The following is a 127,791-nucleotide window of genomic DNA, read 5'->3' as shown; positions in this document are numbered from 1 at the left end:
ATATCAAAGAATTGTGAGCAAGTCATCAAAAAGGGACACCAATCCCTTGCCATTTTGTTCAGGGTGATTTTTCTGGGATGAGTATTATCTATAAATTCTTTATGCTCTATTCTTTAAGCATAAGAAAGCTTATGATTTCTTGCGATCTTATCTATACTTACACCCTAGTAAAGAACATTGATACTTCATGATTCTCCTGTGAACAACATCTAATATTAACTCTTGTTTTCTTATACTATTTTAATACCTTGCATATAATATACACCATATGAGTATTTATGTACTCAGACAAACCCTCACAAGTGGAATCATTCATAGTCAATTGAATGTTTCAGTGCCATCCTGTCCCAAGAAGAAGGGAAACAAACAAAATCCCCTTGAAGGCCCTCCTATGGATGCATTTGAGAGTGCTTTTATAGCAAATGATTGCAACATATGTTGAAGCAAAGGGAATGAAATAGTCTGGTCTGGTGGACTTAGGTTGCAGAGATCTCAAAAGGGTCTGACTGCCTGAGCTCCAGGTATCCACTTCCTCCTCCTCCTCCTCCTCCTCCTCCTCCTCCTCCTCCTCCTCCTCTTCCTTCTTTTTGCGTCCACAGAACAGCCTTACCCACTTGTGCAATTATAGCCTAGAAATGTGTTGTGCCTCATATCAAGGGTATTTATCAGCATGGAAGAAACAAGCGCTTGTAAAACTTGGTGCTATAGACTGAATGTGTGTGTCCCCTCTCAAATTTACATGCTAAACCCTCAACCCCAATGTGATGGCATCTGGAGGTGGAGGCTTTTGGGAGCTGATTAGGTCCAGAGCACAGAACCTTCACGAATGGACTTAGTGCCTTTCTAAAAGAGATCCCAGAGAGTCCCCTTCTGCCTCAATCATATGAAGACACAGCAAGAGGAACATATTTATGAGGAAGGAGGCCCTTTCTGACATTGAATATGCGGGAGTCTTGATCTTGGACTTCTTGGCTTCCAGAACATTGGAATATAAATCTCTATTGTTTATAAGGCACCCAGTATGTGGCATCTTGTTTTACCAGCCTGAATGGACTAAGACACTTGGGGACACAGCATTCTGAAGGTTGACAAATGAGTAATCTAGAAATAGGGTCTGGATGGCTTTGGGATAGAACCGTACAGACAGCTTCAGCTACCAAGATGAGTTCAGTGAGGTCACTAAAATAGTCAGCAAAATATTGTTTAGAACCTAAGACTCAATATTAAGTATTTTATTATAGAACTTTCAACACTCCCTGGAGGTACTCATACGGTTCTGATAAATATGCAGTCATGTATAGACATTGGAGAAAGTTAAGATTATAGACAGAAATTTTTCTTCTTTTGGGGGTATACTACTATTTACTTGGAGCTCTGCTGCATGGTGGACTGAAAGGAGATTCCTAATCTATGTAGGTCTGTGCTGTATTTAACAATGAGCGATGTTAAGATGCTAAAATCTTTGCTAAGAGGTTATTTCCTTGGGAATCTAGAAAATTTTCCCTGCATAACTGAATATACCACTTGTGTTTTGTAGGAATGTTCTGTGTGTGTGTGTGTGTGTGTGTGTGTTGTGTGTGTGCGCGTGCACATATAGGAGAGAAGAGGTATGGTTTCTCTGTGGAGGTACAAACTGAACTGCTCAACAGATCCCCTGTTATATCTTATTTTTATGTGTAAATTTTAAATTAAGGATGGGTTGGGAGGAGGGGCAATTTTAGCCATTGTCACCCTTTGGAACAAAATCGATTTTCTGTATATGTCATCCACTGAGAACAGGGGAGAAGAAGAGGAGTGGGTGGAAATGGATGATCTTAAAATAAAGATTGACTGTATTATCAACTTGGGCTGCTATAACAAAGGACCACAGACTGGGTGGCTTAAATGATGAAAATTTATGTGCTCATAATTCTGGATGCTAAAAGTCAGAGGCCAGGTGAGAGGGATTGATTTTTTCTTGGCATGTAGGTGGCTGTATTCTCTCAGTGTCTTCATATGGTCTTCTTTTTGTACATGTCTGTGTTTTGATTTATTTTTATAAGGACAATAGTCATATTGGATTATGACCCATCCATAAACTCTTGTTTTGCTTTAATTACATTTTTAATGGTTCTATCTCCAAATACAGTCACATTCTGAGGTATTCCATTAAGGCTTCAACATATGAATTTTATGGAAGGGAAAATTCAGCCAAAACAAGGACTGAGCTTCTGCATTTGTACTTAAATGCACAGCTACTATTACTATGTAGCTTTATGTAGAGATGAGAAGATTCCTACCCTAATTCACTAGGAACATAAGTGTGACCTTCCTGTTATAGATGGTATGAGTGATTGGAGGGTAACAATTGGATATCCCAAGTTAAGTCTGACTAGGTGGCATGGTCAAAGTTCTCAGTCAGAGGCCGGCTGGTCTTGTCATCAGTTCCTTATAAGAAGAGATTGGAGTCTTCTGGAAGGAAATGGAGTCTTTCTTCCCTTCCAGCAGAGCTTCCTAATAACTGAACTCATCTTACTCCACACTCATATCTCTTGAATCACGGTATCATCCCTGGGGTCACCCTAGGAAAGAACAGCCCCTCTGCTCTGGGCTGGCATGAGCATGAATCATAGATGCTTCCACAGTTTCTATTTTTGCCCAGAGTCATTCTCCAGAGATGAACATTTAACTGTAAGTTTCATGTAGTTTTACCTCATCATGTATCTTCTCCTTACTAGATGTATTCAGACCTTATTTCCAGAATTTGGTAAGAGGGACTATTTTCATCTGCTAATCACAGGACAGGAGATGGACATTAGGGTTAGGGTTCTTGGCTCTTTTATTTGGAATTAAAAATGTTCCTAATATGATTTTCAATATAATTATCCTAAATTGAGTTATTCCAGAGCAGAGCCTCTGACCCTTAACACTATGGACTTTTGGGCTGGATAATTCTTAGTTGTGAAAGTTGTTCTGCATATTGTGAAGTCAGCAGCATCCCTGACCTTTACCAACTAGTTGCCAAGAGCACCCCCAGTTGTGATAACCACAGATGTGTCCGTAACTTTTCAAATGTTCTGTAGGGAAGAGACAAAATCTTATCAACATTTTATATCTGACTTTTCTAGGATATATCTTTCAAAATAAATCATTATCTGTCCTGTTAATATTGATTCAAAACGTGTGCACTTTGCTGAATCCAGGATGTTTGGATGTCAGGTCCAATTGGAGTTCACACATTTCTCAATTTAGTTCTCCCTCTTCTTTTAGCTACACCTTTGCTCAAAAGATGCCTAGAACATTCTGTGAGATGATGACTAATATTTTCTTTTCTCCCTTCATCTCTCTTTCTCTTTTTCTACAAATACCTCAGATTACATTGTATTTGCTAGCTTGTGGTAATTCCAAAATTCTTACCTTGTGGTTTTTAATTAATTCCAATTTCATGAATCCTGGGGTTTAACTTTGACTTTTTCTCATTTTTTTTTATATAGACTTTGTGATGTCAAGTTGTCTTATTCACTTTGTTTCAAAGTTCTGCTCAAGAGTAGGTGCAGGTTATAAAATGGTAAAGTCAGGATGATCCCAGTTTTGTCTACACACTCCATATACACATGCATGTGCACACACGCGCGTGCACACACACATACATACACACACACGTACAGAAAAATATCTTGGAGGGATATGTTATAAAGTGTAATCCTTACCTAAATGGGACTCTTAGTGGTTTTTTCCCTCTTTTTGCCATTTATATTTTCTAATTTTTCTAACAATAAGCATCTTGCTTGTGCCATTAAAAAAAAGGAAAAAAAGATTTAAAAGTCATTGTCAAGCTTCTTGAAATATCAGTGCAAGCTATGGCACCCATTCACTGATGCTGTTAATAGTAACAAGAGTTTTATTTGAAATGGCACTTATTTTTGGAAGACACAGGACAACTGAGTCACCCATCATATTTTAGGGGAAAGGATGAAACAAGAAACCCCAAAGGAACAGGTGGAGATTTGCTAGGCAGATTTCTTGTCTTGTACTGAAAGCTTTTTGGGTCAAGATAAATGTATGTGTATGAGCTCAGATGGAACTTTCCTGAGCTCCTGATGGGCTGAATTTAGCAGTGAGCTAAGGCTCTGGGTCACTTAGCGAGTCACCTGGCAGAGAATGGCTAGTGTATCTTGGGGCTTTGTATATTTAAAAGCTGTCCAGCAAGCACATCGTGTTCCTAGAGCACCCTCAGCTTGCCTGTCTCCAAGTGGCTCAACAATACCAAATACTTCCCCAAAGCACTATCCGTGGCCCAGCTGGTTCCATGAAGTTCACAGAGTCTAGTTCCTTAAGGAATCACAGCTCATAGGCAGTCATGCTCTGTTAAAACACGCCAGGAACTGAATTGTATCGTCTGGTTACTGTGTACTTTTAGAAATCAAAGTTCCCCTGAGGGAAGCCCTTTGTGCTTGATTGAGCACATATTTATTTCTTGTCATCTTGTACATCGTAAGATGCTGTTATGAGGAGAGGACTATTTGTGACAGCAGAATTTGGTAGAGGAGAATAATGGTTGAATGTAGCTGTTTAACTCTGTGTGCACAGTTTGATCAACAGTGTGTTTAGCACCAAGCATGGGTTGTTTAAGAAGAAAGAGCAGGGGCTTGGGAGACAGATACATCAGATTCTGAATCCAATTTCCATCATGTACTGTAATATCTTACATATATGATGAATTATTTAACCTTCTGCAGCCTCAGTTTATACCTCTCTAAAATAGGCACAAAGTGTATTTCCTCTTAGATTTATTGTGACGATAAAGACACAGAATGCATGTAAGTAACAGCTTGGTAGATAGCAACTGTTCAATATTCCTTTACCTCTGGTCAGTTTCTAGGTTTGTTGCCTACAATTAGCATAGGCCAAGAACTCATAAACTTAGTTTGTAAAAGGACAGATAGTAAACATTTTAGATTTTTGTGTACTAGAAGGTAAAATTGAGGTTATTATGTACATTATTATATAACAAGGAGAAAATACATCTCTGCCAATTATTATTGATGAAATTAAGAGTCTAATCATAAAAACAAAGTAAAATATTTTCTTTTTCTGTGGCTTCTTTTAAAAATATTTTCTAATATAGACCTACTAATAAAAATAAAGAAATTCTTTCTTAGGAGATAATATTTTACTTAATTAGGGTTCAAAGTTAGTGTTCCCTAACATCAAGTTAATGGCCAGTATTCATCTGTACAAACCACTCCTAACTTTCAGGGAATATAAAAAAACAGACAGAGGTCTGAATTTTCTCCTCAAGCTATAGTATGCCAATTCCTCCTACAGATGATTTATTAATAATTCCAATCTCTGCTTGTGTTCTGACCCTAATTATCAGTGATGAGTAAATAACTTGAAATCACAACTGATATATAAACAACTGTTAGAAGGGTACAATCTGGAGAGGAGGCTGAAATAATTATAAATTTAAATAAACACGTTCTTGGAAGCCGACAGAAGGCTTAGTCTGATTTAATCAAATAAATTTTTAAAGAATATCTCCCTTTGTGGCTGAAATCTGGGAAGCAGTGGGAAGAAATTATCAGGCCACACAAACTGACCACCTACAAAGCGAGCAAGCAGTGAATGGTTATGAAAACAGACGGTTACTCAACTTGATTCTGCTTTTGATCAAGTAAGACATGGACATGCCTATTTTCAATGATGGGGTCGTTAAGGCAGGGATTAATATTTGGCACATAAATATCAGAGGGTCTCTTCCTGTTGCCCGTTTGCTGACCTGGATGGGTAGATGCAGTTTTATCTAGTTAAATTCCCACAAATGCACAGGTGAAAACAGGATCATAAGAATATTATGTGACATATTCTTCACACAAAGAGAGCGTTTATTAGTAGAAAGTTAATAAGTGGTGAAAATTATCCAATGGAACAGAGAAGATCAGTGTGGGAATTAAGATAAAGCAAGGCAGCACCGTGTTTTGATAATTGAGTTGTAAAGAGAGCAATGTCCAAGTTTCTGACAAAGACCAAGAAGGGACTGAGGTATACAGAAAGGATCCAGGTAGGAAAGCTCTTACTGTTTGTATGGCAGAAAAGGTTGATTCCACTGTAGCACATAGTTTGAAATTTGAGGAAAGCCTTTGGGTATTAACGGTGGCTGTCATGCTGTGGCTACAGATGTTTAGGGCAAGAATTCAAAAATTTGAAGATAGTTGACTTGGGAAAGTCACACTTCCTGTGATTAACTTGTCCTTGGACAAACAGTGAGTTTTGAGGCAGAAATATTTTAAAATGTATAATTTAAACTAAAGAGTAATTTCTAGCCAAAGGGTATTTAGCAAATGAGCTTTAATGGTAGGTTTAAAAATTCTTCTTCTCTGAGCTGATGCTAACACATATTTTCTCCATTTGTGTGTCAAGAGAACACAGAGTAAATGAATTTTCTTATATTTTAACTAGCAATAGGAAATAAAATACGCAATTTAGGTAGGTATAAATGTCAAAAAGAAAAACTGAAGTATACTTCCAAGCAAAATTTATTAGATGTCTACTCAAGAAAAACACAATGACCTCTGCTTGTAAGAATTCAAAGTCAATTACCTGAAATCCAGGTATGAATATTTTTCCTTTTAAAATCAGATACAGAGTAGAAACAGCACTTTTTTTTAAATATGACAGGCAACAGATATTGAAGTCTTCTCTCATAAATGGCATCAAAGAGAATTATTCATTTATCAGCAAATCTGCATGCAGTTGACTTAATTTCAAACCCCAAACCTTTAAAGTTATAAAGCTGATTGTGAACTTGATGGTAATCAAGGTGGTCTACTCAAAAATGCTTCTTTACTTTCTTCCTAAAGAAATTCCTCTGTAATCATTATTTATGTACATTTCAAATTGGCTGCTAAGATCTTTTAAACTCATAAAGTTTTGCATAAGTGCTACCTTACAGAATCACACTATCAAGGGGTGTGATCTGTGAGATAGGTAAAGGGTATTCTGCTGAAAGTGTTTTAGCAAAGTTTAAGTGCAGGATAAAGATCAGATTAGGAAATCCCCCTGCTTTCTCAATGACTAAATAGTCTGTACAAAAAAAGAACAAACATATGTACAAAATTCAAGAGTCTATGTATTGTGAAAAGATCAATCATTGTCCACGGAAGAAATGCCATAAAAAGTTTTGTTTATAAGGTGCTCAAGATTCAAAGATGAATAGTTCTTATGCAAAGTCATAAGAAATACAAAGCTAGTTCTCAGGGTATGTGTAATTCAGGCACTGTTAACCCTATTAAATCTTTCAGGTCCAATGTAATTTTGCAAATTTAGGGCAAAAATATTACCTGAATGATTTAACATTGTCTCTAAAAAGTGCCTAATTTATTCCTAGGAAGTATTTTACACATACCAGGAAAATCAGGCTCAACATATTCCTGTTCTCAAATATAGCCAGGATTCTGGGTTCCACTGAAGAAAAATAATTACTATAGTAAAAATAATTGTATTGATCATAATCCTTGCTAAAACCAGCCTTAATACTTGTGATGCTTCTGAAGTACTCTATTTCTATAAAATAATATGTGGGATTCTTTTACATTTCCATAAAATGTACAACATATCATATGGATTATATGTTCTCATACAATCTCAAATGCGCCTGTGTACACACAGTGAAATCTTACCTACTAATATTGCTTACAGATACTTTCAAGTGTCTATATTAGAATAGTTCTTTGTACCTCTAACACTGCTTTCATTTAAATTTTATCAGATAAATAAAACACTAAGAGCTCATTGTTCATGATGCTGATGATTACATTTTAATATAAAATAGCAATGCAACTTTACAACACAATGTTTTTTTTTTCTTTTAGCCTAGCTAATCCTCTTGTATTCTCATGATAATTACCAAAGGCTCTTATTCACTCACTGTTTGCACTTCTAAAAAGTACAAAAAAAAAAAAAATTGCAGGAAAAGACTCCTATTTGAAAACTTACATTCAATCAACAAAATCACACCCATCCAAATTAACTTTCCTACTCTTGCTTTAGATTTTATAGTCACTGTGCATATAACAACATATAAGTGCAGGCAAACGATAGCTGAAGTACAGTTGTCATATAGTGTAAACCAGGACACTAGGCAAACTTGTGAAAGGAAAATAGAATGCCAAGCTAAGAATGTGAAAATACAAACCACAGCATTTAGGAATAAGCAATCTTCTGGTTGCCCCAGGGGAGACCATCTTTCAGAAATTTCCAAGTACAACCATGAGACCAGAGAGCATCCTGGATACACTTTCTTTTTGGCTTCAATATTTTACCTTTTCTAAGAAAAACGATTTTCTTTCTGATCCCACACATTGACATTTCAAAGTTTAGGGCAGAAAGCAGGAATATACACTTTCACATGAATGTAAATCTGCCACGTCCCCCCAAGGCTCACAGTGGCAGTTACTCTGCTGGTGGTTTGGTGGTGGCAGGTGGGGATGGTGATGGCGTATTGGAAACTGTAAGGCATGACAACGAGAGGCCTTCAGGGATGTCTCAGGCAAGTTTTATGCAGATGTGTTGCTGAAATGCGGCATAAATAAGGAGGGAGAGTGATTCACAGCCTCTTGACATAGTTTCCGGGGAAAGTACCAAAGAATTTGGTTCTTCTTGAGGTTCCTGAAAATAGAAGCAATAAATGAAAAAGGTGTGACAACAAGGAAATATCAGTTCATATCTGTAGACTTGAGCACTTTCAACCCACAAGGCTTCACTAAGAGATAAAGCCCTGAAGGGTTTTGGAAAGGATGACAGAAAACTCACTTTAAGACAAAAAGAAGAAAAAACAAGCAATTTTAGTTGTGCTGCCTGATGTTTTCATTGCCTCATAAGCCTCAGTGATTGCTTCTGGCACACCAGGCTTGCTTGAAAGAAAAGCTCAGCCTCTTCAGCTAAGGGGAAAGACCACCCTGTGGGGGAGGTGGGTGGTGGAACTCGTCACCATGCTGCTAAACAAGAGCAAGGAATGAGAAATAAATGTGACAGGATAACTGGAAAAGTGCAAGATCGAGGGTTGGTTCAGGGCAAGAGGCTTCCTCAGCACAGGTGCCAAATTAAGGCATTATCTGGACTCCGACAATACCAGTAGAGCTTTATTATCTCATTCTCAAAGCATTGCCAGAGTCCTTAATAAAATATGGAAAATGTGAACAATTTACAGAGTCACTAAAGAAAGAAAAGATTAGCCACTACTTGTGTGTTTATGTGGGGGTGGGGGAACAGTTTCAGTCATTGGGCATCATTATAATTACCTTTGGTTTCAAATACCATGATTCCTTGGAGATTTTTTTGTGAAAGTTGATGCACCAAAAGCTCACTTAGGATTTCTAGCACAATTAGTGTCAATATGGTCTATCAAATTCCATTTCTTATTAAACTTTAGAATTTACCATCTTCATTTGGTTACCATTATTCCACACTCCTAAACCCCTGCCCCATGAAGGCCAGCCATTTTACTTTTTTTCTGGATGGGAATTATTATAAATAGAATCAGAATCTTGGGGCTGTAAATGCGGCCTTAGTCCTTTCATTTTCTCAGAGATAAAAACTGGCAGAAAATCACACATACTGGAAGCAGTAAAGACTAAAGAGTAAAAAGGCAATGGTTTGTACATATGTATATGCATATGGGGATTATAGAATGCATATGAATGTAGGAAAGATTCAAAGACATTATGAATTCAATGAAGGTTTGACTATCACAGTGAACCATGCAGGAGAGCAAATGCAAGCAAATTGCAGCCAGATGTGTCTGAAAAGAAATGTACACGTACCTACAAACCATCCATCGTCACATTTTTCCATCACATCAATGACATCACTTTCTCTGAGTTCCAGCTCATCTTCATTCCTAGGAGTATAGTTATACAGAGCCTGAAACCTTAAACAGGACAAGCGTGTTTTAATTTTTTTTTTTACATCTTTGTGAAATTGAACATAGTGCAATATTCATTTTATTTTTAACATTTCTATTCTTGTTAGCATTTTAAGTAGTGTAAATCTTTGGCAAGCATGTAAAGTAAATAGAAAAATTTAGGTCTTTTTATGGGAATGATGCTACCCAAATAACATTTCAAAATTCACAATGAAGAACATTCATGGAAGATTATAATATTCATGAACTGGATGAAAATATGTTAACATTTATAGGTCAGACCTACATTTTAATGTTCAAGTTATCTAAAGTTGATTATTTAAATACTACATAACAAGCCGAATACAAAAATAAATGATATTTGTATTATTCAGCTATAATAAAAACAAGAAGGAATCATAGTTTTTTTTTTTTTGTTGTTGTTGTTTTTTTTGGTATCAGGGATTGACCCCAGGGGCACTTAACTACTCAGCTACATCTCCAGCCCTTTTTTGTATTTTATTGAGAGACAGGGTCTCACTGAGTTGTCTAGAGCCTTAAGTTACTGAGATTGACTTTGAACTAGTGATCCTCCCGCCTCAGCCTCCTGAACCGCTGGGATTACAGGTGTGTGCCACTGAGCCTGGCTGGAATCATTGTTTTAATCATTTCATAATCATTAATAACTGATGGTTGCAAATTGAATTTTTAAGTTATTCTATTTGAGATTCACAAAATGTTTCAGATGCACATCTTCTAAATCACTGTGTGGGAATTACTTTAAAAGGGAAGGTTTGTTTTTTTTTTTTTTTTCATCAGGAGATCTCCTTAAAGCAGATTAATTTATAATTTACAATCAGTGCATTCTGAGGATTTAGAATTTGCAAATCACCTATGAAGTTGAGTGGATGTAGTCTATGCTCAGTTATCACGGAGTCAATCTTAAATATTAGATTATGGACATAAATTTCTTTTTAAAATGGCTCTGGGGCTGGGGATATAGCTCAGTTGGTAGAGTGCTTGCTTGCCTTGCATGCACAAGGCCTTGGGTTCAATCCCCAGCACAATCACGGAAAAAAAAAAAAAATGGTTCTGGAGAAATTGTGTTGAATTTAAAATTTTCTTTGGAAGAATTACTAATAGAATGCTATCATTTTTTTCTCCACCTGAATTCTTTGAAGAGATACATTATGGTGACATTGATTAGTAACAAATTCAGACACTCAATTTGTGGTAACAAAATAGAATATATTTTAATGACTATTAGAATGGACTGGCATTTTGAAAAGTAAAGACAAAAATTATAATAGCTGAGAAGGTCAGGAATAATTTGTTTTGCAGTAAACATAAAAACTTATTCTTAATATTACTAAATATTACCAGCACTATGAGGGGAATTTTTTTAAAAATTGGTGAATTTGATTCTGTTGCTCTTTGTAACCATTATATAATTCTACTATTTTTTGTAAGAAAATAAAAACAACATTCTAGGGTATTTTGGAGTTCTTTAAACCACTTTGAAAAAGTTGGTAAGAATGAGTTCTGATCAGGAACATTAATGATTTATTTCTAATTGCTTTATTCAGTCAGAAAATCGTATCTTGGTAGAATAAACAATTCTATTGCTTGAACTCAAATATCGAGTCATAAGTAAGGAACACTGATCCACTGGTTTCTCTCTCTGTTCATGAGCTTTTCCAGTTGGATGGATATGGATAAAGTTGGCTTCAGGAAACTCTAGGAAAGAGCCACTAAGATACAGTGTCTAACAGTCTCTCTTAAAAAACCCTGTCCTATACCAAAGCCTGAAATTCCAATAACAGAGATTTCTTTCCTTATTGATACCTTGTCCTTCTAGCAAACTTATTTCACCCACTTATGTTCTTTTGAGAATAGTCTTCTGGGTCTTTTGTTGTGGGAGGATTCTGATGGTGGGCCAAGTAAAGAAAGGTAGGCAGGTTCCCAGAGCAGGGGTGATAAAAACTGCCAGGTGTTAACGGAAACAAATCATTTGGATGTTTGTGTGAGGCTAGCCTTGAAAGGAGTAGTCAAATTATTTTGTTGTATGTATTGACTTGGTTTTCAGGCTGGCAAGGTGAAGGAATGCTACCTTTTGTATATTCATGGGGGATATTGATTTCAACATGGCGTCTTTTCCAGTTTCACATTGGAGGGAAACAGACATTTCTAGGCTGCTATTTTAATAGGTATATACTACATCCCTCACTTTGGTAAACTGATTCTGTGATTGAGCTTCTCAGGCCTCTTTAGCCTTTACCCAGGCACATCTCCAACCACTTATGGAGACAGGCCTATTTAAGGCCACAAACCCCAGCTGCTTGAAGAATCTCAAGGTCCCCAAAGCTAACAGACCAAAATTGGCAAGAAGTCCTACTTCATTTTTTGTATGATAAAAGCCAGCATGCTTGTCAAAATTTACTTACCATTCTGGTTTAATTAGACCACACAAAAAAATAAATTTTATGGAAACATAAACAAACCTTCCGGAAATCCTCCTACCTTTGCTGGCTTTCAAAAATCAGTATTGCACGACAGGAAATGCAGTAATTATGATTAAAAATGCTGTTTTGAAAGATGTGTTGGTGAAATGAATGATGGTGGTGGGGTCAGGATGCCTCAGAAATAAATTTGTCTTTATATAGGAAATTCTGAGCCAAACTAGAAACTCTCTGCACAATTTTCTATAACATATTGCACCAAAACTGAATTGTAGTGATATAACATTATATTCCCACTTTTGTTCCAAAACCTAATTTTTAAATGAAGGACATGAAGCAATACCCCAATGAATCTGCAATCAAAATAGAAATTTAATAAAGAATGTTTTATACATGTCCAAAGCAGGACTTGGAAAATGTGTCTTTTCCCACACGTGGGGTCTCTGGTTTCTTAATAGCCAAATGACCACAGTTGTCTATGACATAAAACAGTGTAACAGAAGACACTTAGTCATTCATCAACTCCTTAAAAGCTGTTTAAAAGAACATGTTGGTAGTGCTATAAACCTAGACATCCCTGGAGTCTATATTTTTAAATTTTATTTATTTATTTATTTTTGTGATGGGATCTTATCATTGTTTGCATCAATAAGAGAAGGAACAGAAACTTCAGAATCACAAATTATATTTGAAGTTTCCCAGTTAAATTCAAATGATTATTTGTGGTGTGGAATTTCCTTCAACTAAAACACCTTTCTGTCTGTACTCTGTGAGAGCCAGTCTCTGTGGGAGCTGGGCTCTAAAGAGGATGCTTTTAGTAAGTTTCAGGTCTAGGATCGATAAGGAGCAAGGGCTTGGTGGTGCTCAAGACTCAGGCCGCACAGCAGGTCCTGCCCACGAGGAGAGTCTTGTCAGCCTGCTCTGTGCAAGGTGAGCAGAGCTGGGGAAGAAGGCTCAACTCTGTAGGCCCAGAACTGCTCCTTCCAAGGGTCTTGCTCCTGACTCAGAATAGGCAGGAGCCAGTAAGAGTGGACGACCTCTCTCATGGGTGAAATGGGGAAGAAAAAGCTACACAAGAGAGATTCTTAAAGGCAATGTGTAATACCTTTAGGATGAATTAGCTTCTGTATCAAAGAGAGGGAATTTGAAAGGCATATTCCTGGTGCTGGGGAAGTAATACCTTCTAGCTGAATGACAGTGAGTGTGTTGTTTTAATAACTGCCGTTTTCAAAAGACACTTCTAAGCATGTAACTTCGGAATGATGGTATTAAGGTACACTTTAAGTCTACTTTCAATCAAGCAGGTGGAAAAACAATATTAGGACATTTTGCATGTGTCTTTAAAACTGTAGTGACTAGTTACATAACCAGCAGGCAGAGGAAGAGACAAATTTATAAATCTTGGGAATCACCACAACATTGGAAGGTTTTCTTAGTGCATAAATGAAAACCTTCTCTGTTTTCTTTTAAGCATTGCTTTTGATCTCTGTCATAAAAGATGGAGACCACTGCAATTACCCCTAAGTTAAAAGATCTCATGGAAGTTACTTTGATCTCTTTCACTTGCAAAGTTGTGCTATCCTCTGTTTTGGTACATCAATAATCTATATTGTGGGTCAAGGTTAGTCTTGAATTTAGAAGATAAGAAGAATACTTACGGTTCCCCCCCACCTTGAATGTTTTCATGAGTAAACACAGGACGCTGTGGCTGAAATGAAATGATTTTCAATGTAATCAATGTTTAAACTGGTAATAATTAAAAGATAATTTGGGTAATGGCATGGTACTTTTCTTGACATTTAATATTTCCTGTTGTAAAAAACCAAGAGGAAGAAAAACAACCACCAAATAAAGGGTTTCTGCAGGATTTATAATTAAAATATTTTGAAGAGTGCTTTAAATTAAATGAAAATAACCATGGTTCAAATGTTTTGAACACATCCACAATCTTGTCTGCTCAAGCTTTAAGAATTCAGGGTTTAGTCCCATTGATTTTTCAAAGGTCAGGAATATGGCAAGAACGTGGACACCAAATCACTAGAATAGGCAGTATGGACACCTTCACTCAACCTTATTCTCCAGCGTTTTCTCAAACAAGCAGAAAGTAAGCCACAGTTAGCTTAACAGCAGAATATCCACATTCACCCTGTAAACTTTTCCTTCACAGACAACATTTTCACATACAGTACAGGTGACATCCCATGCTACATTTGAAGTAACATTCTCTGCTCTCAATGTGGAGAAGACACATGCATTTTTAAAATGAGAAACAGAGAACTTTTAATAGAATGCAACAAACAATATCCAGGTAACATGTAACATTTTTACCTTGGAAGAGAAATATTGGTAGAAATTCCCAGTGCACTGAACTCTCAAAAGAGTTTCCTTGCTTTTTAAACTAAGCATCAAGACCAGTATCTGTAATAGATACTTATAATATTGGAAATGACAAGCCTTAGCATCCTATATAGCCACATAAATACTTCAATGAACGAAAGTTAATACATTTGTTGAATATGTCAAATTTGTGTAATTGACTACCTAACTGTTACCTTTTAGGGAGAGAAATGCATGCAACTCATTCATAATACGTTTCAAAAGTACTTTCTTCTAAAGGACAGTTACATGGTGAAATAACAAAATCAGAGTTTGCATGGCAGTGACTCTTTATTGATTACGGAATTAATTGTTAGATCATGTCCTTAGACATCAGGACCAGTTCTCAGGTTCCCATAATTATGAATAGATCATTGAGAGGCTGAAATGTTTTTCCTGCAGATTGTCTATGGAAATACCACTGGCCCAGGCTTGGATGGGGAAATCTGGGATTCCCTGTACTCTATGATCAGTCCCCTTCCTAAATTCTTCATCCAACTGCTTCCCATCCATGCTATCTGGGATAGACTACTAAAATGTCAATTTCTGAATCCATTCACTTGAAGCTATTACCAATAGTATTTCACTCAACAGTCCATGCACATAATAACTTAAAATTAAAGTTTGGGTAAGATTACATACATGTGGATGGCTTAAGGCCTTAAAAGAGTTTATTCACATCAACCAATATAAAATTGTTAACAGTGTATCTATTATTAAAATGATAAAACATTATTTTAAGAATGATTAAGATTAAACCATTTCCAGCCATTTTTGATGATTTAAAATATTAAATCAATTTAAATGTATAAAGAGGCAACTGTAAGTCATCCGTAAACCTATATGTTACATTTCTTCAAGTTCTTTTTTAATTCAACAAAACTTTATATATGTAAAATATCTTGCATGCTGAAGTAAAAGCTGTATATATTGTCACTAATACTATGTAATAACTTCCAAGTCTTCTTTTCTGTTTTCTTTTTCTTTTTAAATGACTGCAGAATAATGTTCCCTCACATATGTATCTATATACTATATTTTTAAACCATTTATTTTTGAAGTTTATTGGCCTAATCTTTTTTTATTTTTGCTATTATAAATAACAATGTTATTAACATTATATTCAAAAGCTTTTTTCTTCTTTTAAACTAATTCACAGGAGTAAAATTTCCAGTCAAATTACTATTTATTACTATGTATTAAGGCTACATGATTTTGAAAATGTCACATTAATCACTCAAAAGTATTGTGTATATAAAAGAGTCTTTAATGGAGTCTAATTTGCTGTCTTTCAAATAACAACCATGATAGCTACTATTCTTTCAAAAAATTTTCATAGCACCATACGTAGTGTAAGACAAAGAAAAGTTATAGATAAAAATATTATTTGTTCTTAAGAGAAAACGTTTTGTAAAATATGTTTCATTATGCTCTAATGATGGCCTGCCTATTTCCACATAGTTAAATCATCCTAATATGTTTAAATTGAGTAAAGGTTATAATTTATAAAAGGCATTCAGTGTTTGGTGAAAGTGGTTGATTTAATATCATTAAAATGGGAATAACACTTTAAAAATGAAGTTATATATTAAAATAAAAACTCTACTTTCAAAGTCGGTATATCTCCATCACTATAATTCTACCAGTTCAATTTCTTTAATTCAACCTGCTTCTTAAATCATTTACGTGAACTATTCTTTTGACGATTGGATTGGAAGAATTGGGCTGTTGCTGTGTGTGGGTCCCTTAGTTCTGCAGGCCTCAGCATGTCAAGAGCTTGTGTTTCTGGCTGTGTCTGTCAGTAATGTCCTTGCTCTTGACCCTGTTTCCCAATAGGTCTTTTCCTTTCCTTCACATCCTTCAAAACTTGTCTCTGCCTGCCACCCTTTCTATACTGTTTGTACACACAGGCTAGAATTTCTCACAGCCTTAATTAACAGAGAAATTGTGAATCTCTCATAAAACTTTGCAAAACTTCCTTTAATAAGACTCACTCCATGTTAATGGATAACTAGGACCCAATTTGGAGGAAAGGTAACTAATTACCGTTTTTTGAATTAATTAATTTGTGGGTGTGTATTGCTGGGGATCAAATTCAGGGCCTTGGGCATGCCAGACAAGTGGTCTGTCATTGAATTGCATCCCCAGCCTGTGAATTAATTTATTTCAAAGGTATTTGACCAATAAGTAGTGGCATAAAAAGTGTTAGTGGTTGTTTATCAGCAGTTATTTATGAGGGCACATTTGTGTCTGTTTGGGGCATTGACTACTTATTCTATGACCTTGGGGATTCATTTCAGCTTTCTTATCTCTAAAGTCAAGGAGTTGGATGAGATGAAGATTAATCTTTCTCCGCTTGGGGAACTCATAAAGACAACCACATTTCCTCGGCTGTGTAAAGGGGCCTCTCATCAATCTTAGGCATTTAATTGTCAGAGAGCCCTGACAAGTGACATTTACTGGTTAATTCTAACTTGTCTTAGTCACATAAAAACAATAATGGTAATAATTCAGCTTTGTTTTCAGACAAATAAACCAAAACCCAAAGCTACTGGATAATTTCCTAATGTGACAAATAGATTAGAAAACAAAGTGGGATGATAAATTTTACTAACCCTCTTTATTGTATGAAATATTACTAAGATAGGATAGGTGGCTCAACTTGGTTAATCAACATCTTAATTTTGTCTCTAAGATAGGTGTTTATGCTTTGTAAAGATATTCAAGCAAATTATCTCAGGAGACCATCTTTTGCTCAGTGTGCATGTACCCTAGAATTGGTGCCATATCTGCCCTTGATTGCCACCTAATGGTGAGTAGGGACAGCAACACACTAAAAGTTGCTTTTGCCTTTGGTCAGCTCTCACCAAATTCCTTCAGCCTGGATTAATTTTGAAAGGATACTTTAAAGACCACAGAATGATGTGGAATGAACAATCACCTGTTTTCCTAACCATGTTTTTCCCTTCCCACATTTTACATTCTTGAGAAGGAATCACTTGTCAGCCACCGATGTTTTTGGTCTGTGTTCATTTCTATTTTAACTATCTGCCCAGGCATTTCTATTACTCATAACTGCTTAACAGGGCTGAGATAAATATAGAAGAATATATATTTGTGACATTCTGAGAGGCTTACACGAACTGTGAGCTCAAGAAGATGGTTTTCAAGTTAACACATTACAATCACTGCTCTGGAAAATTTGAGCAAGAATTGAATTGTATCATGCCTATATTTCCTTGATGAATCTTAAAAGTAGAATAAAATTTATAAAATTCAGTGCAGCACCGTGCTATTTTTATGGTACCATAAGTATTTAATTTCCCCCTTAGCAATGTAACAATCTTTTTTTCTCTTTTAGTGTAGTTATTTATTTATTTTGGTTGATGAGTAGTTATTTATTTATTTCTTAATGCTGTCAAAGATGAAAGACAGGTTTTTAACACATGCTAACTTTCAAAGCCAGGATCAACCACAAACCACTGCTCATAAAGAAACTGGTTTGACCTATCCTAGATACTCTGGCATCAGAAGAAGATATACTTTCCCTTCTCATGTGAGGTATAGTCTGTCTGAAAACCAATCTATTTATGCTTCTGCAAAGGTATTCCTGGAGGATTCATATATATTTGTGACATTCTGAGAGGCTTACATGAACTGTGAGCTCATATATCTTTTATGACATCATTGTGAAAATAGTATGAATTGTTACTTTAAATATTGACATTGAAAAATCTTTGAAAGCATGATAAATTGTTCTAAAGTTAAGTCAAGTTTTTCCCAGAAAATGTTAATAGCAGTATTTATCAACACAAATAGCTCACAATCTCCTAATAACAGTACCAAGTTTATGTTTATAGGCTTATTTTTCTTCTTTCTTAAATTATGAAAGTAAACACAACTTTGCACAAGTGGAAAGAAAATAGAATATTTATGGTCCACACAAATGTGTAACCTAACTTGCAGTGATCCAAAGCATACCAGTTCATTGACCAATGGGGATTTATGGATGAGCTCTATCAATTTTGGAAAAAGATTACCTGTGTGCGTGTGTTGGCTCTGGAAGGCCATTTAAAGGCGTTTAAGAATCTCTACAAACTGACTTCCTCTCTCTCTATGGCAACAGAAGATTGCTTCAGCAACAAAACAAGGTCTTACTATGCAAAGCAAAAAAAAAAAAAAAAAAAAGCACAAAATGCCATAAACACAGAACAGTATCTATATTTTTAAAAATGGAAAAGGAAAACTTGAAATGAAGCCTTTGGGAACTTGAAATGCAGAGCCACAACTTTGTAATTGGCTAGTGAAACTCAACCAGGGCCTGTTGAACTAACAATGGTAAAAGGAGTCCTGACGTATGCACAGATGAGAATTCCCAAACTTCTTGGCTGCGTTCCCCAGAAGTGACAGTTCCATTTAGAATCCATTCATTCTAAAGTGCTGCAGATGGTATAGAACTAAGCAGCTAAAGGGACAGTAATTGGACCTTTAAGTTTGATCAAAGCTGTCAAAAAATTGGGAGTACATGGACTCCAGAGAGCAATATTGGAGATAAAAGGAGCATTGAGTGAATGTAGCACTTGTCACCGGAGCAACAAAACATTTGGGAAGGCAGCTATGTTCACCCCTACACCACCAACACAAACAACACATTCTGACACAAGGATCATGAATTAAAATAAATCTGAACAAATTGACATAGAAGCCGACATCACTGAAAGCATGTGAGTTCAATATATGATTGGCAGCAGTTTTGGGTTTTGCACCATACACAGTGACTAGAAAGCAGCAATTTAGTCCAGAAACATGAGACAGATGTAGAAAACTGCACACACTCCTGCCCTTATTTGTATTGTGGGAAACTGATCATGTCTTTTTTGGATTTGGGAAACCTGACACACACACCAGGGAAGGCCATGACCCCAAGTCTTAGATCAGGATTTTCCTGTTGATCTGATTTCACTGGTCATCATCAGTTGGTAACTTCCTCTCAAGGGTCTCTCTTCAGCCCTACTTCACAGTCAGATCATAGCAAGGACAACTGTGGAAGAGCCAGCCCACTGAAAGGGACAGTGGCCAGGATGGCTGTCACAAGGTGGGTGCGATCTGACCCTACCCTGTGGGAACTGCTGCCAGGTGAGCTGCAGGATCTCTTAGACATCACTGGGCTACGAGGAGGTTTACCCAGGACAAATATCTCGCTTTTTAAATCAGCCTGGAAAAGCCATAAGAAGTTAGTTAGTTCTCATCTTCATGATGCAGTCTCAGGAGGAGTTTTCCTATCTTGGTCTTCCCATGCACACCCAGCATGCCAAACTCCTAAATAACAGCAGAGCAGGAAGGGTTAAGAGTCTGCAGACAGCTGTTCTGAGGGCTCCACACAGTGTCTACACTCAGGATCAGATGCTGCATTGATATGGGGCTCATAGGCACAGCAGAAAAAGAAGCTGGCATGGGGAAGGAATTTGAAAGCAAAGTACATGGCTATGAATACAAAATAAAAATTATCTTTTTTTTTTTTTTTTGTCCTGGGGATTGAACTCAGGGGCACTCAACCACTGAGGCACATCCCCGCCCTTTTTGTATTTTATTTAGAGACGGGGTCTCACTGAGTTGCTCAGAGCCTCACTATTGCTGAGGATGACTTTGAACTCATGAGCTTCCTGCCTTGGCCTAACTTTTTAACAGAGTACTTAACTACTGGGTTAAAAATACCCTCAAATCTGACCTGCTTTCTTTGTGCTTATTGAATAGATACAAAGTGAGATGGAAACTCATCAAATTTCTTGGAAACTGTCAAGAGGAAAAATTTTCTAATAGCATGTATAAGAAGAGATGTTTTTTAATGGTGAAATATAATTAAATCTAAATATTGCCCTAACTAAAGCTTGATTGTTTTAGCATTTTTTTTTTCAAAGTAAGATCTTCACTGTGACAGCAAATAAGCCAACCATGTGTGGGAGTAGATTTTACGAGGGGGCAGGATCTAGTAATATAGGGTCTGGCATTTGATTTAGCTTAAAAGACCTTTAGTAGAACTAAAATACTTTTAAATAAAACATGTGGTTTTCTCATTTAGGGGAAATTTAACAATAACTATTTATAATTGTCCTCAAATCAATAGTTTCTTGGGATGAAATGAGCTTGGCAGGTTTGCTTAAGGGTGGCAGCGGAAGTGTCTGATGCTCTCTGATATCCGTTTTCTTCTTCGCCTTCAGTAGTGGGACCCAGGATGTTGGACAAGTTCATGGCCATTCTGAGTAAAGATTACATTTCCTAACCTTCTTTGTACTCAGATGTATTTGTATGGTAAGTTCTGAAAGATGCAATACAGGTAATTTCTGGGTATTTCCTGGATTTATTGGTGACTATGAAGCCACCATTCCAATCTGGAACATTCTATGTTTATGTCAGAAATGTATTTTTGCCAGGTTTAAGCTAAAACTATTTTGAGTTTTCTGGGACTGCAGGAATTCTGATTTTGATGAATACAGTGGTTCTATAATATCAATGCTGACAGAGGGGGAAAAAAACGATGTGGACAGTAACAGCTAAAAAAATCAGTTGAACATAGAATTGGAGCCAAATTTTGTGTTGGAAACTGCTCAAGGGGCTCAGATTGGATGGGGTTGCTTTAGGATGATGACGTCCCTGTGGGACCATAAGAAATGAGTTTCTTGGAAGAAATCCAAGAAAAAGCTGTTCTCTATCTTCATTAAGTGCTTTCATTGCAATTTGAATCCACATTCTATAAGTCTCTTCTACAAAATGTTCTCTAGGATGTAATGAAAAGTACATCTCAGAGAGGATTGATTTTACAGTAATTTTTATTATAAAAACTAATTAATTTGAAAACATACTGAAAAAAATAGGGAAAAAATCTTGGATTTGGATTATTTATACATCAAATTTACAATTTGTTTATCTTTCAGCATTCTATAATCCATAAAGTGGTAGTCAATTTTACTTTTATGGATTGCACATGACAGATTTTTCATGGTCTGAGAATATAATTTTAAAGAATAAAATGACATTGAATTAGCATAGGCTGAATAATGGCTGATAAGGGTTGATAAAATTGTTATTGCAATTATTTCATGCATTCTCTGCTGTACTTATTAAGATTATTAAAATGGTATTTTCTCTTTGATTTCAGTGCTAGGTTTCTTTCTTTGCAATAAGTGTAAAAATTCAGAGTTGATTCAATTTGTATTTATATTTACTCAGCATGAATAACTCCAGCCAACTTATATTCTTTCTAAGAGTAGGAAAATAGATTTATAAGGTTTTAAAAAAACTCAATGGGAGATTAAATATCAAGATTTGCTCCCCAATGTAAGATAAAATCTTATAGAAAAAACATTTACATTTTCTCTGGAGTTAGTTATTTTATGTAGTTATTAAAGTATTCTTTTGATGTCTCTGTTCTCTCATATCATTCTATAAGCATCTGGGACCTGAAGAATTTATGAGATGAACTAGGTTCTTGCATGAGAATAAAACTTTCTAAATTTTAGTTTTGTCCTTGATGCTATAAGGTCGAGTCCTCTGTCTGGTCTCTAAGTTGGAGAACTCAGATTCTAAGGTTCCTTTTTCACTCACTGATAAAGCTTAAAGGCCTGATGAATTAGTACTAAAAGGCAAGTAATAAATACACTAGCTTTAAAAATAAAACCACAGAAAGCAAGGGAGACAATTCTTAGCCTTAGACATTATATAAAGTGGCATTATAGTGCTTAAATTTTTTTCTAATTATTTTCTGCCAGTAACGGTAAAATCTCTAAGAACAAAGAGCAAATAGTCTTTTAAGTATTTCAGTTTTCAAAAGTTCCTTCCACACCTAAGTGAATTCACATAGATGGACTGTTCTGGTGGAGGGATGTGATAACACAGATGTTGAAGATTGTATAAATGGCACTGTTCAGGTGTTGGAGTTCCCTAACATAAAAACTTGGCTCTACCAAAGTTTTAACTTTCATCTGCAGAGACCCCCATTTCATATTCAAAAGACTAAATATGAGGATGAGTTCTCATTTGAAATCTGTCACCTTTGCCAAAAGGGAACTATTTCAGGATCTTTCTGAGCCTAGAAGCAAATCTTTTCTGTGACGGACTGATTTCGTGTTGTGATGATCATTATCTCTTTCCAAGGCCAGTCATTAATTTTGTTAAAAAAATTTTAAAAATATGATCTTAAGGAAGAGTTCAATACCAACAGAGTTGCCAGCCTGCAAGTGTCAGAGATGGATGCTTTGTCAACTGCAACAGTAGAATCATCCTACCTACATCCCCATTTATTCCACCTTTGTGAAAGGTCTCGGCTCAAGACAGTCGATGACAAAGACCATTCTGCTCTTAGGCTCTGCTGTTCCTGCTGATGGGTGGGAGGGAAATGATGGGAGGTAATGAATTTACTAGGAAGTGGGAGAGAATAACAGGCACAAAGCTTACACCTTTGAATGGGATGGTTCTCAAGCTGACTCCCAATAAAAAATCTAATGATCGTTGTTTTTTATGATAATATTAATTTTTAGTTTGTTCTTCTCTTCAACCTGGGTCTAGTTACTATGAAGATATAACTTTTAAATTTTTGAACAGAGGCCATGCTATCATGTTAAAAGTTAGCAATCAGTACTTGTATAACTTTTTAGAGCTTGTAAGATGCCACAGATTCTAAATGCATACATCTACTTGAGTTCATTTAAAAACATGCAGTAAGCCACACTCAAGACTCAAGATGCAGTTACCTTTAATTTTGGTGAACTTATTTCCTGTTGATAAGAATATTTAGGGAGGAGAGGAGAGTAGGGCTGGGTAGGCTGAGAAAGTGTAGAGACCAGGTCAGAAACAGAGGCCAAGGGAGAATGGAATGGAGGGGAGGAAGGCAGATGGCTGGGAAAAGGTGTAGACGCTCCATCTCCCGAAGAAAATGAAGGTGGCTTAAAGATTGAGGAAAAACAAGACGTGATTATTCACATATCCAGAATGAGGCTGCAAAGTCTTTATAGAGAATATTCTCCAAACTGAAATGAATTTTGAAGTTATCCTGGGAAGTGATATTTATGATAAATTCTTGCTTTGTTCTTTTTCTTTTGAATTTGATTCAAAAGTCCCAATGGGTATAATTGGTTTAAATTGGGGGTGAGGAGATAACGTATGTATTCTACCATTTCATGTCTATTTGAAAGCTTCTACTACATGTGAAGACAAAAACTATCTACGACCCTGTAATGACCCTTTGTAACTTGCTTGGAGAGTAGGTCACAAACTCTAAGTATCACTTTAGAAACAAGAGAAGTGATGATCTCTCTGTGTGATGTGAACTGGCTACTGGGCTCCCCCCATAAGGCATATGCCAAGCCTGGTGTACTGTTTGCAGCAGGCAGATAGCCTGTGAATTGAGCCACTTCCTGTACCTAAAAACATCTTAATACTGATTATATTGAAGGGAAAATTAGTTATTAAGTAACTCCTTTAGAAACATGTTTAACTTAGTGAATTCTCTCTGTGATTGATGAAGTAGTGTGTCTGTTTTATGCAAAGGAAGCATGGCAGGGTTTTTATTTTGGAAATAGAGGAATCATGGGAAAAAACGACTGGCATAGAAGCATATTATGAACCTTTCTTTTTATTTTATAGTTTCAGTACTTGCAAGTAATTATATTTTATTTTTTGCTTGCAGAATACACATTTGAGAAATCAATTTATTTTTTTTTAAAAAGAGAGAAAAGTGTACGCATGAACGTTTTAGGGAATTTTCTCTCTTTGTGATTAACGCTGTTGTTTGATGTCCTTTGTTTGTATGAAGAAGTTGTGGAACATAATTCTTAAGTAGTTACCAACTTGAAAACAATGACCTCTCCAGAAAAATCAAAAAATGATGGGAGGACTATTTGTCTTTTTATTTATTTTATATTATTATAAAATATAAAGTTATATTTTATGTTATTTTACTTTTTTTGCAAAGTGCCATCACATGAGAGGTGTGGTCTACTGTTCTTTTGTCTTGGAATTGGACTGATCTGTCTTTGCATCAGCTTCCTCATCTATATAGTGCAGATAATAATATTTCCCATCTCATTGGGTTTCAAAAATTAAAGATGCAGAGTGTTTAGAAAACTGCCCAACAGTAAGAGCTTCAACATTAGCTATTGTTATTAAAACTGGAATTTTATAAAAGGCTACATATTACAAAGACTTTTAAAATGTGAATTTATACTCATAAAGAAATAATCTGGTGCTGGAATTATATGTTTGCACCATTTTATTAAAATATGGAGTGTTTTCATTCATTCTTCCACCCTGACTCACACAGTGCTTGTTCTTTTTGTAATGAAACCTGTTAAGGCAGTATCAGTAGATATTTACTAATGTGATCAACTATCCTAGCTTAGTACAGTAAGCCTGGTTAGTTGTTGGGTTGTTAGGCAAAGTTAAATACCTCATGACTGGATTTTGCTGCTTTGCTGTCTTCCTTAGAGATCCTAGGATCTGTGGGGATGCCTACTGGATATTTTAGGCAGCCATGTTTCTCCTTTTCTTCCTCCTCTTCAATGTGCAGCTCTGGCGTCACCTCTGTGCCATCATGGCCACACCACAAGACACCTTGTTCTTGAGATTCTGCTGGCCACCTCTGGATGCCTGACACAACCCCCTCACAGATTTCCTCATCTTCCTCTCCAATGACAGGGAGGGTTTCAGGCAAGGAACACACATTGGTACATGCAGAGGACACAAATTTATCACCCAGTACTTCAAGAACCCTTTCAGGGTCTGAAAAGCCTCTCTTCATTTTCTTCCCATCTGCAAACTTGTCTCGAGTGGTCTTTATGGGATCCTGATGTGGCTTTGTATTGTAAGGCTGGGCTGCAAATGGGGTCACGCTCAAGTGGGGGGAAGGTGACAGAGAGTGACATGAGTCAGCAGCTAGGGATGCTGAAGGCAATGGAAGGAGAACAGGAGGCTCCTCCTTAATTTCAAGGATGATCTCCTCCAGGCCATTTGGTTTGGCTTGGTCACCTGGTAAGGTTAGAGCACTAAACTTTTCTAATTCATCCAAGAAGTTGTCCAGAAAAGAAGATGGTGTTGGGGACAAAGAGTTTGCTGGTGGATACCCCTCTGTCGGGGACAACCACTTCTGGCCATTTCTCTGGAAGGCTCCTTTGTCTGAGCCAGGTGAAGCTTTGTGCATGGGAGGAAGGGCTGGTTCGCTGGAAGCCAACTTAGAAATGAGCAGGGATTATGAAGTTAAAAAAATAGGCAAATAAAATAATAATAATAATAATAATAATGAGTAAGAACATAGAGACAGAGAAATGCAGGAAAGGTATGGTAATGAATATAAAAATTAGTCTATGTTTAACATGGACATGGATTTTAAGATATTTGGAATATACCTAGATTGGAAGAAATTGTGTTGAAATTTAAATACATACAATCCATTTAATGCTAATTTAAGAAAGCAACTTGAACAATAAAACACTACTAGTTTTGGAAAAGATTGTGTTACATGAGAAGATAAAGTGGTCATAGAGAGTATGAGGACAGACATCAAAACCTTTAAGAGATTTAATTTAATAGTGTACTTCATTTAGATGATATTCAGTCTTTTAAACTGTGATTCAAAGTTATTGTGGAAAATGTTAATGTAAAATGAGAACCAACAGCTAAGGGGTTTTTTTGTGTGTGTTTTATTCCTTAAGTTTATCTACTGTTCTTGCTTCCTTAGGCATTGCCCAATCTTTTGAACTCTCAAGACTTCCTTACTCATGTTTTCAAGGTCATTATGATACATCACATGAAGTATTATGGACCATTATACATGAACATATTTCTAAATGAATAAGTTCCAAAAATACGTTTCAAGAACAGAAACCCATAACCAGAATAAATTGAATTCATATAACTACTGCTTCAAATTAAAAAAAAAATATCCAAAGTAACTATTTACACAGAAAAGAAGAAGATGCTAATGGAATAAACTTCTGCTTGTCTCCTGTTCTGCCTCCGAGGCTTGACATTTTATATAAGCCCAAGGGAGTATAATTTATGAAGCTTAATCTTAATGTATATATATTTTAATATTACTGATGTATTTTGGATATTTAAACAAAATGGTAAATTTGAATTTTTGTGCAAGTTCATGAAAAGTAGTTCTAGAAGTTCTTGCTTAGCAATGTCTCATACATTGATCTATCTGTGATGGACAAGAAAACGTGCTATATGCTATACATATATTCTGATGCTTTAGTGCTTTCCAAGTAGATGACTTGTTTGGAAACAAAAAATTTTCAAGAAAGATTCTGGAGATGCACTTTCTAGTCGATTGTTTAGGACAATACTTCACACATGCAGCAAGGACTCTAGGACCGTAGGCCTTAGTATGTGTAAGTACACATCAAATTCCCACCTAACTTTTGATTTCTGTGGCTTATAATAGGAATGGGACATTAGATGAATTTATTTAGTTTTTCTTAAAAAAAAAGAAATATGATGTTGTTTCAGCAAGGAGTACCAAAAATGGCACAAAGTCTCATAAAACTCATCTGAGCATGTTACTACAGGGTACTCTAAGCTGCTTAGCACTTGATACAAAGTGAGCCTGTACATGTGAACTGTGTTAAGTCCTGTTAAGTCCTGTAAGTGTTGAATTTTAAGTGCTCTACTACTGAGCTGTACCCCTAACCCACAGATGCTGAATTTTCAACAACATATAAATTACCTAAGTCTTATTTGAGAGTCTATAGAAGTTCATTTATTGTTTAGAGTTCTATTTTATGGTCTTTAGTATACATAACAAAAGTTTTTAATAATTAGATTTTGAAAGTCTTTGAAACTCACAATAATTCAAGATAACTACTTCTGACTCTCTTTTAAGGATAGGATTATTATTTGGGTGAGAAAGAAGGGTCTTTAAATTCCTTATCATCATTATTATCATTATACTACATTACACCACTATTACTATTGCTATCTGCTACTACTATTATAAGTGCCATTATGACCATAGTCATCTATATATAAGTTAACAGTTAAAAGTGCTTAGTTGTACCATGGACTTGGTTATATCAAAAGTTGTTAGGTATTTCAGGATACCTATATCACAAAAATGTACCCATAATACAAAAGTCATACAAGTATTCTACTTTCTTTCTAATGGGATTCTATTGTACTAAAAGCAAAAATATCAGAAATAATATCAACTTACATTTGAGTCTCCCCTAAGATGGAAATACTATGTCAAGAAACATCATTTAAAATTGTCAAAGGGTGATTTGAAAATCATTAATGAGCTCCTATTTGCAAATATCAGTTAGAAAATAAAAGATGTGACATTACTTTGAGTCTCATCATTTGAAAATATCTAACATTTCTCTTCCTGAAAATAACTCAGTGCAACGCTATTGGGAATTTCCCTCCATTAAGCCAGTAACATCATCACATGGATCCCCAGTTGAAATGAAACCAGTAAGTTTTTCTTTCAAATTATGGACATAAACTTTCAATGTATTTGTTCCCAGCAATGAGAATAAACTAATTTGTTATTAATGAAATTTGTGTACTCCTCTATTTAAAACCTGGTATTATAGAAAAAAATGGAAAATACCAATTTAAATTATATTCACAAAGATTAAAACATTATAATCTAAAATATTATATTGTTATCATTAATTAGGGGACATGGAAGTTCTTTAATTTTAAATTGACCTGTATAGGGACATGATTTTCTTCCTTATACAATTTTATTTAAAAGTACAATTGCTTGAGATTTATCTGGCAGTTTTGTTAAATTCACTGATGGTGGATAAGGCAAATATTTGAATAGAGATTCTTATCTTTTCTCTTTATCAGTAAGAACTACTGAAGTAAGAATGTTGATCTTTAAATGCTAAGTCCTAAGTGGTAAAATAAATATACTCAGGAAGATTCTGGAAAACCTCACAATCAAACAAAACTGGATAGTACCAAGCTATACCATTGTCCAAGAACATAGAATTGAGAGTAATTTCCCACAACTGAAACCCAATCTTTAAAGGGGATTACGATGAGTAAAATGCCTACCTTTAGACCTTTAAAAGAAGGTGTTTCTTAAGAACACATTCTATCACTTACTTATTTAAAATTCTCCTAAGTCTCTTTTTTCAGGAGTAGTTTAATTTTCTGGGGACATGACTTTGAAATGATCTTGCATTGCATATACTTCACGATTTCATAATGGCTGATATGCTGTTTTATTTTGCTAACTCTGGATGGTTTACTTTTCTACATCCTAGCCTTGATCTCAAGCAAAACAATAAATTATGTAACAATAATTTTTGAAAATGTTGGCAAGTATTTAACAGTATTTTGGAAACAATTCTTTGGCAATTGAAAAGTTTATACTTTGAAGTCAATTAAAAGGAGAAAGAAACCCCAAATTACCATCCATAAAGAAGAATGCATTATAATTCAACAGAAAAATAAGAAAAAAATTCACATTTGGAGTAAAGACAGTAGGAGGACAGCTTTTACTTGTTAACAAATTCAGGAAGTAGAGTCTCTTTTAAATTGCATATTGATATTCCACACTCATATAATTGTTTCAAAATGAACCCTAAAAGTATGTACAACTAAAAGAGAAACTAATAAAAAATAAATTGCATATGGAGATAGATAATAATCTTCAGCTACTAGCTCAAAGGAAATAGTAGAATTGGCATATACTTGCCCCCAAACTAATGAATAAATTTGAAGACTTCTAATAATCTACAACATTTTTATTCAAACTAATAAGCCAAATTAGTCTCTAATGTTTAAAAGAATTACTTCGTTCTTTTTCTATAAAGATTTGAATGAGATTTTTATCAATCTAATAACCATATGTTCTTGAGATACACCATCTTGGGATATACATGGAATTTTATGAATTTTATATATATATAAATATTTATATAATAAATATTTATATAATAAATATATATATATATAAATTGTAATTGTATCTGCATATAAAATAATGTATCATGATACAAAATTTATATTTATATAAAATCAAACTTCAGAAAAAATAAAGTTGAAGAATATATATAAGAAATATAGATAAATACCATATAAAGTTTTGTGATACTAATGTTTTCTCTTCCAACATTTTAACTTGAAAACAAAATTAGCAAAAGCAAGCATTAACCCTATGCCAGCACCTATTTGAGAAAGATTAAATGGCACTCACATGTGTGGAACCAGAGTATGTAAAATCCCATCTTTGCAATGCATGTGATAGTCTGATCTAATGTCTAAAATCACATACTAGTTATCTTACTACCAGCTCCCAAATTTAAAATGACAGAATATTCATATGACAGAATATTTTCTTACCTTATTGGAACTTAAGCTGTGGATTCTATCACTAGAATAGCTGTGGGGTATTGGAGGGTCAGGGTATTCCTCAGCACCTTTTGTATTCTTCTTGATGACTTCTACATAGGAAACAGGGAAGATGCCGTGTCTGTTGGTTCCTGGAATTTTACCTTCATACCAGTTTTGATCAACTCTTTTAAGAAGAATAATTCTATCTCCCTGTAATGAACATTAAGAAAATGCATTATAAATAGGCACGCAAAAATATTAAATGCATAACTGCTATTGTTTCTTAATTAACAAGTTTTACACTTGGGAAAGTTTTACACTTCTAGGTTTTGCTTAATTAGGGGAATGCAAGAAAGGTCTCACTAGAAAAAAACCAGATTATTGACATTCATGCAACTAAACCATCCATTTATAACATTAGAATCTTCCCTAAGGATGCTTGGTGGTTGTGGATACACTTATATATGTTTCATACTGGTACTGTGTGCAATGAGTTATTTCAAAAAGCAGACTAATTTAAAGGTAATGTTTTAATGACAGTAGCAGCATGCTATCTTTGTCAAATTCAAAGGAATGAGCTTTTTCAGGAAAAGTTTCAGAAAGTATGTCTAAAATGGTTGCAGAAATTGTCCTCAGGAAGGGATAAAGTAGAATAGCACACCATTTTTCTTCTTTAATCTATGTGAACTAAGTAGGGACAAAGAGTGAATGCAAAAGACGGGGCAAAGAGAGAACCCTAGAATATCCACAGCGGTGGCCAGGACTGAAATCGCCCGGCTGTGTCAGGACTGTGTCATGCCAGCATCCTTTCTGACTGGTGGCCATGCCATACTGGGCATTAAATATTTGAACAGAGTCTTTGGCTACTGTCTACATTCATGATTGCTCTTCCTAAAGTGACCAAGCCAATGCCACAGATCCTAATTTAAATTTTGTCTCAAAACCACACATGGCCCAGAACTAAGTAGGCAGGCTACTGTTAAGCCACAAACCTGCAACTGCACATACAGAAGTTTAGACAACTGCATCTGAAAGAGTGGTGGAAGTGACATTGGTTAAATAGCTTCAGGACAGTAGGAAGCCATACTTCAAGTGCTACGCAATTGAAGGTTCTCTTTTTTGTCAAAGTGCTGGATGGTTTATTTAACATGTCCTACCATCACTGAGTAGAACTTAATGATGAAAAATGAATCTCCCCAAGTCTTAATATTGCCCTGATTTTCTAACACACCAAGAACACGCAGTCACCAGGCTATTGTGTGAGCTATGAGATGTACTTAGAAAGCCTTTCTCTAAAATAAGAAACTGAAGATAATACAGTACATGTAATGCTGGGAGGCTAGCAGAGAATCAGCTGATGATGCAGAATTAGGACTGAAATGAGAGAATGAAATGAGGTTCTGCCAGGTCCAGAACTTTATTGCATATGGAGCAAGATTCCACCCAGCAGGCCTGGGAGGTTCCAGACCATTCTAATTAATATTACTACTTCTCTGTATTGTATACAGAAGTGGTCGCCTCAAACACATGTATGTCATTGTCCAGCAAACAATAAAAATAGTTCATTTAACATTCTCAACTATGTGGAGTGGCAAGTGAAAAGAGATAATGTTAAGAGACTTCAGTATTGGTAGGATGCTAGAGAAATTTGGATCAGGCCCAGAGAAGATGTCAAGGAAGCATGTCAAAGAAGCATAGATGGCTCTTCATTTTTTTAATGTGGTGCTGAGGACTGAACCAGTGCCTCACGTGTGCTAGGCAAGCATTCTACCCCTGAGCCACAACCCCAACCCCAGAGATGACTCTTGAAAAAGAGTTTCTCCCAGGAAGGAAGGATCTTGAGGGACATCCTTGATTCGAAGATGGAGAAAAATAAGTATTGGACACATTTTAAAAAATTGAATAATAAGGTAACAGAATATTTTGAAGTGTATTAGAGTGCTTTCTCCTTTTGAAGTCCTGCATGTATAACTTCTTGATATTCAGAGATGCACCCCTTGAAGAAGATTTGGGTTCCTGCTTCCCAGACTAAGTCACAGAGGGAATCTGAGAGTTCTGTATCCTACAGGGTGGTGCCTCTGGAAGGACACTAACTCTAGGCAGCCTCAAGAATTTCGTCACAGAAAATGGAGACAACACAAAAATATCTAAGGAAGAAAATAACCTATTTTAGTTTTAAGAATATACAATCTTTTCCAAGGCTCCTATAAAGAAAATATCTGGATTACCTTTCTCAGCGAGAGCTCCACGTTGGTGTCTGCATTGAAATTGTATTTGGCTATAGCTTCTCCAATCTCTCCTGGCTGGGCTGGGGGTGGTGGTCTTGCAGGCTGTGCTTTTTCAGGAGGTATGAGTTTCTATAAAGAAAAAGAGTAATTTATTCCTGAATTTATGGTGACCAGTGAAACCTCTACCCTCAAGGAGGGAAGGGAGAAGGACCCACCTCCACATATGAGATTGGAAAAATGCCCACTCTTCCATGGTGCTCTCCCTCATACCAATTTTGATCAATTTTCCTGAGGATGTAGACAGTATCTCCTTTCTTAAATGACAACTCCCTGGAAGAGAGATGTTTAAATGGTCTTTTTCTTGGGATGCACAGCAATTATTCTTAAGACCCATACCCTCATTAGATCTGTATTTTGTAAATAAAATTCCCATGTGTAAAAAAATCTATCAAGCTCTGTTAGGTGAGGATTTTCTTTGCAAATTCATGGACTTCACTTATAACTTAAGAAATGCTTTTGAAATGATATAAATCATAGGAAAATTAAAATGCAATTAATAATTCTGAAGGAACCAGTTAATTAGTGGATTTTGGAATTGGGAATCAGGTCTTGCTTGTTTCACATCCCATTTCAACATTTATCTCTTACTAGCATAATTAAAGACAACTTAAATCATATGAAGAACACTTATCTGACTTACTTAGATGTCTGAGCCTTAAAATCATAAACAGCTTTAGCAGGCAATTTCTGAAAAGAATGGTAAACAGTTAGCACCAACTTAAAATTCGGATTTCCTGTAAGAGAATAGTTTTACATGCAATATAAACCCTCAAGGAATGATTAAACATATATGATGTACATCCTATATGCAATTTACAAATAAATCCATTAGTTCTGCATTTAAAGTTATAAGAGCAATATAATAGCTGGCCTCTTCACTGTCATATTTCAAATTAGGTACTATCGTAAATTAATGTCATAATAGGATAATAAAATGCCCACAGAAGATCCTGACCTAGATGTAACTTTAGCTATTGCAAAGGTTTTTCCTGGGATCACTGTGGCAGGTCACTATGGACTGAAGAAACTCTGAATCATAATAAAAGGACCAAAAGACATGAAGGAAATCATCACCCCTTTTACTGCTAACTAACATGTTAGCCAAGAAATATTAGCCCAGTTATCATGGAGAGGTTAGTTAATGGTTGAAAGTAGAGTCACAATCATCCTGTGTCTCCAGAAGGGTTCAGGAATCCTTCAGCACACTCAACCAGCTGTTCATCTTTTAGTCATGATGTGCTCTGACCTGTGCCCAGCCTGAAACTTTGGGCCCCTGGAATCTACCTGAGTCACCCTGTTAGCAACACTGGCTTCTTCCCCAGGAACCAATAATCCTTTCCTTCTATTCTCTTTCCCTGTGATTCTAACAAACTTCAGGAAACTTGGACAATTCCTGACTTCACAAGGGTTCACAGGCTGGACTATATCAGATACTTGTAACATCTGCAGTGGCTGCCAGACCAAGTCTAGCTTTCAGTTTCCATCAAGTCCACCTGTCTCCAGGGCAGTTTAGGAGCAAGAGCGCTAGCCCTGGCTGAGCCATGGACAAAGAATCAGTTGGTACATTGCTCCCAAGAGCAGTGTCATTAGAACTAGTTGGTTAAGTTTTTTTTTTTTTTTTTTTTTTCATTTGTCCCCCGTCCCCAACAGGGATCCTCTCTAACAAAGTAAGCCAGCAAAAAATGATTTATACGGTCAGTATTGATTTGCAACACAGCTGACCTAGGGTTGCCTCCTAGATCTAGTGGGCCAGGAAATGGTGCATAGGAAACCCCCTCATTCCACAAGGCAGCTCAGTTCAGGGCTCTTTCAGACATCAACTGTTACTTCATGAGTGTCAGGTCAAGACCCAGGGAGGCCTCACTGCCAAAGCTGGTCATAACCAGGGAAGAACTGCAGCTAGGGTCAGAGTGCAAACTGCTCGTAGTCTTATTTCAGGCTCCCAGGAAAACTTTCTAGTTTGTTATTTTCATGATTCAGTCTGAGTTCTTTATTGGTTTTGGATGTAAGTGTGGCTGGCAAGTGCTTTATCAAGTAGGTCATGGGAGAAAAGACTACAGCACTAATCCACCAACTACCTCTTTTTCTGGAGTTGCTCTTCTTTCTCTTGGCGTACCTCTCCCCAAGTCAGTCAAAGTGGATGAGTAACTTCTGGGAGACTCGCGGTCTATTGGAAAGGACAGGGCCCGTCAGAGTGAGTATCCACTTCATTAAAAGTTGACTTTTCACCCATTTTCCCACATGCCAACTATAATTGCCCCCAAATTTTGTAAATAGAAAGTTGTAATGTAAGACACCCCCAAACAAGAACGTTTCAAAAGGAATAATATTTGAGGTAGCAGGGTTATTATAATCATAAATATGTAAACAAAATCGTGACATTGCTGATTAATTATACTGTAGCACCTGGTGTAGGTGATTCATAATTATAGAAATTTTCCGTATCAAAAAATTTTTAATACTTACTATTTCTATTCTCTTTGCTGCCAATCTATAATTAACATCATAAGGTCTACAGTGGCTGGAGTATTTGAAAGTAACAACAATTTGTGGAAACAGAAACATTTTGGGGAACAACATTTTAAGAAGGCAGAAATGAAAAAGAGATAAAATCAAAGAAAGTATGTTGATGACAAGATAAAGTAATGTCCCTTCTCTTCTCTCTTCCTCTGTTTTTAAATACTTGAGTCTTAAGTCATTTTCTTTATTTACACCTTTCTTTGGGCTCAGCTGATAAATTACAAAAGGGATAAGTGAACTCATATTAGTTGTCAAATTTCTTATGAAATATTGAGGGGTTTTGTTCACTTTAGCAAAGTATAAATAATTGCATTACAAAATTATGACTGCAAATGTTCCTTAATATTTTCTTATTCCTTACACATTTATGTGACTTACATATGGAAATGTAACTAAAGGTTGAAAGTGTTCCAGTAGTCTGTTCATAGAATTTTACCAGTGTTAACTGGGTCAAAAGTTGTCAATTCTTTTTCTTGTTCCTTTACTAAATTTAGTTATATTAATTCACAAGAAGCATTAAAAATAAAATTTATTTTATCCTTTTGTGAAATAATTTAAAATGCAGACCCATAAGAAGAAAACACTGTTTGGAGGATTCAGCTACTTAGACAATATAGAAGAATTAAATTCCTAAAAATGGTGTCAGTTGCATGATGGATGAGGATAAATTCTGAGTTGTAAGTTCCAAAGTTTTTAGGTTTAGAAAGGTGATGCAGCCACAAATATTTCAGGTATAACTTAACTAGTTATTTTCATTTATACTACAAGATCATGTGGAGTATATTTTACATTGTAAGCTAACATACTTTTATTAACATGACACTTTCATGATTATAAATTCAAAATTTAACTTTACAACCCATGGAATATAAACTATTTCTTGCTTGACCTAAACGTAATTGTAAAGTGACTATTTCATTAAAGAACAAATAAGTAACAATATGTAGCTCAAAGCTCTGTCAAATTGTGTTTCAATAATGTATCTGCACAAAAATATTGAAAGATAATTACATCAGAATATTAGAAAACTAAAGATTAACTAATTTATAAAAAATAGATTAGAACAATTCTCAGGGAAAATTTCAAATTGTAGAAACTGATTTTAAAAATTCTTATCTATTGTTTTAGAAGCATGCTGTATAATATGAATGAGAAAAAGATAAATAGTAAAGTAAATAAATTTGTGGTATAATAACTAACAAGCTACATCAGTTACATCAATGTGAAACTTAAATTATGTGCTTTTTGACTATGGAAATTATATTTTCTATTATGAACTCTGAAATATTAGGAGTTTGAGTCCCCTTTCTGTTACGTCCACATCTGTGTAACCTTGGGCAAGCTGCTTGCATTCTCTGGGCTTCAATTTCCTCAACTTTAAATAATGGTTTTGACAACACCTATCCCATTGGTTTGTGCCAGTTTTAACTAGGTTATGGATGTGCAGCACTTGGTAGTACCTAGTGTATATAAAGTTCTCTATTGACATCCAAAGTTTCAGCCTGAAATGTTCACTCTAGTCTCTTTAAAATTTACATAGTAAGCAGATGTACTTTAAAATTAAAGAAAAGAATTTGATACAAATATTAAAAACACCCTATGCTTTTAAGTTATGTAAACTTCAAAAAGTCTGCATTTGAATTGCTATTTGTTCTTGTGTTGCCACTTTAAAGTTATCTATGTAAAGGGAATTGGAGTCACTTTTAACCTAGTCTAATTCAAGTTTTGTTATAGCAAAAGTAAATAAATTAATGGAAAATAAATAAAGTAATGGAAAAGAAAATGAATACACTGATCGATGGAAATGGGACATTTATATATACAGCTTAAAGATACATTCACAAAAATTTCATCCTAATTGTGCCCTTTCAAGGGAGAAAATTATTAAATAATCCTAATCTCTTTAGATGTCTACCAATTACTATTCATACCTTCAGTTTTGCTTTCTGAATGCTTTCACATAATACCTTCCATACAGAAAGTGAGCAAATTATTTGAGTGAATGCTCTAAAAATTTTAAAAATAATATAAAAAATGATAAAAGGCTATTTATTAAACTATTGGTTTTGATTCATTTTACAGAGAAAAGAGATCTCTGAAGGATACTGATATTCAAAGATAGTTTCTGCCCTAAAGTATTCCTTTTAATTAAGTAAATCGCTTAATTTGTCATCCCAATGTAACAGTTGTTGGAAGCCTGGTGCTAAGCTGCAACGTGGATTTGCTTTGGCTCCCGAGTAAATTTTTGTGAACTGATGATTACTTTAAGCCACACATGAAGTTCAATGTAACTATGGGCACATGAGAGAGATTCAGTGAGACAGGTCTGCACAACACACATTTGCTTCACAACATACAACGATGCAAGCAGTCCCTCTCACAGCTCAGGAACGATGGGATGGACGAATGGATGGAAGAGCTGGAGGTGAGTATCTGGACCACAGGGAAAACCCAAGAAAAGTTCCTCCACCTTGGAGACTCAGTGCACTCTCCGGGTCCTGGTGGTAGCTGTTGGTGATGTCCACGTCTGGGAAAGAGGCACTGTGAGGCATTCTCCTACAATCGTTCTGGTACAGGGGACAATGAATAGCACCATCTTGAGGCAGTGGGTGGAAAGGCTGGTGCGTGGGGCTCCTTTTCAGAGCTCGGAGGGATGAATTCCTTTCAGGAATATCTGGCAACAGCTCACTGATAAGACGGTGCAATATACTGTTGTCTGGCAAACTTCCTCTCCTCTTCTCAGCTTTGATTTGGTCACAGATGTCTTGAAGGGCGGAGTCCAGAGCCTCGAATACAGAAGCCTTACATTTTGTTTTTTCAGTCTGTTTTTTGGGAGTCACATTCTTTTTCCTCCTGAAAGGCACAGGGCTGACTAGAAATGCAAGTTTAGACAGGCCAGGGTCCATTTCTTGTCTCCTGGGCTGCTCGATGTTTTCATGTTTGGCTCTTTCGTGTTTTAACATTGTGGTAAATCGCGTGTAGGACGCGGGGCATCGGCCTTTGCAGGAACTGATGAGGTGCCTGTGATGGTGGTGGTGGTGATGGTGGTGGCGATGGTGGCTGGAGCCGTAGAAACTTTCAGAGGACGTGAACGAAAAGTGATCAAAATCACTTTCGCTGCAAAAGGATGACCCTTCTACATGAATATAGTCACTGTGGTCAGACACCACTCCATCTTGGTCACTGTCGGAAAATTCCACATGAGCTCTCGGTTGCTCCTCGCTGGTGACTTCGATGTGGATTGGCACCAGGGTTTTAGACTGGTAGCTCCGTTGCACCTGAGAAGGGTGTCTGCTTTGATTTTCTTCCTCCAGCAAAGACTCGATGGAAAATCGCCTCTTGGGACACAAACCATTTTGCTGTGGTTCTAGGGTGACAGGAGATAGCATTTCATCTCCTAAATTTGGCATGGATTTTGATTTTTGAATCAACTTTTCAAATTCCGAAATGCGGGTGGGTACCATGTCCCTGGGCACCTCCTCGGTGGAGGACTGGCTCCATCCGTGGAGTAAGCCCTTGTGTTGCTGTTCCTTTTCGTACTGCATTATTCTCGACTTCACAGAGCAAATGACCTCTGAATTCATCAAATCCTTGCGGTTAATGCGGTGCATCTTCTTGTACATTTTTAGGAACCCTGGGGCGTTGTGGGCTGCCCTGTGTCTGATTCTTGATCTGCCATTACCTCGAACCTCCTGGATGTAAGGGGAAGCCCAGGTCATGGGGCAGCTCTCTTTGGAGTCCTCTTCACATAACAGGGAGCCCATACTTTCCGACTTGGTTTGGGGGTCTGGGAAGCTATCGCAGTCATCATTGAGGAGATCGTCACAGCTACGGGATTTGATTTTTGGGGAAACTGTTTCTTCAGTGCTGCTCCAGATCTCTGCATTTTGCCGGGCCATCTGCCAGCCATTCTTGAAAGTGATGGCCCTTTGTGAGTCCCTCGGGACGTCCAAATGCTGTCTATAAGTGCTACAGTACTCTAACTCAGGGGAAGGGGTGCCGTTGATCCCTGAGTAACTGCAAAGGGACGGACACATTTTGCTATCATCCCCACCTTTTAATCCAGAGCAGCGTGGCAGGAGAGAGACATTTGGAGAAGTTAAAAAGTTCACAAAGAGAGGAGGTCAGTATCAGAGAGCACAGCAAAGAGAAAGCAGTTAGTGTGGTTTATCTTAGACAGTGATTGTTAACACATGTAGCTTCAACTTTAGAGAAAAAAGCCTAAGGCAAAATAATACCTTTTCAATGAATTCAGCTTTGCAAATTTTAGAGCCATTTAAACCATGTATAACAAGTAACTGATGTAGTAAATACACCTATTTCTATTTCTTAATGAATACATCTTTCTGCCAAAGGGTGTGCCAAAAATACAATTCTATCTCTTAAGCTAATAGCATGACCTGGTAGTAGTAACTTCGAGGATTAACAATTGATGGCCAAGTTGTTGTGAACTTAATCAATTTAAGAGGGATAGGATTTGAGGTTCATAATTTACAATAGGGTAAGAAGTGATTTATAACTTATATTAATTGATATTCTCTTAACTCTGATAAACAATTTTTCATGAGCATTTTAGATAGAAAACATTATTTTCCAAAGTAAAAAAAATAAAAATGCTGTGAACTATTGTTAGCAATTTTTTCCAAGAAAAAAAATAGTGAGAGACTCTTTAGATAAGTAATTTATCTCTTTAACTGCTAACCTTCAATCTCCTATTAGACACATTGTTCTCATAAAGATAACTGGATATAATGTAAAACTTTCATTAATTATATCATGCTTCTTTTCTGGGGGAGGTTTTTTTATTGTTTGAAATTTGATAAGAGAAAGCTAAACCTAATCTCAGTTTGGAACAACTACGGAAATATTCTTTTCTTTTTATTTGCCAAATTAGCTAATAAACAAGAGGCAAAATTACATCTAAGGATGTTTTGTTTTTAGAAATAAAACCTAGTACAGGAAAATATTAACAAATCATGACTTATGATCTTCCCCAAGTTCTTTAAAAGTAGATAAGCACATTAAGTAGATATGTAGTATTTGGGAAAGGAAGTTAATTTAACACTCCCTACTATTAAACAAATATTTAAATTCATCAGAAACCTTTTAACATTCTGGGTAGTATCCAAGAATAACGAATCAGTGGCATTTCATAACCAACTTGCTACCTTAAGATATTTGTTTGCACAAGTGAGTAGAATCTGGTAAAGGCACATCTACTTATCTGAGTAAAGGTACAAGGAATGGGGCTCATTCCCCTGAACAGCTGGGTCCTACTCACAACTTCACTAGGCCTTGGAAGGCTTGGGTCCCCGCTGTGCACAGGGCAGCCATCTCCACAGCTACTGATCAGCTCTAAATGTGGCACTGGCTGTAGTGCCTACAATTGGTGACGTGGCTGAATCTATTTTATAGAACTTTCTGTTAGAGCTCATTTTCTTCATACATCTTAAAGTCCTTCTCTCTTGTCAGCTCCAAGATATTGGAGGAGAGTCCAATGGCTCCAGATTTGGTTATAGCTGAAGGTCCAGAGGGACATAGGGGGGCTCATTCAATCCTCACTCTCCATCTTAGAAATATTCCTGTCCCAGAGGCAATGATGCACTAAACGACCTTCCAGGGACCTGAAGCATGACTTCTTCCCTTCTAATACTTAGCTCACTACCTTTCCAAAGAGGATAGAGGCCATCTGGAAAAATGGCTTATTGATTTCTCAGGTTTAAGATAATGGCTCAAAACCAGTCAGTTCTCATTGCATGGTGAATTGAACACCATGTTGCACAGTGGAATGTGGATGCTCTACTATATATATGAAGATTGGCCAAAATAAAGAGATAATGGTTAAAAAAAACAACTTTAATAGAGTAGGCATTTTTTATCTAAAGATTTTTTAAAATGTAAGTTTTTAGGGAATAATTTTCTCTGTTGCTGTAACTGTTAGTTTATAAATGTGATTGATTTGCTAGGTAGAGTAACATTAGAAATTTTTACTATATATTAATGCTTATAAATATCATCTTTCATCTTTATAAGCCCCCAAACAAATTATTTGATACTTTGTATGTGTTTCATAAAAATATATCTATATTGGGGGAAAAGCATGAAAAGAAGCTAGTCTGAGTCCTTTAAGTGAACCCAAGTGGCTGGCCAGCTTGAGTCAGTCTGGGAAGGAAGAAAGCCATTGTTCTGAAACTGTACTTCACTTATGACACTGTAGGTAAAAGGTAGCACATATCACTCTCACTGCCTGGCTCTCACTTTCAGTCTAGGCTAAAACTTTAACTAGTTCATTTTTGTGCGTTCCTTTATCATTGCTCACCTTTTGCTCTTGAGGGGGAGGAAGGAGAAGAGCTAATGAAAGACTTCGTAAGGGTGGCATTGGATCCGGGGAGGTCTGCCCGACCAGGGCTGGTCCTGCTTGCACTTTGCTCCCCCAAGCCCCTGGGTGGACCCACTGCAGGCTCACTCTTCCTCCGTTTCCTGAAGTCGCTGGCCATGCTTGCAGAGCTGAAAGAAGTAATCACATTAGTTTGACTGGTCCCGATGGAAGTTAGCACATGCACCACAAAGGCCCATGTGATGTGTTAGAGAAGATGGTATATGCAACCCCTAAATATGCACCCCCAAAACAGCATGGTGAGGATCTCATTCCTTGACATTTAAAATGATTTCTTTAGAATCATCTTTTTAAGACATTTATTCCAACAGTGATATTCTGGAAAGGGTAAAATGTGGGGACAATAAAAAGATCAGTGGTGTTAGGAGGTGGGCGGAGGAAGGGATGGAAGAAAGGGTGGTGCCTTTTTGTGGCAATAAAAACTATAGGCATTCATACATAGGTTTCTTTATGTGGGCATATATTTATAATCACCTTTTAAAATAAAAATTCTCCTATGGTGAACATTTTGTTGATACTGGCAATTCAGTATTATATGTATAATGTATCTTTTCTCTATGGAGTTCCAACAGCATGAACAGATCCAAATGGGACAGGGGTGTGGTTTGGGCGGGCAAAAACAAAGGAAAGGACTGAAATAAAGGAAGATGTCTAGCAAAATTAGTTTCTTTTACCTCAAGGTTGCCTGCAGGCTTTCCTAATAATCTTATCTCTTGAAGACCTAATACAGGAATTCCAACATTCCGTATTCAAATAATGAAAGACCAACAATTTTCCCAGAAAATTAACTATTAAGAATTCCTTCCACCGAGTTGTAGAGAATGCTCTATAACAGCAAGGAGTTTTTATTGTGGTTGTGAGTCTGAGAAGAATATTAGTGATTGACAGCCTCCATTGTACAGCATGCTGTCTGTCAAATCACTGGAGAGACTTATGTAAACAGTGACAGCACTGGATATAGCTCCCATGGAGCTCAGTAAGATGCTATGTGTTGTATTTACATTTTTATCTTATTTAGCCCACCCAGTAACCTATGAGGGATTGATATGTACACCCCACATATATAAATGAGCAAATCAAACACACACCTGGGAAGTACAGAAATAGACTTCAGAATTTGCATTCTTTCTAATGAGAAAGCTCCATCTCCTACACATATTTTTGCTGTGACTATCCTGCCATGTGAGGGTCTGTATCTTTAGAGAAATCCTTAGGACAGATTAAAACTTTAAAATTCAAACATTTAAAACATTTTGGGTGAATATGTAGATACAAAAGATAAAAGGAGAAGTTGGATGCTCCTTTCTTTGTGCTATTAATGTAGCTGGATGAGCTTTCTACTTAAGTTCATAAAAATTGCAGAAGGGCAAAAGAAAGTTATTTGTTGATGACACAGTATAGCTGGGAGTTGGTAATATTCAATGTTGCTATTGAACTATGACTGAATTTCATTAAGATTTTAAAGTAAGTGTGATATTTGTAGCCTACTTAATAGAACTTCTTTTGGGCTGACTCTGAAGGCTTTTAATTTTGTTTCTCTCCTTTCCAGCCATGTAAACTTGGCAAGTTACTAAGCCAAAGTATTAGTTTCTTCAGAGATATAGTGGAGACAACAGAATTTAACTCGAAGTGTTGTCTTTTGATTGAATATGTTTAGGTACTTAGAATGCCAAGTATACAGTAAGCCTTCATGTATTGTTAGTAAAAGAATTTCTGTTTTGTGTGGTCAATATAATTAACAAATATATGAATAAGAGTTTCTAATTTTAAATTTTTAAATAATTATCATAAATATGGCTTAACAACATTGAAAATGAGTTATGTATAATACTTATTAAAACGAAAGAAAAGCAGGCTGAGATAGGGAAGGGAAGAATATATCAATCTGTGAAGGAATCCAGAATTATTTCACTTAAATTTTATAAATTCTTGAATATGATCATATAAACTAATGCGAAAATTAAATTCATGAGATGGTGCTTAAAATAAGAGCAAATAATTCATAATTACCATTGAAAAAGAAACCACTGTCATAGAACACTCTGGTTGTCAATGTCATGGGATTCTTACCTAGCAGGCCTTTCCAGGCTTCTGTCTATAGACTGGTATATGGAGGCCTGTTAAAATAGAACAATAGCTTCATGACAATCATCACCATGGCAAATTTCATTTGTCTGTCAACATTAAATTAGGTAACTTACAAAGAGTATTACAAATATTGAGATTAAAAGTACCATTTATAAGGAGAATAAAAATGTCTTCCTAAATAGAAGCCATGCAACCTGAGCTTCACTTTTCCTATACACTTTCTCTTCTGAGAAACTGTATTGCATTTCTTGTTGGAATTCAAGTTATCTACAGCCCAAGCGTTCATTACATGGGGAAAAAGAAGAATCAATAATATTTCCTCAGGATTGCTGAACTGAATAAAGAGCTAAAGTTATTCTGTAATATTAAGTTCAGAATCCTGCCTACTGATTGACTATAAGTACAAATTGCCTACTATGTTTAAAAGTATATTTGCAGTCATTATTCGATTTTTACACAATATGAGCGTTCTTTATAATTTTGTTGTTGTCATCAAGCAGAACTTGAGATATCTTTCCTCTGTCAACAAAGATCTGACATCTCAATGAAATCCACAGTATTTGATTTGAAATTAAACTAAACTACCTGGAATTTCAGTCAGGTAAGTTCAGGGTTAGTTTAAAATAAATGATCTAATGAATCAAAATATAACTTTTTAAAAAGTTTATTCTGTAGAGTACAGTAAAATTGATACTAAGCAAAAATGATAGACATTAAGTTCGCATTTTCCATGGCCACCCATTGTGATAATTGTTGAACTATCTGCAAGGCAAGAGAGGATCAGTATTAAGCTCCCAAACCTTGGAAGTGACAGTACAAGATGGGACGGAGGGTGACAATGTCTAGCATGCATAGGAAAATGTATACCACATTTATATGACTTTGATCATAGTAGATGCTATTTATGATCAGACAAATTTTAGTTTGATGAAAAAACTGAAATTCTAATTTGAAATTTTTGTCTATATGGAAATTTTAAAATGTTAGCCAGAAAGGTAAGATTTGAAAATTTTAATTTTAAATTCCTATTACATGAAAATATTTTACCAGAATATTGAAGACCTACACATGTTAACCCCACTTAACAAATAATTTCTATAACTCTTTTTTCTGTTAATTGGGAAATTAACATCAATTAGTCAATTGAAATATTAATATCTAACTGTACAATTGTTTATGTAGGTCAATCTGACAAGTCCCCTTATAAGTAACTATAAAGTTGCTTTTGTAACTAATATATTAATTTAATTCTATTTCATTGAAAGAGAATGGAATTTTACCTAGAGACAAATAAAAATGTTTCTTGACCAGAGAATCTCTCTTTCTCTTTTTGGGCCAAAAAATTATATTCTAATATGTTTAGTTCCTAGAAAATGCTTTGATTCCTAGTTTTTAAATAAATATGAAATTAGGAAAAATATGGTACACTAGCCTGATAAGTTTTCATGATTGTTTTAATTTACTGAACTCTGAATCAGATACTGGGAAGATAGAAAAACAGAAAGTAAATAAGAAAGCAAGCAAACAAGTAAAAAAAAAAAATAAAACCACATAGTTATATTAAAACTGCAATTATTTTTCCTGTGATGATTTTCACTTTCAAATAAGCTAAAACCAGTTTTTCATTCTGTGTATAGTCAGAGAAGGTTCAGTATCATATTATAAGGTAAAGCATCTGTGACTAAGAGAAAAACTTGTACCATAATTGTAAGAATGATATCTGTCCCAAAATAAAAATTCTATACAGAAAAAAAGCAACCCATTTGACTTATTATGATCTATTGTTTACATATAGTCATGATTTTATCACACCTAGACGGTTGTTTTAATGAAGAGTAAATATTGAAACTTTCTTTCTGTTAAGAATGATGTGATTAAACTTTGTTTAAAATCTGGTAACAATTCTTCATCAATGTTAGTTTCTCAGTTATATTTAAGGATTAAAAAGTATGTTGCTAGCTGGGTACAATGGTACATGCCTGTAATCCCAGCTACTTGGGAAGCTGAGGCAGAGGGATGGCAAGTTTGAGGCCAGTCTGAGCAATTTAGCAGACCCTGTCTCAAAACAAAACAAAACAAAAAACGCTGGGGATGTAGCTTGGTTGTTGACTTGCCTAGCATACTTCAGCCACGGGTTCAATCCCCAGTACTGGGAGAATAAAAAACGATTTATTCATGACATATACCAGACTCTTGATAAATGGTAGCTAAGGTAATGAATATCAAATCAATTTATATAAATTGCTAGAAATGTTATACAAAATGGCATTAAAAATAAACTCTAGATACATTATTGGAGTGTTTTATTACATTCTGACAAACCATGATCTTATATTGATAACATAGTTAATATGCTACTAAAATCAACCAACATTCCTCTCAATCCCAAAGAGAGAATGACAAATAGTTTAAGAATAGAAACTGATTTTTAAGTGATTTTGTCCATTACCATAACATTTTAGAATGCATAAAATGAAATTTTTTAATATTTTTATGTCCAGGAACTACTGTGAAATGTTAATTATTTGAACTCATTTCACAAAAATTCAACAGTTAATGAAAATTGTACTAAGTAAATTTATTTCTAAAAGGATTGAGCTCTTATATATATCCCTTGGAAATGGTAAAAAGTGTGGTATAAAGGAAAGAGCACTAACATGAAGTCTGAGTGATCAGCGGTAGTTTCCCCCCCCCCCACCATATTATCAGGTGATTTTTGGACATATTTCTCAAAATGGTTGCACTCTACTTTTATTTACTAAAAAATGGGTGAGCTGGACATGATACTTAGCCTAGAAATTTCTGACCAAATAGAATTTCAAAATCAATTCTTGAGTTGTTTAAAAGTTGAAATGATACTCTTTATTCATACATAAAGGTAACATAGCATATAGAATAGAATTGCTTGTTTTATTATATGTTTTAGAGTATATGTCTGCTACAAAACATAAATCTTGAAAAATAACTGAATTCAATAATCCAGAAGGTTCCTGATTATTCCATTTTACTTTTGGTTTGATATATAAATATTGTGGTCACTCCCCTGCTTTGACACACACTCTGACGCCTTCTACAGGGAAAATAATTTTGGATTGCAAATTAAAGCTTTAGAAAATTGGGAATTTTCTCCTGAGACTCTATGCCTGCAATTTTGGTGATCACCACTATGTATCAGTAGTCCCTCCTACAACATTAGTTTTGTTTTTATTTGCACATATTTAATTTTAAAATTTCAATAGAAATAAGATATTTATTAAATGTTGTATTCACTTAAGACCATAAAGTAAATACTGTGTGAAAATCAGTTTATTCTGTTTGCTTTCATCCTAGCTACTCCTAAGAGTTTTCACAGAGATTTTTATATGGCGGTTGGCTACCAAGAAGTGCCATTTTTGCTTCTGTCTTCTAGTAAGGCCTTTATTTGATTTCCAAAATAATTTTCTGTTTTCTTTGCCGAGAGTAGGGAAAAATGCTTTTGTCTAGAGATATTTTCTATTTTTTTCAATAATCTCTTTGCCTATTTCAAATAAAAATTTACATTACATGGCCTAAATTTTTCATCTAGTTGACTGTCGTAAGTATTCTTAATAGATATTTCAAGTCAATTTCATCTATGTGCCTGGGATGATCTGTTATAGTGTCTGCCTGGATTATAGTGTTGATAGAATTAGTGGTGTCTGTCAAGGGTATAAAACTGGTAAGTTATAACACACATAACCATATTTGTCATCCCTATTCTTGACTGATACTAAAATCCATAAGTTTTGAGTATTTAGGAAAATGAAGGAATCAAAAAGTAAATATTAGGCAAATGTGGTACATAGGCTTCTGATAACTTAAGAATCTAAATTCTGTAAGCATGATGATGAAGTGGCTCTGAGAAGTTTGCTAATTATATTTTCCACAGGCTAAGAAAAACAGTGGTTAATATATGCACTAATATGACAATGATTTTGATTTTTTATTTTCATGCTGCTGAATACCAAGGCTGCGCTGAATAGCTTAACTGATAGTTATGACTGGAATGATTCTTCATGTAAAAATTAGAAATAGCCAATGTCTGTAGTATAATTAATGTCTAGGCAATGATCCTAGATACAGCACAATGATACAAAGATAGGTTTTACAAAACTAGCTTAGGCACTACAGTGAATTGTAAAACATGGGTGTTCCGAATCACAGTAACAGCCTCTAAGGGAGAAATCTGAAAAAGAGAGAATAATTTCCTTTTACCTCATTGGAAACACCAGAAGAATGATCTTGAACATAATCCAGAGCCTTTTTAGGAGGCTGGGGTGTAGATGAACCACATAAGCAGAAGTGTAGAGATGGAATGGAGGAGAATCAATGGCAGCAAGGAATGAACATGTGGAAAAGGTGACAACAGTTAGAAATTGAGTGCTGATAGCATCAGATACAAATAAAGAGTGACATGAATGGAGCAAAATGGGGGTAGCCTAGCAGGAAGAGTGCAATGTTTACAGATATTCTCAAGCATTGGGCAAAATTGCTAGTGTTCAATTAGTAAATTTATAAACTCATTTTATCAAATCAAAATTAGCATTCCTAGTTTGGCCACAGAGGAATGCAAGGTTCATTAAAGAAACATTAAAAGAGCGAGTGGCTAGCATGCTGGTAAGTTTCAATTGTGTGGCAGAAAATGACTGTAGAAAATGCTGATAATTTAGGCTCAGTACAAAGGTTGGTATAATCCTTCTAAACTCTCTAAGCAATAATAACAAGACATATAAAACAAAGATCGAGAACTTTTTTCTTCTTAAATAGAATACATTAATATTAATGTTAGGATACAAATGAAAAAAATGGAGAAAACATTTCTCCTATTAGGTAATAAAAATTTCAGGATAAGTTCTTTGGTTTATATTCATTTACAGTCACATTTGATTCAGTTCAATACAATATAATAAATCTAATCAGATTTCCTTTGCATTTTAATGGTCAAAGGGTCTACCATAACCCATTTATGATGCATATACAAGCATATAAATCAGCATATGATATGGTAAAAGATCATAGACTCTGATTTTTCTTTTCTCTCTTTCTCCCTCCTTCCTTCCTTTCTCTCTCTCTCTTCTTTCTCTCTCTTCCTCTCTCCCTCCCTTTCTTTCTTTCTTTTATTTCTCTCTTCCTCTCTTTCTCTTTCTCTCTCTTTCTTCTTTCTTCCTTTCCTTTCCTTTTTCTTTTTCTTTTTCTTTTTCTTTTTCTTTTTCTTTCCCAGGGATTAAACCCAGGGACACTTGAACACTGAGTTACATCCCCAACCATGTGTGTGTGTATGTGTGTATATATATATATATATATATATATATATATATATATATATATATATATATAGTGTCTTGCTAAGTTGCTTTAGGATGTCACTAAGTTGCTGAGGCTACCTTTGAACTTGCAATCCTCCTTCTTCAGCCTCCCAAGCTGCTGGGATTATAGGCATGCACCACCATGCCCAGCATACCTCTGATTTTTAATAAAAGTTGTTGGGCAGTGTAATTGGCATGTTCTTTAAGAATTTAAAATTCATGAAACGTGACTGACACATCAAATGCATTGCTGTTGGAAAATACTTTTCCCAAATAAAACTTGATTTACTACAGGGAGTTATTTAAAGCTTAAACTAATTCTATTCCTATAAATCCCAAGGGTGGGGGGAGGCATCCTTGGGTGGGAGTTTAGGGAATAGCAACATAGCAGCAGGTTTCACTAGCAACACTGGACATCAAGTTTAACAGGGTTTCTTTTTTTTTTTTTTTTTTCTTTTCTCACATTCCTTCCAGTAGGTATTTTATAGTGGGCATATTCTGGTCATATATAAGAGTGGGCACTACCCAGAGACTTTTAGTTGCTGTTGTTTGACAGGCCTGGTTTTAGCTTCTGGTTCTGCAATTTAGTATTTTGTGCAAAATTTTAACCTTTCTGTTCCTGTTTTCTTCTTATTATGGGGCATCAGAAAGATTCATGGATTAATGAGTACAGCCAGCTCTCCAGGGACTTGGTGACTCCTCAGCAAATGGGATCTACACAATAGTTGTTGTTATTATTATTATAATTACCAACATGGTCTTGTTTGAACTAGGTCAAAGTGAACTGTAAATGAGTACAAATCCATACAGCTGTAATCATTGCCTAAATATTCCAGAACAGAAAAATCTTCAGCATATTAAATTTGCAATTAATTAGATACAAGATAATCCTGATGCATGATTTGGAAAAACCATACAGCAAGTGTCTGAGGGCCTTAGCCATTTTGGTACAGAAGTAATGTGGACTAAGTTCCACCGCATTTGTATATATATTGTGCATCCAGTTTTTTTTGTTCTCTAAACGAAACCTCTCTCTTCCAATAATGGTACGTTTTAAAATAAATCAAACAAAAACATTCTCCTATTTATCTTATAGTAAAGGCTAACCTCACTTACCGGGCGTCCAAACTCCAGTTCTGAAAAGAATTTATACCAGGGCTCATTTTCTAAATCTATGTCATCTGGATTTATGCGATCAGTCTAGAGCAGACGTGAAGGAAAAGGGAAGGAAAAGGCACACTGAGCGAAGTGAGGGAAATGCTGTGTGGTATGAAAAACACGCGCGCATTCACACGCCAACATGCACCAACTCTCATCCAACAAACCTCAGCAGGAGAGAACGGAGGAAGTAAAGTAAAATGAGTAAAACCAGGATATGAAGATGAGCGTCAAGGTCCCTGGCTATTGCCCCTGGCCAAGGTTTCTAATTCTCTCCTTAGCTCCTTGCACAAACCATGGAAAACTCGCTGTGGAAGCATGGCGAGCACACCCCAGTCTTAAAATAGGCTCAAGAGAGGCACCAGATGGCTCTTCTGAGGCTGGTCACATCACTGCCCCTGGCCTCTTGGTGACTGGCAGCCCCAGGGTCTGAAGTCTGCAGACAATTCCCCCAGGTGCAGGCATCTGGAGAGGCTGGGACAGGGGGAGGGAAGGGGAGAAGAGATAACGACGTGCGGGGAGGAGTGGAGGTGCTGGGAAGCGGTTAGGGGTTTTTTTGGCAGGAAGAATCCAGGGCTAGGTGACAGGGAAGAGGGGCAGCCGGGGGAGGTGTGAGTAGCCAGCTTCTGACTTGGCCTTCTTAGCCTCTGGAGAACAGGGCTCCTCCTGAGCTTCCCCAAGAGCATTAGAAAACTTAAAAGAAGGAAGGAGCTCACCCGGATGGGAGAGAGAGCTGGGGCGCAGGAGTTGGGCGCGGGGATGGCGCTCCTGGGCGGAGGGGAGGGGCTACGCGTGACTTCTCCATAGAGTGAGGTGGAAAGAGGCTTCCGGCCAGGTTCCCTTGGAACAGGTGTTGGAGATGTTGGGAGAGGGGGCTGTAAGAAAGAGGGGTGAAGGAGACACTGATTCATTACATAGGGCTTCTCTATGAACCCACAGGACGCGGGTCAGTGCGTGTTGTGTGCTGTGTTAGGCCGGGGAGGAAACCTTTCAGAAGTTGCAAAGGATCCAGTGGGGGTCGAGGACCAGAGACCCTTGGAATATTCTGGCTTACTGCAAAAATGTAAAGATCGGGAGTGGGCAGTGAAGACAGATGGTGTGTTTTCAGCCACCCCAAGATTCCCTTTCCTCCTGCATACTTTGAGCTACTGGAAAGGCTCTGGGTGGAGCCAGATTTCCCCAAGTAGGTGCTGTGGATGGACAGGGGAGGGAGTGTGGGATGAAATCTCACCTTGGTTTCCTTGCCATTCTAATTTAGAGAAAAGCCAATTTTTATAATTGACTTGCTTCCCTCTGTTGCTTTCAGAACGTTGTATTTAAAATGGAAAAACTAAGGAGTGTTAACATAAACAGTGGGGGAAAATCCATACAATTACTTAAGTAATAGAAAGCAGACACCCAGCAGTTACTTAGCCCTCTCATACTCAGTGTGTTCAAATAATACTTGCCTGACCAGATTGATTCAGGCTGTTCCTTTTTGAAAATTAAAATTGGGTATTAAAGTACTACAGGGGCCTTACTACTTCTTTGATAATTATCACACGACACCAGTTAAATATGGTATAGTTGAACAGTGCAGTATATTAAGTGAGAAAAAATTCCTAAGAAAAATTATTTGGTAACCCTGACCAGGAGAAGAGCTGAGACTCCCAAGACATATTCCAGAAGGCCCTTAAGCACTCACTGGTCCAAAGCCAATTCCATATAATTTTCTTACAATTCTTAAAGGAGCTCAAGGATTTCCACTGAATAGTTACAACTCAGTCTTGAAAGAAATATTCTGTAACTTTTATAATTTTGAGGGTTTTGAAATAGTCCATATTCCAACAAAAACCTCTATTTTATATGAACTCATTTTAGTGTTTGACTTGTTGCATTTGTAACAGTTTTTTAAATCCTATGTAATGAATAGCCCTATGTAATGAATCAGTCTATATTGAATAATATACACTCAAAGTGTTTTTGTGTTGTGGTTTTGTTTCAATATTTATAGTAAAAGGTTGTAATAATAACTACACATGATGATGAAAAAGTTTGAGACATCATAACAAAAATACTGCAAGGACCTAAGTTATCCAATACATGCAGAGATCATAATTACAAAGACTGTTTAATAACCCTAGGAAATGTATGTGATAAGTGATGAAATAAATGTAACATGTACTCGTGCAGTAGTTATTATGACACCCCAAAGCTGGCATTGGATGATTACAGTAAAAAAAAATGCACATATACAGAAGACCACACTGGTGTTCTGGTATTGAAGCTGTTTGTTTTTTCTTTCTTTCAAATGTCATTTTGCTTTGTTGTTATGACATTATTTTTGCAATATATAAAAGTATGAGAGAATATCCTACGGTGTATGGGAAAATGCTGCAGAACTCTTAAGACATTTTTCCTAATTTATGCCACTATTATATTGGGTTTACACTTCAGAAGTAACAGTGAAACTGGAAGAAAGAAAACATTCTTGTAACTACTTTGCCCTTTTCTGTTTAATAAAGAAATTTGATTCAATAGTTCCAAAAATATTAAGATTTTGCTATTACTAAAATATTATTTCTCCAAGTTATTATCTAGAACATTATAGATGCAAAATATAATTAATCATAGAAAGGTTTTTCTGGAATTGAGTTTCTGATAAATTAACATTAAAGAGAATTTTTCAGTAATTTTTCTTCTGTTTAGAGAGGCATACTAGTTCTCCCATAGGAAACTAATCTCTGATTATTTCAAACTTTATAGTTACTATAGTTAGATAGTAGTTATTAATTCTTGATTTTATTACCTTTTCTTTCAAGTACAGTATTTTGTTTGCTAAGAGGAAATAGAAATAACTTCCATTAGAGGAAATAAATTTGCCTAAAAAGCATGAACAGCAGAGGGCAGCAAATTTACTAGCTACATGAGTATAATTTCACTTTGACTTCAACTTCAAGAAAATATGTAACGAATAGATAAACTAAGTTCTCATTTTATGCTGGGAGCAATGGTACATGCCTAAAACCCCAGCTACTGGAGAGGCTGAGGTAGGAGGAGCACAAATTCCAGGCTACTCTAGACACTTAGTGAGACCCTGACCCCCAAAATAAATAGATAAGTAAATAAATAAAATAAAGAAAAAAGGAAATATGTTTTTATGGTAGAATATAGAAAAGGAACAGAATATCTATCATTTGGTACCATATCTTATAATGGCAATGTCCCATTAATTATGATTTTTTCCCTATTAAAAATACAATTTATAATTTCAATGGGCAATGATCTAGACTTTATGCCAGTAGACATTAGCAGAAAAAACACACAAAACAATAACACTGGTAGTCTTCAGTAACTTTGGCATATAAAGAAAGGCACACACCTGAGTAGAGCCTTTGTGTGAGATAAAATGTAAGTGGCAGAACTAGAATTTTCTCTTTGCTGTGGTTGACCTATTGAATCGCCTTAGTTACGCAACAATTAAACGCATTGTGTAGCGATTGCTAAGATTGCTAAGGTACACACAAACCTCACAATAATCAGCGACGTGTATACAGATGGTCAGCCAACAGAAATATATGAAAGATAATCATCTCCCTCATTCAACTTTCCTCCTATAACAGAGTTATTTTAGGAAGTATGGTCATGCTTCATTCTAATTGCTCATAAAAGGCAGAAGAGCAGAGATAACTGATGTGATCTTTCTAACCCTCTTTTTAAGATCCCAGCAAACCTCTGCTTAATACAAGCTTTATGTCACCAGTGTAAGAGGAAATACTTAAGAAAAGCTATAACTATAAATCACACATCATCTTTATTTAAAAGCTAACAAGGGTGAACAATTTTTACAGCTTAAAAGCATTTAGCTGCTTTTGTGGCTACAGAAATTTCACAGTTCTCAGTCTTCTGAGGCATATACTTGCTTTATGTTGCTCCAAACAGAAAGAAGTGTATTTTTTTTTCTTGAGAATTTATGCTCATTAACTTGTAAGCTTCAAAGCACTGGCTGTTAAGTATTATATTTATTGTAGATCCATAATAAATAATGAATGCTATACACATTGCTAGTTGGAATAATTCTTTATGGTTCAAACCATTAGATAAAACTTCCAAAATTTTTATACATTTATCTCTGAGTGGCAACTTTTGTTGATAAAGAAGCTCATGTTCATTCATGGTTTAAATCAAATTTCCACTCTGTATAGTGATTTCAATGCTTATTTCCTTTGGTTTTTCTTATTATGTGTAGGTTTAGTGATTGTAGGGAAAAGAGCATCTTCATATTGTTTTTTATTTTATTAAGTGTACAGAGGTCCTGATCAAATGCCTTTTAAAATTAAAAAAATTAACATGGCTCATCTACAAGCATATTCAATTTAGATGAGACATAAAGTTTCATTAATATAATCCTGATAGCGAGTTCCTATGATTGCCTCTTGGAATAAATAATTGTGGAAATATGGTTCTGACTTACAGATCAAGTCAATTAAAGATGACTTCAACTGGTGATTGCAGTCATTTTCTAGATATCAAACATTAGGCCCATTTAGTCAACATTTCTAAATTTATAGACAAATGAATATTTATGAGCTTCAGAAAAGTGCATTTACTTTTGCTTTCCGGTTGAACAGCATAAATGCATATGCCACTGATTCCTAAGGAAGAAGAAGGTCTTTTTGCCAGGGTTTGGGAAGGACTTTTGTTCAAACAGTATTGCCCCCTCTGCCTCCTTCGTATCCCTGAGAACCATGGAATTAGTGAGCCATAGTTACTAATAGATGGATAGAATCCCTCCTGCATGTCTTGATGGTGACTCACTGGGCCTTTTGTCACTAGAAATGTGTGGCATTCAAAGATAAGCAACAGAACAAAGATTCAGTCTCTCCCTAATTTTACACTAACTGCAAGGGCAAAATCTTCATTCAATTCACTTAGTAATTTGGTGAGTTATTCACCCACACCCACCATATGCCAAGCATTGTTAGGTATGGGAGATAGGATGCTGCACCAGACATGGTTCCTGCCTTCAAGGTGCTTGAAGTTGAGAGAGGGACACAGACAAGTAAACAGGCCATGACAGTTCTGTGTGATAAGGGCCATGGGGGTGGGGGTCTGCAGGTACCAGCAGAGAGAATTTTAAACCTAGAATTGAGAAGGGACAATTACCTGGAGGAAGTGTGACTATGCTAAGACACAGGATGAAAATTTCCATGTGAAGGAAGAGGTAGTGAGGAGAGGTTTCTGGGCAGAGGAAATAGCCTGTGCAAATGAGGAGGTTGAAAGTTCCCCGCGTAGCTGGAACCCAGTAGCAGGGAGGGTGGGAAGAGATGAGGCTGCAGAGGATGCTGGGACTACGTCACACAACATGTGTGTGTGTGTGTGTGTGTGTGTGTGTGTGTGTTGTGTAAATTATGTTAAAGGATTTGGATTTTGAACGAAGGACAATGGAGAGCCAGGAAAAAAATTTTGAGCAGGATATTTTATAAAGATTTTCTAAATATTGCTCTAGTTGTGGTGTAGAGATTAGGTTGGAGAATTCGGGAAATGGATCTTTAGGTGGCTGTTACCTGATCCAGGCAATGACAGGATCAAGTGTAATTCAGGCAATGAACAAGTATGGACCAGAAGAGAAAAGTGACAGTGGTATCTCTCCTTGTGAGCAGGATCTTGAGTTCACTAGGAGAGAGGGGATTTGAGTTGACACTTGAGAAAACTGAGCAGATGGAGAGGTCCTCTAAGAATTCAAAAGAGCAACAGAGAAATGCCTGACTATTGTGTATGGTTTTTAAAAATTAAAAACGAGAAGAGCAAAGAAATGCTTTCAAACCCTCTTGGGGTAAAAAGACAGGAAGGTACATCCCTAATAGCTTCAAACCCCTTTGTGCTGTCCATTTGTCTTACATCACTCTTATTTAGCAAGCCTGCACTGTGTCCTCTACATCTGTGTGTTCAAGACACTTAGAATGTTCTGCAAACAAGATTGATACGTAGTACCACTACCCTTAGGCCTTTGTTTCCCCACCTCCCCAGGTTATAGAGGACTGGAATGGATTCAGGATTGATGTTGTGGTGGTTGGGAGGGAGAATAGACTAGTCCTATAACACAGTGCCTGACTAAAATGATACATATGACTTGCTCAAGTCATTTGGCATAACGCTAGCTCCCAATAAATTTGTTTAGGAAGGATTAAAATTTTGGTTCTTTCCATTGCTCCATAGATCCATTCTCATTTCCTTCAATGTTTCTAGGTTCCTTTCACTTATCTTTTCCTGTGACTTACAGAACCTATACATACCCAAATCTCTGACAACGCTCATGGCTCTAGAACTTTCTATCTTTTTAGGACCAATTAAGTATTGGGTCATAATTACTCAGGGCCCAGGTTTCTGGCAAAGTAAATAAAATATACTAACTTATTATAAATCAGTCAATAAACTTAATTTATACTGCAAAATAATCAAATAGACTTAGGTGGCAGTTGAGTCCCAGCTAAATGTTTCCCACTCAGTAGTGATCAAGTGCACCGGGCATGAGTGCACCCACCAGCTAAGTTAGTTAGGTACTGCCAGTCTCTTTGTCCATAAAATGTGAATACCACACATCTGCTTCTTAGGGTTGTTGGGGACATTACATGAGATAAGGCATAAATAACTAATTATACAAGCGTGGCACATAGTAAGTGCTCAGTAAAGATTTGCAATGACTGTTTTGGTTGTTGCTATTATTACTGCTACTTTAAAACAAGGAGTCTTTAAAGCTTTAACCTAAAGACTTGAGTAATGTAGGAATTTGAGTCACAACAATAGGGCCCATGAATGAGCTTTAGGTGGGCACAGGGAGGATTCTTTAGGTGTGCCATTGAAGAGGTTGCTTATTGGCACAAATACAGATCTAGTCGTGTATGTACACTCAATGAGAGACTTGAAGCTCCTTAAGGCAGAGACACTGTCTTGTTCCCCATTATGTCCCTATCACCCAATATAAAGTCAGGCACATAATTGGTGCTGAGCCAGTTTTCTTGAATGAGTAAACCATAGCAAAATCCTGATGGGAAAACTTTTGAAGTTGACTCTGTTTTCTGACACTCTAGCTACGAAAGCATTTCAGTACAATCACAACATCCACCATCCTAGGAGTCTTATAATTATTAGAATGATTATTAACGTTTTGCTATTTATATCTAAATATGATATTTTCAATTTCATGGAGTGGTAACATTCTGTTTCACTTAATTCTCATTCTGGGAAATTTTAAAGTACCTCGATATTCAATCGTATAACGTAGAAAATGGGTTATAAGTTTGTAAAATGGAGTCTGCGAATCAGTGATGTTCCTTTTTTCTTTTAGTTTTTTGTTACTCAAAAACATATGAGTTGTTTGAAGAGAGCCACAGGAGACTTAGATAAATGTCTGTTTGAATTATATGATTATAAGGTTTCGAGCATGCTTCTTAAAAACACCACCACAAATACAGGGTTTCCAAAACTAAATCAAGGACACTTAGATTGGGTGTGGTGAGGCAAGGGTTTCCAATTAAATTTCAGGGCTGGCTTTGCATTCTAGTCTTGTTTTCTTAGTTACTCTTGGGGGAGCTAACAAAACTTTCTTTTTCCTGTTCACTGATCCCAAAATTCTTTTAAGGCAAGGACGAAAGTAAATTGATATTGACATAAAAGGTTTTTCTAGAAACAGGCTTGGAGATGCAGAAGAATTGCAGAGTTTTAAAGAGATCTTAAGGGTCTGATCTCTGAGTGGAAGCAAAGGACAAAAAAAAAAAAAAGAAAGAAAAGGAGACTGGGGAGAGCAAAAATCCAGGGGACCAGGGAAGAACCTATTTGTTAACTTTAACTCGCACTTAGAAGAAGCAAAGCATTTTTCTCAGGTTTACATATCTTTTTGTTTGCATATCCTTAAAATAAATAATTAGAAAAAATACTGCAAAATGAAATAGTCTTGATCCTAGAATGACAATCAATCGGGATGCTTGAGGCTTGGTAACCTGAGAGGGATTTAACAAAAATCAATTAAGTAACTTGTTATAAAAAGGGCATTTAGAAAATTTCCCCTTAAATTAAAGAAATATTAAAAAACCATTATGGAAGGCAAAGGATGAACCTTCCTGTGTCTGCATATATTAGGGAGATTAATTAATAATTTTTCTCATTGGCAACCTAGAATAGAAATTGCATGTTGTGTTTATGAGTGTTTTGTTTTTTAATTAAATCCAAGTTCATGACTAAGCACAGAGTAGCTATGCTAATGAATCTAGCATATGTGTGTACATGAACACATTAATTATATAAATAATTAGATACATATTAAAATATATATATAATAAATAGCTATGATTATTAAAGTGTACCATTTCTAAGACAAGATGCACAGATCATGAAACAAAATAAACATGATTTCTAAATAATGCCAATAAATAAACTACCTTTGTGACAAAAATCACTAAACGATGTGCAATTCAGGTTTATTTGGGAACCCTGGCAGCTTACTGAGTGGGCACTCTGATTTATGAGAAGTGCTTACTGGTCTCTCATGCTGCAAAATTGATGACTTCCCAGGTTCATATTCAAAAATACTCCTTGGCTCAGACCGAAATTTTCTGGTGTCCACTTTTCTGTCTGGAGGATCCCAGTCATGCCTAGAAATAAACAACAAATCACACACTAAAATAATCCTGTATGCTTAAAGCAGCTGTACACAAACTATTTGCTCTCTGTTTTCAAAGTTAATTTTAGCAGAGATTAAAAAAAAGTCTCAGGACAAAAAGTTAATTTATGAAAATAGCACATATTGTATATTTTGCTTGACATAAATAATTTAAGGAAAGTCATTCTTTTTATATTATATTTCCTGTATTTTTTTTTCCATATGGGACTATCCCACTGCTGGTTCAAAAACTCACATGAGGGGCTTATGGACACACAGACGATGACATGTTAGTAAACTCATGGGTCAGTAATGGCAGCTGTGTATGTTTGAGTTTAAAGAATGTGGCAATATAGGCTCTGTGAAGCTATGAGAGTTTAACCCACCACTCGGTGACTAGGTGTCCTCCATCCAAAGTGATAAGGAGTAGCACACACACCATATTTGATTCTATTTCTTACAAGTGGTAGAAGAGTTTGTGAGGAGTTCAACAGAAGCACTTGGGTTGACATACACAGAAACATGCAGAGTGGCGTGGGAGACCCTTTTTGGTGTCAGCCTTGAAAAACCAATATTGGTCTCATGGGAATCTGCTTTTTTTTTTTTTTTTCTGAGCTCATATATCATTCAGAGACTGTCACAAAAGGATTTAGCAAGTAAAGCTCCAAGGAAGGACTTGGAAAGTCAAACTTTTTCAGGCTGGGACTAAAGAGGAAGGCATCTTTTAGAGAAGGAAGAAAAATTTGTTGATTATAGATTTCTCAGGAAAAAAGGATTTTCTGACTTTAGATTAGGGAAATTATGACTCCATAGATGGGAATAAAATTCTGACTCCAAAGCATATTGGAAATAGAAGTGCCCCAAGAGGGAAACTTAGGGGCAAGTCCTGACAGTCTAGTAAATTGCTGAGCAATAAAAGACCCCTTAAACATGTTCAGTCTTTGTTTCTTCTATAAGACAGAGTAAAAATGTGTCTTTTTCTCTTGCAGAGGTGTTTGAGCACTATGAGAAAATACATATAGGAGCCATCTGGAATTTTTAAACGATCATCTTATGTCTTTACTGGGAAATAGTATATTTAAATCTGAGTTAGTTTTGGTCATTTCTGATAGCAAAGACACTATTTTGTGTCTAAATGATTATTTTTCAGTTTTAAGACATCACACTTTCTAAACACATAATTTTAAGAGATCGATATTAAAATGAGAATTTCTTCACATGTGATTCGTGTCCATTTTTGTGACATCATGTACCCTATAAGGATCAGTAATTATTGTCAACGTGGTGTTGTATATAAACTTTCTTAAAGGGTTTCGATAGATGATTCTTAATAACCAGTATTAATAAAGACTAATTCTTGTATCCTTACTTGTTCATTGCCAGCATAGGCTTTGGATTTAAGCAGAGCCGAGTTTGAATCCTGGCTTGGATATACTAGCTGCATGAGCTGTGCAAGTTTCTGCAATTTTTCAAATTAGTTGTCTTTCTCTCTAAAGTAGAATAGGGATGTTCTCAGAATTAAATGACATAATATGGGAAAAGTGCCTATCTAATGAGTTCCAGATAAAGATTACCTATAATAGGAATATAGTGTCATAATCCTACTAAAAATGACCTAATGAAAATGTGTTTGCAAATTTTTGTTTGAGTGTGAATACTCTGAATAAAAATATTTCAGTGGAATGAAAATTTAGGATCAGCTCAAAAAAACTGGGGAAAATGAATCATAGACATTTATTAGCTAATTCCTTATTTATGATTAATGAATAATTTCCTCTGGTTTCAAAACAATAGTTTCTTAAGCTAATATTTCAGATCTGAGGAAACTGAAAATTAACTGTATAGACCCTCACCTGCTGTAGCAAAGGAAGTCTATGTAAATTATTTCTATTTATTTATCTCATATATGCACTTATTGGATCAAAAAGTAGAGGCTGTGTCCACTTTACTTGAAGTTTAACTTCGTGCATTTGAAAGATATTCCAAATACAACAGCATGACCCAACAAAATGTTTGCTACAGACTCCATAGTGGTGGGCCATATGGTTTATGTAAGGACTAATAAGATGGTACATATGTTCTCCCTACAAGACAAGCATGGATTCTTCTACTGAATGCCATGGAGCTTTATTTTGCATTCTAAATTAGGTATAGGCCCCTTTGTGGGATGGGGAATGCCTTACTTTTCTGTTGAAGACCGATCTCTTGGTCGGAGCGGTGGGACCGGAGGTGGAACATGTGGGGGAGGCACCGGAGAGGATGCATCCTTAAAGGCATCGGTGCCGTTGTCAGAGTGGCTTTTGGAAAGAGGTCTGTAGGTCTGGGTCTTTGCAGCAGGATGTGACTGAGTGCTGTAGGATGGGTGGTACAGACCTACCATGAATAAAACAAAAACAAAAATAAAAAGTAACATTTAAAAAAGCATGAAGTTGTTCATGCCTTTCAATATACCCAATGATTTTGAAAACTATTATCCACAAACATATTCATAATGCACACATTAGATGGTATATCATGTACCAATTTGTAATATTATCAACTTAGTAATCATTATTTATTATTTAATAACTTATCACATAAACAAGCACTGATGACAGTAAATCTTCATCAGTTATTTTGGAATTAATAACAATTCAGACTGTTAATAAGAACAAACTTACAGGCACTCAGCAAATTTTCTCATCCATCATAGGCTAATAACATTGGTAAGGTTTCAGAAGAAGATTAAAAATTTTTTAGACCTATTTCCAAATATCTGCTGATACTTTAAAAACTCTGCTTTATATATGACAATTAATATGTTAATTGCAATCAAACAAAACCCTGAACAAGCTGTATCCATACGATGCTATGTGAGGCACAAGGGAACATAAACACTCAATAAGCTTCTAGTAAATTTGAGGAAATGAGGTAAATGCTCAGTAAGCTTCTAGTACATTTGAGGAAATGAGGCACAAATAGAATTATTACTGAAAATAATTGGTAACATTTAATAAAGACCAAATGAGGAAAATATACTAAGAATTAAAGGAAATTATAAAATGGAAGATGGGTCAGAGATGCTATCATAAAACCCAAGGGACTAGTCATCCCTGAAGGATTACTTTGGGTGGACAGAAGAGGGTATCAGGGGTAAGTACAGGACAAAGAGAAGAGGGATGTGGGGTTAGTAGAAAGGGAGAAGACTAGTTGCAGTTGCTGTTTCTAATGATTAAATGATAAAACTTATAGGAATTCTGGCTTTCCCTGCACTAATTACTCATGGAACATCATCTTCAATATTTAAAAAATCACAAGAATTCTGAATTTCCACAACTGCAATATTTGGGGGTAAGTTTATTTGCATTCCTCTGTTCCTCCCGAAGATCCACGCAAATTTCCGTGACAAATGTAAAGAGACAACATCCACACTTACAGTTTTTGCCTCAGTTCTACAGTCAGACTTCAACTTTTGAGCTAAATAAAGGAGGTAAGTTTGGTAACTGGAAATAAAGATGGAGGGGAATATCTTAATGGACTTCCCGTTATAATTTGAGGGAGCCAGGACCTAAAACCAGAGATTCGTAGCTAGCTAAGCTTGCTTTCCTCATTTTCCCTTTATTTGTCTTTGGAAACTAGTAGCAAAATATCTAATGCTTTTAGGGCCTGCATGCTGGTTCTTCAGGGGTCAAGGAGGAGGGAGCCTCACACAGTTTTGCTGCCAGGCCGGCTAAAGGACCCCTAAATGAGAACAAGCTGATGAACAGTCCTGAGCCTGTGGCTGGGCAGGCAGAGAAGGCCCTTGGTGGAATACCTGATGCAACATTTAGGAAAAAGTGATAAAAGGAACCATGTTTTTAAGGATCTCTCACTCCAGCTGAAGACCACTTCACAAGATGCCAGAGTACTCAAATACAAGTGGCAGTGCCCCGATGGAAGTTTTTCTATCAGGTTCAGTGGCAATTCTGAGTTAGAAAAGTGGCCCAGCCAAGTGGGATTTTTCACATCCCTCAATGAATGACTGCAATTGGGAGCAGAAACCTGGACAAGGTCACAAAACACTTTGCTTGATTTGTTTTTTGGGGAAGTGTATTTGAAAGATCTTTAGCAATTATAATCACTCTCTCTGCTGGTAAAAGAAGATCTTTATCTTATTTTGTACCCTAGTCAAAATAAGATGTTCTTTCACCCTGTTCTTCACACTTTGGTTAAACATTCCTGAAACCCAGAATAAACTAACAGTGGGGATGAATGAGACAAAACAGTATTAATTCTCATTTCCATGAGAAAAGATCAATCTTTTTGTTATGCATGCTCTGAAAAAAAGAAATCAAGCAACCTCCTAATTATAGGAACCACAGTGTGGTCAAACAGAGGGACAAAACAAAGTGATGGTGTAGTTCTTCCAACATTGTTGAGCATCAAATCGTCATGACAAGCAAGGAAACCCATCGGCCCATCCTACCTGCATTATATGTGTAAGGAGTATTGTACATGTCTGAGTCATCATCTAGAAAATGAAACATAAATATTATGGTAGTACAGATTCTGTCACCATGCCATAACAACACAGCAGAATTTCAGAGAAACACCAGAAATTTGCTAAAAGAGCAATGCATTTTTCCTAGTTCATAATATCCATTTATGTTTCCAAGTACTGCTTTTTGCTGAGCCTCTCTGGACTGACCTTTCTTATCTTTAATGTATTTGCCTTATGGCCCTCTTCACAGCATGCAAAGCCCATGCCTTGTTCTCACTTCCCTAGGAGGCTTGTTAACTGCAGGCAGCAGGCTCAGCCAGCCCTGCCTACATCACTCTCCTGATAAGGAGCCAGCGCTCCGGGCAGGAGGGAGGAGGGAGGAAAGAGAAGTCCATTGAAATAGACAGCATGCCCAGTGCAGGATGTGAACAGGGAAGGATGGAGGGACAAGACCAGAACACTTGGCAGTGTCCAAGGTGCTCCTTCTAAGAGGCTTCCTGGCAGCTTGGGGGTGAAGTAGAGGCACACATCTGTGAGTTGAGGAGTGATAAAAGAACAGGAAGAATGTTGAAAAGAAAGGGGGCATGAGATTCCTAGGGTCTTGACATTTTTGTGTGAATGAAATCATGCGAAGGAGGAGTAGACTTCCTTCAAACCACAAGGCCCCCAACAGAAAACAGAACATGCATACCAGGCTTGTGCACCATGTGGATTTGCTTAAACATAGTCTTGTACCAGTCCTTGGGTCGGTCAACTGTCTGTAATAGAGAATATCCAATAGTTAATAAAACTGACCTGAGGTAAATATTGCTTTTCAATGTCTTCATTGCTTGTAGTTTATCTTTTTAGTAGCAATTTCTATTTAGTTATAAAAATTTTCTGACTCTTCACTATTACTTGGTGGTGATTTTAGCAATTTATCCTGTTATATATGCAAATTATAATTCTATTATCCCACCTCTGAGTTCATACTGAATTGGAGCGTTAGATGCTATGGTTTTATTTGTTCAAATCACAGCTGTGCACTGACTGCATCTAGCTCTTTATATGTGACATTACCTTATTGTACACCGGTAGAAAAGTAAACATATATCTTTATAATCATAAGTAAATGTTTTGCTTGACAAGATCTTTATCCCAACTCTTTCAAAGTTACATGGGCAAGAAATTTGACTATTTTGTTGGACACAGTTAGCTAAATAAACCAGATTTTCTAAGACTGTTCTCTTGATTTGGAAAGTTTGGTTAGTACTGCTACAAAAGTATTCTTGTACTTGTTAGCTCGAGCATTGGTTTATATTTTATATCCTAATTTTTCTTTTAGAAATAGAGTTACCACATTTTTCATCTGGAAATTGAGGGTCCTGTGCCAGATGGCTTTGGCAATGCTGCACAAGTAGATTAACATTAAGGACTACTTGACTTTATTTGCCAATCACCTCTGCATTCTCAACTCTTCCTACAATGGAAAACTGAAGGCAGCTGATTGACTATACAGTCAAATGGCTGCAGCTGGTAGGAAGGACCATAGTGATAAAACAGGAGACTGGCTTTTATTTGCTGGTTCAAATGGAATAGTTAAACATGTATCTTTTTTTTTAAAGTTATATTTTTTAAAGATGAACACAATATCTTTATTTTATTTATTTTTATGTGGTGCTGAGGATTGAACCCAGTGCCTCATGTGTGTAAGGCAAGCGCTCTACCTATCGCTGAGCTATAACCCCAACCCCAAACATGTATCTTTTAAAAACTTTATTGCAGTGCTGAGGATGGAACCCAGGGCCTTGATGTAGGTAGGCAAACGTACCACCTCTGAGCCCAACCCCTAACAAAGCCCAACATTTAAGGGACTTTTATTTCCATAAAAGATCAACTTCCCTTCCATTAATCTTCATTTCTTTTACAGTATAAGAGCAACAAAAAATAATACATAACTTTGTGCAAAAATATTTTCTAGCCATACTTGGATGCAACCAATGGGAACAACAAAGCCTAATAAGTCAACTAACGTCACTGAAAATGGCAATGTATTTTGACGGACAGGAATATTTTGCTCAATTGTTGGAGGGCCTATATCAGGCAGGATTTCACAGTTATGCCATCTGCTAGCTTTATATGGTGAGCAAAGAGATGCCAGGCAATGCCCCATCAGTTGGCAAAGGAGAACATGAAACTAGTAAAACGGGATTTTAAAATTCAAGGTCCCTTTCTAGAAGAAGTCCTATAATCCTTTAAAGCTCTCTCTCTCTCTCTCTCTCTTTTTTTTTTTTTACAAATGCCATCATGGAGATTGTCATGCTTCATATTGTAATTATGAAAGTAGATGTCTACTCAAATCTGAGGAAATTTACTTTTAGATGTGTCCTTCAAAAACATTTTGCACAAACAGTAATTACCAAGACTTCATTGTGCTGTCGTCATCTATAACCTTGACTGAATAGATTTCAATTTTTCTACTCCTACAGTTTATGAAACATCAGAGTTTCACAATGAATTAACATGCAGAGATTCCCAAAACGAAAACAGACATATTTTCTACATACCAGTTTACAGTAATTCTGTTCTAATTTTTGCAACTTTCCAGTTCCAAGAAATGGTCAAACAAGTGTTATATTTGAATTAAAAGGAAGAAAACTTTGCATGTCTCTTAACTAGCTGGGCTTAATTACACGATCTCATGGGGTCTGAGCCCTAGTGATTTTTGTTGTTTTTGAGAATGGCAGTAAAAGGCTGACAGAGACATCCCAGGGCGCAGGAGAGTGGTCAATCTAGAAAGCTCCTTCCCTTCATTAAAGTAACTCAAAAGTAGTAGGTATTGATTCTAGGCTTTCTGGAGCGTCTGGCCCATTTAATAAAATCCTGTTGCCTTGGTATATGTTGGTCATCTGAGCCGATACTACGACATGGTGCATTCAGTCAGTACTGCCTTTGGTGTATACACTGGGCAGAAATTTAATATGAAGTAATTTGAGTCTTATAATCATTCCTTTCTACACAGCTGAGAAAGGAAAATACCCTTGGAGATTCTTGGCCTGCTGTGGCTCAGAGATGGCCTGACTCAACATTTATAAACACAGCTATACTTGGGGATGTGCTCTGTAGGCTGCAAAATAGTAAACATGAGTAAGAGAAGTCTTCATAGACCTGGTCCTTCTCAGTAAAGTTTTAAAGGTCTAAGGAGAGAATGATTGTACATAAAATTACGGTTCCTTATAAGGAATTTCTGGGTTGCTTATGTTTTATTCTCTATTTTTAGAAGGCAAATGAGCATCACATGTCTAGTGTATGTACTTGCTTATAACTAAGCATGCTTTTGATTTATTGTTGAAAAATAAAACATAAATTTTAAGATTACTTGGTTTTCATTAACCATCAGTTTTTACCTTTAAAATACAAACAAAGCAAGACCTTGCCAGTTAAAAATTATGTCTTATGGATTAAATAATGGATCAAGTTTGCATGTCCATTATTACATATCATGTACTGACTTAAAAAATCTACCCAGAGGTTTCAGATAAAAGCTTTTGAGTCCAACTTTATAATTACATTAGAAAGCAAAGATCTCTTAGTATGTTTATATACTGTTCCTCAAGGATCAATTAGACAAAACTAGCGACACCATCCCTGTGTGACTTGGTATCCTTACATTATTAGTGGAAAAAAAATCAAATTTAACAATTTTGAGTCAGAAATCCTAAAAAAGGACACAAATGACCAAACACCACCATCGGAAACATGTAATCATTGTAAGACTGAAAATATTAGTCACAATCCCTGAACTTTTTCTGTTACTTCACTATGACAATCATCAGTTTCAACACAGAATTTTAGGACTTCACAATTCACCCCATTCAGCATTCTAGCAATCTAATGAGTCAAAAGCCCCAGTTCCTGCTGTACTGATTTTTTTTAACTTCAATTAAAACACGGATGCTTATATTAATCAATTTTAACTCTTTTCTCTGTATATGGACTCCTCATATAATAAATGCAGGTTCAAAAAGAGAAGAAAAGCCCCACACTTTAGCTTTTTTGGAATGCTTCAGTCTTACCACTGATTCTTCCTGATCTCTTCCCCATTCTTTCCCTCTACCCATTATTGTCTTTGGCTCCCCAGGTTTGCATTCCAGGGAAGCAGCTCTTGGCAACACCCAGCCCTTTATGTGGGCTTGGCCGGCAAACTGTGTGCCTCTGGGGGAGCTCCTTTCTCACACCTCCCCCCAATTTCACCTGCAAAGATGCTGTGGCTCTCATCCTGGTGTCCCCTGTCCTCCTTCTCCCCGGCAAGCACAAGCCTCCTCTTCAAGTGGACCTGGTCAGCACGCAGCTGCCTGCCCTGGCTCTCAATAGCTGCCTCTGCTGCTACTGAGCTTTGCCAGAAGGGGCTGCCCCCGACACACTGAGCAATGCTTTGGCAGAGTTTAAAGACTTAAAAAAAAAAAAAAATTCCGAACACTTTCACTTATCATCCCCAGAGAGCTCCCAGCAGGCTCAGTTGACAGGGGACACTCAGATGTGTATTTTTCTTTAGACACTTTTCCCTTTCCATGACATTAGCTCCCTTCACTCCAATCATCTTACCTCCCAGCTCCCAATTCACAGCTCTGCATCTCCTGGTGTTAACACACATCCATTTCAAGAAACAAAATCACTGGTTTATTTGCAATGCATGTGGGAATTCAAGGCAGCCAAAGAATTTGTTTTTTTTTTTTTTCTTGTTCCTTCTCTTTTTTCTCTATGGCTCTATCTATTCTTATTTTCTTTAAAAAAGTTTTATCATTTAATTAAAAAAATCACAATTTTCATGACTCTTAATTCAAATGGAAAAACAGGTTGCGTAATTTTCTTCAATGGACAGTTCTCTTTCTCTGCCACACAGCATAATATTCATGAGAACTCAATGGCACAGAGGGCAATCCTCATTATATAAGACCCTAGGAATGCACAAAGCCACGCACAATCCATCCTTTGTAGAGGCTGTGCATAGACCCAGGCAGACGCACACGCTGGCATTTCCTACCGTTCTAATTGCTGTGGGGATTCCGGATTCATCCACTGGCCCAATCCCCGGGTAATGTGGAGCTTTGATGACTGTCACTCTCTTCTCTTCCTCTGAGGATCTGTACAGTGGGATTGAGCTGCTGGTGGTACCGTCCAGAGACTGTGCATGCTGGGAATAGGTCTCTGCAGAATCTATGCAGAAAATTTGGTGAAATATAATATATTGGATGCAAAAAGACTCAAAATTAATAGTGCCTCTTGTACTTCTGTGCCAATTGTAACATAGAGGTCATATTTCCATGGCTCTGTCTTTTAATTCATTGACTTTGTTTTTGAGCAGCTTGTGGTATAGAGGATATAGTGTAGATGTGCTGTGAACAGGCTATAACATAGAAGACCTCAACATTTATGATATTTGTTGAATGGCTGTTTGACAGCCACTGTTAAGTGAACCCGACATGTTCGACCTCGTCTTCCCTTCCAGTAATCATGAGGGACTATCTTGGGAGGGAGACAACAATCAGTTCTGATGAGAAGCTGAGATGAATTCAGTAATTTCCCTCAAGCCACAATTCATACTAATGTTATTCTTGTGATACCACTGACCACCAATGACAGTGACTTCATAAAAAAACCAAGTGAACAAAAAATCACTTTAAAAATTTTTACATCCAAACAGGCATGAATGTTAAAGGTTATGGGTAAAAACAAAAACTCTTTAAAATGATTAGTATATATTGAGTTGGGTTTAAATAGCCAATGGCCATAAAAGGCCCAAACCATAACGTTTTACCATTTGAAGATAGCAATGGTATTGAGGATATAAATTAGAGGAAGCTTGTCAAGATCCTATCTTCCTGTTATCTTTATCAACTTCTAGAGTACTTTCAGAAGCAACCAAGGGGACACCCAAGTATTATATTTTCCACTTACGCTGAGTTGAAAATACGTACTGCCATTCATCTGGCAAAATTAGCAATAAGACATCCTGTCTTTTATCAATTAGTCTCAAAATTTTGGTGACTAAGAATGTTACTTTCTTTATACTGTTTATGCCATAGCTTGGTAGTTCTGTCACTCAGAAAGTTCTTTTATGTGGAAACAGAAGAGCCCTATGTTTCTGGATAGAATTCATTGATATCATTCAGATGTACATGTGTGGGGGTAGATGTACATATATATGTACACACACATATACATATACAAATATTATAAATAAATGTGTTTTTCATGAAAAATTGTATGAACATCATAAGTGAACATTTTAAAAAATTCAACTCATCTTTAGAAGGGAAATTGGAGTTAAGGTCTAACATTTATAGCTATTATTATTATTATGAATATTTTCAATTTAGTTTGCAACAGAAAAGCATTTTTAGTATATGTTTTAAAAGAATGGATAAAGCTAGGAATAAAACTGCTTTATGTACCAACGAATATGAAATAAATATTTTTTCAAATTCCAAAAAGGACTTGAGAGCATAATCCTAGTATTTTAATCATCAATGAATGTTTTTCGAAAAGTTAGTATGTGCAAAGTCCTAACCTAAGCACATGGAATCAACTCTGTCTTTACCTATGTTTCTTCAGGCTATACAGAATGTAGCTTATGCAATGGAAGTTAGTTCTTTATTTTATTATTCTTTTATATGGTCCACTTAACTCTTATCTTTGCAATCCCTTGTCCCCAACTAACTATAAAGAGTAAACGTATAAATTCTTGTAAAATTCTTCTACTATCACAGCATTGGCCAATTAGAATTTGTTTGATGTTTATAAGAGAAAATTCTTCCCATGTAGTATAGTTAATATGTAAAATCTGCTCATTGATAAGGTCTAAAATCAAAGCCTCTCTCTATTTGAATATTTATAATTTTTTTGTTTGATGTAATGGTGCTGGTAGGGGGGATAAAACTGTGTTCATTAGGACAAGCAATTGGATAAAGAGTCACACTTTGATAATAAGTATTTGGGAAAGTGTTGTGGCTATCCAGAATAACTTGTAAAGCTTTACTTTATATGTGTGATTCTATATAGTTCCATTACAAAAATCTGAATATAATGGATTTCTGTTATACTACTAAATATGGGCTGGTTGTTAAAGGAAAAATTTTTGGCACAGGGAAGTTCTACTTTCTTGTACTCTAAAAGGACATCATTATAAGATGCATAGATGATCCCCAGGGGTAGCATTAAAGAAGGCACAAGTATGAGTCTTTAATGAGTCCCACAGCTGCATTTGAAGTCTTACAAAGAATTTGTTGACCATGGAAGCTGAGTTCCACCATGTACAGCCTGGATATCGCCATAAAATATTCTTTAGTAAACTAGGGATATCATGATCTTTCAATATGGAGTCAGTATTAGGAAGGTGCGGTGCTGCCTGTTGTCAGCCAGGGAATAGCAAAGTCCTGTATTCTGGTCACTTTTTCTCTGTTGCTGATTTGCAGTGGTCAGAGGATGTGTCCTCTCCTTTTCTCCTTTCCTGAGAGGCACATGTGGGCATGCTCTCCTCAGCTCCTTCTCTGCTTCTTGCTCTCCTGGAAGCTTTCTCATTTCTCAACATCACAGAAGCTTTTTCAGCCTGAATTCATATAGTGGTTCAATCTGGTATGTCTTTAATGTTTGGGGGTTTTTAGAAGTATTTATTACATTCTTTTCTAAGCCATGCTAATATATTTTATATAAGATTTTTTCTTTTTATGGCATAGCATCTTTTTTTCGGGAGGTTTAAAGAATTTACGAGACCCACCAAATTATATGCTTAAATATTTTTATGTTTATGTTTTTTTTTTCCTGGAGGAGAGCTATATTTTTCATCTGATCCTTAATCCTCAAAGGGTTAAGAACTGTCTCTCTATAAAATTATGGAATCATCATTTAAGAGACCTCTGAAGTTTCCCTTGTTTAGCTTCCTACTACCCCATCCCAAACTGATGGCCTTCCGGTCTTGGTCTGCATGGTAGTTTATTACCGTGTGAACCAGTACTTTATTGTTTTATTACTTTGTGAGACAGTCTGTTCCTTTGTCACACTGTTTTGACTGTTAAACCATTCTTCCTTAAATGTATAAACCAAAAAGAACATTCTACAGCAAAAGTTCTTCCACAAAGGTAAAATCTGCCTCATGGAAAAGTACTACATTAATGTTCCCTGAGGAGTGTAGACTCTCCTCTCTCTAACTGTATCTTTTCCTTTCTACCCGCCACCTCAAATATCAAATAGCCTTTTTCCAGGCTCAGAGGTAGATGGGATCATGGTCTTGGAAGAGCTGGGTATCTGTTTTGTCTGATGTTGGAACCTCTGCCCTGGTTCCTCCTAGGACAGGTCATTAAAGAGTGGAGTGTTGAAACATCCTGCCTCACTTTGATGCCTTCTGTTTTTCTCGTGTGCTTTGTACTTATATTGAAATAGCTGCGGGACTCATGGTGCTCACATCACTTACCAAGGGATCTGCCATGCTGCATGATCATGCTTGAGTTGAGCGAGGCTGGGAGAGAATACGCCGAGGGGGAGAATGGCCGTTGATAGTAACTCATTGGACTCACGGCTCCTCCAGAGTTGCCATTCACTGTTATCTGGCTCTGAGGAAAGGGCAGAGGCATCCTGTTATAGCAAACGGTTCCTGTAAACATCTCTCCTTTACATGACAAGGAAAGGCTTCCAACTACATGACAGTAATCAACTGCCAAGTTCTGATTTATTTCAAAAACTGATGTCATAGGGGCAGGGCACATTTTTTTCAGTCTCTCTCTCTCTCTCCATTTTATTTCTGAAAGTCACTCTCCTCTATATCAGAGGGCACAGAAGGTGGCTAGAAAGGATGGAAGCAGTTAGACACTCTGTTCACAGAAGTGCCTAGTGGTATCAACGGGAGTCACCGCTACATAAACATAGAGGGTGCAGTTGCTCCTAAAAATCATGACTTAAGTAGTAGTTGTGACTTAAATTGCACATGCAGGATTTGAAATGAATGCTCTGACATAAGGGAAGGGATTGGTTCTCAGATTTAGGAATATCCTCTAGTGATTAAAGGTTTCCAAAGCAAAGTGAATAATCTAAGGAACAACCTTTTCTAGTAGAGTCACATACCTAGTAAGGCATCAGAAAGACATGTTAAAATACTCACTTTTCCCTACTTCAAACTTCATCTGTTTGATTTATTAACAATTTATTTCAATTAATTTATATATGAATGTTTTGTATTCCCAAAGGTATCTCAAGATTCTTGTTGAAGATGATCATAGATAGGCTTCTTTTTGAAGTTTTTATAACATACAACCTGGTGCTAACCATATAGTAGACATTCAATAGATACATATTCTAATTGAACTGAATCAGCTTAGTTTTCACAAGTTAAGCTCAGGAATAACAATTCACAGCACAGCGATGAGTATTATGGAGATTATGTACTGCATGCAAATAAGACAAAACATTAGTAAGAACTTTCAGTTAAAATTGTCTTATAGCTGAATACACACAAACACACATATGTACATAAAGACCCATAATTTGTGAGCTTTTTCTACTTATTTTAAAACAAAATAAACTTCTATTATACAGGCTTGAAGCATGGACAAATAATTACACAGTTCCATGATTTCACTTTAAAATAGGTTGTTTTCAAATGACCTAGAATAAATCTGATTTTATTACTTCATAGCCATAACACATAGATACTAAAATCAATAAACATTTCATTATAGGGATTGCACTTTTAAAACACTTTTTTAAGATGTTAGGAAAATTGCTTTCATATCATAACCAATCATTTTTGAGTACCTTCTACCTGGAGAGACCTGGACATTCAATGTGAGGCACAGATCTGATCAAATGTTTCAGAGCCTTTAAGTATCCCTGGGGAGTGATCTGAGGATGTTTTTGAAATCAAATCAAGTCTGGTGGATCTTTATAAATATAATCTTAATGCTATTGCTCTAATGTGCTATAATTAATGTTAAAAGTAGGAGATTAATTTTTATTAAAAATCAGTAGGTTGCAGTGGGTTGAGTATCCATTATCCAAATGCTTGGGACCAGATGGATTTTGGAATACTTATATATACATAATTACATACCTCAGGGATGGAACCCAAGGCTCAACATGCAATTCATTTTTATTTCATTCATGCCTTATACACATATGCTGAAAGTAATTTTAAATAATAATTTTAGTGCACCTGCATTTTGACTGTCCTTTCACATGGAGTCAGGTGTAGAATTTTTCCACTTTACTGTGCCATGTCAGTGCTCAAATTTTTTCAGATTTTGAAGCATTTTGGATTTTGGACTTTTGGGTTAGGAATACTCAACATGTATGTTACGAAACTTAAGAAACTGAATCCTATTTTGATGGTTTCAATAATATTCAGGGATTATAAATGAACACTGAATGTAGATTTACTCTTTTTATTGTGTTAAACCAATCAAGATTTTAGTAATTAAATAACACTATTAGAATTTTCAAAAATACTATAGTGACTATAATTCATGATGAGGAAAAACATCTCATGAAGAACCTATGAGCAATAAACTGGTAACTGGAATCCATTTCAGTTGCCGTCCCCCCTGACTGTGTACACAAGACCATCTGCATAACTGAAGATACCAGAGAGTCTTAATAACAGACAACTGAAGAGATCAGTGCATGAATTGATATGCTCTGGTAGGACATAGGCAGCCATACCTGCCAAGCACCTGATAACACAGGCTGGTCCCCTGCTGTGGCAAGGGAGGAACGTTTAGTGGAGTAAGACCTATAATATGTTTTAAACACCTTCATTGGATGACTACCAAAACCCATCCAAAAAAAGATGGATGGGATTGATTTTCTGTAATTGCAGAAAAATATATGGCTTCCTAAAACATTTCTCTATGCATGAATGTTGCAGATTTAATGTCCTGGATAGAATATAGAAACTATGTAACATGAATAAAATTTTGTTTATGACAGTGCTCATTTGGAACTTCAGTGTAACATTTATTTTAGGAAAATAAATTCCCATTTATTTATTTATTTATTTTCTGCCTAAAGTTATGTGCCTTTGAAATGGAAACCATTATTTCTACATTATATGCAATTGAAAATTTGTGCCATAATATTTTGAAGCATTTTAGGCATTCGTTAATAATTTATTAGGAACTGCTTGGCATATGGACACTTTTCAATGACATAGCATGTAGAAAAAATATTTATAGATGGAAGGCAAATATAAATAATGTATTCATAAATTTCTGTACTGGAGTGGCTCAGGAAAAATAATTCCAAAACAATCACAGGGCTAAATTTCTGTAATGTTAATTAAGATTATTTACATCATCCTCTCCTGTGGGGCAAAAGGGTTCAAAAGATGTAGTTTTTTAGTAAAAGGCAAGTAAGAAGAATTAGCACCACTCAGTCAGTAAGCACTTCTGTGAGAAACAAGGATATTAAACTATTAACATAGGACCATTAATATGAATCAGTGAGGAAAAATGTTATCTACTAGGTATTAACATTGGATTAAAATTTTTGAAACATTTTAGACTTTTTCTACATTCTAATTATAACAGTATACTTATTTAACTTTCTGAGATAACTCATATTAAGGAAAACCACTGTACAACTCACCAGCCATAAGCATATACTAAGCCATAAGTAAACCATTTTGAAGCAATCATAAATAACTCTAAATTAAGTAAAGAAAATATAAGTAAATTTTATAGCTCGAAGTAATCTTAATGAGGATGACTGTAGTGCATCTCCCTGGCAGATGGTGTAGAATGGTTTACTCATCAACACCTATGTGAAAAAAAATGTTCAGCTGCATAACAAGATGGCAGACAAGAAATCAGTCTTTGTAAAAAACGGTGGAGGCGAAGGAAGGAAGAATAATTACATGAGTGGTGGCAGGGGTGGTTAAGGTGGTGCCATCTGTCACAGCAGACCTCTGACCCCAGGTTGGGGAAGGTGTCTCAGAACAGTCAGTGGTGTCAGGGTTACCCATCTGCAGCTCAGCTAGAATGGATGCGGAGGACTCGCTCTCAGAGCGGGAGGAGTGCTCGCCCAGGGAGGAGTCTGTCCTGAGAGAGCCTGGGTTGTGGCTGTGGACAAGGCTTTCGGGAGCTAGGAGAGGGTGTTTATAGGAACAATGTGAAAGGCTCTGGGGCTTAGGCAGGCACGGAGGCCCCAGATCATCAGGTGGCCGTGCTGGGCTGGAGCCTCTATCTGCTGCAAAAGTGACTCCTTTTGGGTTAAAAGGAATCTCAGGAAAAGGGCACGAAGAAGCAGCTTCTGATGTGGTTTGTCTGTGTGTCTGTGAAGCATTTACCTCCAACACACTGGCAGCTAAGTGCTGATTTCCACGCTGAGTTTGAGGAAAAATAATAAGAACAGATATGAATTATCCAATGAACAAAAACATCTCTGTTTGGCAATGGAGCAGGGAAGGCAAAGCATTGGTTTTATTTGCAAGCACTTTAAGAAAATACACTCAGATGGATTAGGTGTCAACCACACAGTACAGAGAAAACATGGAAACATGAAGAAAACGAAGCCAGGCAGTGTTTTTTGGAAACAAGACTAGTTTTCACACGGCACTGCAAACTAAGTTTGGGTAGTAGGGGCTGTGAGTGTTGACATAAGAGATTTCTCCCTCAAAAGTTTGAGCTTTTTGTCCTGGTGACAGCAAAATGATATCAGATTGTCCATGGCTAGGCAGTATCAGTTTGACCTTCACAAGAGAAGCCTTGTAGCATAGCTCTTCCTGTGGCCTCTCCATGGCCATAATGTCCCCAAACTATAAATCAGTTTGCCTCATTTTTTTTTCTGTCTTATGGATTTAAATACTGATCAAACTAAAAACAACTAAGTGGAAAGGGGATTTGTCTCCTTTCCACTCGTTGAGTCTGTTGATTTCACTGAAACATGAAAAAAAACAACTGAACTTTAAAATAGCAGTGCAAATAGAAGTTCTTATGTGTGAAAGTGAAGTGAAAAGAAAAACCAGCCAGTGGGAATGGTTAGAAGGCACCGTCCTTGGTTAGAGCTAATGTTAAATCTCAGGAAAAGGAGAAAGAAACGGAAGGAGAAATAAAAGGTTTAAGATCATCAAAGCTATTTATAAAATGCATATATGTTGGAGGGATTGTCTGCAGCAGGAAGGGAGAAGATGGTCCATTAAACATTTTTGCATTCATCTCATAATTTTGATGGTGTCTGACCACACGTATTAAATATAATGATAATCTTAAAACTCCGTGAATGAATGAAACTTCAAAGCAACTTTTCCCTTTTAGTCTCCCCTCCTTGCAGAATACAGGATCTTGGGGTATTTGAGACACTGCCAGGTGTAAGATGGCTAAAAGCATTATGGGATATTATCATCAAGGAGGAACGTGGATTAAAAAGAATTGTATAAACTTAGCAATATTGCCCAGTAAAGATTTAAGTGGTACCATTTGGTGTCCTTGGCCAGCCATAATTTTCATAGCAGCTGATGTCATGTAGGTTGAGGGCCTCATAAAAGTCATAATTAATTTTTTTGCCTCAGGCTTTTAATTGAATACTTAAAATGCACCATATAAAAATTTCTCTCTGGGTCATAGATCCCTTAGAAAGCTCTTGATTCTTCTCTTAGGAAAATTGTAAAAGTTCATGCATACATAAGGTTCTGTATAAACAGAAATACTTGCTTCTTGACGAATCATATTACATTTGTTTCTATAGCTAGAACTGTAAAATTCAATAGTTGGTCACCCAACTATTTCTTTTTGGGGAGGTACTGGGGATTGAACTCAGGGACACTCAACCATTGAGCCACATCCTCAGCCCTATCTTCAGGGGCTCAGACACTCTTTAAAGCACATCCTTAATCCAAGGAAGTTAAGAAATTCCAACCCTGCATAAAAAGACAGATTTCCATATTCTATTTTTATTTAATAAGCTTTGTTATTGTTGTTGTTTAAACATAGTCATTTTAAATGATTTTTTTTCTTACTGTTTATGATTTTTAAAATCTCTAGAACTAACTGATTGATTTTAAGTCTGAGTTACCTAGACTCAAAAGGTTTTAATGGGAGTGTATCCATTGTATTAGAAAACATTTATAATAATGGTAGATTTTATTGGGACAGAGCTACAATTTTATGAAACTATAATAATTATAATTTAATACATCAAATTTTGATTCAAGTCTGAATGAAATTCAATATGAAGCACTCTTTGGATAGAGTCAGTGGAATTTCTTACTGTAAAGTGCTTTCACTAAACTAGTTTCCATATAATCATGAAAATATTCCATGGATCTTTAAATTTGTGTATACTAAGTGAAAATTCTGTTAAATATTTTAAACAATAAAAAAGAAGTTGAGTCATCTGCTTAAATGAGTTTTTGGTCCCCTTAAAAATTAGAAAAATTTAATCACTTCAACTCTCATGAGATTGACTCTCCATGTCCTTTGATGTGAAACATGTCAAAAACTAAGGCATATTCTTCCCATGATTACCTGGGTCATCAGATTGTTTGTATGGCATTGCATCTGGGAATGGTCTTTATCCATTCATTCATTTTTCCAAAGAGAATACACACAGAAAAGAGAACTGTTTCATCTTTTGTATTTTTCTTGCTGCCTCCTGACATAGTCATAATTTTGAGTCTCTTAAGGTGTGTATGTGGGGCATGTATGTATGTGTAGGGTGTATGTGTGTGTACATGTGTGTCTTAAGGTAACGTGAAATACTTGCTTCTTGACGAATCATATTACATTTGTTTCTATAGCTAGAACTATAAAATTCAATAGTTGGTCACCCAACTATTTCTTTCTGGGGTGGACTGGGGATTGAACTCAGGGACACTCAACCATTGAGCCACATCCTCAGCCCTATTTTATATTTTTTTATTTAGAGACAGGGTCTCACTGAATTGCTTAGCACCTCATTTTTGCTGAGGCTGGCTTTGAACTTGCCATCCTTCTGCCTCAGCCTCCCAAGCTGCTGGGATTATGGGCCACTGTGCCAGGCTAACTATTCATTTATTAAGTAAAGTTTTGAAATACCTTGGAATCCTTTTACATGACCTTAATCTCCACACTAACAAAATGCCCCTGGACAGAAGAGCAGAGGGAACCATCTCATATACATTTCCCCAGAAAATGTGAGAAAAGAAGAAAATGAATGTGAAAAAAAAGGAGGGAGGAAGAAGTATTATCTTACTCTGGGCTACACTACTGTAGCAACTTTATTTGCATGTAGTGGCAGAGATGACTGCAGAAAATCACCCTGTTTTATGTCTCCTTTGCAATACTATGTAAAGCTAAGCTGTCTGAATATGGGTCAAGGGTCACTAACTTTTTATGAATTTGAGATGCTTTTTGTTTTCGCTAAAATTATTGAGGGAGGAGCTAGAAACGCCAGCTAGCCGCTGCCTGGTCTTTAGAAAGAAAGGGAAACTTCCCAAAGCATGGCATCCCTATTTCACCTGATTATTAAAAATAGCATTGAGCCTGTTGGTCCAACTGAATTCAATCCAGAATGCTAAGGAGAATCTGTGGATGAGAAAGATGACTAAATCAAGTCTGGAGCTCCCTGAGTAATGAAGAGCAAGGGAACTCAGAGGAAGGTGGATGTCAGAAGTGGAAAAAGCACAGTGAGTTGGAGGTAAGCACAGCAAACTCAAGTGCCTGCCATGGAGCAGGAAGCCATCTGGACTATGCAAATCAAGCCAGATACTAGGTAACTCAGAGAATGCTGGGAACCAGGACAGAATGGAGAAAGCATATTCCCCAAAGGCAGGATTGATCTGCTCAATGTCCTTTGACTTGAAAGATGTCACAAGCTAAAGCACTTTCTCTCTAAAATGATCATGTCATGTGTGATATCATTAAAAATAAAAAGTAAATTAAAATTTAAAATTTCATTAAAAAAGAAATTAACTCAGTGACAACCACAGCATATCAGTAGTCATAAGCCCTCAAACCACCAGTTTGACTCTGTAGATGTAGAAGATGGAGGTGGAAAGAGGGAAGGTGGATGTGGACGTGGTGTGAAGCTGGGATAGGAAGAAAGTGCATGGCGTGGCAGGATGTGGTGAGTGAAGTACTTATTTGGAGGCAAATATTTAACTGAGAGATAAGAGCTCAGTAACTGAAATAAACATTATTTGAATGCAATATTAGGGGAAAAAATCAATGCAAACAAAAGTCCATACTGAATAAAATTTCCAAAGTTTAAATAAAGACCAGTGCCATACCAAGCCATGTTGGAGACTGAGGAAAAAAGAACAGTTTGTGTACATGATGTTTTTGCAGGAGGTACTGGGGATTGAACTTACAGGTGCTCAACCACTAAGCCACATCCCCAGCCTTATTTTTGTATTTTGTTTAGAGACAGGGTCTCACTGAGTTGCTTAGCACCTCAACACTGCTGAGACTGGCTTTGAACTCACGATCCTCCTGCCTCAGCTTCCCAAGCCACTGGGATTACAGGCATGTGCCACCACGCCCAACTGTGTCCATGATTTTTTATGAAAGCATATGCCAGCAATAGTGTTTCCAAACTCTACATCTTTGCTGATCTCATGTTTAATTGAGAGAATAGTCATGTTTGACAATTTCCTCTTGACCAATGAAGAGCTTAAATATTTTTTTATTTGACTTAAGATGAAATAAATTTATGATAAATATTTTGGTAAATAAAATCATCTGAACTTTGAATAATTCATTTTAGTAAAGCTACCTTTCAAATTCTCAGTATTTTCAAAAGATCTAAGTACTCTAGAAATAAAACCATTAAAAACATACACAAATGTATATGTAGAGGGACATATTTTCTCTTCAGCTTTATGTTCCATATTTTCTCTTTAGCTTGACAGGGCCTTGGGGACTAAGATATTAACATCTTCCCTTTAACATCTTTAGCCACTGAGCTTCTAGGCCTCATTTCTCAAGGAACATGTGGGGCATGTATTCAACAGCAAGCAAAGGGATTTAGCAGGTTTTTGTTTGTTGTTTGTCTGTGAGGTTAACAAATTGCAAAAGATGTAAGTCATATTGTTTGACTTTGACAACAGGTGGGAGAGCCTCCTGGTGGCCTTGGATCTGCAGTCAGGTAGACTTGGTCAAGTTGTATCATCATCCTTGGCCTCAGTTTCCTCATATGTAAAATATGAGCATAAGTAAAACCCATCTCATAAAGTTTGTGAAAAATGAAATGAGATAATGTAATAAAGGTGCTTGGCACAGTGCCTAATGTGTTGTAACAACTGTTATTTTTTTTAAAAAAGGAACATGCTTAGAAGGCATTGGGATGCTTTGCACAAAAAAAAAAAAAAACAGGATAGAGAGAAGACAGCAATATGAAAACTGTCAATAGTAGGAAGAAAACTTCAACTTTTCTTGCTCCACAGAATGAATATGTATGATTTAAGGAAGGTAAGTTCAAGAAGAAGCTGATTGCCCACCATTTGGGAGATGTAGAGGACTTCAAGATTCTTATGATTTTTAAATGGGGATAACAATCCCAAATATTCTCTAACATTCAGTCTTTCTCTTACACACACACACACACACACACACACACACACACACACACACACACATCAGATGACGACATTGTCAAAGATCTTGTAAACTCATAGAAAAGTGGTTACAGAACATTGGTTGACCAGACTAATGGAATACATCAAAGATCAGATCTGGTACTTATGGGGATGGTCCAGAAAGTATACTCTGTAGTTTGTACTTTTTCTATCATTTCCACACAGCTGACACTTATTCCTTACTCTGCATATTGATTTCTACATATTGATCCCATGAAGCAAAAAAAATGAGTTTTCTCTCTGATCTACCTGACAGTCAGATAAATTCCCCTTTGTGTCCCCAACATATGTGCAGTAGTTGCTGTGGAAGTCTTTGGCAAATGATTGATTATGATGTTTCATAACAGAAGGGCCAAGTTTATCCCTTAGACGCAAAGAGCACAGCACGTACAAACGCCAACAAAGACCAGGTGTAGGTTTTTGCTGTCTTTTCAAAGCTTCTGGCTTAGGCTTTCACACATCTGACACTGAGAACAGTGTGACAATTTTAGCAACGGTATATTTGTTCACACAGCAACAGAAGGATAACATGCCTCAGTTTTTCGTCTTTCTATACATAAATTTGTGGGAGGTAAATTTTAAAATGTGCAGTTGACAAACCATATGTCAAATTGTCAGATACGGAGAGAATTCCTCTAACAGTAGCCTATAGTCATCTATTTACACTAACGGTCAGACTTTCATAATAACAATCATATGTAAATGAAACTTCTTCAATACTAAAATTTGTTTTCCAGTCCTTAGTGTAGATTGCTTTTGTTCCTTAGTCTTCTAATTTCTTGGGAAACTAATTTCTTATAATAGCACATATTCGACTGATTTATAGAGTATGGCTTATAGTGCTTGATGTTTACTAAGATTTCTTGCAAGAATGTGAAATGTAAGTATTTAAAATGGAAAGGTCACCTGTGTAAAAAAAAAACCCATTAAATGGAAAATGAGGGTTAAAGATGATGTATATTACAATAGTAATGATGTGAAAACAAATTAAATGTCCATCAATAGATGAATTGATAAAGAAAATGTAGCATATACATACAATGGAATATCCTTTTGCATTAAAAAAAAAGGCAATCTTGCAATATGTTACAACCTGGGTGAATCTGGAGGACACTATGTAAGTGAAGTAAACTAGTCACAAAAGGATGAATACTGCCTCATTCCCCTTATGCGAGGCATCTAACACAGTCAAACCCATGAAAGCAGAAAGGAGAGTGGTATTCGCCAGGGGGAGGTAGAATTGAATTGCTTTCAATGTGTGCAGAGTTTCATTTATGCATGATGAGTGAACTGTAGAGATCTGCTGTATGACATTATGCCTGTAGCTGAATACACTGTAGAGGACACTTCAAATTTGTTAAGAAGGTAGATCTCATGGTACCTGTTCTTACCAGAATAAAAAATAAGACAATTAAAACTGCAACAGCTTTATGCTTCCTTTTTTGACTGTTAGGACACACTCTATCTTGAAACAAACTATAAGTCTGATGAAGAAAAGTCTTATTTACCAGTATAAAAATGAAGTAGCCTTAAAAATAATATATTTCTTTTCCCCAATCAGGCCCATAATTTGTAAAAATGACATCATTTCAAAATAATAACGGTTACTTTATGTTGAAGAATTACTGTGTAGCAGGCACTATGCCAACCTTCCTATATGTATTATTTTACTTAAACCTCATGGCAACTGTAGGAGATGAATGCTATTATTAGCTCCATTTTATAGATGAAAAAACTGAGGCTCAAGAAGGGAGAATAACTAATCAGAAGGTCCTACGTTAATATCACCTTGGAAGATCTGACAGTCCAGTTGCTCTCCTCCTAGGCTTTCTTAATTGCACTCCAAAAGTCAAGATTAGGTTTTCAAATTCCGTCTTATACTTGCCCCATCTGCAGCACTTGAGCAGTGAACCATTCCTTCTCTGTGTGATTTCCCCTCTTGTCTATTCACCTGCCCCAGATCTCTGGAGTTCCTCCTTCTGAGGATATGGCTTTCGGTCTCCTGGGCTGGTTTTTCCTATTAATGTTGGGATTTGCTTAGGCTCAATTCTTGGGTATCTTCTTTTCTCCATACTTGTTCCCTGTTGACCTCACTCAGTCTCACTGGCTATGAGAAAGATCTGTAAGCTGATGGCTTTAACTGTGAACTTATTTCCTGAATTCCAGACTCTTGTATCCAACTGGACACTTCACCTCTCCCTGTGGGTGTCTTAGAGACACCTCAAAGTTATCATGTCCCATTTGGACGTGGTGGTGCACACCTGGAATCCCATGACACTGGAGGGTGAGGCAGGAGGATTGCAAGTTTGGGGACAGCCTCAGCAACTTAGCGAGACCCTAAGCAATTTAGTGACACCCTGTCTCAATAGCAACAACAATAACAATAACAACAACAACAACAACAACACAAAAGGGTTGGGGATGTGACTCAGGGACCCTGGGTTCAATCTCTAGTACCAAAAAAAAAAAAAAAAAAAAGAAAGAAAGAAAGAAAGAAAGAAAAAATCATGTCCCAAATAGTATCTGTTTCCCCTGACTGCTCTGCCCATGGTTGTTTGGTCTCTGTTGATGGCAACACCACCCTCTCAGCTGATGTCAACCTTGACTCTTCCTCTCACGCCCCATGAGCAATCTGCCAGGAAGTCCCTTGTACTGTACTTCTGAGTTATAGCCACATAGTTGAATTTCTCACCACCCCTACTGCTTCCTCCTGGCTTTCAGTCACCATTGTTTCTCACTGAATTTATATTTTCCTAATGGGTTTGCCTGCTCAGTTTCTGGCCCTAGGATAGATAGGTTTGTTCTCAGTTGTTCTAAATGTCCCTGCTAGAATGAGTTGGTTAGGATGTAAGCCAAATAATTATAGTAGCAGCCTCAAAATCCTTCAGCGATTCCCATTTTTACTGAGGATAAGAGTCAAAATCTTTGCAATGGCTTCCAAGGACTTTGGTCAGTTGGTCTTTTGTTTTCTGTGACTCCACCTCCTATTACTCTAGGTCTCACTTCCTCTCTGGCTTCCTTGCTGGTCCGACCTTGAATGGCAGCAGCACGCTTCAGCCTTAGAGTCTTTGCACTGGATGTTCCCTCTGCCTAGAATATTTGTCCCCACTTCAATGCTGTTCTGTCCTTTCAATGATATCTATTTGACTAACCTGTGTGCCCCATCTCTCTGCTTAGCATTGCTTAATCACATTTCCACAGAGTAATGTCTTTCTAATGTAGATAAATTACTTAAGTTTTTATTAACATTTGCCTCCCCCCCACACACGCGGCTTCAACTCCAGCTCTGTCACTAGAACCTTGATACATAACAAGTATCAATAAATATTTGTTGAATGAATAAAAGTAGCAGAATCTTGCATCTGAACTTTGGGATCATGCTAATCCTCTGGGGATTGTGTAATTATCAATTACACAATGATGCTATGACAGAATTTTACATATATGGAAATCTTTACTTCCTAAAAATCTGGCTAATAAAAGTTAATTAATATTTATTAGATAGTGGAGACCCACTATCCTCAGTCAGCCTGGTAGTGACAAAACCATGGAAATGATCAAACTTAGGTTTTCAAACATAATAAAACCGTTTTGAGGAACCAAATTATATTAGATGAGTCCAATTGTTCTAAATGTCCCTGTGACTTCGCCGACCCCTGCTTCCTGTAGGGACACTCCTGAGACCCATGTCAGCTCCCTGATGCTAGCATAGCTCTGGCTGTACAGGCTCAGATTGATTTTGCTTCCTCAGACCATCCTGAGCTCTTGGGCCCCAAAGACATCTGCCTTATTTCTCCTTATGTCATAGCCCCATGTCTCTTTTCACTAGTGAGAAACTATTTCACAATGAGAGGTATCATAGTTCTTCTGAGGACAAGCTCTGCGGCCATTGGGTTTATATTCTGACTGGGGAAGCAACTCACTTTGGTGCCTCAGTTGCCTTATCTATAAAATAATTGTAATAATACATACATAATCAATACATATTGATTATGGAAATAAATCACTAGGGCAATGCCTGCATATGGGAAAACCTTATTATTTATTAGCTGCTTTTATTATTGATATTATCTTATTACCTGTGGGCTCTCCAAAGATTATTAATGTTAATCCAAAAAGTTTGCTCTCCTGAATGAGTTTTGTATATTATGATTAGCTAATGAAGGGGATATTTTAATACATCTTATATTTTAATCATCTTTGTTTAAGTTTTCTACATTATGGATGGATAGGAGGATCTTGTTGTCAGATATCTATTGAAGACTCTCTTCAAAGTTGTGTTGTGGATGATATTTAACAACTCAGTGGCAGTAAATAGTATTATACAAGCCATTTACTTAGGTCCTATTGTTTTCAATACTTTCATGACTGCTATTGCTGCTAGTATTATGTTTTTCATTAGTGGTTATCATTTATTGAGTGTTCGATCTGTCCTGAGTAGATTACCTCTAATAGCTTCCCAGTCTTCCCACGACCTATGAGTTAATATTCTGACTTCTTTGTTCAGACTCCAGAAAATTTAGTAGTGGATTCTTCATGATAGTCAGTGGTAGAGCCTGGATTAAATTCTGTAGTTTGTTCTTCAAGTTCCTGCTCTGAACACTACATTATTTCATGGAAAATCCAAAAATAATGGAGCGCATTTCTCTTCTAAACAAATAATAAATGTCAGCACAATGATGCTACGACAGAATTTTACGTATATGAAAATCTTTGCTTCCTAAAAATCTGGGTAGTAAAAGTTGATGTGTTCACTATCCTTTCTGACATGATAAACTAATCTAGTTTCAGTGAACATGAACATTGAGCTACAAAGGAGTAAACACTGCTTGATATTGTGATGAACATTTCCTGCTAGAGTGAATTATTGACAATTATCTTAAGAAAGTGTGTACACTCAAATAAAATTAGCTAACGAAACATCTGGTAGGATAAAAATCTCTTTGAAATCTGAAAGTACTTTAAGTATTGAAGTGGTTTGCAGTGTCTTAAAGAACTGACCCTTCAGTGATTTCTAAAAAATATCTAGGAAGAAGAAATTTCTAGAACTGATTTCTGGATAAAAGTGTGTGTGTGTGTGTGTGTGTGTGTGTGTGTGTGTGTGTGTGTGTGTTTAATTAAAATATACCTGGAAATTTACTGGTAGATTTAGTCAACTTTTAAATTCTAACTGTAAGATGGTTTCTTTCTCCTTTTCCTTCCTACTTGGAAACAAACAAAGCATTAGTTTTTGTAAGAAGCCCAAACCAAAGGAGTTAGAGTCTCTATTATGCACATGAAGAAGAGATTGGAAAGTGTAATGTACCACCCGGCAGTCTGAGGACTGAGAGGCCGCAGCAACTGCAGACATTTGTTGCTCTTGCTGAGGAGGTATCTTTGTAGTCTCTGGAGGAAGCTCAGGATGCTGTTTGTGGCTTTCAGGATCTTTTCCTGAAAGGGGAGCTATTTGAATGGAAAGAGATGCTGTGTGTATCCCGGGCTCTGGGTTAGGGGGTGGTGAGGAAGGCCTTTTGAGAAATAATGGTACTTCAATAGGTTTGGAGAACTGTGGAGAACTCATGGGGCTGCTACTTCCTAGATCCTGGTTCTGAGTTAGTTTCATGGTAGAAATTCTCCGAGTATGAGAATCTTGTGTATAGTCCTCTTGTAGCAATGGGGTACTGTCGGCGAAGGGAGCAGAACCTATTCTGGGAGCTGTTGGGAGAGGATTAGTGATTTTTTGTGTATATGACATAGTTGTGTTGGATTCTTCAGAATATACGATTGTCTGGCTAGAATTGTCACTAGAATGCATAGTTGTGTGAAGAGGCTCTTTGTTAGTAAAGTATTCTGTACAGGAAGGGGTTTGTGGGTTAGTTATCAATGAGTCTAAAATGTCAGGCTTTCTGTGATTGGTTATCAAGAAGCTACAAGAGCTCTCTTTTCTGGCTGGTGGAAGGGGTGCCTAGATGGCCAAAAGCATCCGGAAAAAGAAATAACATTGAAGGAAAAACAGAGAAAGTCAAAGTTAGTCATGAAAGAAACCTGCCCTTAAAGGTAGAACAATCTCTCTTTTCTCACTATGCTTTACGTTCTCTTGGCTAGATTAAATTATCATTTTCATTCCTATAAAAATTCCTATTTTAGCCAGGAGCAAGGGTGCACATCTATAATCTAGTGGTTTGGGAGGCTGAGGCAGGAGGATCACAAATTCAAAGGCAGCCTCAGCAACTTAGCGAGGCTCTAAGCAACTTAGCAAGATCCTATTTCAAAAGAAAAATATAAAACAGGCTGGAGAATGTATCTCATTGGTTAAGTGCCCCTGGTTTTAATCCCTGATTTAAAAAAATAATATTATAAAGTTGCCTCCATCCACATTCTGGGAAATTATGTTAAAAATGAACATATGTTCTCTTGGCATATTTTCAGACCTCAAGGTCTATGGTTAATTAGTCACATAGTTTTATAATATTTTTCATGCTTGTGGCACAATTTTACTCAAATCTTCAACACAGAGTCCCTTTAGTTTTCAGAGTGAATAGTTGCATAACTCGTATTTATTGAACATATAATGTATTGTTAACCTTATGACTTTGAAATCCAAAACATCAGCTGCCAGCTTCTTAAGAATTAGAATGTATCCTAAACATTATGTTAGAAGATGGCTTACTTTTATGAGCTTAATCAGAAAACAAAACAAAACAAAACAAAAAACCCATAAAAAATATGAAACACTTGTTTTGAACATAAAATTTGTTCTCCTTGTAAATAGAAGTCTGGCAAGCAAAGCAAATTCAAAAGCAAATGTGTATTAAAAATAAAAGACTAAGAAAGAGGTTGCTAAGAAAGAGATTCTAAAGCTTTAACAACCATGCTTTAAAGTAACACAGTAAAGAAGAGTGTGCAGGATTACCTGAGTTGGTGATTTCTTTTCTTGTAGGTTTGGTCGAACACTTCTAAAACCTTTTGCTGCAAGAGAGGAATATGTAGCATCTCCGTTCAGTGTCTCTTGATTTCGATCATTGTAAGATCTCCACGCTTTTATTAAGGGAAAACAAATTGGATACAAAAATATCTGGGTTCACATAAACATTTTTTTTTCAGAAAATTTATTTTTATTTCTAAAATGGAAATATTCTTACTAGAATTTTCATTTAAAATGCATAGCAATATATGAAATTTAAGTTTAACATGAGATCAACAATGTGGCTATGGATATGTATAAAAAATCCTCATAATAAATGTAATAGTTTTCAGAATATCTTTTCTGTACCTGAGTCTGGTGAATGAGAATCACGCCCTGAAAGAAAAAAAAATATTGAAATTAATGCAAGGGTACAATAATTAAACAATCCAGTGAAAATAGTTGGTGAAGAACTATGTGCATAATTTTTGCAGACATTATCTCAGTTCTAAAACTCTGGGTACTTTAAATATAATGAGAGGTTTGTGCATTAATTTTAACTTCAATGGAAATGTCATTTACTAAATAACCATATATATAATTAACACATATATCAAACACTAATTTTTCTCCTCAATAATGCTGCAGCCATATAATTTTAAGATTATTGTTACCCATGAATTTCTTACATGAATTTCTGAATATTGAATTAAAGGATCTAAAAGGATCTGGTTCGTAAATAATGGATGTTTTTCATAGCATTAAATCAAATGAGCAGACCCATAACTGGTAAAAGCCCTGTTGTTACTGACTTTATTTAACTTCTGTGCTAGAGATGAATTTTTTTAATAGTTTGCATTGTTTCTATCAGATCATGAGATACTTTCAAATATTCTGTTACTTTTGAATTTTCTTCCTATTGTTATTTAAAAATCATTTAAATTTAAAATATGAAAGAGCTGTTAAAATGCATTCTATTGTCCTTTAACTCATGAATCTTGGAAAATAAATTTCAGTAGCTTAAATCACTCTTAGTAATGCAGTTGGAAATTGACTCAATCCCATATTTATTATTGATTTTATTGGAATTATGCATTCAAGAATCTTCTGTATGTACATTTGGGGTAATCAAATGTGCCCAATGTGCACATTTAAAGTTATCAATTTGTCTGTGTGGTTCTATTATACAACATGGTTAATTGCACTTAGATATATAAAACCTTGAACTTGGAAAGACTCCTATGGGCATTTAACTATCCAATTCCTTCTACTTGTTACCTGGGACCATTATTAAATTACTATTATTTCAGTGACTTTTTTTTTCTTTTCATGTATAGGGTATAATTATTTTGAACTCTGAACACTAAATTTGGGATGGTAGAAGCATAAATAGTTAGGAAAACCTATTTAATTTTATATATTCTCGTTCTCTCCTTTAGGCAAGGCCTTTCAGACAGATTTTTTTTTTTTTTCCAAATCAAAGGAAGAAAAATAAATATGAATCAGCACAGAGTAACTTAGAATGACTCCAGCCCGGGTGAGTTAGAGAAGACTAACAAATTCCCATTCTTTATAAAACTGAAAAATAGTATGGGATTTTAGCTCTAATGAATGAAAAACTGGAGTCATAAAATGAATACCAAACAGTAAAAATAACTTTAAAGATTCATGCATGAAATGTACTGGATTCTATTTCCAGAATTCGATGGAAGGTGAAGATTGAAATTCGTCATTTAATTCAGTTAAATGATGTTGAGGACTCTATAAAGAAAACAAACATAGTTTAGTGATACAGAGCAATCTCTGGAATTTTGTTTGGGACATTTAGGAAGAGAGATTTAGTAATGACTAGGGTGTCACACACTGTGGACAAAGAACAAATTTGGGGACTTAAGGAAAAAACAATGAATTAATAATGATCGTTATTTATATTATAATTATTTGCTTGAGAATAGGGAGTTTATTTTTCTCTTGGTTTGATAAGATGAAAAAAGAGGGTATGTAGTATGTGCTGAGGAGTGAGGTCATAGGAGCCAGATATGTGGAGGTGCCCAAGGTTAGATGGGAGGGCATACTAAGCTGGTCTGAAGGGTGTGATGTTTTTATGTGAGGTAATCTCCTATCATTGACAGTTTGTAGGGGGCAAACCCTGTTTCTTCACATTGCAGATCACATTGGAGATTACAGGACCCTAAGAAACCATACATGGGAAAATCAGAGGTCAGTCTTTCTAGGCCCAACTATGGACCAGGGTGTGCTAAAGAAACATGAGATATTAATAATGGTGCTCTCTGCTGAAAGGCCTTGCCTAAGAGGGGACAAAACTGTGTAGAATTAAGAGAAAGGAGAAAAGAGAAAAATATCCATGGATTAAAATTTCAGGATGAAGCAATATTTTTATCTAAGTTTATGTTGACGATTTAAGTCTACTTTTAAGTGGGTGATTTTTAAGGATACTGACATGTACAACATTTCAGTTTCTTTAAAGTAAGCCCAATTATAGATATTAAAAATCCCCAGCTCTGATTTGTGACTTTATTGTAGACTACAGAAGTCCTAAAAGAGAAGTTCCTTCCCACATGGACACCATTCACTATAGCTCAACTTTTATATTATCACTGCCAGAGAAACTTGGGAAAGGGAGGACATGCGTATTTTGGAGCAGGTAACAGAAAGTTTCCCAGGTCTGTGTCAAGAGTAAAGAGAATATGGATTCTAAAAATTAAGAAAGTTGAGCAGGTAAATGGCATGGCAGATACACAGGGTGAATAGTTTTGCCCCAGATCTTGAACAGCACTGATGATCATTCACTTGTGAAGAATCAGAATTAAGATTCTAACAGTCAGAACCCTTGGTTTCTAGCGTTCTTTAGTAGACAGCATTGTTTGCCTGAAATGTTAAGAATGACAAAATGAGACTTTGCATCTGAAAATAAACAGGGTCTTTGAGGGTTGAGACTTGTCAAAGCTCCTCACTGGCACAATGGGCTTGTTCTGTGTCCAGGCCTTAGTGGCCGAATACCTGTCAGAGATATTCTTTAATATATTCCTGGTCTGTTATCAGGGATTGGCCCTCAAAGGACCTTCTCAACTTTATGATTCTAACATCAGAGTTTTCATGTGACTGTGTTGGTTGTGCCTATCTGTCACATCACAATCTTTATGTTCAGGTTTTATTAAAATTCCTTTTAACTGATGTACTATATTGACTCTATCACCTATATTTTTCTTGAAAGTTATGAGGACTTTAATCCTTATAATGCATTTCTTTAGAGGGCTCTAGTGCTTTGTACAAATTAAAGTCGACCTTAAATTCATGTCAATTAGTTGCGTGACTCTAAGTACTATAATAAGTCTTTTCATTTATTTTCTTTAGTTATCCTCATTTAATTCTGACAAGGCCTTGTGGATTTGGGAAATGATGTTCTCAGAGAGGCAGGAAAGTGACAATTATATTCTATTTTTTTTTTAAGGAAGAAAACTTGAGGTACAGACAAATTTTTTTTAAGGGCATAAAACACACCGGTGATACTGGCAAGACTATCTCTTGGCAGAGTGGTCCTGTCACGCGTGGCATCCTTTACCAATGTCACCTCAGACTGCCAAAGGTTTTTGATTAAGTGAAAGGTACTTTGGATGTTTCTCTTTAATCATCATTTTGCATCTAGCCTAGGTTTGAAACATTGGTGTGAGAGATGGTGCATTATCCTCTGGGTCTTCACTTCTGATGAGAGGAGGAGGAGACACACTGATGTAGGGGATGAACAGTTGATGACACCTTCGGAGCTTCTGATCTGGAAGGGGCTTGGGGGAGGGGTGGAATCTCGTGTTTGTTTATGGAAAGGTTGTTGAGTTTCAAGAATATTAAATGCAATGAATACTTATTAATTCCCTTTTGATTCACATAAAGACGGTCAAATATATTCTTATGAAAGCTCCCTCAAAATGTGATTGGACACAACAGATGCTGATTTCTTTCTTTAAAATGTATTTAAAACTTCCTTAAACCAGTTAAGATTACTATATGCGTCTGTTTTAAAAATTGCATCCAAAATTCAGGGGACTTTATTCTCTAGAAATCTTACTTATAGTGAGATAAAATATAAAATAGCTCAGAGTCAGTACATAGTCTTATCATCGAAGATTATTTCATATTCCTGAAGTGTTAAAATTTTTCTCCTAATTGGATTGTGAAGCATTGAATCTTTTTCTAACAAGTTGACTAATAGGAAATTGTTCATGTTTAACTTTTGACACTCCAAAATAGCAATCTCTATTCAATCTAATACTGTCTTTTGATGGTCACTTTTATAAATAACAGTAAATTGGCATTGATGGAACAGTGTATCATGCCTCAGGAGTACATCAGTGGCCCACACCTGAGATTATAAAACTTGATAAATGATAGCCATGGTACAGGCATTCCAATTACATAATGGCTCTGGCTTGTATTTTATTTATTTCCCTACCTCCTTTCATTCTTATTTCCTTGATCTATCTAATGTAAATGCCTATCAGTTTTGTAACACCTTTTCATGTTTATAAACACATGAATAAAATATGTACGAATGTATCTAGAGAGATTTTTGAAACCAAAAATGAGGTCATACAACATACATTGCAATACAACCTGAAGTCTTTTAATCTTAACATATTATGAAACTTCCTGGCCTGATATTTGAATTTGGACATTGAAATCCATTTGTGAATTGGAGGTGGTAAATGGACGTGGAATTCTCGATATGAAAGTTTGTTTTTTCTTCAACAAAACTGGGTAGTTTAGGACCTGGTGGCTTTAGAGCTAAGGGCACCTGTAGTATTTAATCAACTTCTAAATGTCTGTGAGTAAAAGATTGTGATATGCATAGTAAGAATTAAATTTATTTAAGAACTTTTTACCCCTTTCCCAATTTTGCTCCAAAACCAGAAACTGCAACTAACAAGCCAACAATGAAACCAACCAACCAGCCATCAGAAGGCTTGGCTATGTTTTGGAGTCTAGGAATAGGGTTTTTTCCTGGGCTCACTGATCTTTTATAACTGCAGCCCCCTCCTGAGGGAGACTGTGCCTGAGGGCTTAGGAAAGTCATTGTTATAAAGAGACTACCTGAGTGAATGCCAAAGTGTCACATCCTCAATAACTTTCTAGGGTATATTTTTATCTGTAGATACACATTAATCTTAACGGGTCAAGATTTTCATATATTTAAAAATATGTATTAGATGGGTCTTTGCTGATTAATGAAAGGGTAAGGCCTTTCTCTCAAAACTAATATTCTATCATTCTGCTTGTAATCTTTGGCGAAGAAGCAAATTAATGAAGATTGGCTTTCCAGAATTTCTTCCTGACCCCTGTATCACCAAAGGAACATATGAGTTATCATAATGAGATATGATGTTACTTTATTTTATGAGATAACAAAAACTTGAACAGTTATTAACGTTTACACTTATTCAACATGTTTTTGGCAAGTGTCTGTTGTTTTTAATTAAATTTTTAAATGTGTTCTACAAGATATCAGTTTCTTTTGACCTTTTATTTTTAGAACATAAACAGCTAGAAGGGATAAAATCTATTCTTGGAATAAGAAAAATAAGAACTCGGGGGCATTTGAAAGGAATTTACAGCCACTGTACTCATCCAAATAAGATCATTCTGGAAAGAAAGAGAGGTCAGGTACAGCCATTCAAGTGTGACATTCTTTCTGTGAGTTAGTGGTATTATACCTGCGGCCAATAGGTTTGGAGAACTTTGAACTCTCTTCACAGATGTTAACGTAACAGACATGGCAGCACGTTTGCGAGCACACCCACCGCTATCTGGAAGCAAAAAAATGATATAGCAGAAGCCAAGGCAACAGAGGAAGCACATGCAAAATCATGCGTTTTAAGTGAAATGTGCCAGACACTCGTGAGGGAGATGAACAGTCAGAATTAGTAACCATGGAGCACATCTGCAAATTTCACACCCATCCCCTAAAATGGACAAAACAAACAAACAAAACCCCCGAGGGGTCTGTCTCAAAAATAGATGCCAATGTTTTAGGAAAAAAACAAAAGGTTTTTTATTTAACATTCAATGTTTTTCTGTTAATGAAAATATAGGCATAGAGCTCAACTGTGTTTATACTATTTAAATTCAATGCATAACTCTATAAACCGTGTAGCTAGCTTTTAGAGTTATGGATTATCTGCTGTCCACAGTTAAGCTCTATAATTATAATATACTTTTGTATTAATCATTTAGGTTTTACTGTCTTGTAGCTTTTATGATTCCTGAAGATAGCTTGAAATAAAACTAATTCGGTGACATTGGCCTGATATACTTGATAATATAGGATTTATAAAGAAACAGCATTATGGGAAACTCCATGTCTTCCCAGAGTTATGGAAATGATTAGCCCAACTAAAATCAGGAAAAACATTGCTCCATACAGTATTAAAATGAGCATATTTTTAAAACTAATTTGTTGCTTTTACACTTTTGAACAATAATCTATATTTATACTTAAGCACATTGTGATGTGAAATAAAATAAGTGCAAATGCATCAGATGTTTTATGTGCTATGAGAAGTTTAGGTTTCTAAATCTGGAAGACAAGTCTCCTACAATTGAAAGGTTAATGTTCTATTTATGACCAAATATGAATTCCATTCCCACATTCCTTTGTATTATAATGTGTGCAGTAATAGCATCCCTTACTCTCCTCATTTTGATCATTAAGTCAGAACAACATTTTGTCTTTTTGAAAACTAAGACGAAAAGAACAAATAATGCAACCATCAACAAGATAATACAATCATCATATTTGTGATATGCTATCCCTATCTATTTTTTTTCTTTATTTCATAGAGAAACATATCCATTTGGTGCATTAGACACGAGAGAACTGAGCTTAGTAATGACACTTGGAAGTAAGATTTGAATTAGTTATTGATAATACTCGCAAAGAATAAGGTCAGCAGAATTCAAAGTTGGTGGAATTATTCTCATATAACTTAACAATATATGTTTAAAGTCACAGTTTCTTAATATAGAAAATAAATAAACCAGAAACCTAACTTGAAACAACATTAGGTGAAAATAAGCCCAATGAATCAAAGGCTATAATTAAGAACCCAAAGAGAAAAACACAAATGATGAAAACTGAAGGTAGCTCCAAGAGAAGCACTGACAGGATTTTAATAAACATGACAAACTGAAAATAGCCAGGAGACAAGCTGTCTGCTAACGTGGAACTGATGTCCTAGGACACAGGGTATCTAGCAGCTAGGGTGGGTTGGGTAGTCAAGGGTGTTGGAACTGAAAACTGATAGCGCTCTCAATCATTTTACTTTGTGGTTCTTTGATTCTGTATATCTGAAAATAAGCAGAGATAAAAACAGAAAATTCCAGAACGAGAAGATCCAGGACCATTGGTTAAACTTAGTGTTTTCGCTGTGGCCTGACAGACACTGTGCTGTCTCCGTACATTCACAGGGACGCTGGGGGCTGTCTCCATTTTTGAGGAAAATATAGTAACATCTGATGGATGCTATGTGAACTGATAACTTGAAGAAGAGCAAAGTTTCTACCTCCTAGGTTGTAACGTCTGTGCCTTTGGGTGACATGCGTCTTTGAAAAACTGAATTGAGGGTGGTTGTCATGTTGAAAACCAAGTGCCCTGTAAAAGTGAGACTGGCCCTGTACAATCTAACCTTACAGTCTGAGAAGTTTTTCAATGCACCACAGCCATTAAAATATCATTACTAAGTAATTGTGGTTATAAAGAATGAAATAAAATTAATATTTTCTTTTAGTTTGCATGACTATTTTGTCAAATGGCTTTTAAGTTGTTAGCACATAAAAACTTATTAAATATTATTAAGTGATTGAATTGTTTGCATCTTCTAATAAATAGAATTGTTAGATATTTCATTTGGCCTCAAAGCTTGATGAAAATAATTACCGAGACATTCTCACTCTGAGCCAAGGAAGTTTGGAAATCTTTGGGCTAAACAATTTATGTGTTTCAGGCAGCTCTAAACTTTGATCAAGTAAATGCAGAATCTGTCTTTGTTACCATTTAATAAAGAGCTTATTTTTTAAAAAGTCAAGGTTATGTGAAATTTAGAAAACAGAGAAATCTATTATAGTGTACTTATGTATTGAGACTTTCTGGTATTTCTTGAGAATATTTTTAAGGACGAAAAATGAGGAAGTTATCTTTTATACATCAGTTCATCTGAAGGAATCCTAATGCTGGTCTCTTCTTCACAACTATTCATGATCTGCAGCCTCTGAGTTAAGATTCTACCAAGACGAAAGACCTCTGGACAAGGTGTTTCCACTGCTAGAGAATACTCACATGGGTAAACCATGTTCAATGAATTATTTGGTGTCTTTTTCTCTCTTTTCTTCAATAACTAATTTCAATGCCTACGAAAATAATGGGTTACAAATTCTGAGTGAAAATATAGCATGCTTTGTATATTTTCCTCCATTGTTTAGATAATTTAGAATGAAAAAAAAAATGAATCACATCCTCCTTGGCCAGTTCATTATGTATTTAATTGAAAGCAAAGATTAGATTTAAAGTAATTTTTAAATTATAGTGACTAATACTTAGATATTTAAGTTGTGATATATCTCTTTAATGATTGCTACATAGATAACCCAGGCCAGTTTTACTTACTAGTTATTTAGAAACTAATTCCTACTTTATTTTGTAAATACAGCAACAACATTTACAATTTTCTAAAATGATATCTATTTAGATCTTTATATACATTTTAAAGTGATGTTTCTATAGCCACATTATAACATTTCTTTGGAGTTTAAAACAAAGGGTTTAAGTAACTTCTAATCAATTTTTTATGTCTAAGTCTGAAAGTCATATTTCACATGCATATATGCTTAAGTAAATTCACCCATGTAAGCAAAATAATCCTATGCAATTTAACATTCATCCAGAATCAGGTTTACTCTATCTAATAAATGAGAGAATGTTTTAGATGGTTGTGGTTATATTTAGGCGGTTCAGCAGTAACTTCGTTCTAGTATGAGACTTAAACAGATTTAACAATTTCTTTGCACCTACCTTTGTCATTAGGGATTGAATTATATGAAAAGAAGATCAATTATGCAGAATATATTGTACATGAATAAAGTATATTTACTTTAATCACATATACATATATATCACAATAGCGCTATAATAAATAGGAAAATCAGCACCCAACAAAATGAAGGATATTGGGAAGTTATGTTCAACTTAAGCCTCCAAAGAGATGCCTCAGATCAATCAGCACATACCACTCCCTCAAATGGAAATGTGCTGATTGAGTTTGGCAACAGAGTTTATCCTAGACCAGCTGAGGGCTCTATGTTCTATTTGATTTCTTTGCTGTCCTTTGCCTAATAATATTTCTTATTTCATTTTCCATGACCAATTTTAATACCTCCAATTCTTGAAATGCCTTTACTTGTTTAGTTTGGAAGAGCATCATTTCTCTTGACATCTAAGCCATGCTTGTCTGTTTTGAGCATCTCCAATACCCTCATCTTGCCTGTTGCTCTACACGTGTCTACAAGCCGGTTGCAACCTCAGGACACAGCATAATCTAGGTCAGTTAGAGCAGGTTTCTGTTAAGGGGCTGCCAGGGAAAGATGGACATAGTATATGTCCCTACAGTTGATCTGGGGATTAGACATTCGTTCTCACTAGTTGGTTATTAATTCTTCCTCTAGGCACTTTGATATTAAGATACAAGCAAAATGTCAGAGAGCTTGATGTGAAAGAATATTTCAAGCCATTTTTTTTTCCTCTGCCATAAAGTGACTGACTGACTAAAATAACTTCCTAGCAGCACTTGCTGGACAAAAGGAAATGACATGGTTTAAATACAAGTAACAAAATTTCAATGAGAAAGTCATTTCCTGAATTACTTAATACTGGTATATAAGACTTGGGTTGGGGAGAAGATGAAATTATAAACCAAAATATCTAAAAGGTAGAAAAAATTATATTTCATATGTACATCCCATGTATCATAAACACTTTTATGATTAAAATATACACCATAAAGTTTGGAGACAATCTAAAAATATAATGCTTATGTCTATATGTGGGTTGTGATTATGAATTAATTAAAGTGACTTTCTATGCATGATGCTTTGACATTCTATCTGCCAACGTTGTCAACATAGAATTTACAGAATGGGAAAGTTTAAATATTTTTCACCAGAGCAACCTATCTTTGAATTTAGTCCATCTTAAGTGAGAGATTTCAAATGTGGGCATACAATACCTAGCATTTTGGGGAGTTAATTTTAAAAGATGATTAGAGAAAAAGAGAGTAAGAGTATGTAATAGAACTCCTTTTGATGGCTATGAAAAGAAATAAAGGAATGAATCTGGACTATATATCTAATCAGAAACTCAGTATCACATTTAGGATCAGAAGAGTGATAAACTAATGATTTGGGGCCAAGATGATATTTAGAGATCAAAGCTAAAAAGTTTAAAACTAATGGAGACAGCATACCTGTATTCATTTTGACCTTGGAGGTTTTGTTATTAAAGTCTTCAGATTTCCTGTAGAAAAAAAATGATGCATAATTTGTTCGCTAGCATGTGGAATAAGATACCATCAGAGTGTACTTTTGTTGTCCTGTAAACCTGTTAGTTAATGTCACATCATCATTAATCTTACTTAAACCAAGGTTTAAAAAGGTTGGTCAGATTTAAGATACCATTCAATTTAAAATTCAATTGTTCTTGATCCTAGGACCATAAACTTATATTTTGGTTTAATGATGGCTGTTTCATGAATCAAAAGAGTGTTCATTTTTGAAATTAAATTTCCTTTACAAATATTTATATGAATGATTTTTGTTCTCTAAACCTGGAAGGATCATCATTGCTTGTTAATTTTCCTCTTCCAGAATTATAAAAGGGACCTTTGACATCATTACAAGAGTGGGTTATTTTCACAGGCCAATTTATCTTAAAAAGCAATTGAGGGGAAACTTCATTAGAATAAATTTTATTTCTTATTTTTTTCTGCATATACAAATAAAGAGGCCCATTTCTTGTTCTGTTTGTTTATTTGTATCATTTTCCCAGAATGCTGCATGTTTTTTAACGCTGGGCCTTACTATTGCCCCTGTGGAAGGAATGCCAATGTAGCCAGGGAGGAAGGCAGGGGTCGGCTCAGGAGCTTTGAGAAAGTTCCTTCAAATGTATTTATTTTAATCTCTCAGTAGCAAAATTCCTAATATGTTAACCTTAAATGGACAAAATAAATAGAAAAGTTGCCTCAGGGGATGTCTGTGACCAAGACTGGGACAGCTTCTAAAACAAGAAGGGATGAACAATTTCCAGAAAATGAGGACTGTAAGGACATTTTCCAAATTCTATTTGATCACTCCTTTTAGAAATAGGCAACATTGTATATTTAAACCTGATTCAGGCTTCAAAACTGAATGTGAACATAGTGTTGGGGCTGGAATAGCACTGACTAATACACACCAAATAGAAGGAAGCCTAAATCCCAGAACACAAACCCTCTTAACATGTAATAATAATGTTTTTATACCAAAGGAGAGATTTAGTGATCAGCACATATTGTGTGAATTCAGACGCAGATGTTTACAAAACATCTGATGCTCAAAAGGTAAAATAGGATTAAGGAGAACAAAGCCAGGCGCCACAAATCCTTGCACTTTTCTTTAAAGTGATGTATCCTGTTACTTTAAAATGTAATTTGTGAGGTTTTTCAACTTCTCATTGTTTTAGATGTCAAAATGTGAAATGACTAACTTCCTAATCAGGCAAGACAGTTTCCAAGCTGTTAAAAGAAGAGCCAGGGTGGCAGAACTCTCCAGAAGAACCTGAGACTGAAAGGCTTCTTGGGTACCTAATAAAAATGCATGATTCTATTTCCCTTATTTGTGCTAAAGCCATTAGCAAATTCATGACTGAGAACTCTTTAGACAATTTAAACTAAAGCGAATCTAATCTCTTTTGTTCTGTTCTGAAAAAGTGTCTTTGATTGTACTTACATAACAAGCACAGATTATTCTGGAAAGCATCAAATTCCTAGAGTGTTTGCAGCCACTAGAAGAATACAGTATTTCAAGTACTCTCTTAAATTGGAATTGAAGCAGGGCCAAGAAAACTGACTATAAAACTACCTTGAACCATCGTTCGTGGTCCATAAAGCAAAGAACTTTGCACAATGGGTTGTCAAGGTGATTTCCTGTAGGTTGTGTTGAGACTGTATTTGCTTAAATTCAGATTTTTTTCCTAAGTTTTAGGTAAAAAGCAAATTGTATGTATCCTAACTTGTATATAACAATGGATTTGTTTTACTTAGGGGTCAGAGTAGCCTTTATTCTCAATATACTTATAGCAGTAGATGGTTCTGGTTATACATGGGCATGAATATGACTTCAGGTCTAGAGAGTTGTTAGTTCTACAGTTGGTTCAACCCATGATAGGCAAATGCTCTTCCACTTAACTACAACCCCAGCCCTTTTAAAATTTTATTTTGAGACAAGTCTCACTGAGTTGATCAGCTGCTCTCAGATCTGCGATCCTCCTGCCTCAGCCTCAGCCTCCCGAGTACATATGATTACAATTGTGAGCCACTTTCATTTACCAAGCACCTCATTATTTTCCTATGGATCAGAGAAGCCTTTGTTCACAATATGCACAAGATAATAGGCTGGGTAACTAAAACTATTGAGTGGGGGTCCTAAATATTTAGATTGGTTATACTTTGGCATCAGCATGACTTTTTGTCTAAGGTCTTATAATTCTGCTTGAACCCCTTGGGTTATCAGGAATCCCATCTGAAGAAGACCAAAGGCCAGATCCTTGCCCCAATATTAGCCAAGAATTCTGTGTTATTTATTTATTTATTTATTTATTTATTTATTTATTTATTGTACCAGGGACTGAACTCAGGGACACTCAACCACTGAGCCACATCCCCAGCCCTATTTTGTACTTTTTATTTAGAGATAGGTCTCACTGAGTTGCTTAGCACCTCTCCATTGCTGAGGCTGACTTTGAATTCACGATCCTCCTGCCTCAGCCTCCTGAGCCACTGGAATTTCAGGCATGTGCCACCATACAGGACATCATTTTATTTTGTAGACCTGAATTTAAATACCAGCCCATCTATCAAAATAGAGGACTTAAATTTGAATTCAGTTAATGTGAGGAGATGCCCCAAAAGATTTTCTATGGAATAATTTTAGTCTAATAAATTGTTGTGGTCATTTTGACATTAATCTTCTCATAGTTCACATATTATTCTGGAAAAGGGGCACATAGATAATCTAAGTGTTGGGAAAACATTGTGGGATGTTACCTATTTTAAAAAATCAATCTGATTTTATTTAAAAATAAAAAATATACTGTGATTAGGTTGCACATCAGATTTAACCTGAATTACATATTTACTTTGAAATGAGATCATTTGTACCACTCTTTCTTCACGAACAACCCTAACTGATCCATGTGTCAATGCATTTCTCTTTCTCTCTGAATGTAGTTAAGATTAAAAAATGTTCATAAATGCTAAATGGTTTCACATTTCAATTATAATCAGATGAGTTCATCCAGGTTGACATTTATCTTATCTTTTTAAAATATGTCAACATGCTCCTTTGAGTTATGGGAAAACTCCGAGGAGTTTATTTTGTCCTTTACAGTCCCTGAGTTTAGAAACGTAAGAATCCACCTTGACACCTTTTCTGAATAGCTTCTCTAAATTGGTAGCCTGTATGTGAGGCCTACTCAGAGACTTTCTGTGTCTGAGTAAAGAAATCTTCACATCAGTGCATAAGCATGATTGCCCTTGCTCATAAGAACAATAAATCCCTCTCAACACTCCTGGCCTAAGGGTGCCCAAAGATGTCAATTGTTATTCAGAAGCCAAATGATGCCAGCTTTTATACAAGTATGTTGAGATCAGAACACAGTCAAAATCATTTCTAGGAATGAGGAAAAATTATTACCACAAATACTAAGGAAGAAAAGAATGAGGTTATTGGTTATTTTTATAATATTATACAGTGTTCTTTATAATTATACTAAATTTCCTGATGCCTGGGCAATTTTCCTGAATAAAGAGCACTGTCTTTCAAGGAAATCTGTAATTTTTCTCTTGAGACTTTACAATGGGAGCTCTCAAAATACTTAGAGATCTTTCTTAATGCCTGTATTGATTGGAAGTTGATCATCTGGTAGGTGATTCTATTTTTCTGGTGTTATTCCAAAGTCTCAAAGTTAGTTAAGCACTCTATTTAACTCTAAAAGAATGCTGATTTCATTTGCTTTAAATGGCCATGTGATTTCATAGTGCCCCGGCATCCGACTTTCATGGGGTCCTTCAGAGTAATCCTTCAGGGAATTATAGGATACATCTAAATATGTATATTTTTTCTAAGACAATATCATTTATTCAAATTGATAATACAGTATCAGAGAAGTTCCATTGGCTTATATTATGTAAATCAAAAGCCAAATGGATTCTAAATGAAAATAAAATCAGATTCCCCATAGTGATTCAGACACATTAAGAAAGCAACATGTGTAATTAAGATATTCCTGTAAGACATGTAAGAGGTGCACTACATAGTGTAGGAAAGATAGCCCTATGGTTTAGATATGGATTGAGTGTATCCCCAAAGACTTCATATATTTAATCTCCAATGTGAGGTATTAAGTGGGTGGAAACTTCATTCAACTAAGGTGTTTAGAAGCAGGGCTTTTAGGAGGTGATTAGGGTAAGATAAAGTCATTAGAGTGGAGCTCTCCCAATTAAATCTTTTTTGGGGGGTTGTACCAGGGATTGAACTCAGGGGAACTCTACCACTGAGCCACATCCCCAGCCCTGTTTTGTATTTTAATTAGAGACAGGGTCTCACTGAGTTGCTTAGTGCTTTCCGGTTGCTGAGGCTGGCTTTGAACTTGAGATCCTCTTGCCTTAGTCTCCTGAGTTGCTGGGATTACAGGTATGTGCCATCACGCCAGGCCCATGATTAAACCCTGGTGGATTTATAAGAAGAGGAAGACAGACCAACACACACACACACACACACACACACACACACACACTCATATGCAGACTCTCTGCCTCTTGTCATGTGTTGCTCTGTGCGGCCTCAGGACTCTGCCAGCAAGATCATCTCCAGATGGGACCCTTACACCTTGCACTTCCAGGACTGGGAACCAAAATAAAACTCTTTTCTTTATAACTTATTCACTTTATAGATTATTGTCAACAGAAATGGACCAATATAGATGGGTTGTGGAATCAAGCCTGCCTGGATCTGGAGCCCAGTTCTGCCTATTTCTAAGCATCCATGCAAGCTATACCAATGTCATTGCCACCTTTTTCTTCAATAGCTGCAATAGGATTAAACCTGTCCCTCTTCCCCACTGACAGGAAACCATCCTCAATCTGGCAAACTGGCATCATTCCCATAAACAATATTTCAGGTATTTTAAAGTAAACTTTTGCCTTGATTATGGCTTAAGAAAATAATCTAGACTTTACTGGAAATACATGAGGCATAATTATATTGCTTTAGATAGAAGCAAGTCACGTGGATTATTAGGCTACTTAGATGGATTTTCCCATTTCCCAATTCTCCTATCCCCCAACAGCAACATCTTAGAATCTGTTTTCCAGGAAGCTTTTATTTCTTCCTTAAACAGATCCTTCTTTTAGCTAAGATTGTTTCCCCCTTACATGACAGTGAATAAGAAGAGACAGACCTAACAAAATAATTGCATCAAAGAATTGCCTCCTAGCCTTGTTAGAGTCTCAGCTACTTAATCTAAGTAGAAAATGACAGTAAAAGGTTGTGATGATTAGCCTTAAAAAAAAAAGATTCCCCATTACCTTTGACAGTTTATAACCCAAGTGAGGGGTAGAAGAAAAGCAATGTCTGTAAAACGTCACACAGTGAATTGTGTGACTAATGGCAGAGTGATAGCGTCTTGATGGCAGCTACTCCTACTTAGTTTACAAAATGAGAGTGGTTCCTCCTCTTCTCACCATTGTACAGACAATTCCTCTCCTAAGGGGAAAAGCCCTTAATATTTAAAAAAAGAAACTATTTTTTTGAAACTATGTGCTATGTATATATTGATATCCCAAATCATTTGACTTAAAAAGAAATTATTTAATCTAGCTTAGTTTTGAAGGTTTCACTCATAGAATTTAAGTGGAAGTAAACATTAAATGCTCTGGCAGGAATGGAAAGATATCATATCTGTGTTTTAATTTTAAAATTCCAACCCTGAAAGAAACCTTAGATCAACCACCTAATTTTTGAAGTTAGATATTTGAGGATAACTGAATGACTATGCCAAGGTAAAGTAGCAATAAGCAGACCCCTAAAAGCAGCTTAGCTCTCCTGATCCTTAGCAAAATATAGGCATCCTCTTTAAGGCATCTTAAAATGTTTGAAATTAAGACCAACCCCTCAAAACATTACAGTACAATGATTAATTAAATGCTGAATCATAGGAGCTAGGGTTAAAGGAAAGAATAAAATATCAGCAGAAATTGTGGGGAAGGGGTAAACTAGTTGATGAATAAATGGGAGCTGTTATCATAGGGCCGTCTGTTTATTCTTTTAGATTAAACGGGAAATATTGACCGCTTGTGATAAAGATTTCTTTTGCCCAGTTACTGCTCAAGTCCAAATGGAAGGCATCATTCTGATCTCATAAGCTCAGATCAATAGATATTACTAATATTTTCCTGAAAGTTTCAGGATTTTAGTAAGCATGCTTATTTTGTTTTTAAAAATTTCTTCCGTATTTTATTGGTGTATTATTCTTGTATAGAACAGTGAGATTCACTGTTCCATATTTTCCCATGACATAATAATACAATTTGGTCAATGCTTCTCCCCACTATTTCCCCTTTCCTTCCTCTCTTCTCTCCCCCGGTCCCTTCCTCTTCTTTACTGGTCTCCCTTCTATTTTCATGAGACATGCCACTCCACTTTTTTCTCCACTTTTCCTCTCTGGTTTTCATACATGAGAGAAAACATACAACCCTTGACCTTCTAAGTTTGGTTTATTTCACTTAACACGATACCCTCAAATTCCATCCATTTTCCTACAAATGACATAATTTCATTCTTCTTTATGGCTGAATAAATTTCGATTGTGCAAATATACCTTTTTTTTTTAAGTCTATCCATCCATTGACAGACACCTAGGTTGGTTCCCTAGTTTGACTAATGTGAATTGTGCTACTATAAACATGGATATGCTCGCATCACTACAGTATGCTAACTTCAACTTTTTATGATAAATATTGGGTAAGAAGTAAGCTTATTTTAAAGTATTGTCATAGCAATTTTATTTTCTGAAATTACTATAGGCAAATAATCCTGATTATTGTTAAATGACTATTAAAGAAATGGCCACATTTTTCTTCTGATTTAATACATATGTTTCTTGAACACCTAAAAGAACATATACATAATTAAATAATGCCTAAATTTATCGTGCACTGCCAGTATTATGATAAACGTGTATTCATCTGTATCTCAGAGATACAATGCTGAAACGTGATAGGATAAATGATCACGACAACATTAAACTTTAGCAGAGATAAATGTGAAATCCTGCAATTAGACTAAGCCAAATTTTATGATAAAATTAAAAAGATTGATAACTTAAAATTTTACATGAAATAAGACTAAGTGCTTTAGTGGACTGAACTGGGCAATATAATTCTTTAAAAACATAATTAAATCAATGTACAAATGAACAATGGTAGAAATCCAGGAAGCTGTAATCCCATTTTGATGGTCATACTGGGGACCAACTGACTCAATTTAAAAATGTCTCCTTCTATGTTGTCCATGTGCCAGCCTGGCAGGGTTGTGGGTTTCTCTGGGCTTTGGAGCCTGCTGTCACTGAATGGTGAAGTTGAGCTTGGTGAGGACCCACTATAATGAGCTGTGGAGTGAGCATTAGCAGCAATAAGAAAAGTTACTGACATATACTCAAATATTTTTTTTTCTATCTTAGAGAACTCATCCCAATGTTAATGTTCTCAAATAACCCAAATATGTACTTTGAATTGGTAGGAAGATGCATGGAAAATAGTTGCAGTTAGAAGCTTTAATGCTCCCTTAAAGATGAACCTGATTTTAAGAAATCTGACATCCAAATGAGACTGTTCTCTTCATGCTGGATTATTTACAGTCTTGTTTACGACTCTCGTCAGAAAGAATGTAAAATGGTCCATCCCAGAACTAAGTGCCTTTAGATTTCTGAATAGTACAGCAAAATGAATTGATACCTATTGCCCTTTTGTTCAGCGAAATGCCAACTCGAATGACTTCATTTCTAGTTCTTACCCGGCTCATATGTTCCCAGCATTCTTCCTTTTTTATACCTAATATAGTCCTTCATACCCTGCCACTATTTAAAGCTAAAACTTCCACTGAATCCACCAAAAATAGGCAAGGAAAACAACATACCAATTTATACTTAAATTATACATTGGAGAACAGTGAGACTCAATTAAACAAAGTTTTTGTCATTTCATACCACCTTGCTTATTTGATAATGGTGGCTAAATTTAGAAATGGTTTGAACACTCTTTAAGAAGATTATTGAGCATATTTTAAATACATAGTTAAATTTTATTTGGTCTGATATTTATTAGTTACTTTCCCTCTTTTGTCTACAAACTCCCAACTTTCTTTCATCCTGGATTTTGTAGCTCTTGGAGAAACAGAAAAGACCTCCTCTTGACTTCCCAACCATCAAGGGACGGGAACTCTTCCAGGAGAATCAGGTTTTATCCCCAGGATAGGCTGCCACAGAGGCATGGAGTCATGAATACCCTCATAGACCCAACCTGGGCTTCTTGGTCATGTGGATTATACTTCTGCATCCAGAGACAGTTTTAGTTCAGGCTCAGAGGTGGAAAGTGTGTTCGCCTGAACATCCCTAGGACATAATTTGGTACACATTGATGTCATCATCATTTCTTCTTTTTATTTTTTTAATATTTATTTTTTAGTTTTTGGTGGGAACAATGTCTTTATTTTATTTTTAAGTGGTTCTGAGGATGAACCTAGTGTCTCATGCATGCTGGGCAACATTTGGTAATGGATACTCAGAAACTATGTTGTGACAATTTGTGGCTACAGTGTTCTATCCCAATAAGTTTAAGGAGAGTGATCACTTTCCTATAGTACATAAAAGTTTCTATTATGATCTATTATAATTAGGATGTTGCCTATATTCCTTTCTTGTATTAGGGCTGAGGGTAAGAAATGTCACTTATATTAGGGGGAAGTAAAAGAGATGGAGGGTTCAAAAAGTTGGCAACTTTCTTTCTTATGGGAAGGACAGTTGCACACACATCATCTGTTAGGAAGAGTCAGAGAGGATTTAACAGCCCAGGTTTCAAAGAACTTTCTGGTGCACACTCTTAAAAGTGCATTAAGTTCTTTTAGTTGTCTTATCATTAAAGTTGGTATGCATTAAGTCCTGTGTGTGAATATGTGCAGGGAAAATCACTTTTACGTGCCTGAGTTAAATTTATAAAACGAAAGATTGTTTTAAAGTACAAAAGCACATAGTTCTTTTTATGGTGGGACATGTCGCTAAACATAGGAAGGTATGTTTAGTCAACAAATGCTCACTGAACTTTTCTGTGCAAATCACTAAGTTGGCTTTCATGATCGTATTTATCAAGCAAAATCTATCTGGAAGCCAATATTTAATGACTCATTCCTATATTAAAATTCAGAAGGAAGAGACTGTTAAAGATTCATATTTCTGATTGCGTCAGGAAGAGGTGGGATATGTGTTGACATAAATCAACAGCATCATCCCAGGCTGTCTTTCTCTTTAGTGAACTTAACTCCAGAAATAAAATCTACAGGTTGTCTGCATATCATGTGTCTTTCTATATTATCTCAAGCATTTTTCCACTGAGATTCTCAATTTTAGAATTTATGCCTAAGATAATATCCATTTTATAAGTCTACCCTGAAACAAACAGAAAAAGCCCCAAACTTCAGTCCATATATTACCATTATCTTTTAAAAATCCTTTTTCATCATGAGTGGTAGTAGGGATGGAATTGACAAGAATTACTGATTTTATTTGTTTGTACTCTGTTAGGCTTTATAGTAGAAAAGACCTTCAAAACAGATAAATCATAAGGCAGTTTACCATTCCAAATAGTACATCCTTTTGCACAACTTATACTTATGGAATAAAGTCAATATATTGAGTCTACAAAACAGGACCAAATGATCTGAGCACATTGTATTTCTATTTTCTTTAATGTTTATTTTTTAGTTATAGTTGGACACAATGCCTTTTTCTTAAAAAAAAAAAAAAATATTTATTTTTATGTGGTGCTGAGGATCGAACCAGGGCTACGCAAGAGCTAGATGAGCACTCTACCTCTGAGCTACAACCCAAGCCCCATATTTCTTTTTCTTTTTCTTTTCTTTTCTTTTTCTTTTTCTTTTTTTTTTTTTTACTGGCTGAATCGGTGATGCCCTCACCAGTTAAAGGACAGCAACACGGGGAGCACAGTGACATTTCATGCTGTTCTTCATGTGGGTGACTGCTGTCCCATGATTCAGTTTCTGATGAAAAGATTTGGTATCAAGCACATGAATAGTGTTGAGGGCCACAGCTGAGTAGGGATGACGCATGGCATTTTTGCCAGAAATAGTGGTTGAGAGGTGACGCCAGCGAGCCATTAATATGATGACTTTTGGGTTCTCACGGAGTTCCCATTGAGTTCCAGTTGAGCTCTTGCGGGGATTCCTGAAGAGTTCGCATTGGTTGGGGAAGTGCCGGAGGAGGGATTTCCGGTTGGTGGTTCCTGGAGGAGCCATGTGGGTGGCATTCGGGAGAGTTCCCAGGGAGCGTGTGTGGAGTGTACTAATAGAGTTCAGAAATAAAGTTTGTTCCTGCTTGAGTGGCTAGTGATTTGTGCCCAGCCAGACTGCGGCAAATAGTTTTTTTATAATAAATCATAACAACAGTTATGATTTATTATTCTTGGCCATCTTTAAGGCTACCTGTGATAAATGGGTCATTAACTTGAAATGACTGGGAAAGACAATCTGAATTAGGGAGGAATAGGAATTATGGAATGTTTGTGAAGAAACAGTTTTTCCTTCAAAATTATAGATGAATCCAGGCCTGAGAAAGAATGCCCCAAAATGTGTCCTTTAGGGTCTTGTTTTAATGACTACATAAGAATGACCTGTACTCACATTCATTTGCAGGTAATAAATTTTTCTTTAAAGTTTCTTCATGCAATTTAATTATTTATACTAGTATTTTACTTAAGAACCCAGTTTTCAGTATACGTAAAAGTAAAGACAGCCTAGACTCTCACTGAATGACCCTAATTTCTAAACTTCTATAGTTAAGTTAAAATTCATACTTATATGAATTGTATTTACATAGCCAAGTTATAATTCATATTTATTCCTCATTTCAAGCTGGATTCATGATATTCCCTCTCCCTAAATCTTGCTCCATTTTTTCCACTATCCCTTTCCTTTGTGGATGGTACCATTCATTAATCAAATATTTCAAGAGCCCATTTTATTCCAGGCTTCTTGTAAGCCAGAACCTGGGTTTACTCTTGACCTTGCCCTCTGCCTTGACACTCTGTGCTTTGAGAAGTACAATGAGACATTTTGCTGTGGGAAGAGCAACATGCTTCTACTCAGCCCTGCAACTCATTGGGCCATGAGACTTAGGTGTGAAGCGATAAGCATTTCTAGTCCTGTTGGTTTGCATAGGTCAACTACAGGTTAAGCCGAGCTTAGCACACGGAGTGAAGGAGATGGAAGCTTTTGGTGAATTAATGGTGATTGAGGAGTTAATGCTATTGCTTCCTGTCCCAAGACTGCAATGGACACTAAAACATATGATTTTCCAGTGGTTTACAGGTAGGGGATGACACTGCACATAAAAGAAGGGGAAAGCAGAACACACACACACATGCACACACGCACACAGGCATGTGCAGAGTTTGTGTTCCCTGCCCAGTTGTCTCAAAGGCCTCTAGTTTGCGGATAATTTTATCTTCCTGGTACAGATATGATCACCCAGATGTTGAGATGTGAATGCCACCAAGAATTACCCATATCATTTTGGTCCAAATTCGTTATCTAGTCCTTTCTTTGTCTTAGCAAAAGCATTTTAGGAAAACAATTCATTGAGATGGATTATTTAAATATTGGACTTGTTCGTCACAAATGTAATAGAAGCTTGCTATTCTATATCAATATGCTAGTAGGGGATTTTCTCCTTTTTTTTTCTCTGATGCACTCTCAAGCCCTACCAATATCTAGTATGCAACATTTACTAGCTAAACACTTATTGAACGAAGAGATCCTCATTCACAGACACGATGGAATGGAATGGTTTCCCTTTTGAAGTAGGTCATCAGGGAGGGAGATCCAGACAAAGAAGCAGGGAGACCCCTCACTTGTCCTTGACACTCCACCCCTTGGCATTTATTAAGATGTCTAGGGCCTTTTTTTCTAGGTTCTTCCAGGACACCCCAAATCTAACAGTGTCCCTAAATATTTACTATGTCTTCTAGCATGGGCTACTCAAGGTCTGTCTGGGTGATTCAGAGGTGCCAGGTACAAATACACACACATTTCTGATAATCAGTCGTGAATGTTGAGGTTGCTTGAGCTGATGTTTTGGCTGTTGGAAGGATGGTATGAAGTGTATTTAAAAAGTCATTTGATCAATAGCTAAGCTATGGAACCAACCTAGGTACCCTTCAGCAGATGACTAGATAAAGAAAATGTGGTACAGATACACAATGGACTATTACTCAGCCACAAAGAAGAATGAAATTATGCCATTTGCCTGTAAATGGATGGAACTTGAGACTATCATGCTAAGTGAAATACACCAATCCCCCCAAAACAAAGGCCATATGTTCTCTCTGATATGTGGATGCTAACACACAATAGAGGGGGAATAGAAGTTCATTGGACAAAGGGGAATGAAGGGAAGGGAAAGTGGATGGGAATAGAAAGGACAGTAGAATGAACCAGATATAACTTTCCTATATTCATATAGGAATACACAACTAGTATAACTTCACATGTGTACAACCACAAGAACGGGAAGTTATACTTCGTGTATGTATAATATGTTAAAATACATTCTACAATCAGGTATAACTAAAAAGAACAAATAAAAAGTTTTTTTTCTTAAAAAAAGAAGTCATTCAATCAACTAGAGATCAGTAGAGGAAAGGGGGGAAGAAAAGAGGGGGACATGTTGGGGAGTTGGCATTGGCTAAATTATCTCGTTATATTGTATGCAGGAATGAATATGTAACAACAAATCCCATCATGACGTACAGCTACAATACACCAACAAAAACTGTGGAAAGAGCAAATAAAAAATCATTTGGAATTTCTGAGGAGCAACAGTTGTCATGAAAATGATAAGCTTTTGTCTTATGATTTAGTCAATTCTAAATGACCAATCTGTATTATGTGATTTACACCAAAGTGTCTTTACTGTTGAACTCTAAACATTGATGTGAACTATGATTTTGCTTTTCCAAGAGGAGAAGACTAAAACACTACTTAACTTTAGGAAAATTCTTAGTACATAGGCCTTTTATATCTATTATACCAGTCTATACAACCTGGCCCAAATTAGTCAAGAACAAGGAAAAAAGCAATTCCTTGGCTCTTTTACCTTTTAATTGCTTATAACATAAATGGATTTATAATGACAATGGACAGTGTTGTAGCTTTAGGAGGGGTTTCTCAAGTACACAGGACTGAATAAATCATCATCCTTGGTATATGACTTTCTTACAACAGGTCCATGTACCACCTCTCCCCTCCCCAGTCTCCCTCCTTTCCCTGTCACTAAACATCTACATATCCACCCTCTAAAATAAAAGGTAAACCCCCAATAAGCACCTCCTAACCAGGTGCCTTCCTCCATTACAGTATCCCCTTGGCTCTGTATATTGAGAGCCTTCATTCTGAATTCCATGTGTATCATTTTATTGCTTTCCTTTTTATATAGTTTCATTGTATCTATGTGTCTCCCCAAAGTATACTTATTTTAATCTTTGTAATGATGTCATCATTACATGGCTAAGATTCACCCATGCTATTTGTGTTTTCATTTTGCTTCCTCTATATTATTCTAATTTATAAATATATCACATTTTCTACATCTACTTTCCTGTGTAGGGGGCACTTGGGTTGCTTATAGATTTCTGCTATTTTCAAGAGTGCTTCCATGAATATTTATGTACATAATTCTTATTGCTTTGCTGGTTAATTAACGGCTTGCCAGAGAATTTAAATGAAAATAATACCTTCCACTTTTAAAAAGTTCTTTCAGTGTGCCAAGAACTGTCCTATGAATATTCACACATATATTAATTCACTTGAGTATCATGACAACCAAAAAAGGTACTATTGTGATATCACTGTGGAAAAAAGTTAAAAGAAAAATTAAGAAAATTGTCCAAGATCACTCAGCTATTAAGTAGCCAAGTCAAATTTGAGAACCCAGGCAGTATAGCTTTGAAATTTGTGTTCTGAAAAAAAAAATGTTCTACCATGTATTTATGAAACTAAATGCCTTAAGCATTTCAACAGTTTATAATAATTTGATTACTAACCAAAAAATTGAATGTTAGACTGTTATAATTGGGACTGATCAAGGTATAGGGTAGCCTGCAATATTATAAATATTTTAATATTTAAAATACTTATGTATATCATAACTACCCTAAAAACAAATTCCATACAAACTTCCTTGTCTATTTTTTTATCATGTCTTGCACAAGGTTCTTTGCAAATTTATTTTAATGAGACCACCACTGATCCTGATGCATGCTTCCCCCAACTGAGTGGTGGCAGTTCTCTGTTTATTTCTCAGAGTCATCTATGAGTGCATGGTTCTTGATGACTAACGACAGGATGTCCCAGGCACATCTTTGTGCTCCTTTAAGGAGCTCAGGCTTCCACTGTGGTCCAGTACTAAGGGAGCAAGCTGGGCCCTGGGTGGTGGCCTTCATTAAATCAGATGAGTTCCAGGCCAAAGTGATGTGGGCTCTCATTCCCCAAGAGACAAAATACTCCTGAGAGATGAGCAAAATCCCTCCTAGCTCAGTAGAGAAGCATCCTCAAAACTGTATGGAACTGTGGGAAACACCCTAAGCATGACTTTCCTTAAGGTCACATGTATAACCACATAATAACTCACAATAAATAGATTTGGTCAAGCTATGTTGGCACAGGTACACATAACCTATAAAGGCAGGAAGCACATACAGCCTTGGTTCACTCCTCCAGGACCAAGGACATCACCAGAACCACCCTATGTGGCTCCATTGATTTTTTTTGGTCATCCTGATCCTGAACATTTTGTCTCTAGAGAAAGAATGAGCCATCCGATGGATGAGTCACATTTTAGTTATAATCACCGGAACACTCAAAAATGAAATCATTATATTCAACTGAATGAACCTTATAAAAAGTAAATTACTTCATATACATTTGGCATAAAGATAAATAACTATTTTGAGTATTTCCTGGAATTATCTCATCCTTTCGTCCCACCCTCTATTATGTTTATTTCCATCTCTCGTCCTTCCCAGTGTTAATAAAAAAAGGAGAGGAGGAAGACCTGAAGTCATTAAGGCCCAGGGGGAGAAGGCCCACAAAAAAAGTAGCATTTAATGTACCTTTTCAAGATACAAATAGAATGGCTTCAAAATAATTGAATACTAACTTTATCACTGTTTTTACAGCATATCAACTTTAAAGCTTGAATTAGAATATTACTTATGGGTCTCCTACTTTTAGCTCTATGTACCTCTATCTCTACATGTGTATAAACATGTGTCCTCTCTTTCTTTGTTTTCTCCATACAGATTTTCAATACATTTCAATGCTTAAAATACGATCCAGAGATGATTTTGTATAAATATAAATCCTTTTTCTTTTGTTTGTTCAAAGCTTTAATTCAGTGCTTGTAAACTAGAGAGCCTTTAATTTTTTTTTTTAATAAAAGAAAGCTATATTTACAATAAAGGAACTTATATTCTGCTGAAATGAAATGCAGGTTTAAAAGAAAGACTAATCTTTTGTATTAGGGTAGGGATAATCGTTGGTGACTTTTTTCTCCAGTGTGACAAGGGTTTATAATGCAGTTTTCTTTAACTTTTCAAACTAAAATAACATGTAAATAAATTATAACAGGCATGCATACATGAACATACACACACATGCCCCATGTTTAAAATAATATAGCCCTGTGATAGTGAGAAACATTGACCTGTTCCTCCCTAAACATGAACCTTCCTACTCCCGGTTGTCCCTTTGATCATCTCAGAATCCTGCCACCCCTCATCAAACCCCATTCCCTTTCTTCTCAAAGTTCAGGTGAAGTTCTTCCCATCTCCCCCTCGCTGGGTGGCCCATAACTTTGCATTACAGTGGGGCCACTCATCCAACAATGAAGGACCCACGTTCATAGCACTTCTCATGTTACTGTCGTTTCATGTAACTCTAAGTCCTTTAGGAGGAGAGACAAAATCACTTAAAGTTTTCAGCCTCAGTTTCCTTGTAATATGTGAGGTGGGGACTACATTTTGGTAACTCCAACATGTGTAATTCCTTTTTCAAAGACGTTAAGTCACCACTGATGTTTTGTCTTTGCTTTCACTACGCTTCCCTCAACTCAGAGATCTTTCAACTACAAGACGCAGGGTGGTCCTCAGCATTGAGAAAGGATGACTGTGGGTGCCATTGTCAAAATACAATGTAATAGCACGACTGGGGCCAGAGGTAGGAAGTGTTCAAATTTAGTCAAAGTTCAGACTGTTCAAACTTGTTACTTAAGTGACTTAAAAAAAAAAAAAAAAAAAAAAGCAGGCACCAGGGAATAGTTCCATTGTCAACCAAGTATGTTTGAATTATTATGTTTTATATTAGATCAGCATCTATCCCTGATTCCAAGATGGATTGTGTTTCCCCCTGTATTTAACACTTAGCCTCTTCTTTTCCATATGATGCTTATACTGCTATTGTGGTCATTGGATTCTAGCACTAAAGTGGATTTTGCTTTTATCTTTGTGAGTTACACAGTTGCTCTCATGTAGTTGGAGCCCTGCTCTTACCAACTACAGAACCAGAATCATCTCTTATTGGTGGCAGCATAATGGTGAAAGTGCACATGCCCATCTGCTGCCCATGCTGCACAGGAGGCAAAAGTACACTTCCAGTTCAGGTGTGGAGAGTTCACACTGCCCTATGGAGCTGTGTAAACACTCTTCTCTGTGTATTTCTCAGAGGCATCTATGAGTGCGTGGTTCTTGATCACCAATGACAGGATGCTCCAGGCCCATATTTATGCTCCTTTAAGGAGCTCAGGCTTACACTGTGGTCCAGTACTAAGGGAGCAAGCTGGGCCCTGGGTGGTGGCCTTCATTAAATCAGATGAGTTCAAGGCCAAAGTGATGTGGGCTCTCATTCCCCAGGGGACAAAATAAACACAAGAGTGTTTACTCTTCAGGTAAACACTGATGGACTTTCACAGGTGCAAAACCAGGCCATAGTTCTATTAGTAAATTGAAAATCAATACATCTGAAGCATAACAAGAATCGTGCAAATTAGATATTTAGAATAATTTTAAAACCAATTCAATCCCTTTCTATTATTAAACAAGGTAGTGTATCTTTAATACAGATATTTTGTTTCTCAAGTTCAGCTACAGCAGTTGGTAGAAATTTATGGGCCTAGTTAACATTTCAGCTCAGAGGGGCTCTGGCTGTATAGCATCACCCATGTCAGTTCTGAGTTAAGGCTCCAACAAGACTGCAGAGCAGGGGAAACATCTTGGTGTTCAACCATCTTTTTTTTTTTTTTTTTTTTGAATGTTTTTACCTCTTTTCTTTTCTTTTTTTTGGCACTATTTTCTGTCCCATTGCAATCTTTTCTATAGGCTTCCCAATCAAAATTCTTCACCTATGTTGAGGTCTAGGCAATCATAATTGAGGCAATCACAGAGTAAAATATGAATGTGTTTGAAAGAAGAGCGATTTAACCTAAATTGTAGCACAAGATGCCATGCTCAGGATAACCCCAGAGTCTTTGCCTCTGCCTGGAACACTTCCTGTGTGTCTGCCTAGCCATGTCCTTTAGTTCTTCAAGCTAGTACAGAAATGCTACCCTATCAGAAGGACCTTTCCTAAGCACCCTGTCCAAAGTGCCTGCTCTGTATTTCCCTTGCTTTTAAAAGTTTTTCCTGAAGAACAGTTCTTACTGCCTCTCCTCTTACATGTTTGCTTACTATCTCTTTCCCACCTGAAGAGCAGGGGCCTTCATCAGGAGAATGTGATTCAGAGGAAGGAAATTTAGTCATGGGGTGGAACATGCACGGAGGTTCAGCCCACATACTGGCACTGTGTGTCTCCACACAGGGTAGTCAGGGGAAGGGATGAGTCTTACGAGTTGCTGAAAATCAAGATTTCTTTTTCCATTAGAGAGTGCCAAGAGGTAGTCAACTTTACCACTTAGGTAACTGTGGAAATATTGCTGTTGTGGACAATCGTGAGGGAAAGTCAAAAAGACTGGAACAAAATTTATGATATTCTGCTTTATAATTTGGGCAACAGAAACACTAACCATTATTTTTTTTTGCTAATTGCCCTAATGTCAGTACATTGCAGCATTGTATGAATTAAGTTTGTCATATCTCCATACTAAATATCATTATTTGCCTTTGTTATCTTATGTGAAGCTAGACACACACTGTGACCTCATTTGGACTCTGATTATGGATTCTAAATAAGGCTGAAGCAATTCAGTGGAATTTGAAATCCCTGCCACTTCTTATGATTCTGAGTTTGAATTCTATAAATGAGATGAAACAGCTACCACTTTTTTTTTAAGGAGGAAGAATTTATTATGGGGCTCAGACTTTCAGAGGTCTTAGTCCATAGACTGCTCATTCCATTCCTTGGAGCCTGAGGTAAGGAAGAACATTATGGTTGAAGTGTGTGACAAAGGAAAGCTACCACCTATCTTTAAGTATAATGAAGAAGTTACTTTTTTGAAGATAACCAACCTGAATTATTTGATTGGCTACGTGACCGATTTTCTATCTTACATTTAATTTCCCTGGGCTTTGTTAAAGTTATGAATGATGAAGCATTGTCTTATCAAAATAACACACTTGCATTTTCATAGGTTTTATACAATTTCTTTCAAAAGAAGTATCTCAAGTAATGGAAGAAACCAGCAGGTTGGAATGTAGAATATTGTTAAGCAAAGGCCTTGCAGTGACCTTCAAGTGTTCCATTGGTCCTCAGCTGGCCCTCTGACTCTATGCTTCGTCTATACCATGGTCATACTTGAATTTCACCAATATACCAAGCTGCCATCAGGTGGAATCATGTCAGGCTGCACACATTTAATATTTATCTATCTTCATTGACACCTACTTTAAGCTTTTTTCTTAACTCATTAGCACATGGAGCTTATTACTTAAAATTTTCACAAAAACCTGTTTTGCCATAGCAAATGATTAGTGTAATCTACCTGCATATCTCAAATAATTTAATGTTTCACTTAAGGAGGAATACATGATCCTATGAAGAGATAAGAAATTGTGTTTGGGGGCTGTAATTAAAAATTTACAAATCATTTTGTTTTTTAAAAATTTACTTTACAGTGGTATTTATTTACAGCAGGTTTTAGAAAATTTCAAGATTTTCTAGTAAATGTACATGAATTTGTAAATAAGAAAACATTATTTTACTTAACTATTAACTTTATAGGTAGCATAACTATATAACTTGTCTAAACTGAAAAAATGATGTTAAGAGTAAAAGTAGATGTCATTAATATTTATATTGACCTAACAGACATACAATGGGATTATCCCAGGCAATAAGAAAAAATGAGTGACTCAACAAAATTTCTTGTATTTCAATATTGATTTTGTCTTGAACAAGTTGTAGTTTTTCTGTTCAAGAAATACTCCTGCACTCTAAGAAAACAGATAACCAAGTTGGGCAAAGCTTATAACAAGGTCTATAGGACAGATGTGAAGTAAAATAACTACTCAGCTTAAAAAGAAAGTAATTCCATTTAAAATAATTGAGACTCAAGAAAAACATGACTGAAAGTTCAAAATCAGAAAAAGCACTGATAAAGTTAACTTGATGTTTCCCTAGGCCCTAATTTATCAAGATTAGAAGATACTCCATTACACTTCAAAAGGTCTTTTTAAGAAAAATATATTAACAACCATTTTATGTAGTGAGTAGAAAATTTCTGGAACTCAATAATTTTAAGTATGACAGACTAAAAATGTAGACAGAATCTAAATCCTTAGAAGTATGCTTTAGTGACAGCTGCATTAATGTTTCTTGCCCTTGACTATAAATGTCTTAAAGACAGAGATCACAAAGAATGAAAAATATGAAATGCTTAATGGATAAATAATAGGTATTAGTTGCTCACAAATGATGCTGGAATATGTAGCAGATATTTTTAAGGCTATTCTGTGTGGTAATTCTTCCTGTACAGTGTCTATGATGCTTTTACTGGGCAGCACTAAATTCTAAATTCTATTATCCTACTCAGAATGAGGTTTTTTTTTTTTTTTTTTTTTTTTTTTTTTTTTTTTTAATAAAACCTCACCCTGGCCAGGCATGGTAATCCACACCTGTAATCCCACTGACTCTGAAAAGGAAGATCGCTAGTTCAAAATCAGCCTTAGCAGTGGCCTCCGGAAAGGAGGATTACTAGTTCAAAACTAGCCTCAGCAATAGCAAGGCGTTAAGCAACTCAGTGAGACCCTGTCTCTAAATAAAATACAAAATAGGGCTGGGGATGTGGCTCAGTGGTTGAGTGCTCCTGAGTTCAATGCCTAGTTCCCAAACTAAAACAACAACAAAAACACTCTAAGAGATTTAAAATCCTCTTCTTCATGGTAATAGAAATTAAAATTTTTTTTTAAAGATAGAAGAGAGAGAGAGAGAGAGAGAGAGAGAGAGAGAGAGAGATAATTTTTTAATATTTATTTTTTAGTTTTTGGTGGACACAACATCTTTATTTTATTTTCATGTGGTGCTGAGGATTGAACCCAGCACCCTGTGCATGCCAGGCGAGCGTGTTACTGCTTGAGCCACATCCCCAGCCCAGGTAATAGAAATTAGACAAACTTTCTCTATTTTCAGCGGGTTTGACATGAAAAGCAGGTCCTAACAAATGTTTATGATGCAGAATCTGAGCTGTTTTACAGAATAGCAGCCTCACCTGCTGTCTTTGGTTTTCGGGCAGAAACCAGAGTGGAGTACCAGAGTCCCTGAGGCTGGGACAGGCTAGTGCCACTAGTGTGAGCACTAACATTGGGGACAATGTCACTTTGTAAAATGCCCACTCTACCCTATGAGAATGGATAATGTCAAAGAGTCATCCTTTCTCTGAACCTCATTGAGCTTCCTCCTCTAGAACAGAGGTGACAACGGTGCCAACCTCCTAGGATTGCTGAAGGACCCCATGGGCCTCATAGGCTTAAACCCATTTAGAAGTGGGTCTGGTACATTGTGGCAAAAGTGGTGCATCTGCTAGACTGAATTAGACCAAGATATAGTCCATGCTTTTATAATTATGTCCAAATGGATTCTACTGTCCTGTAGAACTAAAAGGAACCAATAAGAAAAAGTGAATGTTTACTTGGTGTCGATGTATGTGTGAATAGTGGTGAAAGCATTTCGGATATGGGTCCCTTACTTGACTGGGTCATTTATTCAAATGATTTCTCTAGTCAGGTTTTCTCTTTTTATAAACAGGTTTTTTTAAAAAGGGGTAAACTAAACCATGGTTTGAAGTGATGAAATGAATTCTCCTAGAGCCATCTTTATTTCTCTGCTGCACAGATGGCTGAGTGAAATCTGTCGATTGCACCTTTCTTTGGCGCATTAAGGCGGCACGGGCAGCAGCTTCCTGGGATTGAGTAGGAGCAGGTTTTGATTGACAGGTCTCACCAGCACACCCGACTGTGAAGCCAGATAAGGAGCCCACTGGGAGAAAACGCCAGGGAAGGCGAGGTTGCCATGACACAGTCCAGCCCTATGTGACAGATGTCCCTTTATATGAAAGAGGTGGGAAACCAGCTTCAGCAAAAGGAAACGGGAGAATAGCAATATGATCCTGATTACTAGTGACGTTTAATTGCAATTAGATTTTTAACAACAAAAACAATAAAACTCGTCAGTCTCTTGCATATAAAACCACCTACGCTTGGGGACATTTTAGTGCTCATTCTTCCTACAATGGCATAATACCAGGTTCATATTGGCAGGCTATTGAAAGGAATTAATGACCTAGTGAGTGAGCTCTGCTGACTTTGGACTTAGAAGTCACATGCACTTGCACTCAGCCACACAAATTATTCCCTGGGAGTAATCTTTAGTGAGTTGTTAGGAGATGACCAGTTTGTGTTTTCTTTTGGTTATAGGGCATAACCGCCCCACTGTCAAAATGCCAAAAGAAAAAAAAAAGTAGTCATTGATTAACATATTTTTTTTCTGTTATTTGTAGTGAGATATTAGAATTCAGACTGTTTTGCACAAAAGGAGGAGACTAAGGGAGCTGTGGATATCTCCCTAGTAGAATTATAAGAACCGTTATCTGAGGAAGGCCATATTCTCCAATAATGGTCCGGTGTTCAACATGTATCATTTACTTAATCAAAATGAATCATATATGTTATTCATTTCTTAAAATAATAGTATTATGAGCAGGTATAATGGGTGACTTATGGTTTAAAACAGGGGCTTACTCATAGAGGTAGATGTACAAGGGTCAAAAGAGATAAAGTGCCATGAACTGAGGAACGTAATTAGCTCAACTCTTTGGATTGAGTTAAAATAAAAAAAGAGAGAAGACTGTGATCCTTTGGGCCCCAAGATTAAGGCTCAGTTCATTATATCACACTTTCCCAGTTAAGAGAGTATAATTCTTTTTCTGTGACAGCCAATATAGGGCAGAGATTAAAAGTGACAACCTGAGTTTCTATCCTAATTTACTACTTACTAGCTACCTAACTTGGAGTGAATCACTTCTATGCTGTTTTTCAGTTTCCACAATTATAAATAGTATAGGTTCAGTGGGGGGATGGACTAAAATAATATATGTCATAGAAGAGTACCTGTCACAAGAATGAGTGAGAGAACATAAACTGTCATTTTCACTATGATTTTTAGCATTATTAGTATTGTTTTATTATACCTTGAGTATAGCTCAGCAGCACCAAAGAGTTTAAGGATCCATCGTTTGAAACATCAAAGAATTAGAAAGACTTTGGTTTTGCAAATTTAGGTAAATGGGATAAATTAACCCAATTAGGAAAAGTTCATAGAATCAAGGGGAAAACTGAAAAAGGTTTTCCTACCTCTCTAGTCTTATTAGTTGTTGATTATCACTTTATCTTGGTGATAGATACACCCTTGCTGTATATGTGCAGGATTCCTAAAGTGGGGTACTTACTTCATATGTGCTCTGCACAAGAAGCCCTATGTTTATTCCACCTAAAAGTCTCATGTAGTCCTGAGCATCAAGCAAGAGAAGGTGCATTACTCTGGAAGTTGTGGGTTCCATATTATAGTAGTTAACTGGATGGGCGTCTAGTTCTCTTTCTACCTTTGTGTACATATGCTTCTTTATTTGCCAAATGACAGTCAGGCATTTAGACAATGCTTTCCTAATCTCTACATTTTCATAATTTTATAATCTTCTTTGTAAGAACAGTGTGTGCTATAATTTCCTTTGCAAGTTAGCTCTAAGCATACCTATCATGTGCAAACCCAGCTATAAATCAGAAATGGATAATTTTCTTTTGCTCTACAAATGAGTTATAGGATTGTCAGATTTCATTAAACAGCAAGTTTTCCCAATGACTCTCAAATGCAAACTGGTTTTTGAAAAATTATCTTTCCTGTTGTCTACTGTATAAAGAAAGATGCATGATAAAGTTATTAAATTATGCATTTTAAAAAATACTGTGCATGCATACCCATGCTTATAAGCAACACAGTTCACAATAGCCAAACTATGAAAGCAGCTTAGGTATCCATCAATGAATACATGATGGAGTTTTATTCAGTCATAAAGAAAAACTGAATTATGACATTTGCAGGAAAATTGATGGAACTTGAGAACACTATCTTAAGTAAAATAAGCCACAGACTTAGAATGTCGAGGGTCATATGTTTTCTCTCACATGTGGAAGCTACAGAATAAAAAGGAAAAGAAAGGTGAGAGGGTTTCATAAAAATTGAAGGGAGACCAGTAGAATAAATGAAAGAAACATGGCAGGGGGAAGGGAATGGAAAGGGGAAATACTGGGGAATGATATTGGCCAAATTATATTGTTATATTGTGCATGTATATGAATATATAACAACAAGCCACATCAATATGTTCAATTATAGCGCACCATTGAAAAATGTGGAAAAATTACTCTGTAAAACCATTATCTTAGAGGCTACCTAGAGAACTGAAAAGGAAAATTCATACTTTCTCGTATGGATAAGCAGCAAATAAAAAGTTGCTCTGAACTAAGGCAAGAAAGCCTTTTGAAGAATGAGGCAAATAGACCTGCCAGTGTTATTTCTATAGAGACTCCTACACTGGTGTTAACTGTACAATGTAATTAATTATTAAATATGATCCAAGTAAGAGCAGTCTATACTAACACAATTTAGCTTTTTTTTTTTTCTCTCACTGGCTTTTGGTGATAGATAGAGTAACACTTATAAGGATCAGTTTCTGCAACTCAATCCCTCAGCCTACTTTTTTAGTGTAAATAAACTGAAAAAGGGAGAAAAAGGCAAAAGGATAAAGTGCCATGTTTCAAGAACATTTGTCTTGATATTTTGGTGACAAGCTTAATCAAATTAATTATATTTGGCTCTGACTAGCTTAGCATAAGGTGTTAGTTTTTAGTTGTAAATGAGTAGCACTTGACAAGGTGAGAAATCTTCTTCAACTGTTGGAATCATCCAAGATACATTTCTAATCTACGTTTTTGAAAACAAAAGCCCTAGTAATATGCAATTAGATATATTTTTCTCATCTATAGCTAGGTTCTGCAGAAGGGGATTATAGCACGGTTCCTGTTACCAACAGAGAGAGCTAATGATCTCCACATACCTAATCTTTCCTTCTTACCTTATTAAAAGAAGTTTTAGCTAGGCACATGGCTTTATCCAGGCTGAGATTACATTTATCAGTTTACATTATTTTGGGGCCAAATTTTAGCCAGTGGACGTGAGAGGAAATGGTGTGCATCTTCCACAAGGCTGTGACCTAAAAGTGAAGGGGATTCTCCCCTCCCTCCCTTTCCTCCTTTCTGCTAGCTGGAATGTAGGGCTGATGTTAGGATCTGGAGGAGGATCTTGATCAAAGACCAAGAGAGGGTTGACAGCTGAGGAAGGCAGAGTAATACACGGAAAGAAAGCAGGCCCCCAATAATTGCAGACCTTTCCTACTACCTCCACACTATCAATTTCAACTTCCACACAAGTAGGCAATAAAGAGCTCTCTTGTTTAAGCCTCTATCACTTTGGATCCCTGTACCAGCAACTGAGTTTTATCCCAATGAATGCAATACCACAGTTGGAATTCAGAAAAGTATAACAGCCCCATTAAATGTATATGCCTAGTTATAAAGTGAAAGTCTCCAATTTTCTACTTAATTTCATTTTCCTTCTGTCACAGGTTGAATGACATGTTGGCTATTAAACATATTTCTGGTGGCACTAGAACTCAATAGATGGTGCATGCAATTGCTTTCAAGTGCTAGGTCATTTTACTTGCACCTCATTCAAGTATCTTATTTTGTCCCTCTCTCTTTCCTTCTCTCCTCCCTCCTTGCCTCATGAAATCCATTAGATAGACCATAAATTCCCTGAGGACAAGACCACATGTTTCACTATTTTCTATTCCATACTTAACACTGAATGCCAGAAATGAGCAATTTGAAAATGAGTGGCCAAATTAAACACAAAATTTAACTTCCAAGTTTCCATGTAGACACTATTGATCTCTATCAAAAACAACATATTCAAAGAGATGTTTTAATGGCACTTTAAGTGACTCAATACCCAAGAAACAGCCATAGGCACAAGAAACAGTGACATGATACATTTAGTTATATGGTAGTTTTGAATCCTTAAAATCTTTAAGTATAAAGCACCTCAAACCCAATATTTTATTCCATTATTGATTATTTTTAGTAAAAGTTGAAGATTAAGAGAGTCAAGAAATCATAAAAGACTGGCAAGACAAAATAACCATGGAATATAGAAAGCAAAATGACTTATTCTGAGGTTTAAAAAATAAAATGAACAATAAATTCCATGAATTTTTCATTTCTCTCTTTCTGTTTCTTTTTGTGGTACTGAGGATTGAACCCAGGGCCTCAGAAAACTAGGAAAGCATTCTATCATGGAGGTATATCTCCAATCCCTCATTTTTCATAACTCTTCATTTTGTGAGTTGATATTATGACAGTCGATGCTGTTTGTTCACACATAATGTAAACTTTTTTTGCAACTAGAAGGATTTCTACAGCCTGGGTACATGGCTTATCCAGACTAAGATTGCATTTATCAGTTTACATTTATGAAGAAACAAGTTGTAATTTACCCTGCAAATCATGCATTATGTACATAATGCAACATCTTTTCAGTGATGAAATACGGACAAGGTTAAGGTTGCTACACACTTTCTGAAAAAAGAAGAAAACTTTAGAAAATATCTTAGCAATGAAAATGTGGGGAAAAAAGCAATAATCTTCCATGCATCTAAACTATCTACCCGGAAGCCAGTGTTCCAGTTCATTCATGTTATGGAGCTGCAATGGCTGCTGGTGAATAGTTTGCTCATTATTTTTTTGATTTTGAGGTCTTGAGAAGCACTTACTAAATTTGTTAAAAATTGGCTCTTTTTAGATATACATGACAGTAGAGTGTATTTTGACATATTATACATACATAGGATATAACTTTTTCTAATTAGGATCCCATTCATGTAACTGTACATGAAGCAAAGTTTCACTGGTCATGTATTCATATATGAGCATAGGAAAGTTCTGTCCAATTCATTCTACTGGCTTCCCTATTCCTATCTCACTTACTTACTAAATTTTTTGAGAGATTTATGTGCTCTCATCTGAAAGAATAAATCATGTATTTTTCACAGTGGCAGTGTTGATAATCCATCCCTTGAAGCGAGGCCGTGTGGGAAGGCAATGTCCCAGGGCCTTATGGGCTTAGATTCTAGCCATGGCAGGGACATGCTAGACACATGGCTAGACACATCGCTTTGTCTCCCTGGGCTTCAGTCTTGAAGTGGGAATGATCCTAAAGTGTTTGATCTGCTTACTTCATGGGGATGTTTAGAAGATTATGTGAGACAATATGACTATGACGACTGTGGCAATGTATAACTTCCACCAAAACCAAATAATAATGAAAGCTAACTTCCCATTTCCTTTTATGCCCCAGCTCTCTAACACAGTTGGATACAAAGGATTGATCTGTTATTTATCTGGAGACAAGATCACCATGGTGATTTGATAGATCTGTGCCCTAACTTCCTGGAAGAATAACTGAACAGGTAGCAGGGAGCTCTTTGAAGCTTGGGTAAGCAAACTTTTTGAAGTAGTCAGTGAAAGTCTTACCCCTCCCCTCCTTTTTGTCACTTTCAATTGGAATTTTGATCCAGATATGAAATACAAATAGAGTTGGAAACCAAACATGATGAAAAAAGAAAAAAAATTCTTTTAGCATGACCAGAGGATGAACCCTGGACCACATTTTCAAAGAAGCCAAATATTTTCCTGTAGAGTGGAAGAAGAAAATACCCAGATTTTTCTGCATAGTAATATGGTTTCTGTTTTAATATGCAATAGAAACAAGGGGAAAGCAAAAACCATTTAGGGGACTAAATAAATCACTTGAGGCATGGCACTGAATCGGAAAACTGAGATTTTCCTCTTAGAAATCATAGACTTTTGTTCCATGTAATTAGACCTTGTGTTGCTTAACTTCCAGAAAATTTAGAGAAAATCATCCTGTGAGATTATAACTTTTCTCCAAAACAACCTTTGCAATGTGTAGCAAAATATAGAAAGGAAACAAAAATGGGAAGTTTTTAGATCTTAGCCAACACAATCATTTAAGCCCCAAGTCCTTATATGCATGCACAATATTAATGTGCCTTAATGAATCTTGAGTTCTGTAAGAGATGTGAGAAAAAGCAGAGTTTCAGAGCTGTCTGCAAAGTCAACAAAAACAAGATCTTGGTATGTCATGGGCACAGGCGGAGTGAGGATGTTGCTATGATGATTATGTTTGCTATCTGGAGAAAAGTGTCAGGGATGTATGTTACTTTCTGAGTTTTGTTTAAATAATATGAAAAACACCCATGAAGCCCTAATAAGAGAGTGTTTAATTCTCTGGATCTCAAAAAAAGATCCTTCAATCCTAATTAGCTATGAGAAATTACATGTATGTGGAATTCATGTGAATATTTAACTGAAAGGTGACATTGTTTGGGAAACTGCTTTTGCACTGATGAACTGTATTCTAACAAAGCAGCTATATCACCTTTTCTGGGTATTTTTAAAGGTGTGAAATCTCTGAATATCCTTGAAAGGATATTCTGATATGGCAAAATGGTGCTGCACAATGAATCTGTGTCCGGCATCTGATTGGTGATTAAAAATAATCAGAAATGGATCTTCAGTGATTCTGGGATAGAATTTCAAAATGATTGTTGGAAGAATAGGGCTGAGAGAGACTAGAGGGTCCTCCGCCTTTATCCTTACACTCCAGCCTGAGAGCTTTGTCAACATTGATAATGCTATTGATACTAAATTGCCTGATAACCAGAACATGAGGTTTTTCTTTTCTTTTTTCCTTCTGCTTTTTTTTTTTTTGTACCAGGGATTGAACCCAGGGTGCTTAACCACTGAGTCACATCCCTAGCCCTTTTAATTTCTTATTTTGAGACAGAGTCTTGCTTATTTGTTCAGGGCCTCGATAAGTTGCTGAGACTGGCTTTGAAATGGAGATCATCCTGCCTCAGTCTCCAGAGCCTCTGGGATTACAGGTGTGCACCACTGCACCTGGCTGAGCTTTTCATAATAGTTCTTCCTCTAAGGAGACCCAAAATTCTACCCAATGTGCCCCAAAAATAACCAGTTATTAAAGTTCAGTAAAATTTTGTTTTGTTTAATAGTAGAAGTGGCTCAGACTTGAATTCATATCATCACAGTGGGAAGAAGGAAAACATCTGAGAAATTAATAAACCTTAGAGCTACTAAAGGTAGATGCATGTTTGGGCTGGAGTTGTAGCTCAGTGATACAGCACTTGTCTCACAAGTGTGAGGCACTGGGTCTGATCCTAGCACCACATAAAAACAAATAAAGGCATTGAGTCCATATACAACTAAAAAAAAAATTTAAAGAAAGGTATATGCATGTTGGGCACAACTTTGGCCACAGAGCCAAGGATCTGAAATAACATAAATGCCTTCCTGTTGGCTGCATAGTAGCAATTTAACTGGAAACCCAGAGACAAGAACTCTTCTGCTCTCTTTCTCTTAAGAAATTTGAAAACCATCTTATAATTTTGGAGAATAAGTGCCAATTCAGTGTGTATTGCAATTGCATAAAATAGTATATGTTTTAATAAGTTTAAACCTGAGCAGCATACATTAACAGAGCAATTTATTTCCGTGAGGATTATGAGAAAATAACTGAAGCTTTAAAGGAAGTCAAGAGAAAAAAATTGTCTAATGTACACAGGAGGAGTATGTTCAAATAGAAAGATCAGAGACATGGATTTGTTTCAAAACAGTGCTCTTAGTCTTATTCTATTCATTTCCTTAGAATAATTTCCCATAGTTGTTAACACATACAGACTTTGGGGGTTTGAGATAGAAGGCATGTTGCATGCACACTGGAAATATTAAAGTTTTTTGGAGTTTTGTAATTGCTTCTTTAACAAGCATGTATCTTTCCAGTTCAACTCTCTCTATAGAGTCAAGGGGAAGAAAAAGGTGGAGTTCATAGTCACAGAGTAAGAAGTTGACTTTGTTTCATTGAATGTCAAGGTCCTGAGTTCATCAAAGAACACAGGGGAGCAGCCGCAGTATATTAATCCATGGATTCCAGCAGCATTGTAGCTACCTATTTTTGATCACTTACTTTAAACTTTTTTTGGTATGCCATGTACACAAAGTATAGCCTGGTACCAAAAAGTAATAATTATGGGTGTTT

General features: G+C 36.2%; 1 protein-coding gene across 19 annotated transcripts; it reads right to left on the bottom strand.

Moving 5' to 3' along the window:
* Window positions 1-6,349: 6,349 nt before the first annotated feature.
* SORBS2 (sorbin and SH3 domain containing 2) lies at window positions 6,350-93,210 on the bottom strand. Of its 19 annotated transcripts, XM_081269771.1 has the most exons (24): window positions 93,123-93,205; window positions 87,766-87,792; window positions 87,406-87,530; window positions 85,819-86,457; window positions 74,817-75,284; window positions 71,385-71,523; window positions 67,959-68,131; window positions 63,627-63,693; window positions 62,921-62,965; window positions 60,660-60,849; window positions 58,354-58,468; window positions 50,555-50,713; window positions 47,590-47,646; window positions 43,339-43,385; window positions 41,191-41,378; window positions 37,342-38,925; window positions 34,430-34,518; window positions 32,992-33,038; window positions 32,507-32,621; window positions 32,292-32,420; window positions 30,073-30,273; window positions 14,001-14,050; window positions 9,804-9,910; window positions 6,350-8,649 (listed from the first exon to the last, which is right to left on the bottom strand). In XM_081269771.1, the coding sequence occupies exons 1-24, from the start codon at window positions 93,181-93,183 to the stop codon at window positions 8,588-8,590; spliced, it is 4,884 nt and encodes a 1,627-aa protein (XP_081125897.1). In that variant the 5' UTR covers window positions 93,184-93,205; the 3' UTR covers window positions 6,350-8,587. The 19 variants fall into 19 exon arrangements, with proteins under 19 accessions (XP_081125897.1, XP_081125892.1, XP_081125895.1 ...); XM_081269764.1 differs by lacking the exons at window positions 74,817-75,284; window positions 85,819-86,457 and adding an exon at window positions 49,797-49,880 and having other exon boundaries at window positions 6,356-8,649; window positions 93,123-93,210; XM_081269772.1 differs by lacking the exons at window positions 37,342-38,925; window positions 74,817-75,284; window positions 85,819-86,457 and adding an exon at window positions 49,797-49,880 and having other exon boundaries at window positions 6,377-8,649; window positions 93,123-93,210.
* Between the last annotated feature and the right edge of the window lie 34,581 nt (window positions 93,211-127,791).

This window comes from Spermophilus citellus (genome assembly GCF_964194105.1).
Source record: "Spermophilus citellus genome assembly, chromosome: 16".
NCBI classification, from domain to species: Eukaryota; Metazoa; Chordata; class Mammalia; order Rodentia; family Sciuridae; genus Spermophilus; species Spermophilus citellus.
This window is presented reverse-complemented; position numbering and strand designations above follow the sequence as displayed.

Excerpts from the sequence above, each read along its gene's own strand:
- SORBS2 (XM_081269771.1), bottom strand. The coding sequence starts at position 93,183 with ATGTCTGTTACGTTAACATCTGTGAAGAGAGTTCAAAGTTCTCCAAAC. Across the intron at positions 63,694-67,958 it reads TCCCCACAGCAATTAGAACG|ACAGTTGACCGACCCAAGGA; the intron begins GTAGGAAATGCC and ends TCTCTATTACAG. Across the intron at positions 60,850-62,920 it reads TCCTTACACATATAATGCAG|GTCTGTACCACCCATCCTAC; the intron begins GTAGGATGGGCC and ends TATTCATGGTAG.